Source organism: Schistocerca americana, chromosome 2 (genome assembly GCF_021461395.2).
Source record: "Schistocerca americana isolate TAMUIC-IGC-003095 chromosome 2, iqSchAmer2.1, whole genome shotgun sequence".
NCBI lineage: Eukaryota > Metazoa > Arthropoda > Insecta > Orthoptera > Acrididae > Schistocerca > Schistocerca americana.
Genome location: NC_060120.1, coordinates 927,338,936 through 927,475,445, shown reverse-complemented (window position 1 = coordinate 927,475,445; position 136,510 = coordinate 927,338,936). Strand labels below are relative to the sequence as shown.

The 136,510-nt window shown below is 40.9% G+C and overlaps 2 protein-coding genes across 3 annotated transcripts; both read right to left on the bottom strand.

Moving 5' to 3' along the window:
* Positions 1-26,689: 26,689 nt before the first annotated feature.
* LOC124594732 (GPALPP motifs-containing protein 1) lies at positions 26,690-101,566 on the bottom strand. 2 transcript variants are annotated; one of them, XM_047133100.1, is made up of 5 exons: positions 101,186-101,566; positions 95,057-95,486; positions 81,871-82,044; positions 60,390-60,533; positions 26,690-27,436 (listed from the first exon to the last, which is right to left on the bottom strand). In XM_047133100.1, the coding sequence occupies exons 1-5, from the start codon at positions 101,230-101,232 to the stop codon at positions 27,281-27,283; spliced, it is 951 nt and encodes a 316-aa protein (XP_046989056.1). In that variant the 5' UTR covers positions 101,233-101,566; the 3' UTR covers positions 26,690-27,280. The 2 variants fall into 2 exon arrangements, with proteins under 2 accessions (XP_046989056.1, XP_046989057.1); XM_047133101.1 differs by lacking the exon at positions 101,186-101,566 and adding an exon at positions 99,849-100,012.
* Positions 99,867-101,165, bottom strand: LOC124594731 (phosphatidate cytidylyltransferase, mitochondrial). The gene has a single exon (XM_047133099.1). The coding sequence runs from the start codon at positions 101,059-101,061 to the stop codon at positions 100,018-100,020; it is 1,044 nt and encodes a 347-aa protein (XP_046989055.1). The 5' UTR covers positions 101,062-101,165; the 3' UTR covers positions 99,867-100,017.
* Positions 101,567-136,510: the final 34,944 nt, after the last annotated feature.

Genomic DNA, 136,510 nt, shown 5'->3' with positions numbered 1-136,510 from the left:
TCTTTCACTATGTTGCCATCCTGTGAGAATATGCATCCTAAGTACTTGAAACCGTCCACCTGTTCTAACTTTGTTCCTCCTATTTGGCACTCAATCCGTTTATATTTCTTTCCCACTGACATTACTTTCGTTTTGGAGATGCTAATCTTCATACCATAGTCCTTACATTTCTGATCTAGCTCTGAAATATTACTTTGCAAACTTTCAATTGAATCTGCCATCACAACTAAGTCATCCGCATATGTGAGACTGCTTATTTTGTGTTCACATATCTTAATCTCACCCAGCCAGTCTATTGTTTTCAACATATGATCCATAAATAATATGAACAACAGTGGAGACAGGTTGCAGCCTTGTCTTACCCCTGAAACTACTCTGAACCATGAACTCAATTTACCGTCAACTCTAACTGCTGCCTGACTATCCATGTAAAGACCTTTAATTGCTTGCAAAAGTTTGCCTCCTATTCCATAATCTTGTAGAACAGACAATAACTTCCTCCTAGGAACCCGTTCATATGCCTTTTCTAGATCTATAAAGCATAGATACAATTCCCTGTTCCACTCATAACACTTTTCCATTATTTGCCGTAAGCTAAAGATCTGGTCCTGACAACCTCTAAGAGGCCTAAACCCACACTGATTTTCATCCAATTGGTCCTCAACTAATACTCGCACTTTCCTTTCAACAATACCTGAGAAGATTTTACCCACAACGCTGATTAAAGAGATACCTCTGTAGCTGATACAATCTTTTCTGTTTCCATGTTTAAAGATTGGTGTGATTACTGCTTTTGTCCAGTCTGATAGAATCTGTCCCGACTCCCAGGCCATTTCAATTATCCTGTGTAGCCATTTAAGACCTGACATTCCACTGTATTTGATGAGTTCCGACTTAATTTTATCCACCCCAGCTGCTTTATTGCACTGCAATCTATTGACCATTTTTTCCACTTCCTCAAATGTGATCCTATTTCCATCATCATTCCTATCCCATTCTACCTCGAAATCTGAAACATTACTGATCGCATTTTCACCTACATTGAGCAACTCTTCAAAATATTCCCTCCATCTGCCCAAGGCATCCACAGGATTCACCAGCAGTTTTCCTGACCTGTCCAAGATACTTGTCATTTCCTTCTTGCCTCCCTTTCGAAGACTGCTAATTACACTCCAGAATGGTTTTCCAGCAGCTTGACCCATAGTCTCCAACCTGTTTCCAAAGTCTTCCCACGATTTCTTCTTGGATGCTGCAATTATCTGTTTGGCTTTGTTTCTTTCTTCAACATAACTTTCTCTGTCTACCTGGGTTCTGGTATGTAGCCATTTTTGATACGCCTTCTTTTTCCTTTTACAGGCTGCCTTGACTGTATCATTCCACCAAGCTGTTTGCTTCATCCTCCCTTTACACACTACTGTTCCAAGACATTCTTTAGCCACTTCTAGTACTGTGTCCCTGTACCTTGTCCATTCCTTTTCCAATGACTGTAATTGACTACATTCAACTAACTGGTACCTTTCTGAGATCGCTGTTATGTACTTGTGCCTGATTTCCTTATCCTGAAGTTTCTCCACTCTTATCCTCCTACATACGGACCTGACCTCCTGCACTTTCGGCCTCACAATCCCAATTTCACTGCAGATTAAATAATGATCAGTGTCATCAAAGAATGCCCTGAATACACGTGTGTCCCTCACAGCCTTCCTGAATTCCTGATCTGTTATTATATAGTCAATGACAGATCTGGTTCCCCTGCCTTCCCAAGTATACCGGTGAATGTTCTTATGTTTAAAAAAGGAGTTTGTGATTACTAAGACCATACTGGCACAGAAATCCAAGAGTTGTTTCCCGTTCCTGTTGGCCTCCATATCCTCTCCAAATTTACCCATAACCTTTTCATATCCTTCTGTTCGATTTCCAATCCTGGCGTTAAAATCACCCATGAGCAGAACACTGTCCTTGTCCTTTACTCTAACAACTACATCACTGAGTGCCTCATAAAAACTATCCATCTTATGTTGATCTGTCCCTTCACAATGCGAATATACTGACACAATCCTAATTTTCTTGCTAGACACTGTCAAATCTATCCACATCAGTCGTTCGTTTACATACCTTATTGCAACTACGCTGGGTTCCATTTCTTTCCTGATGTAAAGCCCTACACCCCATTGTGCTATTCCTGCTTTGACTCCTGACAGGTAGACCTCGTATTCTCCCACTTCCTCTTCTTTCTCACCCCTTACCCGAATGTCACTAACAGCTAAAACGTCCAGCCCCATCTTACTTACAGCCTCTGCCAGCTCTACCTTCTTCCCAGAGTAGCCCCCATTGATATTAATAGCCCCCCCCCCATCTCATTACCATTTGTTTGCCAAGTCATATCTTAGGAGTCCCTGGTTTGTCAGTTAGAGGTGGGACTCCGTCACCTCCAAAGGTCCGAGGCATTTTGCTCTGATTGTTGCCAGCATCATATTTAAAGTACCAGGGAAGCAGGTTGCTAGCCTTACTTGCCCCGAGTCCCATTGGGTTTTACCCCTAACGGCTGAGGGACTAACCAGTGGATTTGGTAGTCTTTGCCGTATGAGCACAAAGGTGACCACGACTCAGAATATGTTCGAGATGCCCAGCCTTATTCCAAAGTAACTGGTATCCCGACTGTCGGGACCACTTACTTGGCCACTCATACGTTGCCCGTGGTTCATGAACTAGGACATGACTACAGGAACCCACACCATGAACTGCACTGATCTTCAAGCAAAAAGGGGCAAAGGAGGAAGGCCTACAGGAGGAATAACTGTCATAAAACTGGAACTAACAACAAGAACTACAACAATAAAACAGGAATGTACACTCCTGACAGCAACAAAACATGGTACAATAGTATCAGCATACTTCCAATTGAACAAAACAGCTATTGATATAATTAATTAAGCATTTCAAACTGACATTATCTTGCTGTGGACACTCACAAAAGTGTAGACTTTTACATACTCATACAATTTTTCAGTGCTTTCTGAATAGTAATTGAGGTTAAAAAATAATGTTAGTGCTTTCATTGTACAACGTAGAATATTTACACATTGTTTCAAATCTGAAAAAAACGTTGTGTACAGTTACAACACAGTTAACAGTTTTTCCTGCAGGTGATAATACTGAGTCTTCAAAGAGTTAATGAAGATCATTACTACAGTGGGTGCATGTAAGAAGGTAGGTGAGGGGGCAATGAGTAATGGTTGAGGACAGTGTACAATGTGATCAGAGTGTGCATAGAACATTTTGCATTTATTTTAATGTTAATTTAGGTATGGTGAAGTACTTAGTCACTGTAGAGTTCATTACAGGTGTCATAAAGCAAACATGGTAAATATCATGTCAAGAACTGACAGAGCCATTTTCTGATCATATTATTAGGTTGGTGCATAAGTTTGTAGTGTTTTTGTTTTGTATGTTGGTATTCGGGTGCTATTGGTTTCTTTATTGATTGTCATTTTTTATTTGTAGTTCACTGTTGCTATTTGAGTTTATGTATTGTCATTTCATCATTTGGAGATAGTGAGTGCAGCTGTGGATGCTAGACAATGGAATGCCAATTGGAGAAATTGGAACATTTCCCACATATTCTTCTGTACAAGTTCAATAGAGGGGTGACAGCAGTGAATGCAGCCAGAAACATTTGTGCCATGGGTAAGGACAATGCTATTGGACAGAGCGTAGCAATAAAATGGTTTTCTCATGTTGAGGAGGATCATTTTGACATTAGTGACTCTGCATGTTCAGGATGACGTTTGGGGTTTGATGAAGATCATTTAAATGCATTAACCCACAATGATTCAGTGATAGTACTTGAGAACAGGCAAATGTGATGAACTGTGATCATTCCAACATTGTGCAATATCTGCAAGCAGTGGTGTAGGTTTAAAAATCAGGTTTATGTATACTGCATGCTATAACCCAAAATCACAAAAATTAACAAGTGGCCAAATGTGCATCGTCAACTGGCTCATGAACAACACTAACCATTCCTATTCTGTATTGTCACTGGTGAAGAGAAATGGTGTCTTTAGGCTAATGTAAGGAAAAGAAAGGAATGGTTGAGCCCAAACAAAGCAGCAACTCCTTGTACAAAGACCTGGATGTGTCCACAAAAGATAATATTATGCATCTAATGGGACAGCAAATTGCTTCCCTGAGGTGTAACTATCACTGCTGACATTTACTGTCAACAACAAGAGGCCTTGCAGATGCAATCCAAGAAAAACAAACAGGAAGACTGTGTCAAGTGATGCTACTTCACAATAACACCAACCCACATTCTGCTAGACTGACAAAAATTACAATACAGGAATTTGGTTGGAAAGTTACTCAGTACCAGTCTTATTCACCTCATCTTGCGCCCTCAGATTTTCACCTTTCCCGCTCTCTATCAAAGATCCCTCAAGGAACTTTATTTCTGGATGAAAATGCGCTCCAAACATGGATCAGCATGTTCTTCAGCTAAAAATCACATGATTTCTATAGTCATAGAATCGAAAAGTTACCCCATCTTTGGCACACTATATTACTAATAACTAAAGCCTCTTTTATGTGTATCTGTTATGTTTATTAAAGTTATGGCAATAGATTACAAACTTATGACCAACCTAATAATTTTTATAGGGAGAGTGAGAACCAGAAATGTTGGCTCCATGTAATGCTTTACTCTAGAGTTGCCAGTTGCCAGGGAAGGCAATGATTGGAGAGTTTGGCGTGGACAGAGACAAAGGGCACACAAAGTATGCTCTGTCCCTCTCTACACAGAATAGATCACTGCAGCTGCCTTCTTACTGGGACACCACTGCACTAAACAACAAATATTGCACTGTACATTGAACTTAAAGGTAAAATATAAGCAGCAATAGGAAGCAGGATCGTTGCAGCATTGTCTCACTGACACACTGATGAGCAGCACCGGCATTCCACACCCAGTCTTGTCTGACACTTTCATTTTGATTCTTGAATTTTGTCTTAACCTTCATTTTTCTTTAAGCAGTTGGAGGGTGATATTGCAGGTTTGCTGAGTTGGCGCCCAGAGTTTCAGGGTGCAAACCTCAGAGAGAACACAAGGGTCACTGCCATGCTGCGTGATAAGTGTACTGGACACTCAAAAGTATAAAGTGAAACTCCAACCTCATAACATCAGTCCATTTATGCTCCAGAAGATGACAACTTATTTTGTTGGCAAATTATAATGCATGTCCGCTACCTAAACAGAGATGTTCCCTTGACAACTTTTCACACAGGACAATACATTATGTTTCTACAAGCTCCCCAAAAGAGAATACTTTAATTTATTTATTACCGGATTAGTGTCAGGTGCACACACCCATCATCAGTGGTTTATTATATATTCTGGTTACTTAGTACACGTCAAAGATGTATGCCGATAATATTCACATAATTATCTATAAGCAGGAATCGTTGACCCTTCAAGGCTTTCTCTAAGGGACCAAAGGCAAAGTAATTACTTTGGGAGAGATCAGGACTATAGGGTGGGTACTAAAGTGTCTACAAGGTGTCTGTAATGGATGAGGCTGGCCTTCCAGATCAGCCGGCATCTTATGTCGAACTGCAGGCAGCACAGAACTTGGCACACGATTCCACAAAGGTGCTTTTCAAAAAAAAAATCCTGTCCCATATGCATTCTTCATTCTCCCATGGATATTTACTGGTGTTTACCCTTCAGCAGCTACAAAAAGAATGACAGCACATTTCCCATTTGAACACATTTGGTAATAACGTCACCATATTTCATGTTTGCACATTTACCACACACATGGAAGATAGACACTAAGGCCACACTAATTCCTTGCCTACGTGTTGGTGCTTATATACCCATATCAGAGTTGTGTTACGTGACATTGATAATTAGTATATGAATTTGGGTATTATGTACTTGTCAATGGTGAAATCTTTCATGTCCAGAGATACTAGCCCTCAGCGATGCTATCTGATAGAAAGTGAGGAGGCACCTTATCTCAAGTGAGTATTTCCCAGTATAACTAAATCTCCTTGAAAAACTAGAATACTGAAGCCTTCACAACATATCAGAACTAAACCTGCCCTTGGTGGAATGAGCAATGTTGTTCTGAAGGTTCGAGAGCAGTCACCCTGTAGAGAAGAAATCTAAAGGAAATCATGGCACCAGTTCCTGAATGTTGTTAATCACTCCAACACATCAACTAAATTTGAGAGTCTCAGTAAGGAAGATTTCAAGATGTGCAACTGCCACCTTAGTGAAGAAAGCAGTGTCCACAAAGATATCATAAAAGACTACATCTACTCTCAGCAAATCACTGTGAAGCACACGGCAGTAGGTACATCCCATTGTACCAATTTTTAGGGTTTCTTCCTGTTCCATTCACATACTGAGTGTGGGAATAATGCTTCTTTAAATGCCTCTATGTGGTCTGTAATTAATCTTTCCTCATGATGCCTACTACCCCCCCCCCCCCCCCCCCCCCATGAACCATGGACCTTGCCGTTGGTGGGGAGGCTTGCGTGCCTCAGCGATACAGATAGCCGTACCATAGGTACAACCACAACGGAGGGGTATCTGTTGAGAGGCCAGACAAACGTGTGGTTCCTGAAGAGGGGCAGCAGCCTTTTCAGTAGTTGCAAGGGCAACAGTCGGGATGATTGACTGATCTGGCCTTGTAACAATAACCAAAACGGCCTTGCTGTGCTGGTACTGCGAACGGCTGAAAGCAAGGGGAAACTACGGCCGTAATTTTTCCCGAGGGCATGCAGCTTTACTGTATGATTAAATGATGATGGCGTCCTCTTGGGTAAAATATTCCGGAGGTAAAATAGTCCCCCATTCGGATCTCCGGGCGGGGACTACTCAAGAGGATGTCGTTATCAGGAGAAAGAAAACTGGCATTCTACGGATCGGAGCGTGGAATGTCAGATCCCTTAATCGGGAAGGTAGGTTAGAAAATTTAAAAAGGGAAATGGATAGGTTAAAGTTAGATATTGTGGGAATTAGTGAAGTTCGGTGGCAGGAGGAACAAGACTTCTGGTCAGGTGACTACAGGGTTATAAACACAAAGTCAAATAGGGGTAATGCAGGAGTAGGTTTAATAATGAATAGGAAAATAGGAATTCGGGTAAGCTACTACAACCAGCATAGTGAACGCATTATTGTGGCCAAGATAGATACGAAGCCCACACCTACTACAGTAGTACAAGTTTATATGCCAACTAGCTCTGCAGATGACGAAGAAATTGAAGAAATGTATGATGAAATAAAAGAAATTATTCAGATACTGAAGGGAGACGAAAATTTGATAGTCATGGGTGACTGGAATTTGAGTGTAAAAAAGGGAGAGATGGAAACGTAGTAGGTGAATATGGATTGGGGCTAAGAAATGAAAGAGGAAGCCGCCTGATAGAATTTTGCACAGAGCACAACTTAATCATAGCTAACACTTGGTTTAAGAATCATGATAGAAGGTTGTATACATGGAAGAACCCTGGAGATACTAAAAGGTATCAGATAGATTATATAATGGTAAGACAGAGATTTAGGAACCAGGTTTTAAATTGTAAGACATTTCCAGGGGCAGATGTGGACTCTGACCACAATCTATTGGTTATGACCTGTAGATTAAAACTGAAGAAACTGGAAACAGGTGGGAATTTAAGGAGATGGGACCTGGATAAACTGAAAGAACCAGAGGTTGTACAGAGTTTCCGGGAGAGCATAAGGGAACAATTGAAAGGAATGGGGGAAAGAAATACAGTAGAAGAAGAATGGGTAGCTCTGAGGGATGAAGTAGTGAAGGCAGCAGACGATCAAGTAGGTAAAAAGAACAGGGTTAGTAGAAATCCTTGGGTAACAGAAGAAATATTGAATTTAATTGATGAAAGGAGAAAATATAAAAATGCAGTAAATGAAGCAGGCAAAAAGGAATACAAACTCCTCAAAAATGAGATCGACAGGAAGTGCAAAAGGGCTAAGCAGGGATGGCTAGAGGACAAATGTAAGGATGTAGAGGCTTATCTCACTAGGGGTAAGATAGATACTGCCTACAGGAAAATTAAAGAGACCTTTGGAGATAAGAGAACCACATGTATGAACATCAAGAGCTCAGATGGAAACCCAGTTCTAAGCAAAGAAGGGAAAGCAGAAAGGTGGAAGGAGTATATAGAGGGTCTATACAAGGGCGATGCACTTGAGGACAGTATTATGGAAATGGAAGAGGATGTAGATGAAGATGAAATGGGAGATATGATACTGCATGAAGAGTTTGACAGAGCACTGAAGGACCTGAGTCGAAACAAGGCCCCCGGAGTAGACAACATTCCATTGGAACTACTGACGGCCTTGGGAGAGCCAGTCCTGACAAAACTCTACCATCTGGTGAGCAAGATGTATGAAACAGGCGAAATACCCTCAGACTTCAAGAAGAATATAATAATTCCAATCCCAAAGAAAGCAGGTGTTGACAGATGTGAAAATTACCGAACAATCAGTTTAATAAGCCACAGCTGCAAAGTACTAACACGAATTCTTTACAGACGAATGGAAAAACTAGTAGAAGCTGACCTCGGGGAAGATCAGTTTAGATTCCGTAGAAATACTGGAACACGTGAGGCAATACTGACCTTACGACTTATCTTAGAAGAAAGATTAAGGAAAGGCAAACCTACGTTTCTAGCATTTGTATACTTAGAGAAAGCTTTTGACAATGTTGACTGGAATACTCTCTTTCAAATTCTAAAGGTGGCAGGGGTAAAATACAGGGAGCGAAAGGCTATTTACAACTTGTACAGAAACCAGATGGCAGTTATAAGAGTTGAGGGACATGAAAGGGAAGCAGTGGTTGGGAAGGGGGTAAGACAGGGTTGTAGCCTCTCCCCAATGTTATTCAATCTCTATATTGAGCAAGCAGTAAAGGAAACAAAAGAAAAATTTGGAGTAGGTATTAAAATCCATGGAGAAGAAATAAAAACTTTGAGGTTCGCCGATGACATTGTAATTCTGTCAGAGACAGCAAAGGACTTGGAAGAGCAGTCGAACGGAATGGATGGTGTCTTGAAGGGAGGATATAAGATGAACATCAACAAAAGCAAAACGAGGATAATGGAATGTAGTCGAGTTAAGTCGGGTGATGCTGAGGGTATTAGATTAGGAAATGAGACACTTAAAGTAGTAAAGGAGTTTTGCTATTTGGGGAGCAAAATAACTGATGATGGACGAAGTAGAGAGGATATAAAATGTAGACTGGCAATGGCAAGGAAAGCGTTTCTGAAGAAGAGAAATTTGTTAACATCGAGTATAGATTTAAGTGTCAGGAAGTTATTTCTGAAAGTATTTGTATGTAGTGTAGCCATGTATGGAAGTGAAACTTGGACGATAAATAGTTTAGACAAGAAGAGAATAGAAGCTTTCGAAATGTGGTGCTGGAGAAGAATGCTGAAGATTAGATGGATAGATCACATAACTAATGAGGAGGTATTGAATGGAATTGGAGAGAAGAGAAATTTGTGGCACAAGTTGAATAGAAGAAGGGATTGGTTGGTAGGGCATATTCTGAGGCATCAAGGGATCACCAATTTAGTATTTGAGGGCAGCGTGGAGGGTAAAAATCATAGGGGGAGACCAAGAGATGAATACACTAAGCAGATTCAGAAGGATGTAGGTTGCAGTAGGTACTGGGAGATGAAGAAGCTTGCACAGGATAGAGTAGCATGGAGTGCTGCATCAAACCAGTCTCAGGACTGAAGACCACAACAACAACAACAACAACAACAAATGATGCCTATGAGAGTGATAACTAGGGGTTGTAGTATATTCCTAGAGACCACATTTACAGCTGGTTCTTCAAACTTTAAGTTGACTTTGTCTGCTTCTGTTGCCGTCATCCATAGCTCCACTCACTATCTCCAAATGACAGAGTGACAATATGTAACCTCAAATAGAAACAGTGACTACAAATTTAAAAAAATTGTCAGTAAATAAAACCACAGCAACCAGAATATCAACATGTATAACAGAAACGCTATAATCTTATGCGTCAACCCAGTACTAAAGAGACATTTCAGCTTTCTACCCGTTCTGGCATAACCACAAGTGCCAGAACGAAGACGCAGAACAGAAGACCAGAGCAGGGGGGTGAGGAAATGTTGGCCAATGGTACGAGGAATTAACCACACTGCGCCAGGAGCACTCCCTGCGAGAAGTGAATATGAGTGCCGCGCCCGCCAGCCTCGGCCACTCAGATCACCTGACATTAGTGGAACATGTTTGCAGAGCATGCTACAAGAACAACTGGTTGTGATCCTTATCAGTTCCTTGTCTGGGCTTTGCCTATAACAATGACTATTACTGTTTGCATGTTACCTGCTACGGCGATGTAACTCCAAAGTTAAGTATTGTCAGTTGCTTTATAGCATTCCGAGAACCTAACATCCTTAGGCACCCTATAAGCAACAAGTGGACAAGACCACACAACTGGCGATGAGGTGTTACAAATAAACTACATGCCTGCTGGCCACAGACTTCTGTATCTTTTTTTGCAGGCACCTTAATTCGCTCTAGTCTTTACTTTGAAGGGGCGCATATTGCTTTAGCAGTTTCTTGTCGTTTTTGCTAATCAGTGGTTTCAGGTGGGTGTTTCTTTCTTTGCATATATTTTTGCCTATTTTGCTTGCCTCATCTTTTTGTTACATTTGTGTCATCCATCATACCCCCCCCCCCCCCCCCCCCTCCAGTCCTGCCCCCTACTCAGGCGCCACAGATGCAAGCATTAGATGCCACACAACTAAGGCAGATGTTTCAGTTTCAGTTCCAGACTCGACAAATACCCACATTACTCAACATGGTGCAGCTGTTACTACATCTACATCTACATTTATACTCCACAAGCCACCCAATGGTGTGTGGCGGAGGGCACTTTACTTGCCACTGTCATTACCTCCCTTTCCTGTTCCACTCGCGTATGGTTTGCAGGAAGAACGACTGCCGAAAAGCCTCTGTGCGCGCTCGAATCTCTCTAATTTTGCATTCGTGATCTCCTTGGGAGGTATAAGCAGGGGGTTGCAATATATTCGGTACCTCATCCAGAAACGCACCCTCTCGAAACCTGGACAGCAAGCTACACCGCAATGCAGAGCACCTCTCTTGAAGAGTCTGCCACCTGAGTTTGTTAAACATCTCCGTAACGCTATCACACTTACCAAATAACCCTGTGACGAAACGTGCCGCTCTTCTTTGGATCTTCTCTATCTCCTCTGTCAACCCGACCTGGTACAGATCCCACACTGATATGCAACACTCAGGTATAGGCCGAACGAGCATTTTGTAAGCCACCTCCTTTGTTGATGGACTACATTTTCTAAGGACTCTCCCAATGGATCTCAACCTGGCACCCACCTTACCAACAATTAATTTTATATGATCATTCCACTTCAAATCGTTCCATACGCATACTCCCAGATATTTTACAGAAGTAACTGCTACCAGTGTTTGTTCCCCTATCATATAATCATACAATAAAGGAACCTTCTTTCTATGTATTCGCAATAGATTACATTCATCTATGTTAAGGGTCAGTTGCCACTCCCTGCACCAAGTGCCTATCTGCTGCAGATCTTCCTGGATCTCGCTGCACTTTTCTAATGCTGCAGCTTCTCTGTATACTACAGCATCATCCGCGAAAAGCCGCATGGAACTTCCGACGCTATCTACTAGGTCATTTATATATACTGTGAAAAGCAATGGTCCCATAACACTCCCCTGTGGTACGCCAGAGGTTACTTTAACGTCTGTAGACGTCTCTCCATTGAGAACAACATGCTGTGTTCTGTTTGCTAAAAACTCTTCAATCCAGCCACACAGCTGGCCTGATATTCCGTAGGCTCTTACTTTGTTTATCAGGCGACAGTGCGGAACTGTATCGAACGCCTTCCGCAAGTCAAGGAAAATGGCATCTACCTGGGAGCCTGTATCTAATATTTTCTGGGTCTCATGAACAAATAAAGCAAGTTGGGTCTCACACGATCGCTGTTTCCAGAATCCATGTTGATTCCTACAGAGTAGATTCTGGGTTTCCAGAAATGACATGATACACAAGCAAAAAACATGTTCCAAAATTCTACAACAGATCGATGTCAGAGATATAGGCCGATAGTTTGGCGCATCTGCTCGACAACCCTTCTTGAAAACTGGGACTACCTGAGCTCTTTTCCAATCATTTGAAACCTTCCGTTCCTCTAGAGACTTGCAGTACCTGGCTTTCGCATACTCTGTGTAGAATTGAATTGGTATCCCATCAGGTCCAGTGGACTTTCCTCTGTTGAGCGATTTCAGTGGCTTTTCTATTCCTTGGACACTTATTTCGATGTCAGCCATTTTTTTTTCGTTCACGCGAGGATTTAGAGAAGGAACTGCAGTGCAGTCTTCCTCTGTGAAACAGCTTTGGAAAAAGGTGTCATCCTCTGTTTCAATGCCATTATCATCCCAGAGTGTCTGGATATGCTGTTTCGATCCACTTACTGATTTAACATAAGACCAGAACTTCCTAGGATTTTCTGTCAAGTCGGTACATAGAATTTTACTTTCGAATTCACTGAACGCTTCAAGCATTGCCCTCCTTACGCTAACTGTGACATCGTTACTTGTGCTTGAGTAGGCGCTGGCGCTACTTTTCTAAAATTGATTTGCGCAACACATATCTTCAAATATCGCTCGATGAAGTATCTCAAAAAGTGTGTAGTAAATACTCACATGGGATTGTATAAATATTTGTGTTTGCCATTTTCCAACAGTATTTAGAACAGCTGACTGCACATGAGCCAAACTGTTCAAACTATTTGGATGATATTGTAGTAGCAGGTCATACACCTGCGAAACACATTGCAAATTTATGTGCTTTGTTTCATGTGTCATCTGGAGTAGGACGCAAGTGTAGACTGGACAAGAATGATTTTTTTAAAACCTGAGTTGCAGTATCTTGGTCATGTCATAAACAGTCAAGGTGTACATCCTCTTCAGTCGCATTTGTTAGTCATACGAGATTTGCCAGGTCCTCGCAAAGTCACAGAATTGATGTCAGTTTTAGGGAAAGCGAAATATTATATTCGGTTCATACAAATGCCTGCACACAATGCTGTTCCATTGCATCGCTTGTGTCACAAGAATGTCAAGTAGCTTTTTAAAAACTTAAAGATGCATTGCTCAGTGATTGATGCTTAGTTCACTGTGAACCTGAAAATTCAGTTGCATTGCAAGTTGACACTTCCTCTTACAGAATCAATGCAGTGCTTTTGCACAGAACTGGTGGTAAGGACAGACCTATCGCTTTCACATTAAAAGTGTTGTGCAAAGCTCAGTGTAACTATTCACAAATTGAGAAAGAGGATTTGGCTATTGTGTATGGTGTCACCAAATTCCACCAGAAAATTCTACTAGTAATGGATCACAAGCCTTTTCAGTCCTTGTTTCATCAAACGAAACCGGTTTCTGTATGAACTGCCTAAAAATTGCAAAGATGGGCTTTGTTGTTGCAATACCAGTACAAGATTATGTACCATCTGACGCCTCAACATGGTAATGTGGATGCACTTTCACGTCTTCCAATTGGCCCTGATACAGACTTTGATGCTTCTGCTGCATCTTGTTGTCACATCGATGCTCAGGATTCTGAATTGCTTCAATCTTTTCCGCTGAACTATAAGAAAATTGCACAGGCCACAGAAGCTGGTTCAGGTTTGAACATTTTGCTTAATTATATTCGCACATCTTGGCCTCACTCATTGCACAGCAAACACAACTCTTTAGTGCACCAATACTTTGCACACCGGCATAGCCTCGCTGTACAGAAAGGTGTGATTCTTGTTCAAGTGGCCAGTCACGTATGTTGAACTCTAAACCTTTGCAAAAAGAAGTGTTGCTGTTATTTCATCAAGGACACTGGGGGATTGTTCATACAAAAGAGTTAGCACGTCGACACTGTACTTGGCAGGATATGGATGCACAAATAGAACAGATGACATCATAGTGTCACGCATGTGCGGAAAATCAGTCCGCTCTGCCACAAAAATTCTCTGCTTGGCCTAAGTCACAATTGCCATGGCAATGTGTGCAGATAGACTTTGCGGGACCTTTTTGAAACACCTGTTGGTTAATTGGGGTTGACTCATATGCCAAGTTACCTTTTCCTGTGCCAATGAACTCGACAATGTCACATAGTACAATTCAGGCGTTGTCTTTTGCCTAGAAGGTTTACCTGAAGTGATAGTGTCAGACAACAGCCCTCAGTTCACGTCACGTGAATTTGAAACATTCTGTGAATGCAATGATACAGAGCATCTAACAAGTACACCGTTCCATGCACACTCAAATGGTGAAGTGGAACATTTTGTCAGGATATTCAGGCAGCAGATGGCCAAACTTCGCTCCGCACACCAGGGTTAAAGCCTTGCAACTGTTTCTCACCTCATTTTGCTCGCACCAAAGAGACGGACCATCGCCGGGGAAATTCCTTCACAGCCACCACCATCGCACACTGCTCAGCATCCAGCACTGCAGGAAGGCCGCAAGTATTGCTTTGCACCACATGATATTGTCTTTTACAGGGTTTTAGCAGCAGCAGACGGTGTGCATGAGGTGAGATCTTCCGTCGACTTTGCGCTTGCATGTATCTTCTTTCAGGTCCCGATGGCTTGCAGTGCCGCCAACAAAATCAGCATTGGCTCTGTCATGTACACGATCTTTCAGTCTCTCTACCCCCAGATTCACGGGTCCAGAGGACAGTGCAGCCACAGTAGCCGCCAGAGGGTGTCATCACATCATCATGGGATGACCCCACGGAGACGGAGCCTTTGCCTCCTCCACTCCTCTTGTCCTACCGATGGAGCTGGACCTGCCCAAACTGCAGCAGTCACGGCCTTCTTCATCTGGTTCATGGCAGCAGGATGTGGATGCTTACCCTTCTGGTCATTTTCCGGAAGACGTTTCTATCAGAAGTCAGGCCAGACAGTGGGGTACGGCCAGAAGCTTGACATCCCCTGCAACCACAGCTTCCGGCCTGTTGAGGTGCCCACACTCCACCATCTCCTTACACGACGACGTTCCGTTGCTTTAGGGGGGAGGAATGTTCTGGTGTAACCACAAGCACCGGAACGAAGATGCAGAATGAAAGACCAGAGAAGGCAGTGAGGAAACGTCAGCCAATGGTGCACGGAATTGGACTGCGCAGCACCAGGAGTGACGCCTGCAAGAAGTGAATATAAGCGCCACTCCTGCCAGCCTCGACCATTCACATCACCTGACATTAGTGGAACGTATTTGCGGAGCATGCTACAAGAACAACTAGTAGTGATCCTAAGTTACTTGTCTGGACTTTGCCTATAGCAATGACTATTACTGTTTGCATGTTACTTGCTACGATGATGTAACTCCAAAGTTAAGTATTGTCAATTACTTTATAGACATAAAACTACTAATGTTATTTGTTTGGATTGTTGTATAGCATTCGGAGAACTTAGCATCCTTAGACACTCTATAAATGATGAGTGGGCAAGACCCCACGCTATCTGCCACTTAATTCTACATCTTAAAGGAAGTGGTGGTCTGTCCTGAAATCACTGCACTTTTGGTATTCAGATTTTCCATTAGCAGAACAATTTCACTGAGACTCTTGTCCCTGCTTCAGTTACTTCATCATATTATGTGTATAAATATATAACATGTATGAGTAATGTGTATGAAGAGTAGAATAGGACACAACTGCAGGGAATGCAAGAGGTTTTTACAGGTGATTTAGGTTCTTCAGGAAAGGATACACACTACAGATGTATCGTATTAAAGACGAAAATGCAATATAGTTTTGGAAGGAACAAAATTTACGGAAATTTGGAAGGAATATTCTGAGGAGCTTTATACATTTAAGATGAAAATATGAAAACAGAGGAACAACATATAGATCAGAACATAAATTTCTTAGTTGTGCCACTGACATAGAAAGAGATAATAGATGCAATCAAAATACTTAAAAAAAAAAAAAGCTCCAAGGATAGATGGAATAATGGTTGAACTATTTAAGATGGGGTACAATTGTAAAACAAGTACACAAACTCGTGACCAACATTTAAATTGAAGAAAGAATGCTATATAAGTGAAAAGAAGTGGTCACAGAACGAATACATAAAAAGGACAGTAAACAAGAATGCAGAAATTATAGAGGCATTTCATTAGTTGGCACAAAATACTAAATCTTCTTCAAGATTCTCCATAAAAGACTGGAACCATATTTAAGAGATATTTGTACTGAAAGAAGGCATATTAAAATATTGGGAGTACAAGAAAACAATGGCAATATTGTTTGTTGATTTTAAGAAAGCCTATGGTAGCATAAACAGAAAAAAGTTGTGCGAGAAAATGCAAAAGTTTGGAATACCAAAGATCACAAATCTTGTGAAAGTTACACTGAAAGGCTCAAAAGCAATAATACCCACTGAGTGGCTTATTACAATCTGAGTGCAAATAGTACCCCATGGGTAAAATCTTTATTGATTTTGTGTGGATCTTTCCCCAAGGTAAGAAAGGAAATCTTTATATTCCTGTGGTCGTTGACACATACAAGTGAAGTGTTTGGCTCATTCCTAGCTGGGGGGGGGGGGGGGGGGGGGGGGGTTATTGCTGCTATTACTGCTAGACACCTCACCAATATCATCTCCTGGTTTGGCCCTCATAAGGCTCTGGTGAGTGATAATGGACTGGAGTTTGTTTCTAAACAATTTAAACAGTTTTGCTTTCGCAATGCCATTAAGCACATCACTATCACACCATATTATCCTCAGGAATCCTTTGCCGAAAGAGTGAACCATACTCTTAAGTCGAGCTTGCTTATATACCATGACAAGTCCCTGAATAAATGGAATACTACACTTCCTTGGCTCAATTTCAGGTTTAATTCTGCTCAATACAAAGCTTCAAAGGCTGCTCCTGCCCCCCTTATGTTGCCTTATCCCCTCAACTCTCCACTATCTAACATGTGGAATATTAATGATCTTCTGTCACTTCTATCACTCCTGATACCCTTAAGGAACATTGGGAATGGGCTAGGAACAATACCGTATTGTCCCATTGTCTACAGGCAAAGCATTATAAAAAGGGTAGACATCCCTTTCTGGGCAAGGTAGGGGATAAGATCTGCATTAGAAATGATGCCAGGCATGCTCAGGGTGGCATTGACTTGGTAAGTTCACCCCCCACTTTATCGGCTCATCTTCCATTGTTCAGGTTTTGGGTCCAATTAACTTGCTGGTCAAGGATTTACCCACAGGGAAGATCTTCAGAGTCCACCTTAGTCAAGTTACACCAGTTAGTTAGCTTCCCGCCTTTTCTCAAAGGGGGGGGAGGGGGGGGGAGAATAATTGGTTTAATGGGAGGAGGTTGAGCCATGGTGGCTCCAATCTTGAAGGTATGGCATTCCACTGGTGCCTCTTACTACTTAGGTTGCCAATATTGATTCAGTCGCGTGTATTTGGTCGAGGTGTGTGTGTGTGCGCGTGTGTGTGTGTGTGTGTGTGTGTGTGTGTGTGTGTGTAGTTGGTTTGGTGGGGCCTGGAGTGGAGTTGGCTAAGGGGCACGTACCTGGCAAGTTGCAGTTTTTGCGGGACTCCGGCTGTCCAGTGCGGGCCTCAAGAAACGGTGTAAAGTTACATCGGTCAGGGGAGAGCCTGGCCGGCTCACTTAAGAACTGGTAGCAGGGGGTGGCACTAAGACACATGTCATTGCATGCAACCTGGTCAGCAAGTTCCTGGCATACTCTGGAAACGATCATCTGCATGGGTTGGAGGCAATAATGCCCTAGTTGGAATCCTGCAAGTCACGACTTCTTCACATCAGAGTGGAGTTAAGTGTTGTTTTCTTATTTAGAGTACCAGATATTGTAAGGCCATGCCTGTGTTATATGGACTTGGACCTGTTATATTAATATGCCTACCAGTGTTTGAGTGCAGGACCATCAATCAGTGTTACTAATTGCAATTTGTGTTCTAGGCCATATGTCATGCAAATGTAAGAGTATTCCCTGTAATAGGTTTTGTGAAGGGAGAAAATTGTGACTGGATCTGTGTTGGAGGCAAGGTGATACATGTGTATGTTTGTGTTATTGTGCCAGCAGGCACTGATATGATCCCTCATGAATACTAGTAATTTTTAAGGAGTGTTAAGTTTAACCGTATTGGTACCTGCTCTGAGACAGAGGGAATGAGAGAGAGCGAGCTCAATATTAAGTTGTTTCAGTACTGTTTCCTTCCTTTTTAGCTTATAACTTAATACATCAGAAATTTTGAAGAGCTGCATACTCGTTAAAATGTAAATCTCACTTTTCTGTGACCTTAGCTTCTTCCAATACAGAATTAACCACAACTAAACAAGCTTTGAATTTGTCTAAATAAATTCTTTTATTGACTCAACAAGTAGCAGAGGCAATGAGATGTTGAAAGTCACATTAGCACTGCAGTTTGACTGGTGTGAAACATTTGTCGTGTGGAGTGCACGTGGAGAGAAAGAAGGTGGGGAGTGGATAGAGGAATGGGCGGTGGACAGCTTGTACGGAAAGGCAGCAGATATGGGGGTTATTCCCCTGTGGAAAGCTCAGGTGCACAACCTGTCTGATACAACCACCCAGCACAGCCTACTTCAGTTCCACCACAGGGTTCTCCTATCTTATCAACTGTGAAAGCAGTCGTGCCATTTACCAACTCTGCTCCAATTTCTGCAGTGTTTAATGAGGACATGAGCACCTTCCAGCTGTCACCCTGGATAAATAGTCAGTGCTTAAACTGTGGCCAAGAGCAGTCACTCAAGGCCTGGAACACACAGATAAGCACAACATGCTTGATTTCAACAGCTTCTTCATAACTCATGCCATCAGGATTCACACTCCAAACGTCAGCTTAGAATAATTTAGATGTTTTCCTTCAATTCTATTAATTCTCCTACCCTAAATCTCTATTAGACTCCTACCACACACCCAACTCTATCCCACTCCATGATCCTAATTTCACCCTTGCTGTACTCATATCATCTTCCCCACAGTCTCCCCCTCCCATTTCACCCCACATCATTGTATGCTTCGTTCCACAAGGTTTCCACTGCCTTATTTAAATCCTTTTATTGTATTTTTCAGCCTCAGTCACAAAAGTGGTATCATGCCAGTTGGTTGGTTGGTTGGTTTGTGGGGGTTGAAGGGACCAGACTAAAAAGGCCATCGGTCCCTTTTTACACAACCACGAAACACCCACAAGGAACAAAAACAAGAAATGGAGATGACAAGGGATGACACAGGACAAGAAAGACACACACAGAGACCAGACAAAAGGAATTACAAGCACACAGAATGTTACAGTGGTTGGCCGACCATGGAAACGAAAAAGGAAAAGCAAACCACCTACAGACACACTAAAAATCCCAATCTAAAACAGTAGCCCAAAGGCCAGAAGCAAAGCACAAGAGACACAAGCAATAAAAGCTCCCAGCTCAAATAAAACTCAAAACTAAGTCTGCCATTGCAGTGTCATCTGTTAAAAGTGCAGAGAGCGTATCAGGCAGTGCAAACGCCTGCCCGAGAACAGTTAAAAGCAGACAGTCCAGCAAAATATGGACCACCGTCAATGCTGAACCACAGCTACAGAGAGGTGGGTCCTCGCGGTGCACTAAATAACCGTGCACCAGCCAGGTGTGGCCAATGCGTAGCCGGCAGAGTACAACGGAGTTCTTGTGAGAGGCCCACAAGGAGGAGCGCCACACACCGGTAGTCTTCTTGACGACCTGAAGTTTGTTGGGGAACGCAGGGTGCGCCATTCTTCACTCCAGGTACCAAGTACCTTCTGCCGCAAAACTGACTGGAGATCTCACTCCAAAAGGCCAATCTCCAGGGCCGCACTGACAGCCTATGTGGCCAGCATGTCAACATGTTCATTACCCGGGATGCTGACATGACCCAGGGTCCACACAAAAACCACAGAGCAGCCGCAACAGGCAAGAGTATGGATGGACTCCTGGATAGCCATCACCAGACGAGAGCGAAGAAAACACCGGTCATAGCTCGTAAATCGCTCAGGAAGTCACAACTGATAACGAAGGACTCACCTGAGCAGGAGCGGATATACTCTAGGGCACTAGAGATGGTGACAAGCTTTGTAGTGAAAACACTGCAGCCAACCAGTAATGAGAGTGGTTCAGATTGTTCCCCAAGAGTAAAAGCATACCCAACTCGACCCGCAACCATCGAACCGCCAGTATAGATGACAGCAGAGCCGGGAAATGTGGCAAGGATGGGAAGAAAGCGTCGGCAGAGGGCCCCAGGAGGGACTGAGTCTTTCGAGCCTTGTGTCAAATCCAGCTGAAGGCCTGGGCGGGGCACACACCACGGGGGGATAGATATATGGGCCCAGTAAAGAGGGGGGAGAGGGAAAAACTCAAGCCCAGAGAGAAGAGACTGGATGCGAACCACAATCAGACACCTTGTCTGGGGCCGCCATTTGGGAAGAGGACGACGAAGTTGAGGAACAGCAGACAGCAATTTGGATGCCTGGGCAAGCTACAAACATGTGCAGCATAAGTGGCCAGTACTCGTTGGCGCTGGATCTGCAATGGAGGGTCACCAGCCTCCACACGGATGCTGTTTACAGGGCTTGTGCGGAAAGCTCCAGTTGCAAGTCGGATCCCACAGTTAAGTATGGGGTCAAGCAACCGCAACACGTTAGGCGATGCCGAACCATAAGCCAGGCTCCCATAATCGAGATGGGACTGAATCAATGCCTGATACAGTCTTAGAGGGGTAGACCGATCGGCACCCCAGCTGGTGTGACTCAAACACAAAGAGCGTTAAGATGGCGCCAGCATGTTTGTTTAAGCTGTAGAATATGAGGGAGCCAAGTCAACCGAGCATCAAAAAGCAAGCTCAAAAACCGAAGCGTCACCACCATGGCAAGAGGTTCACCATCAAGATAAAGTCATGGCTCAGGGTGAACAGTGCGATGCCGGCAGAAATGCGTGACACAGGTCTTGGCGGCCGAGAACTGGAAGCTGTGCGTGACAGCCCAAGACTGCACCCTGTAGCTGCCTTTCAGCAACCACAATGCCAGTGGAGCTATAGTACACGCAAATGTCACCAGCATACAAAGAAGCCGATACGGATGTTCCCACAGCTGCAGCTAGCCCATTGATAGCAACTAAAAACTCAAGACAGAGCCTTGCAGGACCCCATTCTCCTGGACTCAGGAGGAACTATGGAAGGGACCAACTTGCATGCGGAAAGAACGAAGCGACAGAAAATTTTGAATAAAAAATCGGGAGCGGGCCCCCAAGACCCCATCCATGAAGCGTGGTGATGATGTGATGTCGCCATGTCGTATCATATGCCTTCCACATGTCAAAAAAGACAGCTACCAGATGCTGACGACGGGCAAGTGCCATGCAGATGGCAGACTCCAGGCAGACTAGATTATCGGTGGCAGAACAGCCCTTACGGAAGCCACCTGGGTACGGAGCCAGAAAGCCACGAGACTCAAGTAGCCAACTCAACCTCCGGTTCACCATGCGTTCGAGCAACTTTCACGGAACGTTTGTGAAGCTAATGGGGCAGTAGCTGTCCAACTCCAGTTGGTTCTTGCCAGGTTTCAACACGGAGATGACGATGCTTTCCCGCTATTGTGATGGGAACTCACCCTCAACCCAGATACAGTTGAAAAGGTCTAGGAGGCATCACTGGCAGTTCACCGAGAGGTGTTTGAGCATCTTATAGTGGATGCAATCCAGCCCGAGAGCCATATCAGGGGTGGCGCATATGGAATGAAAGACTCCGACGTTCCAACTGCTCTTTCGGGAAGCGGAAAGCCAGAGGGTAATTTGTAGAAGCGGACTCTGAGCATAATGCTCTGCTAAGAGTTGTGCAATCATGTCAGAGTCAGTACAGACTGCTCCATTCAGGGAAAGCCCAGGTACAATGACGGGGGTCCGATAGCCATAGTCACCTAATCTTGGCCCAAACCTGCGATGGACAGGTACAGATGCCAATGGTGGAGACATACCTTTCCCAGCACTCCTCCTTCCATTGGTAAATAAGGTGTCGGGCTCGGGCACGGAGCTGCTTAAAGGCAGGTGCTGCTTATCACGTTGGAGGGCACGGCTGCGATCACGAATCGCCTCAGCAATCTCTGGTGACCACCAAGGCACAGTGCTCCACCAAGAGGACCCAGAACAGGGAATTGCAGATTCCGCTGCAGAAATGATGCCGGTGGTGACCGTGTGAACCACCACATCAATGGCATCATGAGAAAAGAGGCTCAATAGTGGCAATGGAGGCGAACGAGTCCCAGTCAGCCTTATTCAAAGCCCATCTGGGACGGCGCCCAGGTGAGTGATGCTGGGGCAATGACAGAAAGATCAGAAAGTGGTCACTACCACAAAAATTGCCATGCACACTCCATTGGACAAACGGTAGAAGGGCAGGGCAGCAGACCAAGAGGTCGATGGCTGAGTATGTGTGCCACACTGAAATGTGTGGAGGCACCATTATTTAAAAGAGAAAAGTCAAGCTGTGCCAACACTTGCTCAAAGACAGTGCCTCAGCCTGTTGACACCAATCCACCCCACAAAGAGTTATGGGCGTTGAAGTTGCCCAGTAATAGAAAAGGATGTGGCAGTTGGGCTATCAGTGCAGTCAGTACATGCTGTGAGACATCACCATCTGGTGGAAGACAGATCCTGCACACGGTAACAGCCCATGACGTCCACACCCTAACAGTGACAGCCTCTAAAGGCATTTGAAGAAAGAGAGTTAAGGATGTAGATGCAGACTCCACCAGATACCCTCTCATAAGCTGCCCAATTCTTATAATAACCCCGATAGCCACGGAGGGCGGGGGTTCCCAACACCGGAAACCAAGTTTCCTGGAGAGCAAAGAAAAAGAAAGGGTGAAGCCTGAGAAGTTGTCAGAGCTCAGCAAGGTGGTGGAAAAACAGCTGCAGTTCCACTGGAGAACGACACTGTCCATGGCCGAAAAAGGCGTGAAGGGACTGAGGAGGCAGATTACGCCGCTGGATCATCTACCACCACCAAAGGAGAGCTGGAATCAAGGACCACTGCATCTGAGGAAGAGGCGAGATTGAGGTTGTTGGGGGCTGCCAAAATCTGCAAATCGTCCTCAGACGCAGAACTGGTAGTAACACATGGCACAGAGCCAAGCTGAACCTTTTCCGTCTTGCCCAGCTTCTTCTTCTTCTTCCCTCCTCTCGCTGCTCCTTAAGAGCAACCTGGGAGGGAGTCGCAGGAAGGGGGCCAGGGACATAAGAAGAGCAGGAAGCTCTGCGATCTGCCACTCCTGGCTCCTTGAGCCACTGACTGATGTCAGCTGCTGCACTGGAGAACGCCTTAGAAGGTAGACTTCCAAGGGACCCTTTCCGTGCGAGAGAAGCCTGAGGAGGCTGGTGTTCCTTCGGCAGGTGGGTGGGTGGGGGGGTAGGAGTCCGATATCTCCATCAATTTGGGGGGTTGGTCTCCCAAAGGAGGTACCTTGAGAGTACCAAAAGAAGCAGTGTTCCCTATCACAGACACGGGGGAAGAGCTAGGGCGGCCCTGAGGGCCCACTGGAGGCTTAACAACCGCAGGGACAGCCGTCGCCATCAGGAGCAATGAAATCGCAGTCACAGCATACGATGTAGTCATCTGCACAGGATGAAGCCGTACATATTTCCTCTTCACATCCTGATAGGTGAGCCTGTCCAGAGTTTTTATTTCCATGATTCATCACTCCTTATGGAGAACAGGGCAGCCAGACGAACAGGGGGAGTGGTACTTCCCACAGCTGCCCAGGTGCAGAGGACGACTGCAATCCCTGCATGTGGCACTGGAAGCACAATGAGGTGACATGTGGGCAAACTTCCAACACTTGAAGCACCGCATAAGGGGACGGATGTATGGTTTCAAGTCACAACAGTAAACCATCACCACGACCTTTTCAGGCAAAGAGTCACACTCAAAGGCCAAGATGAAGGCACTGGTAGCAACCCTGTTGTCTTTGGGTCCCCTGTGCACGTACCAGATGAAGTAGACACCTCGTCACTAAGTTGGCGTGTAGCTCCTCATCCGACTGCAAACGGAGGTCGCGATGGAAAATAAGACCCTGGACCAAGTTAAGGCTTTTATGAGAAGTAAACGAGACGGGGATATCATCCAGCTTGTCACAGGCGAGCAATGCCCGCAACTGGGCTGAGGAGGCCGCTTGGATCAAAATCGCCCCGCTGCGCCGCCACTTCCCCAAACCTATCTTCAAGGTGGTCTATGAAAAATTGGGGCTTCATTGCCTGAAAGGTCTCTCCATCAGTCCTGCAGCAAACTAGGTACCAAGGCGAGTACGGCTCACGAGACTGGGTCGCCCTATGGTCCTCCCAAGGCATGGCCAGGGAGGGGAACAATCGGGAATCATAGGTCGCAGCATCAAATTCATTTCATATGCGCTTCGAGACTGCTGGGGCCAAGCTACCACCAGCTTGATTCAATTTAACCTGTTTCATTGCGGGTCATCTGCCTTGATCCCACCCATTCCAACTAGGGGCTCCCCCATGGGTGCCACCCAGCCTCAGCAAGGGCCACACATCGGTGTTCCATGTGACAAATATTATTTCCAATGGCCATTGCCAGGAGTCCTGGTGCCCCAGAAAGATGGGCACCTACTCCATGGCATATGCGGGGAGGTCTCAGCTCTGGCATCAGCAGTGCGATCCCTATGTTGTCAGGGGGCTACCACCATGGGCGCGAAGTATGGTACGGCGCAGGAAATGAGAAGTAGGCAACCCATAAGATGTTGGGTGCAAAGCCTGCTACACGACAATAAGTAGCATGCAAGATTTTGGTGCACAATGGACAAATAAAAAAATGCCATGTAAGGTGTCCTTCCCCAAATGGCACACACTAATAACAGAAATTTGGAAAAGATGGAGGTCGAACCCGAGAGGGGACCAACACAAAGGCAGAAATGTGAGAGACTCCTTTTAGTCACCTCTTACAACAGGCAGGAATACTGCGGGCCTATTCTAACGCCCGGACCTGCAGGCAGAGTACCACCACCAGCTTGGACTTCTTAACAAGTTGTTAGCAGATGATTAGGGCACATAACATAGAAACCAGTCATAGCACAACTTTGATGAGTTACTACGTAATGCACTCAGATCATCTGACAATTCGTTAAGGAGTCGAAACCTCTTATGACACCATTTGTATCACCAGGGGTGAAAAATACAATAAAAGAATTCAGTTCACAAAATGGTCACTGGGTTCCTCAAAGGCAGAATGGCTAGTCAGTGTATGTCTAAATAATTCTCAGTACTATAACCACATAAATTTTTGGTTCGAACTCGTGATTTGAATGACAACACCCGCACTCTTCAGTGAAAGTTATAATTTAAATTTTTCCCAAACTACAAATCGAAACAGCCTCAGAAACACCACAAATGCCTCCCACCTCCCCCCCCTCCCCCCCACACCCTCCACCCCACGAATCATTATAGCTCTAGTCAAAGTACCAACTTACCTGAATGTGCATAACACTCCATCATTTTTTACAAAAATAAACACTGCCTGTTAATCATGCAATTAATTTCCTTTATGCACTGCATGCAGCCATGAAGGAGGCTCTCGCTCAATAGATTGGCAGATCCAGCAGGCAGGCAGCCCCTGCATGTCTCAGCACCATTAGCATGACATGATGCCATCAAGACTGGCCACCAAGTGGCTACCATGGAACCTACTCACATCGGCGTGCCATGTGACAGATAATATTTCCAACATTACTCCGCTGCAGGTAGCTCTATAAGCCGGCAACAGGACAGCACGAGTCAGACAGGCGTCAAGAGCATCTTCTAGTCCGAGCAATGGCTGCTACTAACCCCACCAAACAGGACTTCTATCGTTAAGGACAAACGCTGCTATCAGAAGTAATTATCATTTCTTCTTCCAGACACTCATGCGAGCTGATACCCAGAGCAGCAGCACAGTGTGCTCATCAGTTGTGATGTTATTCTGAATTGGACGTTTTGGTCTTCGGCTCCAAACTCTTACATGCTACCTTACTGAACCTAAATCAGAACAATCCCCATCCTTGGACTCAGATTTAAAGGCCATGAACATAGCACCCAGCCAGTGATCATCTTCAGCGTCCATCAAGTGCTCATTCCCAGCTACAAGGTGTGTTTAGTTCCACACAGAGCATCCTGCCAGTATTTTCCCTGTGAACTTATTCTCTGACTACTGCCCTTTGCACTTAAGAGCCAGTCCGACCTTATTGAGATCCACATTTATTTTGTACATATTGCATTACTCTTGTTACCGTATTCTTGGCCTTTATTTCCTTACTGTCGATGCAAACATCTTTTTTTCAATTAACTTGTTATATCCTGGGTATTGTTACCCAGTGTCATAGAGAGCAATATTTCATGTCCTCTAGGAACAAGGGCACATAGCATTTATAATGGTGAACAAGAAACATACAAACAGAGAACAATGTTTATTGAATTTTGCCACCTTACATATTCATCACATGTATTACTGGCCATTCCCATATAAATTTTATTTAAATTGACAATGTAAATTGGCAATGTGCTCCTCCCCCCGCCTCCCCCCCCCCCCCCTCTCTCTCTCTCAAGATAAATATAACGTACTTTGACAAGGGCTGTATTATTATAATACATACATGTTAAAATTATGAAATTGTACATGTGCAAAGATATATATGCTACAATACCAAACACAACAGTTCAGTTTTTACATGTGTGATTAATGATGTCACTCAACAAATAAAATGTTATTAATATCTGAAAAGTCATCTGTAATTTTAAAAATATCACTTATTAACATTTTATTTCAACAAGTTAAAAATAGTTTTACTGGAACATATAATTGGAACACACAGTAACCATAACCATAATCATCACTTGAAAAAATAAGGTGGCAAACAGTCAGTAGATTACAATGAACACAACTTAGAGCCTCTCATTTTCATTGGAAAAATAAAATAAGAAAATACAGTCTCTCACTAAACATTACATATGATTCTTCACTTACTATGAGAATTTTTTTCAAGTAAAATTGTCCACTCATAAATTTTCCACTTGGTAAGATTAGTGACAAAAATAAATCATTTTAAAATTAGTTCATAAATATTCCTACACATTTGTACTTTTAGTCATCCAAAAAATCAACACACTTTCTGAAAGCATTGCTCAAAGATATTTGCTTTCACCACTAGCAAACCTATCATTTAATAATTGAGCTTTCTTGAAAATTGCCTTCTTTTGTGCCTCATCAAATCTGTTTGCCTGCAGGTCAACATTTCTGTCAAATGGCCTCCGTTCTTGCTTACTGTCACTGTTTTTTTTCTGTAATGAAAACATAACACCGTATATAAATGAAAGAATATGTTTATGAGAGTAATATAAATGACACACTCCAATAAAACACTGAAAGACGATGTGTAGCACTATTAGCTCATATTATTTTGGAAATAAAAGTGCTAAACTTATGAAGAGCATTGGCAATGACAACCATTTACATATGAAAACTAAACTGAAGTCTGTGGTGCTGACCTGCTGACTGAGCACTTCATGCTCTACCTAGACCATCAATGAATAGCAATACTGGAAGGACATTTGGACACTATGCCAGATCTGATATTTAGCACTTGGTAATACAGAATGTAGTATGCAAACTGCTTTTCTTCTGATAATAACCACCAACAAATCTCTGAAATTTTTCACTACTCCACTTATTTATGGTGCCAGTTCTTGACCACTCAACAACGAGAAGTATCCTATGTTGCAAAATTTCAAAAAGTAATATACCTAGTTAAAAAAAATGAAGAATTGCTTGAATATTCTACTAATCGAAATTAATATTGTATTAATATACTCAGCAGTGATTTAAGTCTTATTTATATTCTTGTCAACGACTCAGTGCTCCAACTCAACGACAGTTGGTTACCATTGTTCCATTCAATGATGGGAACGTAGATACAGGGTTTTCAAAGCTTTATCTGTCTACAGGAGGCGGTCAAAAATTTGGAAACACCAAAAGCACAACACATTACCAAGCCTAATGCCATGCAGGAAAACTGTTAGCATTCAAAACAGCTTCCACTCATCTTGGAATGGATAAATACAGATCCTGTATGGTTTTCAAGAGAATCTTGTACCAGTCTTCCTCCAAAACAATGTCAAGATCAAGTAATGATGAAAACAGTGGAAAGTGATTACACACCCTTCGCTCCAGAGTAGACCACAAAGGCTCAATAATATTGAGATCTGGTGACTGTGTTGATCAGGAGAATGTAACAATTTATCCTTATGCTCAGAAACCAGAAAACCAATCCTGCACATTGAGAAAAAGGGGCCTGTCATCTTGGAAGACAGTGTCATCACAGGGGCGACAAACATTGTATTTTGGGATGGACCTGATCAGCCGAAAAGGTCCATAATACTTGGCAGTAACACACTCTTGCAGAGTAGCCATGAGGGCCACAGAATACCATGATGGCTCCCCAAATCACCACCAAACTTCTGCTATGTTTCGCTCTTGACAGCAAGCTTCGGCAGCACAGGCATGGGACACCCTACACCAGTTGTAAACTTGGACAGAAGTTGCAAACACTGTGAAACAAGACTCATCCAACTAAATGACATTCATTAATTGCTTCAAACTTCGGCAGCTCATTTTCCTGTTATGGTTATTTGCATCACTCATGCGGTTTTGGAATTCCAGCATGCCCTGCAATTTGCAGCTTTGGGAGCACTCTTGGTGTTGTTTTTGTGCTGAGAGTTCTTGAGTGTGACACTCCGTGCTGTAGTTATTTTTGCAGCTGTTGTCATCACATTTTTTGACACAATCCTCTTCCATGAGTGTCTGGCACGATCATTCAACACACACTTTTGCCCACATTGCCACATGGTGGATGATGTTTCTCCACTTTCCCTGCATATGGTGTAAATCTTCAGTAAGGTACCTCCTAAAACACCAAACGCTTTGCCTACCTTGGTTAAGAAAGCAGTACCCACCATAAGAGCATCAACTATTTGCCCATGTTCGAATTCACTTAACTCCAATGTAATGCACTCGCAACTACACAGAACACTGTTCTGACCATGACTGACACTTGCAATGTACTAAGGGCACTGCAGGGAGCCATTCATGGTCAAATATGACAGCACCACCTGCAGGCTTGGCAAGCATCTGCACATCTGCATTTATTTTCAACCATGCATTTCTCGCAGTGTTTCCATATTTTTATCCAACCCCATAAATTTAATTGCATATCCTGGGTTATAAAACAATACAAAATGTATGCATTTTTGACATTAATAAAATTTTATCATGGTAGTTTCTTTCTTATTTTTCATAATGAAGCATCTATTATATTTAAGTACATCATATGTAATCAGATACAAGTCTTATGGTCCTTTTAGGCGCAGAAACAATATTATCTAATGAAAATCTGCCCCTTTTATTTACACTAGCTTAGTGCCTGCTGCTTCACTCATATACAATGTATGGGCTCTGCAAATTATTTTCTCTGCTTTTCTTCAATTGAATTTCTTATGTTGTTCACAAACTGCAAAATCATCTAAACTTTCCATACTAATTAAGGCTATAGATGTATGGTCTTTTCTGGATGTAATTCTGACCAGTGATTCTGGTAGCTGGAGTCAAAGGTTTTTGTTAATCATGCCTTTTGCTTTCTTGTAGTGATATTTCCATAGAAACTTTCATCCCATAACACATATTTCTTTATATCAAACCAAGAAGTGAAATACCAATTTTCATAGATTTACCTTAAAATTTTTTAATATAACAAAATATTTTCACAAAGTTTTTCATTCCCGTTTTCACTCCCTCAGGGGGTTCAATTTCCAAAAACACCAAAACACGTACCTTTTTTTTCTTTTTTTTTTCCTTACTGTTCTGTGTGAGAACTCAAATACCAGTATTCATAGATGTGGCTTTAAAAACACTTTAGTAGTTCTTTAATAACGATTTATTTTCAAAAAACTTTCACTCACTATTTTACCATTTTAGAAGTTTAATTTGCAAAAATGCTGAAAACCATTTTTTTTAATTTCTGACTGAGAAACCAAACACCAATTTTCATAGCTCTAAGTTGAAAATTGCCTTAAAACAACATATCTTCAAAAAGCTTTTCATCCTCTTAGGAATGGAATTTTGACAATCCCTTCTTAAACGATACTTAAAAATATAAGATATACATCCTCTTCTATCATTAGTGGTTTGGACTAACATAGAAGCAAATACAAATTTTCATAGAGTTAGCTTAAAAGTGCTTGCATAATGAAATATTCCTATTTCAACCCATAGAGGTTGAATCCAACTCCATGAACCAAGGACCTTGCTGTTGGTGGGGAGACTTGCGCATCTCAGCGATACAGACAGCCATACTGTAGGTGCAACCACAATGGAGGGGTATCTGCTGAGAGGCCATACAAATATGTGGTTTCTGAAGACGGACAGCAGCTTTTTCAGTAGTTGCAGGGGCAACTATCTGGATGACTGACTGATCTGGCCTTGTAACGCCAGCCAAAATGGCCTTGCTGTGCTGGTGCTGCGAACAGCTGAAAGCAAGGGCGAAACTACAGCTGTAATTTTTCCCACGGACATGCAGCTCTACAATATGGCTAAATGATGATGGTATCCTCTTGCATAAAATATTCCAGAGGTAAAATATTCCCCCACTCGGATCTCCGGGTGAGGACTACTTAGGAGGATGTCATTAGGAGAAACAAAACTAGCATTCTACAGATTGGAGGGTGGAATAGCAGATCCCTTAATCGAGCAGGTAGGTTAGAAAATTTAAAAAGGGAAATGGATAGATTAAAGTTACATATAGTGGGAGTTAGTGAAGTTTGGTGGCAGGAGGAATAGTACTTCTGGTCAGGTGAATACAGGATAATGCAGGAGTAGGCTTAATAATGAATTTAAAAAAATTGGAATGTGGATAAACTGTTACGAACAGCATAGTGAACACATTATTGTAGCCAAGATAGACATGAAGGCCACACCCACCACAGTAATATAAGATTATATTCAACTAGCTCCAAAGGTGATGAAGAAATATATGATGAGATAAAAGAAATTATTCAGATTGTTAAGGGAGACATAAATTTAAGTTATGGGGGACTGGAATTCAATAGTGGGAAAATGAAAATGAAGAAAAATAGAAAGTGAATATGGACTGAATGAGAAAATCCCCTGTACAAATTTTCACAGAACATAATTTAATCAAAGCTAACACTTGGTATAGGAATCATGAAAGAAGGCTGCCTATGTGGAGGAGACCTGGAGACACCGGAAGGTTTCAGATTGATTATTTAATGGTAAAACAGAGATTTCGGAACCAGATTTTTAATTTTACAATTTCCTGGTGCAGATGTGGACTCTTGACCAAAATTTATTGGTTATGAACTGCAGATTAAAACTGAAAAAACTGCAACGAGGTAGGAATTTAAGGAGATGGGACCCAGATAAACTGAAAGAACCAGAGGTTGTAGAATGTTGCAGAGAGAGCATTAGGGAACGATTGACAAGAATGGGGAAAAGAAATACAATATGAGAAGAATGGGTACCTTTGAGAGATGAAATCAGCATCAGAGGATCAAGTAGGTAAAAAGATAAGGGCTAGTAGAAATCCTTGGGTAACACAAGAGATATTGATATTAATTGATGAAAGGATAAAACATACAATCAGAGTAAATGAAGCAGGTGAAAAGGAATACAAACGTCTCAAAAATGAGATGACAGAAACTGCAAAATGGCTAAGCAGAGATGTAGAGGCATATGTCACTAGGGGTAAGATAGATACTGCCTACAGGAAAATTAAAGAGACCTTTGAAGAAAAGAGAATGATCTGTATGAATACCAATAGCTCAGATGGAAACTCAGTTCCAAGCAAAGAAGGGAAATCAGAAAGGTGGAAGGAGTATATAGAGGGTCTATACAAGGACGATGTACTTGAGGGCAACATTATGAAAATGGAAGAGGACGTAGATGAAAATGAAATGGAAGATATGACACTGCGTGAAGAATTCCATAGAGCACCGAATGACCAAGTCGAAACAAGGCCTCAGGAGTAGACAACATTCCATTAGAACTACTGACAGCCTTGGGAGAGCCATCCATGACAATACTCTACCATCTGGTGACAAGATGTATGAGACAGGTGAAATACCTCAGACTTCAAGAAGACCCAAAGAAAGCAGGTGTTGACAGGTGCAAAAATTACTGAACTATCAGTTTAATAAGTCATGGCTGCAAAATACTAACATGAATTCTTTACAGACAAATGGAGAAACTGGTAGAAGCTGACCTCGGGGAAGATCAGTTTGGATTCTGTAGAAATGTTGGAACACACGAAGCTATACTGACCCCACGACTTATCTTAGAAAGATAGATTATGGAAAGGCAAGCCGACGTTTCTAACATTTGTAGACTTAGAGAAAACTTTCGATAATGTTGACTGGAATAATCTCTTTCAAATTCTGAAGGCGGCAAAGGAAAAATACAGGGAGCAAAAGGCTATTTACAATTTGTACAGAAACCAGATGGCAGTTGTAAGAGTCAAAGGGTATGAAAGGGAAGCAGTGGTTGGGAAGTGAGTGAGACAGGGTTGTGGTGTATCCCCGATGTTATTCAATCTGCTTACTGAGCAAGCAGTAAAGGAAACAAAAGAAAAATTTGGAGCAGGAATTAAAATACATGGAAAAGAAATAAAAACTTTGTGGTTCGCTGATGACATTGTAATTCTGTCAGAGACAACAAAGTACCTGGAAGAGCAGCTGAACAGAATGGACTGTGTCTTGAAAGGAGGATATAAGATGAACATCAACAAAAGCAAAACGAGGATAATGGAATGTAGTCAAATTAAATCAGATGATGATGAAGGAATTAGATTAGGAAATGAGACACTTCAAGTAGTAGGTGAGCTTTGCTACTTGGGGAGCAAAATAACTGATGGTGGTAGAAGTAGAGAGGATATAAAATGTAGACTGGCAATGGCAAGGAAAGCGTTTCTGAAGGAGAGGAATTTTTTAACATCGAGTAGAGATCTAAGTCTTTCTTGAAAGTATTTGTATGGAGTGTAGCCATGAATGGAAGTGAAACATGGACGATAAACAGTTTAGACAAGAAGACAATAGAAGGTTTTGAAATGTGGTGCTACACAAGAATGCTGAAGATTAGATGAGGTGGTACTGAATAGAATCGACGAGAAGAGGAATTTGTGGCACAACTTGAGTAGAAGAAGGGATTGGTTGGTAGGACACATTCCGAATCATCAAGGGATCATCAATTTAGTATTGGAGGGAAGCACAGAGGGTAAAAATCGTGTAGGGAGACCAAGAGATGAAAGCACTAAGCAGATTCCAGAAGGATATAGGTTGCAGTAGTTACTCATAGATGATGAAGCTTGTACAGGATAGAATAGCATGGAGAGCTGCATCAGACCAGTCTTTGGACTGAAGACCACAATAACAACATCACTGATGTTTTGCGGGAGGATTTTGGAATATGTAGGGTGTTCGAACATTATGAATTACCTAGAGGATAACAATCAGTTGACACACGCTCAGCACTGATCATTCTTGTGAAACACAACTCGTTATTTATTCTCTCAAAGTAATGAAAGCTACCAACAGGGTATCTCAAATTGATTCTATATTTCTAGATTTCCCAAGGTCTTTTGACACCATTCCCCACAAGTGGCTCCTAATCAAACTGTACGGCTATAGCATATCATCTAAGTTGTGAGACTGGATTCATGATTTCTTGTTGGAAAGATTACAAATAATAATAACTGACGGAAAATCACCGAGTAAAATGGAAGCAATCCTCAACTATATAAACAATTTAGGACACAATCTGAGCAGCCATCTTGGATCGTTTTCAGATGACAGTCATTTAAAATTTACTAAAATCATCAGAAGATCAGAATCAATACCAAAATGACTAATACAGGATACCTATATGGTGTGAAAAGAGGCAATTGGCGCTAAATAATGAGAAGTGTGAAGTCCTCCACATGAGTACTAATAGGAATCCATTAATTTTTGGTTACAAATTTAAAGGCTGTCAATTCAATTATATACCTTGGAATTATAATTATGAACAACTTAAATTGGAACAATCACAGATAATCTTGTGGAAAAGATGAACCAAAAACTGCTTCACTGACAGAACACTTACAAGATGCAACAGGTTTACTAAAGAGATCGCCTGCACTGCGCTTGTCCTTCCTCTATTAAGAGTATTGCTGTGCAGTATAGGATCCTTACCCTACTGGATTGACTGAGAACATCAGAAAAGTTCAAAGAAGGGCATTTTGTTTTGTATCACAGTGAAATAGGGGGAGGGGGGGGGGGGAGATGGGATTGACAATCCATTAAAACAAAAGCATTTTTCACTGTGGCAAGGTCTTCTCACCAAAGTTCAATCTCCAACTGTTCTGTGTACAAGAACACACCAATAATACTGAACACAACACTTTATTACATCAAGAATATGGATATAGAAAAGTACTTGCCAAGGGCTGCCCTACTAGTTCAAGACACACTGGCTGAAGTAACAATAGGACTGAGGGTGACGCTGACCAGACCCAATTCTATAAGTTGTCTGCTGGCCAGTAGAGTGCACAATGTAAAGGCTGTGCATGCATCAAAGAGTGGGAGCCTCTGACGCAACGGGCGTCTTGCAATTTCTGTGGCATGCCTTACAGCTGCGCATCCAGATTGCAGGTGTGGAATGTTACACATGTCACTATACCCTTCCCCATTTGGGGGTGCATCATCACTGATTCACAGGGCCAGAAGTGAATGGATGCAACGTGGACATGGTGCCCACATCCTTGGAGGCCTGAGAGGGGAGAAAGGGGAGATAAACTTCCGGTTAGCAGGGACTTCGGCAAATGGAATGAAGTGGCCAATACAGTGAGCGCCCTGATAGCCCCTGCGGGAGCATGAGATGACAGGACTGCCGATCGGCATTCCAAGCCAGGATCCATGGTGATGTCCAGTGGCACTGGGGAATGTGGAGATGACTGCCACAGGCAGAGGTCACACAGGAGACACTGACCAGGCAAAGGTGTGTCCACCGACTGGAGGGGCACTGGAGTGGCTGATCGGGCGGCAAGGCACTGACACACGTGGAAACTGAGGATGGAACTTCACTGGATAGGTGGCACACACCAACTGGGGCACCGGCTAGGGCGTTTGCGTGGCCAGGAAAAGTGGGTGAATGCCCACCATCACTCGGAGCTGATTTTGATGCCTTAAGACCTCCAGTTCTCCTGTCCAGAGAGTGTAGACACGACAGCCATTCCGACACATGGACACATGATGGTTGCCAGCAACCAGCAGGGGCACTGACCAAAACCATTTGCCCAGAATGCCATCGCCGGTGGAAAATGCGGTACATTGGAACATGATGGCAGGCAAGAAGCTGGATGGAGGAGGTGGAGTGGCGTACGCAACTGGCGACCATGAAGAAGCTCAGCAGGGCTATGGGAACCAATAGGATTTGTCTAGTAGGCCACAAGAAAAGAAACCAGTTAACACCTCCTTAGTGGGATAGTCCTGCAGATATTTTTTCAACTGAGCCTTAAAGGTGCGAACCATGCACTTGGCCATCCCACTACATTGTGGGTGAAAGAAAGGGGACCGAACATAGCAACTGCCTGACAACACACAGAAATCACGAAACACCTGGGACAGGAACTGAGGTCTGTTGTTAGCAATGAGGGTAACTGGAAGACCTTTCACAGAAAAAAAATTTTCAAAGAGTCTGAATAGTAACCTCCACAGTGTCCAAAAAGCATGGGCCACGTATGGTAAAAGCGAAAATGTGCCAACGATAAACAGCCAAAAAACATTCAGAAATGGACCACCAAAGTCCGCATGAATGCATTCTAAGGGCTGGGTCGCTGGAGGACACAGAGAAAATGAAGCATCGGGAGCTGCCTGTTGACTAGCACACTGGGGACACAGCCACCAAATGCTCCAGCTCCTGGTCAATGCTAGGCCAGTACATGTCTGCAAGCCACGTCTTTGGTGCGGGAAACACCCCAGTCACCCTCATGCAACAGCTGTGAGACCTCCTGCCGAAAACTCCAGAGAATGACCACTCTGGGAGCTGTGTTCTTGGAGAGGTGGAAGACCCCATCTAAGATCTGAAGAAAAAATAGTTACAAAGCAGATCAGAAGTGCAGCCCAGAGGACAAGATGACCAACTTTGCTGGACGAGGTGGACAATCTGCATGAGGACAGTAACAGACACTGTGACTCTTGTGACCTGGGTGCGGGCAGAAGGCAACATCCAAATGAAGTGCAGCCTGGATAAGGCATCCACATTGGCATGGTGGTCAGTGGGGTGAAAATGAATGTCATAGTGGTATTTGGAGAGGAACAATGCCCACCAATGCAACCTGCAGGCCACCTTATCGGGAATCCAGGCAGATGGACTGAAAAACAAAAGGAATGGCTTGTGGTCCATAATGAGTTGGAATTTGGTGCCATACAAGAGTATATGAAATCTGGTGACCGCACACACGATGGCCAGAAGCTCCTTTTGACCTGAGAGCAAACACCAGTGGATGCTCCAAGCAGTCTCCATTCCCATGAGCGAGGATGGCCCCCACGCTGTACTGCAATACATCCATAGCCAAAACCAATGCTTTGTTAGTATCAAAAGTAGCTAGGCATGGCATTGACCTAAGGTGGTCATTCAGTATGGAAAAGGCCTGGTTGTAGCACTTTGGAGACCAGATAAAGGAAGCACCCTTGTGGGAAAGAAGATAGAGAGGATGTGCAATGGTGGATGTCCTGGCAATGAACCAGTGGTAACAGGCTATTTTACCCAAGAAAGCCTGCAATTCGTGTAAATGGCAGGTCCTTAATGGCCTTGACCAGACTCACCATGGATAGAAAACCCTGCCGTAATATGGTGTGGACCAGATACTTTAGAGATAGTTGGAAAAATTTGGATTTCTGCAGATTGCAATGGAGACCCATGGTCCATAGTTTTTGAAAATGAGCCCAGAGGCTGTGCAGATAGTGACTCGTAGCACATCTGGTAACACTAATATCATTCAGGTAGTTGAAACATTGCAGTATAGTGAACATGACCAGTTCCAGATAGCACTGAAAAAATGTGGTGGCATTTGTCATATGCCAAACATTAACCGCTGGTATTGATACAGCATTCTGTGCTATTGATTGGCAGATTACCATGATGTGGCCTTTTTTCCATCACTTACGACAGACGGCGCAGGACTGGTGACACACTGGTCAATCATGATGGGAGTAATTAGACACACTCACAATGGCAACTGGGAGCGGCAGCTGGACCACTGTTTACATGCTGCATGGATCGGCTGGCATACACTGCTGCTATGTTGTCCTCCTCAGATGCAGAGGATGCAGCTGGGCCACCCTGCACTATCACGATGTCGCACCATGCTTCCAGTTGCCAACCAGTGGCAAGTGGGACCTCATACAACTGGGCAATTAACAATGCCTTTCAAGGGAAGGATTTTCTAATTGGAAGACCTGTTGCTGGACTTATCTGGGGCAGAGCAGATTGCAACATTGTGATCCATGTCGTCCACATACGATTCTTTGGAATAGGACGTGACAAAATGGCATTTGCGGCTATGGTCATGGAGGGTTGCAGTCCAGGGATGATAAGACTGATGAGACCATTTCTTGCACTGGTAGAATTCAACCCTAGTGGTCACAATGTGCATGCGGTAGCAATGACAGGAAGACAACAACAAGAATAAACTGTCGAAAGACAATGAAGAAGGTTCCTGCAACAGGACCAACTGCCGCAGTACCCGATACAAGGTGGGAGAAAGCCATGCCAAAAACAGTGGGCAACATGTCTGTCACATGAAAGGTGTGGAAATGTTGCCTGAGGAGGTGTTCTTACACAATCCAAACTCCTGCCATCTCACAAAACAGTGGGAACAGAAGAGAAAACATAGCCAGAGATGAAGGTGGAGAGAGCAACACTGGCACAGCCAGTTTCAAGACCATAAGAAGTTCCACTCTTGGTAAGTGGAAAATCAGGGTTCGAGTCCTGGTCTGGTATAAATTTTCATTGTCATCATTCCATTCTACAGCTGATGGTAGTCATTATTCACAATTACGAATTCATCTGATGTGTTTCTTAATAGCTGTGGTCGCCGCAGTGCATTGTTATCAGAATAACACAGGCACTGCAAAAACTTGTAAGAAGTTCCATCTGCTGTTGCACCAACATTTGAAGCAGAGCTTCCCTAATGCAAAAAGCAATGACACAATGTTACATATGAAAAACGACCCTACTTCTCATTAATATGTTGTTTACTACATCAAGCATATAGGTACAGATAAACACATGCCACGGAGTGGCTGCCTACTAATTCAAGACACACTGACTGAAGTAAATATAGGAATGAGAGAGAGGCTGGCTGGACCCGACTCAATAAGCTGTCGGCCTGCCAGTAGTGTGTGCTACAGAGAGGCTACGCGCACATCCAAGAGTGGGGGCCTCTGCTGGTGCTAGCATCTTGCACCTTCTGTATCACATTATAACATTGCCATGGGTGGAACTTGTGTAGTACACATTTCTGCCGCTAGGCGTGTACAGCGCAACTCACTGCCAGTTCAGTGCCAACTGTGTTGTCAATCTGGCTGTTCTGTTCATCTGCTTTGATTGTTTTTGCTAGCACTGTTTTATTGTTGTTTAGTTTTTTATGAAGGCAAGTTTAAGTGAACAACATGCATCGGTGAAATTTTGTTTTCTACTTGGTAAAAATGCAGCTGAAACTCTTTTAATGTTGAAAACAACTTACTCAGATGAGGCTATGGGAAAAACTCAAGTATACGAGTGGTTTACGCAATTAAAAATGACACGTTGGTTGATGATAAATCTCATTCTGGATGTCCATCGACTGCCTGAATTGACAAAAATATTGAAAAAATTCGAGAGCTTGTGCTCACAGACCATCGACAGACAATTGGTCAACTGTCAGAGCTTAGTGGGTCATCTAGGAGCTCGGTTCAGCAAATTTTAATGGAATATTGGGAATGAAAAGGGTTGCTGCCACATATGTTCCTCGGGTTCTGACTGACAATCAAAAGGAACGTCGGGTTGAAACACATCGTGCTTTGGAACAACAGCTTAAAACTGATACAGATTTTCTGTCAAAGGTCATTACTGGTGATGAGTCATGTTGTTATCATTATGACCCAGAAATGAAGCAACAGTCAAGCCAATGGAAGACATCATCATCACCCCGTCCAAAAAAAAGTCGTCAAGTCAATTCAAACATCAAAACAATGCTGATTTGTTTTTTGATGCCAAGGGCGTAATAAATTCAGAGTTGTTCCCCCAGGTCAGATCATCAATCAAATGTTTTAATTGGAAGTTTTAAGAAAATTGTGCAACAGTGTTCATCAAAAAAGACCCGATTTGTGGCAGACAGGAGACTGGTTCTCGCAGCACAACAACGCACCTGCACACACATACATCTCTGTTAGTTTTTGGCTAAAAATGGCATGGTACCACTGCCCCACATACCTTACTCACCAGACCTGGCTCTGTGTGACTTTCTTATTTCCATGCATGAAAAGGGACATGAAAGGACACTGATTTGACAGCACTGAAGAAGACAAGGCAAAACGAGGGGGGAGCTATCGGGTGTTTCTAAAGATACCAACAAAAAATGTTTTGAACAGTGAAAGCACCGGTGAGACAAATGTGTTACTTGTAATGGAGAGTATTTTTAAGGGGATATGATTGTTTTGTACACAATTTGAAAATATACAGCTTTTAAAAAATAATTCCAGTTTTTTTTTTTTTGGGGGGGGGGGGGGTGGGGGGGTGGGGGGGGGGTGTACTCCCTTGTACAGCTTACAGCTGCACGCCCAGATCCCAAGTGTGGAATCACACACAGGTTGCTACACCAACACACTCCTCTGAATGCAAAAATATTTTGTTGACTCCCACCTACAGAGGGAGAAACAAACATTGTAATAAAATAAGAAAAATCAGAGTTCACACGGAAAGATTTAAGTGTTCACTTTTCCTGCACGCTGTTTGAGAATGGAATGGTAGAGATATAACATGAATATGGTTCAATGAACCCTCTGCCAGACACTTAAGTATGAATTGCAGAGTATCATGTAGACAATCTCCTTAGCACAGAGGTAGTCAACATGTTTCACCTACCACCCACTTTTGTACCTCTGTTAGTATCAAAATTTTCTATCCGCCCACTTGTTCCACATTAATAGTCTTTTTCAAAGTAGGAAAGTAACTTTACTTTTAAAAAAATTACAGAGAGACTACAGCATGTCAAAGCATATAATACAAATTATTTTTTAAATAAGAAAGCCTATGTAACGCACCTCAAATTTTCTAAGGAACTGACCCACTTAATTTTTGACGATGCATATGCGTATATTATGCATCTCATTGGTTGTCTGAAGGATAATATTACTAGTTCTCATGTCAGGAGGCTGGAAAGATTAGGAGTGAGGTAGAAGTAGCTCCTAAATGTAATTTTAATTTTTACCATATGGTTGAGAACCAAACGAGCATTGTTTTTAATCACGAGGAAATGTGTTTTCTAAATAAAGGGTTAGCCCATAGTCTTGGTTCCCCATTTACTCAAAATATGGCCTCTTTGTTGGTGACCCATACTATTGTTGCCCTGGAACAGGCTAAATCAGATAACCCCACAAAAAACTCCATCTGTCAAAAACTAAACAAAGCTGTTGCACTAGAACTTGGCACAATAAATCATTAAAATCAGAAACATCGGGATCCCCACAGGAAGTTTGTCCACGCACGGGACCAATCCATTTTGCGTGATATTAACAGGAAGCTTCAGGAGAACCAAGCCATAATTGTGCGGGTGGACAAAGGCCACACATCAGTAGTTCTATACAAGACCAACTACATACAAAAAGCCAAGACTTCCCCTCCAGCCCTAAGCTCAAAAAATACTCATTTAACCCCACAGCTAAGTTCGTCGCAGAAATTAAGAAGGCACTTAAAGAAACAGATGCGTTATTCACCCCATTTAGTAAAAGAACTTTAATATCACAGAGTGTATACATGGACAAGGAAAAAAAATTCCTGGATTTTTCCCGGGTTTCCCGGTTAAAAATACACTTTCTCCCGGGTGAAAATACACTTTTTCCGTGTTAAGTGACAGTATATTTTCCTCGGCACTGTATAACTCATCAATCCTTTTAATGTTTATGGTTTTATATACCGGAGTAGAATTTCCCGGCACTTTAGAAAACGAAACTAAGGGAGGAAAAACACGTTTTGAAAGACCTTTGATGTGCAGCAACATGTACACTGCATGTTTTCGTATTACGAAGGTATAAACTTTAATTCCACCAAACACTACATTTTACTTTCCGAAACATTGAAATTGAGATTGCGATGCACTTTTGTAAGACAGTCATAGCTCCTGTCACGTGGTCTCGCCAGCTGATGGCAGCATAGGACACGTGATGTAGTAAGCCAATAGCAAGATCATTCTTAAGTAGCGTGAACACACACAAATAAGAAAAGTTAATTGTTTAAACTGATATACATACCATTCAAATATAATATTGGTCTCAAAGATTAATAAGCTGGAAGAGAAGCTAAGCTTCCACATATAATGTTGATCTTTTTTGCCCGTGTTACACTATAAGATACATCACACAAATGTGCCAGTAAAACGACGTAAATGTCTGATGATCTGGGCTCAAAATTCTTCTAAATGGTCGTCCTCAAAGAGTTGATTTTTAAATGGGAGTCAAACGCTTTGTGATTTAAGAAATACACTCCTGGAAATTGAAATAAGAACACCGTGAATTCATTGTCCCAGGAAGGGGAAACTTTATTGACACATTCCTTGGGTCAGATACATCACATGATCACACTGACAGAACCACAGGCACATAGACACAGGCAACAGAGCATGCACAATGTCGGCACTAGTACAGTGTATATCCACCTTTCGCAGCAATGCAGGCTGCTATTCTCCCATGGAGACGATCATAGAGATGCTGGATGTAGTCCTGTGGAACGGCTTGCCATGCCGTTTCCACCTGGCGCCTCAGTTGGACCAGCGTTCGTGCTGGACGTGCAGACCGCGTGAGACGACGCTTCATCCAGTCCCAAACATGCTCAATGGGGGACAGATCCGGAGATCTTGCTGGCCAGGGTAGTTGACTTACACCTGCCAGAGCACGTTGGGTGGCACGGGATACATGCGGACGTGCATTGTCCTGTTGGAACAGCAAGTTCCCTTGCCGGTCTAGGAATGGTAGAACGATGGGTTCGATGACGGTTTGGATGTACCGTGCACTATTCAGTGTCCCCTCGATGATCACCAGTGGTGTACGGCCAGTGTAGGAGATCGCTCCCCACACCATGATGCCGGGTGTTGGCCCTGTGTGCCTGGTCGTATGCAGTCCTGATTGTGGCGCTCACCTGCACGGCGCCAAACACGCATACGACCATCATTGGCACCAAGGCAGAAGCGACTCTCATCGCTGAAGACGACACGTCTCCATTCGTCCCTCCATTCACGCCTGTCGCGACACCACTGGAGGCGGGCTGCACGATGTTGGGGCGTGAGCGGAAGACGGCCTAACGGTGTGCGGGACCGTAGCCCAGCTTCATGGAGACGGTTGCGAATGGTCCTCGCCGATACCCCAGGAGCAACAGTGTCCCTAATTTGCTGGGAAGTGGCGGTGCGGTCCCCTACGGCACTGCGTAGGATCCTACGGTCTTGGCGTGCATCCGTGCGTCGCTGCGGTCCGGTCCCAGGTCGACGGGCACGTGCACCTTCCGCCGACCACTGGCGACAACATCGATGTACTGTGGAGACCTCACGCCCCACGTGTTGAGCAATTCGGCGGTACGTCCACCCGGCCTCCCGCATGCCCACTATACGCCCTCGCTCAAAGTCCGTCAACTGCACATACGGTTCACGTCCAAGCTGTCGCGGCATGCTACCAGTGTTAAAGACTGCGATGGAGCTCCGTATGCCACGGCAAACTGGCTGACACTGACGGCGGCGGTGCACAAATGCTGCGCAGCTAGCGCCATTCGACGGCCAACACCGCGGTTCCTGGTGTGTCCGCTGTGCCGTGCGTGTGATCATTGCTTGTACAGCCCTCTCGCAGTGTCCGGAGCAAGTATGGTGGGTCTGACACACCGGTGTCAATGTGTTCTTTTTTCCATTTCCAGGAGTGTACATTGTACATTCTCCCACATAGTTCATCTTGCGTAAAAGGAAATCTGCTTTGAATGTAACGCTTTTCAAACCACCATTTGCAATATTTTCCTGCGACCTGTTAGAAATAGGTTCGTTTCAGCAGTTGCAAGAGAGCACCAGATAATAGGCATCACCGCACTTGCGCAGCTACAATGACGCAGGAAGCTCATATGTTCGTACGTGTAAAACATTTTACATCAGATCTTACACATGTCATAAAAGAAAGAAGACATCAGACGATACTTCAAGAGCATTGGAATTTCGTGAACCATACTAAAACCCATAATTCAGCTTCAAATGCACATTCTTATGTAAATTTTCTTGGAGTACCAGTATTGCATTATCTCATGTTTGGTTATTTATTATGGCATAATGCCGTACATGCACTTGAAATGTAGTGAACAGTTGAAACTAGCCAATAGTGTGAAATTAAACACTTCGTTTCAAATAAATTGACTGCCTCAGCAGAAAAGATTAATTTTAAGCCAAATCTCTTAAGCAAACTGGCAAAAATTACTTCATTGCTCTGTCAGAAAGGTGGAAATAAAATCTGAAACTAATAACATATTACAGCCTTCCGTAATTATGCAAACATATTTTAATTCATTTGATAGCTCCCAGCCACAAAAATCCATTTTATCATTTAACGTGAGAGCAATAAACGAAGAGGAAACAACAAAATCACTGAATGTAAACATAGGTCACGTGGAGACTCCCCACCTCCCCACCACAACTCAGACTGCTCTGTGCATCAGCCCCAGATTCACCATATTCCTGAACCGGGGCAATCGCGCCACTACTCTTAACCAAAAGCGGGAGAAGGTACTACTCGTACGCGACTCAACTGCGCCTGCTCAAGAGCCCGCGTGCAACAGCTCAAAAAAATCTAATTTAAGCAGTTGTCACGCCACACTCATCGGAGGCAATTTGTTGTTATAAAGCATTGCATAGTCTTCCTAAAGACTTTGACACACTTTGCTATTGGCAGACGATTGTATGAACACTGTTTAGTAGTTGTATATGGCGCATTTCCTTTGCAACTTAAGGGTTCCCCCCCACCCCCCCACCCCCCCCCCCCCCACCCCCCCCTCCCCTCTTTTTCATGTTTTGTTACTGCAGTATTATTCTGCAGTAGCGGGATACAGTCATATTCTTTGTTAGAGTATTGGTTCTTACCAGTCAAAATCACAAAAATTTAACTGAAAACTAAAACAATGAAAAATTCCTGGAATTCTAAACAATTCCCGGGTTTTTCCCAGATGAAAAAATTCCCGGGTTTTTCCCGGATCTCCTGGTTGTCCCGGGTCGTATAAACGCTGCACCCACTTTCAGGGGCGTTGTGAAGCTTCATAAGCCACAGTCTTCTCTCCTTTAAGGCCAATTATGAATGTTATTAATGCCCCAAATTACTTATTGGCTAAGGAATCGCAAAAGTTTCCTCAGTAAGCATTATTTTTTCCATGGTGGTCATGGCACCAAGAACAGAGAGGAGTTAATTATACACCTCAAACACGTAATGTAACCAGTGATATGAGTCTAGCAAGTCTCGACATCGAATATCCCCATTAAAGAGGTGATTCCTATTATTGAATCCAACTTACGGATGTTCTCTCATCTAGATTCATAAAAAATTAATGAATTCCTTCATTTTCTCATAATTGTCCCGGACCATAATTACCTTGTCTTCAAAGACACCATATATGGACGAACTGACAGGTTAGCCATGGGATCCCCCACTGCCAGAACAATAGCTAATATTTACATCAATCACACTGAACATCAGTTTTTTACAACCCACCCACAACTGCTTCAAAGAAAAGTATGCTACAAAAGATATGTCGATGACATCATACTTTATATAACGGGACCGACACCCAGCTGCAACTTTTTCAATTTGACTTTAACAAAATGCACCCCAAGATTCAGTGTACGATACACTCCCATTTTTAGATCTGGAAATTTCGTTACAGGACAGTAATGTTCACTGTAACATATTTAGAAAACCAACTACAACTAGTTCTATTATTCATTGCTCTTCAGTTCACCCAAAGCAAGAAAAAATGGCAGCTCTTCATGTTGTGCTTTACCGTGCTGCCAGAGTCTCTCTCTCAAAACAAAATTACCAGCGATTTGGATACCATTAAATTCATAGCATATGCTAATGGCTTCCAGCCAAATGACATTGATGTTTTTCATCACCAAATGCAATCGAAAGGTGCTTCCGAAGATATGTACGGGATTACAATAACACTAAACAGGGTCCCGTATGTAGGTGTTATATCTGACAGGATTGGCAAATGGCTTAGAAAATGTGGGGTTATACCCGCCTTCTACAACCCACATAAGGTCAGGCACCTATTGAAGCACCACGAAACCAGAGAAGACAATCGCTAAGTACAATCGGGCGTCTATGGCATCCAGTGTAGTGGGTGCCCTTCCACATACATAGGCCAAACTGGTCACTCCTTTAACATATGGTTCAGAGAGCATTAGGATCTTAGCAGTTCCAAATCTGCTCTCACTAACCACCTGAAGGATCATAACCATTCCATTTCAAATATAAACACAAACTGCAGCATTAGAAGAAATAGAAATCATCCGCAGCATTTGCTGTGATCCGTCTGGCATTTTGAACCAGCAAACTGCGCTTCAGCATGCAGTCCTGCTGAATAACTTTTCTTTTTTGAAGCAGTGTCCAGCCTCATTTCCTTTTCTTTCTGGTCCCTGATTACTTGATTACTGTACACCATACATGTATGCTTCTTAATTGGGTCAGTGTTTTTTGCCATTATTTTTGTGGCCTTCAATAGGCTTAACGAATGTACGGCACTGAAAGCCACTATATGTTTTACAACAAACCACAATACTCCATCTGTAATAGTTTCAAAGTTATGATGTTTTAAAATGATAACAGGACTTTACAGACACCCTGTATTTCCATACTTCTTAAGAAAACACCCTGTATATCTACACCTCGTAAGCAAGAAAGGTGACTACAGATGTTGCAAACACTTGCATCATTCATGTATTTTATAAAATTCACCAACCCACTGAAATATATTACATGACAACTGAGCTTACATGAAGTAAAGAAAACAACTTATACATCAAGAGTTAATTAAGGCATCATCATCATCATTACATAAACCCTACAACAGTTTTACAATGATCTCAGGCGAACTTTTCCTACATAATATGGAGATGGGAGGGTGGGGGGAGGGAGGGAGGTGGGGGTGGGGGGAGAGGACATAGAACTTACTTTCTTCCACCCACAAGGTAATTTAAGCAACAATGTACTGAAAGGTCCTGATTATCTGAAAACGGATTATGTAGTTTGCAGATGTTCAATGCCTAATTTGCTGTTTTAAGTTTTTGTATTAATTACAATGAATACTTTTGTTTAAAATACACTCAGGGTGTAGACACGGACAATTAAAAAAAAATCTCAGATTTTCCCCTGATTTCCCTGTTAAAAATTCACTTTTTCTCAGGTGAAAATACACTTCTTCCCAGGTCAAAATACACTATGCCCCTCATGAAAGCACATCTTTTTCTGTGTTAAATGATGATATACTTTCCCTCAGAGTGGTAAACTGATCAATCCTTTGAAGGGTGAAGGCTTTATACACCACCACAGAAATTCCCGATATTATGCAAATGAAACCCAGCAAAAAAAAACACTGCAATTTGAAAGGCCATTGATGCAGGGCAACATTTACAATGCATATTTTTGTATCACAAAGGTATAAACATGAATTCCAAATCCAGTGCAGAACAGTAGCTTTCTAAGCACTGAAATTGAGACTGCGATGAACTTTTGTCAGCCAATCATAACTCATGCCACGTGATTTCATCAGCAGATATTAAGGGGGATAGGACGTCAAACGGGCTGACTTGGAGCAGGAGAGGCACCACAGGACATTTTAATTTTCACTGTCTATACTTTTACAAATAAATTCATCAAACTTTGTCAGCCTCGCCAGGAAGGATTCAAGATTCACACTCATTGCAGTGGAAGTTCGAAAACATAACAAAATAATTTTTTTTTTTTTTTTTTACGTGTGAAATTTCATTATTTTTTCACTTACTAATGGCTGCATTTGTTGCTATAGGTACACTTTTCTTCATAAGTTAAAGAGATTCTTCGATTAATTTTGCACAGCACACATACCATACTCACAGGTGTATGAAACTCTAGAATTTATTTAATTTATGAAAAAACAAATTAACTGTTATATTTTAAACTTCATGTTTAGAAAAAACACAAATTTTATAGTTAATTACCTCAATTTTTACCACAGTTTTTAATAGATTTGGAAAATTCTAGAGTTTCATACACCTGTAAGTATGGTTTGTATGCTATGCAAAATTCATCGAAGAATCTCTCTTACTTATGAAGAAAAGTGTACCTATAGCAACAAATGCTGCCATTAGTAAGTGAAAAAAATGATGAAATTTCGCACGTAAAAAAAATTACTTCGTTATGTTTTAGAACTTCCACTGCTATAAGTGTGAATTCTGAATCCTTCCTGGTCATACTGACAAAGTTTTATGAATTTATTTATAAAATTATAGACACTGGAAATTGAAATGTCCTGTGGTGCCTCTCCTGCTCCAAGTCGGCCCGTTTGACGTCCTACCCCCCTTAAGGGCATAGGACATGTGATGTAGTCGACTAATAACATCATTGTTAAGCAGCATGAACACACAGGGAGGAAAAGTTAATGGTTTAAATTAATATCCATACAGTATAACTACAAGAAAACTTAAGCTTTCACTTACAATATCGGTCATCAAAAACTTTTTGCTGTTTTTTCCCCAAGGGTGTGGTTATGTTGGATCCTAAGTGCACAGCTTAAATTTCAACAGCTGAATATTTCTCCGAAGCACAATTATAAATTTCACTTTTCCTTAGAAAACCCAATTATTTGTGAAACTGCCCTAGAACCTGCTTTGTACTTTTTTTTTACACTTTCTGCCATCCTTATTGCATAATTTGTAATCTATGAAACAACTGAAATAAATCTGAAAAACTAACATTGAAACTTTGTCTTCTTTAGACTGTATTACCCTTTAAGATATATCACACAAATGTGCCAGTAAGATTTTAAATAATGGCACAAATGGCTGGACTTTGGTGCTCAAAATTTTTCTGAGTGGCTGGTCCTTAGTGTAAGTTCTGAATGGAAGTCCAATGCTACACGATTTAAGAAATTCATCACACATTCTCACCCATAACAAAATTCATCTTGCATAAAACGAAATTCACTTTGAAAGTAATGTCTCTCAAAACCACCATTCGCAATATATCCTGCAAACTGTTAGAAATGTGAACAGTTGTGGTATCACACTCATTGAGAAGAGGCCCATGAGAAAGACTCATTGAAAGCACTTTGTAGTTATGAATTACTGCGTAGTCTTTGACACATTTTGCTGTCAGCAGACAGTTGTGCGTACTGTATTTTCTTATAATTCGCGCATTTTCTTTGCAACTAAATTTTTATATTGATGTTATTCCCTCATTCATGTTTAACTGCTAATTACAAAAATTTAACAGAAAACTAAAATAATGAAAAATTCTAAAAAAAAATGCCTGGATGTTTCCTGGATTTCTCCCTGATGAAAAAGCTCACAGATTTTTCCTGGATTTCCCAGTTACCCTGGGGCATATACACTCCGACACTATTATGCATGTGACTCATGTTTTACTGACAGAAGATGATGAGGGAAACATAGTCCCACAGTCAGATACACCTGAAATATTTTCTGTTGTTTCCCATTTCTTCTTTACAGAAATGAGAAGACTACTCTTGTAATATAAATGCAGTCAACTTCCTGTCTGTATGTTTGCCTAGACCTCTCCCTAAGGAGATAAATGTCTAAGGAGTTCACTGTTTCCAGTGAGTAACACATAAGTAATGCAATGGATTCACTAATGTGACATGTAGCATGTTTTGTAAATACAGTAAAAGCAATTTCCAGTAAAAGCACATATTTTCGATTAGCCTTGTTTTTGAGCTATCCATACAGTCTTAGTATGCATTAATCAGGATACTCGGGAACTTGCTGTACTTCAAGCAGCATCCGGAAAAAAACACACAATTCAGAACTACAAGGGCTATTCCTACAGGAACTTCCATTTTCACATAGTATGTAATAGTAGAGCTAGCAGCACCACTGTACATGGTGGCAGCCAGTCAAGGAATATTTTACGGAATTGGTTTAAAAAATGTATTTCAAAGGCCCAGTCAAATCTTTACAAGTTTACTCCTAGAGCAACTTATGCTGTGCCTACGTGACACAAGTTGCCTGTCTTTCAAAACCGAGGCAGTTCCGTCCAGTTAAAGCTGCTGACAAGAGACGCCAGAGACCTCTGCTGAAACTGTTAGCACATTCATGCCACTGGTTTTAGCCAAAAGCATGCATGGGATACAGGTCACATGTGTGGATGCTGGAATGTTCTCTGGTGTGAAACACAGTTGCCTCTCTCTCTCTCTTGTAAACCAGACCTCAAGTAGAACAGACATCTTTTTGGAAGGCAGAGCCTCTGGCTCTGCTTATCATGTACGGCCACCAACATAAGTTAACATGAACCACTTCCCCTTCCGTTGCCCATTTCAATTATTTGTTCTACCTTCTAGACTGGCCTGAACCTGGTAACTTCCAACCCTAGGTGCGCCCCTTGTATGCCATACACTGAAATATATTCTCTTTATTGTACATAATTTCCTGTTCTTTCATTTAACGGCAGCCCTGGATTCCCACTCTCCAGTCCTGACCGCTCGACCTCCTGCACACTGTCATCATGAGGCATATGTAACAACCTTCTCCCCCCTTCCCTGCCCATATACAGTACACCACTCTTGCCCATATACAGTACACCACTCTTGCAGTGGAATGCACTTTCAACCAATATGCTGAGAGAAGTGGAGACTAAAGGTTTTGTCTTTGTTCCTCTCCGAGCCACATGTTTTCAAAATGCCTGCTGTAATCGCCAGATGTTATGTACATTCTGTAAGATTTCTTGTGGCAAAAACTGTAAAGCTAGTGAGATGCATCGCTAACTTTGTGAAGTTTATGGGCCAAATGTAATGAGTGAAGGTATTGTAGTATAATGGGGCTGTATGAGAATTTTAGAAATTTCCCAGTGAATTGAGTGTTTGAAGAGATTTTGGGTTTGCTGCAAGCTGTTGAAGAAATAATTAGGGAAATTTGTCATGCTCTTTTGAAAGCTACTCCTCAATGCAGTAATTTAACCTCCGCAAAAAGGGCTGTACTACAAAACCTACAAGAGGATTCTGACACACTGTTACTGAAGGCTGATAAAGATAATTCAACAGTGTTGTTACTTTACAGTGTGTATGTTGATAAGATATATGGTCCACTAAGCAATTCTACACATAGGAAATTGATTACGATCCTACACGTCTTGTGCAATGGAAGACTTCTGCACTCCTGAATTCTTCTGCATTACTTCTAAGGGCCATCAGGATATTAAGACCACATGGCTGTGCACCACCATGACTGTATGGCCTTCTTAAAATTAATAAAGGTCTTATGGCCAATAGTAAGAAATATTGGAGCCCCCAAATACAAATCAGCCCAACATCTTACTTCCTTGCTAAGGCAACTGGTGTGCAAATGTTCACATCATGTATGAAACATCTGATTTTATCAACAGACAGGGGCTCTACATCTATGGAGTTCACACTGTTTGATCAGCTTTGATGTAGTGTCTCTTTTTACTAAGGTCCCTCTCACAGATTCTTTGTCACTAATTGGTAATAAGTTTCAGGTAGACATCACTGCTTTCTTCCAGCATACTCTTCCCTCAGTCTTTTTCTTGTTCAACCATGAATATTTTGAGCAGACTGGCAGTACCACCACAGTTAGCCCTCTGACTCCCTGTCAGCCAACCTTTGTATGGAGTTCTTTGAGGAGAGAGTACTTGAATCAGTAGCCCTTGGAGATATGTGGATGACTTTTTTTTTGTAGTGTGGCCTCATGGAGAATATCAATTAAAAGAGTTTTTACATAACCTCATCTTCACACATAAGAACATACGATTCACTATGGAATTAGAGCAGGGCTTCCCAATGTGTGGTCCGTGGATCCCTTAGGAGTCCGCCGGCTCTTTCTAGGGGGTCTGCGGCCACCTTTCACCAAATCGTGTAAAATAATGAGTAAAATTATTGAATAAAAATGTGAAAACCAAATTCATCACTATTTTTTTCATGTGTAAAACGTGTGTACTTTTACTGCAGGTTGTATTCCCAAGCAGCCTTTGCGGTTCCTAAGTGAGAACGCTTACACAGTTTAGTGCCGGAGAATGCGGCTTCCCTGATCAACTGTTTCGCAACAATATGGGGGTCGTTTGCGGGCCGGCTCACGGCGCTAGATGCGCTGAAACCTTTTACGCATGCATGGAGCGAGCATCGTTGACCAATCACAGCGCTCGCTGGCACGTTTGCAGCCCCTGGCATCATTAAATGTTAAACTTGCTTTGTCAGTGCACTACCTATTTCATAAGTCGATTTCTGACCAGTCTAACATGGATCGGTGGCTGAAGCCAGGATCACTGAAGAAGGGTGCAGTTTCTCCATCGCGTTCACAACAAGGGAAGTTTCCAGTTGAAATGAATGAGGAGGGAGGACGGCCAAAGGAAGAACAATCACAAGAAGCTCCACAGCCGGATTTATTATGTGAAAACGCTGCAAAAACTCCATTGGTTGCAATATCCTGTAAGAAGTGGAATAACCAAGAAGCGTAAGTACAACGAAAGCTATTTAGAAATGGGCTTTATGGAGACAAAGGAGGGTAAAGCTCAGTGTGTAATTTGTGCCCGAGTCCTTCCGGACAGTTCAATGGTTCCAGTTAAATTGCGCCATCATTTTGAAGGTACTCACCCGGAGTTCCAGGCTAAAGACATCGATTTTTTCAAAAGGAAGAGTGCTGAACTAGCTGCTTCTCAGCATTGCATGAAAACTCATGCAAAAACAGCTAACGAAAATTCATTAAAAGCTTCTTTCTTGGTTAGTTATCGAGTGACAAACAGGCAAAGCTCATACCATTGCAGAAAATCTCATAAAGCAGTGTGTTAATGATATTGTTTCTTGCATGCTAGACGAAAAGGCAGTAAAATTTGTATCTTCGGTGCCATTATCAAACAATACTGTCAAGAGACGCGTTGTTGACATGTCATGTGAAAGACACTCTTGTTTCTCTCATCCAACACAATTTATTTTCTCCGCGGATAGATGAATCCACTGATGTTGCAAGATTAGTGATTTTATTGGCTTTTGTCCATTATGAATATTCTGGATGTTTTGAGGAGGACCTCTTATTGTACAGACCACTACCTGCCAACACAACAGGTGCTGAAATATTCCGTGTATTGGATGATTTTTTAAGGACTAACGAAGTTTCATGGTCTAATTGCATAGATGTACACAGATGGTGCAAAAGCTATGACGGGTCCTATAGTTGGAGCAATAACGAAAATAAAAGAAAATGCCAAGAATTGCAGCAGTAGTCATTGTGCTGTCCACAGATACACTTTAGCTACGAAACAAATGTCTGTTTCGTTCAAGAAAGTTTTAGACGAATCCATTCAAATCATTAACTACATAAAATCAAGACCGTTGAAGTCAAGACTTTTCAGAGTACTGTGTGAAGATATGGGAAGCCTTCATCGTTCCCTGCTTCTCCACACAGAAGTGAGGTGGCGCTCACGTGGGAATGCACTCTATCAGTTGTACGAATTAAGACTGGAAGTCTTATCTTTCCTTTTGGAGCATAACACCAAATTAGCAGACCTTATTAATGACGAAAATTGGCAGTGTATACTTGCCTATTTGTCAGATATTTTCTCCAAAATGAACAAAATGAATATTTCACTCCAAGGGCAAAGTGAAACAAAGGTCACTGCTATCTACAAAGTTCAAGCATTCAAGAGGAAAATCAATTTTTGAACAGAGAGTGTCGAGGAGGGGGAGGTCGAGTGTTTTCCTCTTCTCAAGGAGTTTTTGAAGAACAAAACATTGGCGCTTGGGAAGAATTTGTTTCATCAAATCCTGGAACATCTCCGTAGCTTGATGTCATTGTTGGAGCATTATTTCCCAACAGCTGAAGATGAGAAGCTGCAGAAATACGAATGTGTGGTCAACCCATTCACTGTATCCAAGAAGCCGAACACTCTATATGGGTTGTTGATAGAAATTGCCACAGACCCTACCTTGAAATCAAGTTTTGACATTGACGGTTACTCACACTTTTGGATCTGTTTGGATAACAAGAAATACTACTTCCTTGTTGAAAAGGCTGTACTTCTTACGTTTGCCACAACATACATGTGTGAATCTGGGTTCTCGATCTATGCTGCCCACAAAATGGTTCAAATGGCTCTGAGCACTATGGGACTCAACTGCTGTGGTCATAAGTCCCCTAGAACTTAGAACTACTTAAACCTAACTAACCTAAGGACATCACACACATCCATGCCCGAGGCAGGATTCGAACCTGCGACCGTAGCGGTCATGCGGTTCCAGACTGTAGCGCCTTTAACCGCTCGGCCACTCCGGCCGGCTTGCCCACAAAACTAAGTACCAAAGCTGTCTAGATGCGGAACCAGACATCCACCTCCAGTTGTCAAGAACTGAACCCAACTTTTCAAAATTGTCAGCAGAAGCACCCTCAACCATCGCATTAGGATTCCATTATTATTCTTACAGACAAAACTATAGTAAAGAAGAAAGAATTTTTCTTCTTAGATGCTCAGTGAACGTATCTGAACTATAACTCTGTAGGAATTTTGTTTCTATAATTTACAAAATAATTATTAATTGAATTCTGTTGGTATTGATATTTTTGTTACGAAAATTAATATGATCTCTAAAGCTAATTTCTTTTCTTTATAATATATTCCCTCCTCTCAGTTAAAAATATGGCCTGTCTATACTTCAATTACAATTACTTGCTATTACTCTGACACTATACTGTGGCAACTGCCTGCGAGCGTAAACAAATGAAGACTTTTCACGTGCCACCTTGTAAAAGGTAAACCTCCTCTGCCAGAATTGTTTTCTTTGAGAAAAAAAGTCTTATGTTCTGTGAAATGCTTTGTCTTCTTATATAGAAATAAGAGAGTCTGTTTGTTTGTTTTCCTAATTTGTTTACAGTCGAGGCTGACTGCCACAATATAGTGTCCAAGTAGTAGTTGAAGTTGTCAGCTGTAGCTAAACTGTTGCCACGCCGCTGGCCAGTTGCCAGCTACCAACTGACAGTAACACTGTTGTAACGCTGCCTGCTAGCTGCCGGCTATGGACTGACAGCTGCCGTTCAGTAGATACGCAAAGACGTAAAAATAACTAGACTTTCCGAGCTGTTTACATGGGCATGAAAACCAATTGTGGAACTGGAAATCGGCTTTATAAAAGCAGAGTTCCAGAATTGATTTTGAAGTGTTTACCTGACCAACCAAAAGTGGAACTGGGACATCGGCTTACGAAATACGGTTTTGGAAACGCATGTAAACTGGGTGAATGTATTCCCACACATTGCACAACATATGTCACAATAGTCCTTTAAAGACAATTCCTTGGCCTCTTTTCTTTCATGATGTGTTTGTATCCCGAATCATGGGTCTGCCTCTTTCCTACACTGCGGCGCGGAATGGCACCGCAGTCTAAGGCGCCATGTCATCGTGGATTGCACGGCTGCAGGTTCGAGTCGTCCCTGGGGCGTGTGTGTGTGTGTGTGTGTGTGTGTGTGTGTGTGTGTGTGTGTGTGTGTGTGTGTGTGGTTGGTCCTTAGTGGAAGTTAAACTTAGGTTAATAGTGTGTAAGACTAGGGACTGATGACCTTTTTGTTTTCATTCATCTCTAAACCAAAGACTATTGATACTTCGGGGGGGGGGGGGGGGTCATTGGGAACATGGCACTTGCATTAAGAAGCTTTCAGTTCCCATGGGTTTCGCTCTGAAATTTAAAATTACTGTGCTCTTGACTGTCTAGGGGTCCGCCATGGATTTTCGACTGAAGAAGGGCTCCGCCAGCTGAAAAGGTTGGGAAGCCCTAAGTTAGAGAAAGACGGTTGTCTGCCTTTCCTGGGCATTTTGGTTGCAGGGAAGAATGATGGCTCTCTGAGGTATTCAGTTCATTGTAAGCACACATATACCGCCTTGTATTTAATCATCTAGTTGTCATCACCCATTGCTAACTATTACTGTACTTAAAATACCTGTACACAGAGCTCACAGTCTCAAATGCAGATAGTTTGCTTAAGAGCTTATCCATCTAAAGGCAGTGTTCAGGGAAAATGGATATCCTACCAGGCAGATTAACAGGGCACTATCAGTTACTACCAAGCGCCAGGAAATGGATGGAGAGGAGAGCACACTGGCAAAATCTCTAGCTTTTCTTTCCTTTGCTGGCAATATTTTGTTTAAAACAGCAAGAATCCACCATAAGTTTCGGGTGAAAGTTGCTTTTCAACCACCATAAAAGGTTGTCGACCTGCTGGCATGACAATTTGTTATTGTGGAAGGCTGGAATTTACAAAATACATTGCCAGTGCGGTATGGCTTACACAGGTCTAACCATGCATACTGTGGAAGAACACTGCACCAAACACCAATGCTGGACTCGCCTTTTGCAATCACACAAGTCTGCAATCCCCGAACACTGCTTCTTCACCAGACACTCAATGGAGTTCAATAAAACAATAATTTTGGCTACAGCAACACTGTTTTGGGATTCCATTATTAAAGAATCCATGGAAATATGCATGGTGGAAAATCTGATGAACCATGACAGCGGCTGCCAGCTGGATACTGCATGGAATCCTATCATCTCCATGATTTGCTCAAATCGAAGATGACAGAGTACACCAACAGCTGCAGCAAGTGAAACTCTGAGGACAGCTGCAGTCTCCAGTTCCACAAGCGAGTCTACTGCCACCAGGTGGCAGTTCCGTGGGTCCACATGATTTTGATGCACGTGCGCAATACTCACACAATGCTATATAAAACAGAGCAAGTCTGCATCAATCTTCGATGTCTCATCTGAGGATGACTGACATGTGTCCAGTTGAAATATCATGGAGTGTAGCTGACAACGACCGGTTGCAACCTCAAAATTTCTTCGAATGATGCCATATGTTCCAGTGTCCATAATGAAGAGAAAAGTTTGTTGACAGAGTATCACAAATGCACATCTGATTTGATTGGTTGATGAAAGGGTAAGAGAAACAGATTAGTTGTACTTTTCTGTACAAAGTGATTACTGAAAATTTGGGCTACTGCAAATTTAATGCCAGATAGGTGACAAACTCCTCCCTGAAGAAGGCTCAGTGTATGGCAGCAGCACAGTCCTTTCTTGTATGTTATGAAAAAGAAAGTGAAACTTCTCTTGACTAGATTGTGGAAGGCAATGAGACATGACTGCAGTATGTGAATGCAAAAACAAAAACTTCAGTCAATGCAGTGGGGCCATATTAGGTTACTGGAACCTACAAAGCATCGTCAAACACTTCCCAACAGGAAACTCATGGTACTGTCTTCTGGGACAGATTACGAATTTTGCTAGCGGAGTTCCTACATAGATATACCACAATTAATGCTGAAAATTACTGCAACACACTGACAAACTCAAGAACGACCATTCAGATCATATGTCGTGGCATGTTGAACTCTGGCATGATTTTCCTGCATGACAATGCCTGCCTGCATACAGCGCAAAGTACTATCTAAGCCAACTAAGATGACACTTGGCACTGTGGCTGATGGGAGTGTAAAGGTATTTCCCAATGTATGGCTGTTCCCATCAGCCACCACACAGTGCGTCAACTTAGTTTGTGCAGACAGTACCACGAAAAAAAATGTGAGTGTTAAAATGGCAAGTATTGGATCAGCCTTCCTGTAGCCATGATTTGGCACCTAGCAATTATCATTTCGTCATGCAAATGAAGAAGTGGCTTGGTTCAGAGCACTTTGGCAATGGTGAACAGTGTTATAGTTGGGTTGAGTTGAAAGCAGCAGAACTCGATAATTGCAGACCTTCTACCCTCTTCAATCACTATGACAAATGACTCAATGTGGCTGGAAAAATAAATCAGAGTGTGTACATTCATAGAATTGTAAAACGAACTCCATAACTTCACTCACATTTTAAAAAAAGGTTACTTTATGAACAGCCATCGTATATTACCCACCAGAATGAAACAGAAAATCCAAAGTCAACAATTCTCATAATCCAAAGGGCATATTAATTACAAAGCATTTACTGCTTCTTTAATATACCCTTACATAGGGTATGTTAAATACAAACTGTCAAACCAATTACACTGTCATTACCAGAAATACACAATAAAGGCATGCCACTTTCAAATAGATCACCACATTTATTTGATTGATTTCTCTGGAAAACAATTTATGGATATTTCCTAGTAAAAAAAATACATGTCTGGAGTCTTATCTAAGTAGCATAAAATATTGAACAAATATAAGCTCAAGTGATTTTCTTTCATTCTTTTTTTTTTTTTTTTTTACACGGGCAAGTTGAGAGTCCTGCAAATTAGATGCATTGTAGCTAATGAAAATTCAGATTTTACACTGACAAAGAAAAGGATAGATTGCCACTCATCATACAGATAAGACACTGAGTCGCTGAAAGGCACAACAAAAACACTGCTATACATTTGATCTTTTGGCCAAAAGGTCTTCTTCTAAAGTAGAAAACACACACACACACACACACACACACACACACACACACACACACACAACCACTGTCTCTGACCGCTGAGTCTGGCCTCAAAGTCTCCACTATAGGGTGAGTAGCAATGTATTCATTTCATGATACTGTGGTCATTCCATTCTGAATTTTCCATTGCTCAGATTTTCCATTGCTCAGATTTTATATTGGGAATATTAAAACAACTGCTCACTTTCCTTGTGCTCTTTATCTTTCTTCACATAGAAACAGTCAGGCAACTTCCTGTTATTATTGCTACCCAGATGCTTAGCTGAGCTTATTACCGAATTTCTTATAAAAGTAAACATACATTAATTTTTACATTCAACGTAACTAGAAAGTTCAAGTATTTTAAGCATTTGCAAACATCATTCACAATGTGTTTGGTTGGCGAAAATTCTGCATGGAATATGAACGTGGGTATGAGAAAAGACAATCACCAACTGTTTGAAGGAAAGATACTAATGAACAGTAGCAGCAAAAGCATGAGCATGAAGTATGTTGGTGCATTAGGAATGGCATCAACAGTAACTGAAGAGGCAATGGAGATGTAGTAGGAATTTTTACTATGGGAAGGCAGGATGCAACAATTGTTCTCGCTCAAGATCTCTGTCAACTAAGGCAAAAATTACAGTAATGAGCAGCATCGGGATGACTAATGTAGCTATAACTCTTTGTATTTTGGAAAGCACATAGAAAAAGAGGTATGGAAACTGATGGTGGTGAGAAAGGAAAAGGATTTAGGTGAAATATTCTTAGCTGATATAAGAATTTAAATAGATATTACAGATCACGCCGAACTTGTGGAATGGCATTCCTGCAGCAAGCCTTATAAGTACCAGTGACTTAAGAGTAACCACTGTTGTTCGGCAGTGTTGAAACCTTTGTCTGCAGGAAGGATAGTTGGGTAATTTTCTGTTACGAGTATGGACCAGAAAATTCATATTTTGTGATAAATGCAAAATATGTGCAAATTATGCTTCAAAATGCAAAAATGAGAAATTACTTAATTGATGCTATTTCTTAGTGATTTGCATCCAGTTGAACTACTTTATCAGAGATAGTTTGAAATAGATTTATTTCCTGCATACAAATATCAGAACTGTAACCAATTATCAGTTACTGGTACTGTACACCATCTGGCAAAACCCAGTTTGAAAAGATAATGTATGTAAGAAACTGCAAATAAAAAGTGTATCAACGCAACAATGTATCGAAGCACTCAATGATCTGGTGCTATGCCGACTGTGGGCAGTCGAAAGGTCTGTTTAAGATACAAACAACACAATGCAACCAACGTAGTACTCGGCCTTGGGACGTCGCATTATGGCAAATTAGGTGTGGATGTTTTGAACTGTGGTTGCAACGAATATCACTACAGGTCAGGCCTGAACTATGTTATTAAAAATACTCTGCTAAGCTCAACAAGCAATTGCACAGTAGCTGTCCCTGAATGCTTTGTGTTGAGTGTTGTTTGTTTGGGAAAAAACAGATGCAAATTTTACCAAAAATAAGAGCTACTTTTTCCAGGTTCCTAGTTACGAAGGATGTAGATGGCTGCACCACACCACTATGAATGACTAGGTTGGAATAGGTATTGTGAAGTTTGGACCTATGCACACACTCACTTAGTTATAATCAGCAAGATGGACGTCAAAGAAGCATTTCCACTTGTGAACAAGGTGAATGCAAGTAGATACCTACTGAGTAATGTAGTATCATTGAAACTGGATGTAGGACTGTGAAGCCTCTGACAGGACAAACTCCTGTGCAATTTAAGTTTTTAACAGATAGTTTAAAAACTACATCGCCACTTTGAGTTTTGTGCTCTTTATATCTGGGAGGGGGTGGGACTGGGTGATAGCAGCAGCTTTTGGATTGATGGCATGTGGAACAGGTGGGAAAAACAGAATCTGGAGATTATGAATGGGGAGCAGAAAAATTTGCTGAGGGATACAGTAGTTTCATTGGGTTGTTGTATTCCAAGGGCAGAGTAGGGAATCATTGGATTCAATAGTGTCTTGAGGTGGCGAGGAAACTGAAGGATAGATTCTTGTATATCAGGGTTGGAGTACCTTCCAGAAGGAGCAGATGTAGTTTGAGGATGCTTAAGGCATGATAATCAACATGAAAATAATCACCAGCAGTAGAATGCCTTAACCATAAAACATATAATTAGTAAAACAATACAATGAACATATAAAAACATATGAAAATAACATAATTTGATACAGTGAGGAGTTTTTCCTAACTGACCTTTTCACTTTTCAGCTTCTTTTGATGAGACTCCAATAACGATTCCTTTTGTCTTTTCTTTGAATATCCTTCAGTAAGTTTTTCTATTTCCTGGTCACGTTGTTTCAAAGCCTTCTGCTTTAGACTGTCTGTTGGTGCAACTGGCTGTAAACATCATAAGTAACACATTTATTAATACCCTGAATGTGAAGTTGTAAGTAAGGCACAGGTCAAAAGGAAGAATTATTTGTTTTAGTATTACAGAAAGTGTGCCTACCAATTTTACGCACTGAGAAAACACAGTTTTACAATCAGTCAACGTACTTGAAAATAAACAGAGTAATAAGGCACAGTGTTTCAAGTTGCACCCATAAAAAAGATCTATATTTGGTAAAAGCACATTAACATTCTTACAGACGTTCATGCTGACATATCTTTGAAAGATGAATGAATTAACAATAATCATTTCAGCATTTATTATAAAGTCCTATGATTTTTGTAAGTCCTTAATGGAAGATTAATGTATAAGACATAGACTGATTCAGCAATACAATAATATGAAGCTTACAGAAACTTCAAGTTTAAGATACTGTATGATGGTGAAATGCTGTGACTTTCTTAAATAAAATAAAAAACTATGCCATGCCATTCAAACCAGTGTGGCCATTGATGTTAAGGAAGGACATTCAGGGTTGACCATGTCATATGAACCAGTTTGGCCACTGATGTTAGGTAAGGATGTTCAATGGTGACTGGATACTGTGTATCCATTAAAGTATGTAATTCAACATAACACATCACCAAGACTTATGCTACATCCTGTTATTGCATAAAATCTGTTTTTATTCCATTCTTATGACATTTATTGTACCATAAAATGTGTCAAGAGTAAAAGTAAAAGAACTTTGGCAACAAAGATGAGAGTAAATTATTTGAAACTGAAAAGCTGGCGTTACACATGAACCAAAATAAGATTGATAAGAAAAGTCTCTACATTCAACACAGCACACACCAAACTATTATTCTACCCAACCTACCAACAACCCCTTGCCATATAGATTTTTCACACAGATATGAACGACAATAATCATCTTGCATGTTTCTGATTTAAGTCTTGTCACCAGCGCATCCTACGCCATCAGATGCGGCACGACCTGTGAAAGCGGACAAATCATATATTGACTTTGCCGTAACTTCTGCACATCCTTCATGCCAACATGACCTCCAACAACCACCTGTCAACCTGAATGGAAGGCGGCCACAACTAAACTGTGGCCAAGAATAAAGTTCACCATCCTGTACCAGAACATGCTGCTAAGCACTTTGACTTCTTTGCAATGTCAACACATGTTCCGGCTCTCACACAACAGCAGCATTTGTTTTAATTGAGTAGATGGAAACTGTCCTTAAAACACACCCTTTCATCCTGAACTCCTCAGTCTCTGCAATCTTAATATTCCACGCCCACCTCCAGCACTGTCTCCACATCTTTCAGCTCCTCCCTTTCACTTCACTACAGACTGACCATTCTCTTCAGCTTCCTACACCACTTTGTTCTCTCTGTGGTCTCCATTTCCCCTGTTTTACACCTGCCCACTCTCACCCCTTGCCACCCCACACCTTCACTTCAACTGCATTTCACACATAACTTCCTCTGTCTGCACCAAGGTAAATTTGTCAGCACCACATTCCTACACTGTTTCCCTGTTGCCTCTCCCTTGCTAACAGGCACTCTCCCTTCCCTTTACCAGTCCCTCCCCCCTGTTCTTCTCAGCCCATTCCGTCTCACACAGTCTCTCATCCCAATCAGGATACAGCACCGGGACAGTAGAGAGAGAGAGAGAGAGAGCGAGAGAGAGAGAGAGAGAGAGAGTGTGTGTGTGTGTGTGTGTGTGTGTGTGTGTGTGTGTGTGTGTGTGTGTTTTACAAGCAATACGTAATATACAGGAAAAGCAACCAATCACCTATTCACCTATATCTGACTGACGTGTGGCACATAGGAGGGGAAAAAAAAAACCCACAAAATTATTTATACTAGTTTTCGCATTCTTGCTTTTTCTCTAGTAGAAACTCACACATCCACACAAACACCACACAGACACTCCACTTCGAAAACTGTTACCCATTCTGTGTCAAAAAATCTCTTACTTACAGCCTTGGCACCCATGGACGCCACATCTGCAGTGGAAAGCAGCTGTTGAAATATAGGGTTAACCTTATCAGAGCTTTTATTGGCGGACAATATCCTATCCAGCTCATCAATAAACAGATCTCCCATCCAATCTCCTCCTCTGACACCAGTAAACTTGTTAATGTGCCACTGACCAGCACTCCTCTGATTACCCAGTATCACTATTGCCTTGAAAAGCCCAACCACATCCTTCACTGGGGCTTCAACTACCTGTCATTGTGCCCTGAGACGAGGGATATCCTACCCAAAATCCTCTCCACATCATACAAAGTTGTGTTCTTTTTGCCACCCAACATACAGAATATCCTTGCCCATCCCTGTTCCAATCTGGCTTCCAATCCTCCACCCCATGGGTTAGTCCGTTGTGATAGACTCGGGTACAAGACCTTTCCAAACACCCACCTCTTACAACAGTCCAGTCAGAGGCATTTCCCACCCTACAAGGGCAGGACCATGTATGATATGAGCCATGTTATATATTAGCTACACTGCACTTACTGTACAGTATTCTATGTGGACATGACAAGTAACCAACTGTTTTCACATGAATGGTAAACGACAAACTGTGGCAAACTGCAAATGTCACCATCCAGTTGCCAAACATGCTGTGCAGCGCAACACAAATGTCTTCAACAGATGCTTCACTAAGTGATCCATCTGAATACTCACTTTCAGCACTAGTTTCTCTGAACTACACAGGTGGGAATTACCTCTCCAGCACATCCTACAGTCTCCATGGCCTAAACCTCCGACAACCTCTTCACACTGCCTCACCTTAATTTCTCACCTCTCTCTTCTGTCCACACCACTCCTCCTCTATTCACATCATCTGCTGCCTTCTCCCACCACTCCCCCCCCCCCCCCAAAATCTCTCTCTCTCTCTCTCTCTCTCTCTCTCTCTCTCTCTCTCTCTCTCTCTCCCCCCCCCCCCCTCTACCCCTCTCCAACCCCGCCCCTCTCCCTTTCTCTTCCCCCCCTCCTCTTTCCACCCCTCCCCCTTTCTCTTTTCCCTCCCTGTTTCCCTCCTCATCTCCACCTTCCTCTACTCACCTCCCCTCCCTTCACCCCCCCCCCCCCCATCAACTGTTATATGCTTTATCCTTTGAACTTTTTTTTGTCTTTTTCTGCAGCCGCTGAATCATCTGTAAAAAAGACCTGCCACACACTATCTCACTATACCCTCCTCGCTTCACAAGTCCTTCTGTACCCCCTCCCCACCTCATTTGTCCTTCCTTAACCCCTTCCCACATCCATCTGCCCGCACAACTGCTATCAACAGTCAGTCTTGCTGTGGCCATGGGAATGTGTATATGGATGTCTATGTGGTTGTGTTTGTGAATGTGTATACTTCTAACAGAGAAAGAGCAAGAGCTCAAAAGCAAATACAAATAGTTTTCTCACATGTTTCAATGCACCATACATCAGTTAGCTATAGGTGAATGGTTGCCTTTTCTTTATTTCACGTATTACTTCCCTTGTTTTATTTAATTGTTCCAAATGACTTTTCAAAAATAATAACAAAGATAATCAAAGTAATTATTGTTTCACTGTGTACACAGCACTTATTTCAACGAATGCTATAACTGTTATTAACTGTAACGAGTAAGATTTTAAACTGTAATTCATTTCCTTGACAAAATTAGTTACAAATAAAATCATCTACCCAAAATGTACAAAGATTGATTTTATTCTTGGTTTATACATGACATCAGCTCAATAACTGTGGAGGCAGGTTGAGCTAATAATTGTAAACAACAGATGTGCATTTCAATCAATCAGCTGTGAGCAGGCAGTGTTAAGTACTGGACGTGTGATCGTAGTGTATAACGTCATCATGTCACAAATCACACTTAATCAACACCTATGAATCGAGTGTTCACTGCATTCTCCATAATGTTTTGAAGAAGAGCAAAGTGCGTGCAAAGTCTGCCCTGTACACCTTGACTCCCAAACAAAAACAGCAATGTGTGAACATCTGCCACAACTTGATGGAAATGCATAATGTGCAAATTCTTTTCTGGGAAAAATCATCTCAAGTGATGAGACTTTGTTATATCAACACCAACTTACCACAAAATGAGAAATTTACATAAAGTGTCCAGACTTTGACAACATAACCAACATCCAAGCCAGTGATATGTGAGTTGAATAACATCCTAAAGAAGAACTTTTCTGACAGTTTGACACGGATGTATACATGTTATGTGTGTTATACTGAAATTGGTGATAAACTACATAGAACACCTGAAGCATTAAAACCACCATCTCAAAGTTTCACCATTTTTTATTAATCAATTCTTGAAATTTTTTGGTTGTCTGCATACTTTTTATGAAACAATTGTATTATGAGGAGTGACTGAATGAAAATTACATATTTCCCATTTCATGAAAGAAAATTCTCTAAGAGTTGACAATGTTTATTGTGAAACAAGATATCAAAATTTATGTGACAACACAATGAGTTCTTTGGGAGGAAGGGGGGCATCAGCTTTAATGAGTTATTTGTAGAAATTAAAGAATATTATTAAAGAAAGGACAGATTTTTTACAAAATAGGTTCTTGTGAAAATATTTAAATTAGAAATGTTATTAATTTCAGTGATTCTAAATACATTGCAAATCTTCAGCGCAGACTGCAACACACAATTGTGTACTTTAATAATTAAGTAATACTAAGCAAAATATATAAATAGAAAGGAAAAAGATCATCCATACTTGCAGTATTAGTGAAAAAAATGTTTACAGAAATTACATTAGAATTTTAATGAAATACAATACCATTTTAATTATGAGCAGGAAATGTGTAAAATGAATGTAAAGTTTTAAAAATTGTACAGGGTGATTCAAAAAGAATACCACAACTTTAGGAATTTAAAACTCTGCAACGGCAAAAGGCAGAGCTAAGCACTATCTGTCGGCGAATTAAGAGAGCTATAAAGCTTCATTTAGTTGTACATTTGTTCGCTTTTATCCTTGCTCAAATGGAAACAGATGAATCTTTCGTTTCAAAGATTGTGTTTAGTGATGAAGCAACTTTCCACACTAACGGGAAAGTCAACCGTCACAATGTCTGTATATGGGGCACTGAGAATCCGCGGGAAACAACTCAGTATGAACGTGACTCGCCTAAGGTGAACGTTTTCTGTGCCATTTCAGCCAATAAAGTTTTTGGTCCCTTTTTCTTCGAAGGTGCTACTGTAACTGGACTACAGTATCTGGAGATGTTAGAGAATTGGCTGTTCCCTCAGCTCGAACAAGAAGCACAACAATTCATATTTCAGCAGGATGGAGCGCCACCACATTGGCACTTATCTGTCCGTAACTACCTGAATGTCAACTACCCGAGGCGATGGATCGGCCGCCAGGCAGCCCGTGACAGAGCACTTCATCACTGGCCTCCAAGAAGCCCTGATCTTACCCCCTGCGATTTTTTCTTATGGGGGTATGTTAAGGATATGGTGTTTCGGCCACCTCTCCCAGCCACCATTGATGATTTGAAACGAGAAATAACAGCAGCTATCCAAACTGTTACGCCTGATATGATACAGAGAGTGTGGAACGAGTTGGAGTATCGGGTTGATATTGCTCGAGTGTCTGGAGGGAGCCATATTGAACTTCTCTGAACTTGTTTTTGAGTGAAAAAAAAAAAAAAAAAAAAAAAAAAACCTTTTTAAATACTCTTTGTAATGATGTATAACAGAAGGTTATATTATGTTTCTTTCATTAAATACACATTTTTAAAGTTGTGGTATTCTTTTTGGATCACCCTGTATTTTAATGTGTCTCAGCAGACCTGAAGTTATGTAAACATCATGCATGCTGATGCACAATAAGTTAGCATGAGACACTCAGTCACTGAGCCATAGTGTCAACAAGCTTTCTAGTAGAGCACTGAGGCAAGTGTGTCCACTGTATTCCCTCCACCAAATCCCCCAAAAAACTTCTGGTCTGATACACCATACACTAGTCCTTTGTTCACCACGTGACAGTGCAGAATGCATTCTGGAAGTCATGGAACATGGTGTGAACCTGGGCACTGGTATCAAAGATCTTTTGGGTCTCTTGTATGAACAAATAAGCTAGATTTCAACAGTGTGTTGTTTGCAGAGCCCTTAATGATTCCTACAGAGGAGATTTTGGGTCTCCTGAAAGATCACAATACAGGAACTCAAAATAAGCTCCATAATTCTACAAAAGACTGACATCAGTGATACAGGCCCTCTTTGTGTGTGTGTGTGTTCTATGATCCTTCTTGAACAGGACTAACCTGTGCATTTTTCCAATCATTACAAATGCTTTGTGCCATCTGCAAATATTCTTTTATCTCGTCTAGCATTGCAAATCTTCATCCTTTCAAAGAGGTTTTCAACTTTGAAAATAAAAAATGTCCACAGGGACCACATCTGGAGAATACGTAGGATGAGACAGCGCAGCAATTTCGCTTTTAGTGCAATAGTCATGTGTGACTCCTGCACCGTGGGACAAATTTGGTGGCAACACGATGCATTCCAAGATGCTGTGTCAGGATTTCATGACATGATCCAACTGAAATGTTAGATTCTTCTGCAATCTCTTGGACAGTCAGTTTTTGATTGGCATGCGCAATTTCATTGTTGTTCCTGATATGAGTATCATCAGTAGACGTCGAAAGGCGTCCTGAACGATGGTCATCTTTAACTTCTGTAAGGCCATTTTTAAACCCTGTGAACCATTCGTAACAATGAGTATGGCTGAAATACTCATCACCAAAGGCTTCCTGCATCATTTGGTGTGTCTCTGTAAAGATTTTCTTGAGCTTCACGCAAAATTTAACACAGGCATGCTCCTCTAAACCTGTCATCTTGAAATTCGCAAACTGTGCGACACAACATTCTACTCAATATAGCACTGAAAATTAACTAACAGACAAACAACAATGAAACTTTCAGTAGTTACACATTAAACACAGCATGGGCAAGGATACCAACCGAATTTTGCTTCAACACACCATTAGCACAAAATTACTAGTGTTCTGGAATTTTTTTGAACAGACCTCTTAAGCCGATTTTCTATCTCACACATAATTATTTCGATATTTGTCATTTCAACATATGTACGATGACTGAAAGGAGGGACTGTAGTTCAATCTTCCTTCGTGAATTAATTTTGCAAAAAGGAATTTAGTTTTATGGCCTTCTCTCTGTCACACCCTGTTTCAATGTCATTATGATCACAGAGTATTTGAACAGATGGGTTTGAGCCATTTACCGATTTAACTTAAACCAAAACTTCTGAGGATTTTCCATCAGATTGGTATATAGCATTTTACTCGTAAATTTACTGAATGATTAATGCACAGCTCTACATACACTGTTCCGGTGTAACATCATGTGCTAGCATGAAGATCGAGAACTATACAGCAGAGAGGGCTGTGAGACGACGTCAGCCAACAGCACGCTGACTAGCACGTCACTACGACAGGAGCGGCCTCTACACGAAGAGAATAAAAGTGACACACCGCCTAGCATTGGTGAACTACAAGAGCCACACTAGAAGAGCCACAGTGATATTAACGATAGCAGTGACTTATGAACTAGTGTGATTAGCTTGCATGGAAATTGTACAGATCAAAGGGCACTGATTATTTGCATGTCGCCAACTGCTTGCAACCCATCATGTAGAAATGAAAGTTAAATATTGTCAATTCAATTTCTGTAATTAACTCCATTAACATGATTTGCTTGTATATTGTCTAGCTATCTGAAAAAAAAAAACAAGCTTCCTAGGCACCCTATAAGAGATGAGTGGGGATGATCCCACATATGTGATGAGTTATACCAACAACCCCACACCTCGTGGCCATGGAATTTTCTGTTTTGTTTTTCTCACACCTTAATTCTCTCTTGTCTTTTCTTTGAAGGGTGTTTACTTGTTTTAACAGTCTCTTTTTCTAATCAGTGTTTTCAGATGGGCGTTGCAGAAATTTTCTTTGCTTTTTTACTTATTTCCTTACTTGCGTTGTCTGTTTCTTGCATTTGTCTCTTTCAATATGCCCACCCCACCTATCCCACCCCCCTGCTCAGGCACCATAGCTGCAAGTGTTAGATGCAACATAGCTAATGCAGATGTTCCAGTTCCAGATGCAGCAAATCACTACCATGCTCGGCACGGTCACAATGGCCAACGCTGCACGTTGAAGGAACAAGCACCAGCTACAGCAACACCTACAGCTATACCGCCATTTCGCCAGTTTCGTGACCAAGAAGAGGAATGGCTCAAGTGGTTGCAATGGTTCGAAGCACACATACTCACTCACAATGTACAAGGTACTGTGAAAAGCCATTATTTCTTATCCACAGTAGGAAGTGCAGAGTTCCACCTCATCAACGAACTTTTCGTTAATGCCACTCCGAGTGAACTTTCTTATGAACAGGTTGTGGATTTGCTAACTAACTATTATGACCAACACGTGAATGTGGTAGCAGTTACGTGCCAATTCTTTAACTGCAAAAAAACGGTTAGAACAAACTTATTACGAGTGGGTAACAGATTTGCAGGGTATAGCAAGGAAATGCACATTCAAACGTGTTTGTGAAGGTTTATATTCTAATGTAATGCTGGGTGATGTGATCGTGTACAATGCACCTGATGTCAAACTTGGAGAACAGATTTTGGAACAATATGATCCATCATTTCAGCAGATAGTGCAAATACTAGATCAGTATGATTCAGGTGCCCTGTCAGACAATAAATCTGAGCAGCCAGCTATTCGTCAGGTTGAGTCACTTGTTTGCGATAGGCCCATTCCACAGCAGTGGCCTGTGCTCACCATGCTGAGTAAACAACACTTCAAGCCATGTAAGCAGTTCACTCAACAGGTGGCTACACAGGCGAACATAATCAAGTCTTGCCCTTGGTGTTATTCATGACACAAATGCCACAACTGCCCCTCCCAACAAGCTCAGTGTTACACTTGTGGTAGGAAAGGACATGTACAATCTGCAAGTTTGCAACGAAACAAACATAGGAATTCTGCCCACTCACAAAAATTTAATCACAAGGCCCACATAATCAATGCACTATATTCAAAGCCTGCTGCAGGCATTAGAAAACTTGTGTGCTTTATTTCATGTTTTATCTGATGCAGGATTAAAGTGTATACTGGACAAGTGTGATTTTTTTTTAAACAGGAGTTGCAATATCTTGGTCATGTTATAAACAGTCAAGGTATACATCCTAATCAGTCGCATTTGTTAGCCATACAAGATTTGACAGTTCCTCGAAATGTCACAGAACTGCAATCAGTTTTAGGGATTGGATTGGATTGTTTGGGGGAGGAGACCAGACAGCGAGTCATCGGTCTCATCGGATTAGAGAAGGATGGGGAAGGAAGTCGGCCGTGCCCTTTCAAAGGAACCATCCCGGCATTTGCCTGGAGCGATTTAGGGAAAATCACGGAAAACCTAAATCAGGATGGTCGGACGCGGGATTGAACCGTCATCCTACCGAATGCAAGTCCAGTGTGCTAGCCACTGCGCCACCTCGCTCGGTCAGTTTTAGGGAAAATGAACTATTACATTCAGTTCATACTGAATGGTGCGCACATCACGCCTCCATTGCATTGCTTGTGTCGAAAGAATGTCCCTTTTGTTTGGACTGATGAGTGCCAAGTAGCTTTTCAAAAACTTAAAGACGCATTGCTCAGTGATCGATGCTTAGTTCACTTTGATCCTGACAAACCAGTTGTGTTCCAACTTGACGCTTCCTCTTATGGAATCAGTGCAGTGCTGTTGCACAGAATTGGTGATAAAGACAGACCTATTGCTTTCGCATCAAAAGTGTTGTCCAAAGTTCAGTGCAACTATTCACAAATTGAGAAAGAGGCTTTGGGTATTGTGTATGGTGTCACCAAATTCCACCACTATTAGTATGGCAGAATATTCTACTTAGTACCGGATCACAAGTCTTTGCAGTCCGTGTTTCATCTGACAAAACCAGTTCCTGTACTAACTGCCCAAAAATTGCAAAGATGGGCTTTGTTGTTGTCGCAATACTAGACTGTGTATCGTCCGACAGCTCAACATGGCAATGCAGATGCACTTTCATGTCTTCCGATTGGCCCTGATAGAGACTTTGACACTTCTGCTGCATCTTGTTGTCACATCGATTCTTAGGATTCTGAATTGCTTCACTCTTTCTGCTGTACTATAGGAAAACTGCACAGGCCACAGAAGCTGATTCAGATTTGAACATTTTGCTCACTTACATTCACACATCTTGGCCTCATTCCTTGCGTAGCATAAAGAACTCTGTAGTGCACCAATACTTTGCAGAAAGACGTGATTCTTGTTCAAAATGACAGTGGCCAGTCACATGTGTCGATCCCTAAAGCTTTGCAAAAAGAAGTGTTGCAGTTACTTCACCAACTACACCGGGGATTTGTTCGTATAAAACAGTTAGCACATCAGTGCTGTACTTGGCAGGGTATGGATACCCAAACAGAACAGATGACATACAGTGTCATGCATGTGCAGAAAATCAGTCTGCTCCGCCACAAAAATTCTCTGCTTGGCCTAAGGCAGGCACCATGGCAACGTGTGCACATAGACTTTGCAGGACATTTTTGGAACACTCGTTGGTTGAGTGTGGTTGACTCGTATAGCAAGTTTCCTTTTGCTGTGCCAATCAACTCGACAACGTCACATAGAAAAATTCATGTGTTGTCCTCTATTTTTTGCCTCGAAGGTTTACCTGAAGTCATAGAGTTGGACAATAGCCCTCAGTTCACATCAAATGAATCTGAAACATTCTGTGAACACAATGGCATACAGTATCTAACTAATGCATCATTCCATCCACACTCAAACGGCAAAGCAGAACGTTTTGTCAGAACCTTCAAGCAGCAGATGGCCAAAATTCGCTCCGCACACACCAGGGATCAAGCAATGCAACTGTTTCTCACCTCCTATAATTCGCACCTATGGAATGGACCATTGCTGGCGGAACTGCTTCACAGCCGCCGCCATTGGAAACTGCTCCACCCTCCTCAGCATCTGGATCTGAAGGAAGGCCGCGTATATCACTTTGTGCTGCACGATATTGTCTTTTACAGGGATTTTAGCAGCAGCAGATGGTGGGTGTGAGGCGAGATCGTCTGTCGACACTTGCATTTATCTTATTTCACGTCCAGATGGCTTGCAGAGCAGACATCAAAATTGACTTCACTGCTGCCATGTGCATGATGATCTTTTGGTTTCTCTTTCCCCAGATTCACAGATCCTGAGGACAGCGCGTCCAAGCAGCTGCTAGAGGGTGTCTTCACGACACTATGGAACGACCAGATGGAGACGGCACCATAGCCTCTTCCGCCTACTACAGTCCTAACGATGGAGCTGGACCCGCCCATGCCTCAGCAGTCGCGACCTTCTCCATCTGGTTCATGGCATCAGGAGGTGGACCCATACCCTTCTGGTCTTTTCCAGGGGGATGTTTCCACCAGAGTGAGAGCCAGATCGTGGGGTACGACCGGAAGATTGACGTCCCTTCAAACATAGCTTCCGGTGCGCCGACACTCCTGCCTCCCCTGCCGTTGTCATGCTCCCTACACAATGACAGGAACAATACAGCAGAGGGGGCTGTGAGTTGACATCAACAAATAACAAGCTGACTGGGACGTCACCACAACAGGTGCGACATCTACACGAAGCGAATACAAGCTGTGCACTGTCTAGCCTCAATGCACTAGAAGAGCTGCACTAGAAGAGCCACAGCGATATTAATGATAGCAGTGACTTATGAACTTGTGTGATTACCTTGCATGGAAATTGTATATATCAAAGGACACTGATTATTGCTTGCAACCTATTGTGTAGAAACGAAAGTTAAGTACTCTCAATTCAATTAATGTAATAAATTCCATTAATATGATTTGCTTGTATGTTGTCCAGCTATTCAAGAAAACAGCTTCCTAGGCACCCTATAAGAGACGAGTGGGCAGATTCCCACATACTACGATTTTGCTTTCATTCAGTTTTCATTTCTCTATGAGATTATGGCTATGTTTAAATCTGATGTGAAGCTATCTTTACTATTGGAGTGGCTTCCTTACACAGTTGTTGAACCATGGCAAGTCTTTTCCACTCCTCAAAACTTTGCTCAGCATAAACGTGTTTGAGATGTATTGAAAAAAACTCAAACTTTTTACTGTTTACACTGAACAGATCAGTTGAGTTAATACTTGTTACTATTATAGTGCAAAGTCCCCATTGGGTTACTGGAAAATTTCCATGAAAAATTTTGAAGCCTTACTGTGCTGTTGTCAGAAAGAAAGAAATGGTTATTGATAAGTGATTATTTTAATTTAAATTTCTTAAATGGATCTGATGGGAAAAGTGATCAAGATTCTATAATCCACTTACAAGTGAACATCAGTCATAAATTTCCCTATTACAGTAGCTCAAGACAGCAATAATGTATTCATACAACACGTCTAAGTTATGCATGCATATCCTGTAGTAAATCAACAGTCTGTTCATGACGCACAGTTAGCATGGCTGCTAACTACTACGGACTGTCCGAAACAGTTCTGGAGTTATCACTGTAGTTACTGAGTTATGAGGAGTTACTAAAAATTACTGAAATAGACACCTCTCAATTTAATGTTAAAAAAATAGGTACAGTTTACATTTTGCTAATCATTGTTTTATAGATTGTAACAATTTCCTTCCTGGGTATGCGTAAATCTACCTACGAATGATTTCGTCGCCACAGCTTACTAAATGTGTGTTTACACTAAGTTAGAAGCATATTCTGCAACACTGTTGCGGCTTGTACTAGACTATCAACGTTCGCAACAACATGTCAGCATCTTGGTAACAGAAAACCAGTGTTCCATGGCTGTGTAAGTACAGATGAGAGCAACATTGCTCCTGATCTGATACCACTGAATGCTGTAGTGTTATGTGTTGTCTCCACATGTGTTCCTTCATGAAGTGGAATGGACAAGAAGCACAATTTACGAACTTGTCTCACACTATGAGGCAGAAGAGTGTCTCTGGAATGTTTGAAACCATAGTTATAAAAATATTGAACAGAAACACAACTCCAACAAAAAAGTGCTGTGTTGCTTGGCACCAGCAGCAGTGGATTTAGATTAAAATTAAGTCTTTCATTTTTCAATAGTGCAGAATCAACTATGTTGACAGCAGGATTCATTATCTGACTGGAAAAATTTGTCATGGGCAAGTCAGACGAGCTGCTGCCATACGAAAGCAGGGTGACAACAAAAACAGTTTACGACACTTTCTACGAGACAGCAATCAATGCATGTGGAGGCAGTGTTTGGCAATAATGTGGGTGTGATAGGGAGATCAACTGCAGATTCCCCTGTCACATTCATTGGAAATGTGAGTGATATTTGTGGTATTTAAGCTGAAGTTTTCTTTATTCAAAACAGTAATGTGGATTAATTTTAATACGACAATAAAAATAAATTTATGATCAATTAAATATATTTTCAGAAAATATCTGAAATATACTGTCTAAAGGCCTAAATCAGAATTCTAATTTTTAAAATTTTTCGTTTGGGGGAAGGAGGGGCCTGGCTCCTGTCCATATTCGACATGTGATTACTGACAGCCTCCTCTCAAGGCTGGCAGCTTTGAGTTAATTACGTTACGTAACACATCTGCATGTAATGGTTGCAAATAGTCAAAGAAAATAATGATGTATTTTAAGAGAACGATTAAAAATTTTGATTGGAGCAAAGTTTGCGATTATCCAATATCCGCTTACTATATGTTCGGGATTAGTCCAGACAGGTCTGAATTTTTAGTTCAAGGTTGCAAAAATGTTCAGGGTTTGAGCATCTTATGAGTGACATGGTTTTTTTTCTTTAATTTTAGAACTATATGTTCAGTATCGCTTTTTTAAACATTATTTTGCAGCCATGTCTCTCAGCTGACCTTTGAACGGGTGCTGACATCAATGGGAAGGTGTGACTACCAGTTCCCCCACTACTTTTCACTTAGTCATTTGGCAACACAACAGGGAAAATGTGTTTATTTTGTTTTCCTGTGTAGAGTAAGTTGTTTAAATGCTTTTCATCATTTTATCTGTATTCATTTTTTGTCTCAATGTTCAGAAATGAGCAAAACAAGATGTATGTTTAATGTTACCTTGTAACAGGAATAAAACTTTTTGAAACTGTTCAAAGACAATAACTACGAAAGTGTTTATTTCACATAGTACTATGTACTGGAGAATTTTCTGTTGCACGTAAAAAAAAGGGTAATATAACAGGTCATGTGAAAACAGCTGAAAATAGGGGCACTATCAATGCTACTGCTTCACGAAACATAAGACTTCGAAGTTTTTTCAATAATATATCCTCGGTTAGATCCAAAAAATATGGAAAGGCTATCCTAATACAAACACTAAAATCAACATACAGTATTTGTATCCATTTTTGAAAACTCTTTCCCACGCCCCTGGTAGCTGAGTGGTCAGCATGACGGAATGTCATACCTAACAGCCCAGGTTCGATTCCCGGCTGGGTCGGAGATTTTCTCTGCTCAGGGATTGGGTGTTGTGTTGACCTTACCATCATCATTTCATCCTCATCGACACGCAAATCGCCGAAGTGGCGTCAACTCAAAAGAGTTGCACCAGGCGAATGGTCTACCAGATGGGAGGCCCTAGCCACATGGCATTTCCATTTCCAATCTTTTCTAAACTATGGAAAAATGATTATTAGTAATATTAGGAAGAATTCAAAGAAACTTCAGATTATTACACACATCAGAGTATCTTCAGAAACAAAAAGAGACATATTCAAATTAGCTATAAACAGAAGGAATCCAATATTACTTCATATTATTAAAAGTATGATAACATACTAAAAAGAGCTACAGAAGAATTCATATCTTGTCAGACAATAAAACAAAGTCAATGTTGAATACCTTTAAAAGAAAGAAAGAAAAAGAACCTTTCGAGATAAAACTGTTTCTATTAAAGAGAATGAGTGAGTCCTAAACAACAGTTAATGTGTAGCAGATATTTGTAATAATTTTAAAAAGTACTTCTTTTTAAAGGTATTAACTGGTTTTGAAAAATCAGCTAGCTCTAAACTCTTGTTTTACTTCTTTTCAAGACATTATCCACTCTGCTCAACTGACATTCGAAGTCCTTCCTTGGATCTACTGATTAAACACACATCAAAAAAAGTTTTGCATCATCTCGATTCCCAGGACTCCTGAAGACAGACATTGACTGTGGATATTGTATGACAGACACAGTCCCTTTGACTGTTCAGAGATGTCACTAAACCCTCCCCCCCCCCCCCCCCCCCAAGATGTAAACAACCCCGCATGAGCAGCACTTATTAGACGGAGGGGGTCCGACAACCGATCAGTTCCAGTCATTCCACCAGAAAGTGGTACACGGCTCGTGTTGTCTGTAGTTCAACCATGCCTAGATGGTCAATACCGTGGTTCGATTGGGTCCACACTGTTACTTTGTGCAAGGAAGGGCTCTCAACAAGGGAAGTGTCCAGGCATCTCTGAGTGAACCAAAGCGATGTTGTTCAGTCACGGAGGATATACAGAGAGACAGAAACTGTTGATGACATGCCTCGCTCAGGCCGCCCATGGGCTACTACTGCAGTGGGTGACCACTAACTATGGGTTATGGCTCGGAGGAACCCTGACAGCAATGCCACCATGTTGAATAACGCTTCTCGTGTTACGACTAAAAAACTGTGCGCAATAGGCTGCATGAAGTACAACTTCGCTCCCAACGTCCATGGCGAGGTCCACTTTGCAACCACGACACCATGCAGCGTGGTACAGATGGGCCCCAACAACATGGCGAATGGACTGCTCAGGACTGGCATCACGTTCTCTTCACCGATGAGTGTCGCATATGCCTTCAACCAGACAATCGTCGAACATGTGTTTGGAGGCAACCCGGTCAGGCTGAATGCCTTAGACACACTGTCCAGCGAGTGCAGCAAGGTGGGGGTTCCCTGCTGTTTTGGAGTGATGGGGCTAACGTACACCACTGGTGGTCATGGAAGGCACTTAATGGCTGTATGATACATGAGTGCCATCCTCCAACCTATAGTGCCACCATATCGGTAACATATTGGCGAGGCATTCGTCTTCATGGATGACAATTTGCGCCCCCATTGTGCACATCTTGTGAATGACTTCCTTCATGATAATGATAGCGCTCGACTAGAGTGGCCAGCAATTTCTCCAGACATGAACCCTATCGGTGGCCAGCATTTTCTGCAGACATGAACCCTATCGGACATGCCTGGGATAGATTGAAAAGGGCTGTTTATGGAGGACATGACCAACCATCCACTCTGAGGGATCGACACAGAATTGCAGTTGAGGAATGGGACAATCTGGACCAACAGTGCCCTGATGAACTTGCGAATAGTATGCCATGACAAATACAGGTATGCATCAATGCAAGACAACATGCTAATGGGTATTAGAGGTACCGGTGTGTATAGCAATCTGGACCACAACCTCTGAAGGTGTCACTGCTGTATGGTGGTACAACATGCAATGTGTGATTTTCATGAGCAATAAAAAGGGCGGAAAAGATGTTTATGTTGATATCTAATCCAATTTTCTGTACAGAGAACTCTTGGAACCGAGGTGATGCAAAACTTTTTGATGTGTGTATTTTCAGCGGTAAACCTCAAAATTTCTATTTATTCTCCAGAATTTTAAAGTTTAATGCCTTTTTAAATTCCTACTTGGGTCGGTTTACTGATTCCTCAAAGTACAGACTGAGTAACAATGAAAGTGGGGTAGCGGGAGGGGGATAAGGTATAGCCCCAACTAACTCCCTTCCCAATTTTGAGTCTCCCTTTCACGTTTATAAACTCTCACAACTGCAGTCTGGTTACTGAACATGTCATAGATAACCTTTCTCTTCCTGTATTTTATCCCTGCTACTTTCCAAATTTGGAAGAGCATACTCCAGTCAACAATGTCTAAAGCTTTCTTTAAATCTACAACTACTATAAATGTAGATTTGCCTCTTTTTAATCAAATCATGGGGGCAATATTGTCTGGTGTGTTGTTACATTTCTCTGGAACCCAAATTGACCATCCCCCTAGTTGGTTTCGACCACTGTTTCCATTCAACTGCAAACAGTTCATGTCAGTATGACTTGTTAAATTGATGGTGCAGTACCACCCCTGTCAGCATCTGCCTTCTTTGAAATTGATATTATCAAATACCTTAATAATTCAGATGAAATGGCATCTACTCCAGATGCCATGTTTCCACTAAGGTCTTTCTGAGCCTTGTCAAATTCTCCCCACATTATCACATCCCCCTACTCAACTTCATCTACTTCAACTTCATTTTCTATAACACTATCTTAATTTTTCTTTCCTTTATATAGCCATCCTATCCACCTTACAACCCTCCCTTCTCTGAGTAACACTTTATTTCCACTTGAACTGTTTGTATTCATACAGATTCTCTGTCTCCAAAGGCTTATTTAATTTTCCCCATATGTGATATCCTCCTTTCCCAATCAGGTATGCATTTTTCTTCTAGCCATTCCTGTTTTCCATTTCACGCTTTTTGTTAATATCATTTTTTACATCTTTGCATTCCATTTTGCCTGTTTTTTTTTTATATGTTTTCTTCTTTCATCAATTATGTTCAATATCTCGCATGTTATCCATGGATTTTTACCAAGACTTATCTTTTTTATCTTCTTGTTCCTCCACTGCCTTCACTGTCTAATCTCTCACAGCTACGCATTGGTCTTCTGTTGTGTTTCTTTCCCCGGTTTCAGTAAATAGTTGTCTAAAGTTCCCTTTGGTTATTTCAATTTATCCAGGTCTCATCTCATTAATTTTCTAGCACTCCACAATTTCTTCAATACAGATCTGCAGTTCATAACCAATAAATTAGGTCAGTCCATACTGGGTATGTTTTACTGTTTGTGATGCGTCTGCCTCTAGGCATCTTCCACAATTCTTGGACTAAATGTTTGCATGACTAAACTGCACTCTGTGCATAATTCTACGAGGTGGCTTCCCCATTCATTCCATTCCTCCAATCCATGGTATCCTACAACTTTTCTTTCTCTTCTTTTTCCTGCTACCACATTACTGTCAATTGAATTTTCACCTTCCTTAACCATCTGAAGAATTTCTTTTATCTCCTCACACATTCTTTCAACCTCTCCGTCATCTGTGGAGTCAGTCTGCACATAAACTTGTAATAAATAGTGAATGTTGGGTTTGTATCTATCTTGGCTACAGTAATATGTTCACAATGCTGTTTATAGTAGCTTATCTGTTTCCTTGTGTTCTTTTTCATTATTAGACCCACTTCTGTATTACTGCTAATTGATTTTATGTTGATGAACATGTACTCAACTGACCAGAAGTCCTGTCCTTTCTGCCTGTACACTTCATCAGTTCTCACTATATCTAACTTTAAGTTATCCATTTCTCTTTTCAAATTCTCTAACACATCAACCCAATTAAGGGACCTAACATTCCACACTCCAACCGTTAGAATACCAGACCTGTTTTTTCTCTTTTTTGTGACAACATCCTCATACATATTTCCTACCCGTAAATCAGAATGGGGAACTACTTTTAATCAGGAGGGCACCATCATCATGATTAAACCATACAGAAGAACTTCCTGTCCACAGGAAATGTAACGGCTGTATCGTTTTCAGCCATTTGAAGTGTCAGCATAGCATGACATATTGGCTAATGTTGCAAAGCCAGACCAATCAGTCATTGAGGCCATCGCTCCTGTAGTTACTGAAAAGGCTGCTGCCCCTCTTCAGGAACCACATGTTCATCAGACCTCTCTACAGATACTCCTGCAATGTGGCTCTGCTGATGGTATAACCATGTGTATTGCTAAGGCACACAAGCTGTCCCACTGTGGCAAGGTCCATGGTTGTCAACTTTGGAACACTGACATAAATACATATTAAACATATTTTACATACTTTTATTCATGAGGTGAATTTCAGCCCTGGCAATAAACACCTATAAATGTACATACACTAGCTTAGATTTTTTAAGGTAGGTTGAGGAAGGTTAAAAAGGAAGAGCAGCTCACTCAGTCCCCAGGATGAAAGAACACACTACACACTCCCCGAAGCTCTCACTCTCTCTCTCTCTCTCTCTCTCTCTCTCTCTCTCTCTCTCTCTCTCTCTGTGTGTGTGTGTGTGTGTGTGTGTGTGTGTGTGTGTGTGTGTGTGTGTCAGACAAAAAAAGTGAAGCATCTGAAATGAAACTTAACTGGTTGAGAGGGTATGTGATGTTATTGCAGTGATTACAAAATCAAGTCATATTTAAAAAGAGTTTGGCAGTATTAGCCCACTTATCACTGCACCTCTTCTGGCCTGGCAGCATGGACTGATTCACTTGAGAAGGGTGTCAAAGCTGCTGTAACTGGCCCTTGGTATTCTGTATAATGGCACTGGGGCAGAGTTGATGTCCAAACTGACCAAAACACATTTTATCAGGGAGATCTGGGAATCTTGTTGGCCATAGGAGTACCTCAGCATCACACACAGTTCATAGAGGTATGTACTATGTGTGTATGAGCATTGTCCTGTCGAAAAATGACAACATGATAGCATCACACATGAGGAAACACACTTCCAGCAGTGACTAACATTTTTCGGACGACAAGAGACAGAGTGGTATTGGGTTGCAAGGCTCACATGTCTCTCAAGTCAATTAACTTGCACATTGTGTGTAGCCAATCCTCTTCTCTGGGTAATCAACTACGTCGATCTCCCAAAAGCTTCTTCTCTGAAGACTATAGCTGGTTAAGAGAATTTATTAAACTACTTCTCTATCCTTGAAATAATTTGGGCACTCATAGAATACTTTTCAGTTCAATCACTTTATATTTTCAACGCCCACAGACAACAACTTCTGCAAACTAACTTAGTCCTTAAACATTAGACTCATTTACACATATTCAAATATCATTGGTTTGATAACCAAATAATTTATGAACATCATACATGTGTCTTGCTACGTTCACAGGCAAGACATGAAGCAAGTCCAATACATGAATGAACATAGAAATCTATATTCAATTGTTCATTAGTCTTTTTACAATCAACACAGACACTAGAGAGTACGGAATACTACATAAACTTTCCTTGTTCTTCTCAACGCATACACAGAAACTCTGTGGACCGTACAGCAGGTACTTGTCTGCCGCCGTTCAGCCACCGGGTCCATCTCTTTCTCGTAACTGTTTTTAGACTTGCACATACAAATAGGCAATGTGTAGTAGGGCGTATTTGTTTCTCCCACACACCTCTAAAATATCAGGTGTTCAAAACTGTGGAAGGCCTAGTGGTACTAGAATTTACTCTGAAATTCTCGAAGCACTACATTACCAGTTATCATACCTGATGGCTCCCCACACCATGATGCCAGAAGTTCCATCGCTGTGCCTCTCCAAAACATTGGAAGAATGGGGCCTCTCCCACATCACTGCCACACTCGCCTACAATGGTCATCCAGGGTAGTGCAGAACTGCGATTCATCGCTGAACACAATGCAAGCCATTCACCAGTAGTCCATGCTTCCCAATCATGGCACCACTACAAATGCAGCCATTTGTGCTGTGATTTAATGGCAGCCTACACTTTTAACAGTAATTCCCTAGTCTGATTGCTGTCGGTACCTGACCTATGGTGTGGGATGACACAGAATACTTCAGGGAGTCCATTACTTGTTCACAAATGGCAGGAGCACATGTGGTGGTCAGACAAGGTCAACCAGCTTCTTGATGGCGAGTATGCCTGTCCTCTTGTTCCCATGCAGTCCAACATCATGCCGCTGTCACATTCGAATGCCCCTCAAATCTGGATATTGCACAATTTGACCAGCTGGCCAAATCGAGATCCACAATGACATCCCCTGAAAACTGTATCAGGTGCTGATTATGCCATCTCACATGCATGCACGGCATCTCAGAGTCCTTCACAGTGATAATTCAACACATGATGCTGTTCATGCCCCTGATGTATCCTACCTCATGCCCCTGTTATACCCTACTAGGCCTGGTAACGACACTAAACGTGAACAACACTAATGCCCTCTAGTGGCTGTTCAACCAGTCACAGACAATTGTAACTATAATCATTCACATACTCACTGATAGTGTGTACATGTACGAAGTTACAATGTCATCCGACCATGTCTTCAGGGTGCCTGACAGGCAACAGGTAACATCCATATACAAAATTTATTTTATACATTGTAAAGATGACAAGAATTTCATTTGAAGCAACAATACCTGATGTGATGCCTTTCTTTCTCTGTCTTCTGGTGTGTCTGTCCACACTGAGCGATCTCCTGTATTTGGCGCAGCTCGTGCCCGAAACTGCCGTGGTCCCAGGCCAAACTGATTAGCTTTCTCAGGAGGAAGTTCAAGCATCCAGGTTTCACGTTTCAGTTTTTGGTCCTCTTCCTGCAACCAAAACTTTATTACATTCATGAAGAAACAAAGCCTGGTAATACTATTGCTAAAAATGTACAAACATAAGGAAAGCTAACAAATAATATTAATCAGAGTGAAGTATCTGTTCCTACAATTTTTGTCACCATGTCAGCCACTTGGAGTTGTAATCATCTTCAAATAAACAAACTTAATGGATATATTTCTACTGAAAAGAATTTTACAACTAGTGGGAACGGTATCTAGACCAGGGGGTCCCAACCTTTTCCTCTGACACTACACATTGAGAATTCTGGTTACATTGATGGAAAAGCTTGTTTATTCTGACAGTTAATAAAATTTTAAAAACTGAGAAAATTTGTTTTATACAGTGATTAGTTCAATTTTAAATCATGGCTAATAATACAGAAATCATGTCCACCCCGATAGCTGAATGGTCAAACAGAGAGCTCAGTTTGGTTCGCATTGCGAAATAATTTAAAAATATAGTTGTATTACAGACAGTTGTACTTTGAGCATTGTCCATTATCGTTCATAGCCTTTCGACAAGCAATTACACAAAGGTTTCATTTGTCTGGGACCAGAATAGCGGTTTTTGTGGCCGTCCTAAGCGGACGCACTGCGGCACTTCTGTTTGGATTTTACGACTTTATATTCAATCTCTGCATTACAGTGTTGTGTAAAATTGTGATTGTGGTGATGCAGCATTTTAGTTTCCTTGCTTTCGCGAGCTTTTAACTGCTGACATGGCAACCGTGTTTCTCAGGAAGCTTACCCTAAGATCTGGATTTGACAAAGCAACCCGTAATGTTCAGCCAAGTTCACTGGAAATTCATGACTGGTTTGTTGATGTTATTGGCATTACTTTGGATCAGACGTACACTGCTTATTATGACTTGGAGCAATACTGCTTTTTTGTGAAGCTGCTTTCCCCATTGCTGCTGGAATGGATTTTGCAAAAATTTGAAGAAAAAGCTGAAATCTGCCATCGCGATAATTTGCTGAGAACAGTTACCATTTCAAATGCTGATGTTGATTATAAACAAGTCAGAGTATTTAATTTGCCCCCTGAGGTAGAAAACTGCTACTTGAAAGACATATTATCTAAATATGGAGACATCAAGCAAATTCGTGATGAACGATGGTCAAACCAACATAGATTGCAAGGCTTTAGTGGTGTTTGTTCTGTCAATACGCATGTCAAACAAAACATTCCATCTCATATTTAGGTTTGTGGCTACAAAATGCACATTATTTACAATGGACAGACATTGACTTGTCACATACGTATTGAAAGTGGCCATCTCCAGCAGAACTGTCCAAAAAAGGTGTTTGTATTGCAGAATAATTTACAACAGCGTAAAAGGTTAACACTGGCTGATCATGTGACCGAAAATCAGATGACAGGTGGTGAAGTTTCCAGCATTACGGGAAATGTGGATGAAAGACCACGAAATACTCTTTAAGCATTTCCACCTTTACTCAGGAAAGACACTGTAGACAATCTGGCAGGAGAAAGTAGTATAACCGCTAACAAGAGATGACAAACTTGTGACGGCAGTAGCACATATGAAGATATCAACCCGTTGCTGAAAGCTGTAGGTGACATTCAGAAAACAGTACTGGAAACTACTGTTCCAGACAATATTGTCAGCATAGATTCAAACTCTGGGTCAAGTATATCAGTAGACAAATTGAGTACGCCACCATCAACTGAACAGGTCGAATTGACATCACAGTCCCATTCTGTAGCGCTGGATGCACCAGCAGATGGCAATGCGCTGGTCTTGGTGATGCCACAACCCCATGTTGCAGTACTGGTATGTCAATCAATGCAGACAGATTCACTCGTGGATGCAACTGAAAGCAAACATGACGAGGTAGCGAGTGATTGTCAAAAACAGGCGACGTCACAGCCCAAATCCCAAGATGAAAGTGATCATAGAAGTGACCGGGCATTGGAAGAATGTTTGCAAACTGCGTCTGCGCCGCCTTTGGCAGAAGAGATGGTGGCACACGACTGCCCCTCAGATTCACCGACGCCGCCCTCGGTGGAAAACTACTCAGGGGGTGGGAGGAGGAGCATTCAGTGAAGGCCAGTGTCAATACAAACTGCAAGAAAAGTAAAAAGAAAGGTTCTAATGCGAACCGGGATGGTGGTCTTCCGTCAGAGTCTCAGGAAGTATACGGCATGGAATGGCGTGAAATGATAGATTAGCGGGAAAAAAAGATCACTCCCCTATGTTACAGTCATATACAATTACCACACTAAACATTAATAGGATACAGTCAGATGTTAAAATAACTGCTCTGAAACAGTTTCTGTGTGAGTCACCGGTGGACATTGCTCTCCTACAGGAAGCGGTATTCCTACAATTACATTTTTCCAATTATGTTGATTTTTACAATATTTCCACTGAAACGAGTGTTGGTATGGCCATTTTAGTTAGAGAAGTCATCCCCATACATAATGTTGATAAATTAGAATTGGGGCAAGGTATTGGAATAAATGTAGCAGGAGTTATTATTATCAATTTATATGCGCCTTCTGGCAGCAATAATAGAGCTGCAAGGGTCACATTCTTTAATGAAAGCATAATTTATTTACTGAGGAAAAACACCCTCCACCTTATAATAGGGGGAGATTTTAATTGTGTATTGAGTCGAAAGGATCAAATCCCGAACTTCAATTACTCAACTGACTTGAGATGTCTTGTTGTTGTTGTTTTAAAATTAATTGTGTGGGAAATAATACCCAACAATGGTGAACTTCACTCATATTGTTGTTAGCAGATAAAGTACTGAAAACAGAAACTGTTCCCATTAGTTTTTCCGATTGCAGTGCGTTGTTGACCTGTGTAAATTTAACACCACAACCTACCCAAAGAGTAAGAAGCCAGGGGAATCTAAAAATATCATTATTATCAGAAGAAAACTTAGAAGATGCCCTAACCAGAGCTTGGGAAATGTGTCTCCGTTCACTGAACAACTATCCAAGTGTGATAGAATGGTGGAGCCAATGAGCAAAACTGAAGCTAAGGAAAGTTGTAATATCTTTTAGTATAGATATGGCCAGAGAAAGGAAACAGACTGTAGAATTCTACTACAACATGCTAAGGGACCTATACAATCAGATAGGTGCAATTCCTATAAGATTAAAAGAAATCACGCAAATAAAAGCAAAATTAATAAGTCTGAAACGTAAGGAACTGGAGGGACTTAAAATAAAATTCTGTCAGTCACTGAAGATGAGACTGCTGCATTGTGCCACCTTGTCAGACATGCCAAGAATAGAAGAAGTAGTTTCATGGATGAACTTCAAATTGATGATGGTACCATAATCACCAACCAGAAGGAAATAATTAAAGAGATCTCAGCGTACTATGAACGTATGTATGCACCAGGGGAAACAAACGAAGAAGAATACGATGAGCTGTTTGGTACATATCTTCCACAAATATTGCGAGATGATGATGAGAACATTTCTTCGGACATCACCAAGGAAGATGTATTAGAAATCGTGTGCAGCTTCCCTGCTAGGAAATCTCCAGGACCTGACGGACTGCCCATTGAATTCTATCAAAAATTTTGGACCCTAATAGGAGAAAAGATCACCGAAATTGTCAATGAAGTCTTACAGGGAAAGCCAGTGCCTGCAGAGTTCAAACAAATCGTGTTGATCCCGAAGAACAGAGGCTGCAAAAAAATAAACAACCTATGGCCAATTTCGGTTTTAAATTCAGATTATAAAATTATAGCTCGAGTAATTAACAAGCGAGCTCAAGTAATTAACAAGCGCTTTACTCCATGCACTACTGATACCATAGGCCAACAGCAGACTTGTGCTTTTAAAAAGACGATTTTACAAACTGCAGCTTTGTATCATGATGTCATTGCGCTAACGCAGGCAAGTAACATAAAATGTGGACTGCTTTTCATAGACTTCCATAAGGTATTTGATCAAATTAATCACACATACCAGATAGAGAGAATGCACTGAATGGACTTCCTGCCAAAAACCATCGACATCATCAAAAACATGGCAATGGGTGTTACTGCACAAATCTCCGTTAACTGTCAACTGACAAAACAAATTGAAATAGAAAGGGGAGTTACATAAGGAAGCCCCTTACCCATGCTCCTGTTCATTATATCACTGGAACCTTTCCTGAGACAGCTACAGCACAGGCTGACAGGCATTACCATTCAAGGAACAAAGACCGTGGTAGGTGCAAGACCATGGTAGGTGCTTACGCGGACGATGTAGGCATAATCATCAGAGACCACACAGATGTGACACAAGGGAAAATGAAAACAAAAGTAAATTTCTAAATATAAAGCAGCTTGCTAATTTGCACATTGAGTGGGTGAACCATGTTAATGAACACAAAGCTCTTGGAGTAGCATTGACAACTTCCCTTTTAAAAATGATAGCAATGAATTGGTGGGAGGTGGCAAGAAAAATCAAGGGAGCTTTGATTGAAAACTGTCAACGTAGCATAGACTAGTTCCAGAGAAAACTGTTTATCAACATATATATTTTATCCAAGGCCTACTACATAGCACAGGTTCTCCCCATTCCATCAATGGTGGCGAAGACTATCATGTCCACCTTAGCAAAGTTTTTGTGGAAAGGGGAATTGTTTAGAGTGCCGGGGAAGACAGCAGTTTTGGATCCAGGCAATGGAGGAATGGGACTAATCGACATCAAGTCTAAAGTGATGGCATTGTATGTCAAACGAACATGGAGCATAATGTGTAACGATCCACGGTGCATTACAGCAAAACTATACGACATTGTCAGGCCAGAAAGTGTAGAGCCGCCAATAAATATACAAAAAATAAGTTTTAAACTAAAACATATTATGGAGTATTATCTTGAATTAAGCTATCTCAGCAAAAAGCCTTTCAACTCCAAAAACGTTACAGCAAAGGCGATTTTAGCTGAAAGACAGAAACATGAAAGGAAAAATAACATAGAAACTAAATATGCTGGAATAGCATGGAATGTGGTCTGGAAAAACATCAGTAGTGATGTTCTTTCGTCTGACATGAGGACGGCGCAGTACAAGGTAGTCAGTAACATCATCAGCACTAATGAGTTCCTCTTTGCCATCAGTTTAAGTGATGCTAGCCTCTGCAGCAAATGCAACCTCATTGATAGTAAGCCTCATCGTTACACATGTGGAGATAGGATTATCAACTGGAGGTGGACCAGGGAGAAAATTGCTCAAATAACAAGAACTTCAGCAAACAATGTACAGACTAACATTTTCTTCAGACCAGAAGAAAGTTACTACCCTCAGGCAAAAACTAACGCAGTGATTTGGTTAATGGGCAAATATACAAGTTACATATTTAGCAATATTGGGAGCGATGAACATATTGAATACAAGATGTATATGGAAAAGGAATTCAATAAAACACTTAAGTATTCTAATCATAACAAGAAATATGGTAACATGCTCTGAATTGTCTTCAACAGAATGGGTATAGGTTAGGAACTGTATTCCTCGTGGAGAGGGGATGGGTTGTGTCACATCCCTGACCCTAAACTCACCTACAAGTCACGCATGAAAAATACATCAGTAGTACAGCAGAATACAAGAATATGACAGCAAACATCTGGGGTCTGTTATAAAGGAAGATCTTGAACTCCCTAAGGATGCATTTAGAAAGCTGGAACTGACAAAAATAACAAGGCAGTGAAGGACTTTGCAATGTCGCTGTTCAGGACTGCTCTTCTGTCCATGTAATTTACCCTGGAAGGAACATACATCAAGGATTTACTGACTGATTGATTTGAGTCTGGGAAATGATGATGAGGAACCTCAGGCTGCAGAAGAAGAAAATGTACATGATGAACTGCCACCAGTTGAAGGTGACAGTGGAGGTGCTATCATTCCTCTTTCTTTGCATGCTGTAATTTATGACTGCAATTATCTGTCACCTTATTTATGTCATTTCATTGTAAGCTAGCCATTTTTGTTACTGTTTTTGTGGAAAAAAAAAAAAAAAAAAAAGTTCAGCGTAATGGACTGCCGTCCTAAGGGGCCCAGGTTCGATTCCCGGCTGGGTCAGGGATTTTATCCACTCAGGGACAGGGTGTTGTGTTGTCTTCATCTTCATTTCATCCCCATCTGGTGCGCAGGTCGCCCAATGTGGCGTCAATGTAGTAAGACCTGCACCAAGGCGGCCAGACCTGCCCCACAAGGGGCCTCCCGGCCAATGACGGCAAACGCTCATTTCCATTTTTTCCGTACAGAAATCATAAGATCTTAAAACCACAATTAGTATCATCAAAATGTCAAAAAAAGTCACCATGTTATTCATTGTTTTTCACAGAGCACTTATTAACTTCCTGCAGAACACAATTTGGGAAACACTGATCTACATATAGAAGTAAAAGTGTCAACTGTAGGCCTAACAATAGTCCATCCCACTGTTGTGTCCTCAGTGATAAAGAGAAGTTCCAGTAACAATACTGAAATTAACTAGAAAAATAATATTGAAAGTAAAGACAGAGCCGGGACACAGCAGAAGCAGACACACATAGGATGAGAAACCTGTTGGTGGAGGCCAGAGGGCGAGGATGAGAGAATCCTGTGAAGTAAGTTAGGAGACTTAGTTAATGAAGCAAGGGCTAGATGATAATATAATAAGTTATATGACAGGATTTATGAAGGCAATCCTTATACAATAACAGAGTAAATAAGGGAACAGCATTAATGAAGGTAATACTTATACAATAAGAAATAAGTAATGCAACAGAGTGCAGGACCTTAGAAACAAATGGCTAGAACAGAGAGAGAGAGAGAGAGAGAGAGAGAGAGAGAGAGAGAGAGAGAGAGAGAGCAGAAGCTGCTGGAGAGACAGACAGAGAGCTTGTCTTGGGACAGATGCTATGTCATAAGAAGCCAACGAAAGGCTTATGACAGTTCTTCACCTTATAGGGAATGGTTTCTCATCCCCTCCCTTCAGCCTCTGAAAGACAGCTGAAGGATAAAGCACGAGGGCAGCCAATAAGGCAATGTAAAGCCTTATTTCTTGTCAGAATCTTGTGAGAGCGATGGGGACGGCAAATGAAACTAGAGGATGCAGGGTCCAAGAGGAAGTTACAAACATTTAGCCAGTCACTGGAGTTGCAAGATTGGACAAGAGATGTACGGAAAGAAAAGTCGGTATACAGTATGAGTTAGAGGAGAGAAGCAGTCTCAGATGGAGGCAGCCAGTGTGTTAGAGTGAAATTGCTGGGAAGAAGTTAGATAGCTGTGAGGGCTCTCCTGATCTTAGAATATGTATGAGAGTTTCAGTAAGCAGACATAATGATGATAAACACTCACTGTCTGTGCATAAAGATTTGACTGTAGTGTGGAAGCACCTCAGCTAGAAAGTCATTTCGTAACTTGAGATTCATAATAAACTTAGAAGTTAATAATATCTTCTGACGTGCTTGTTATCCTCATCATCCTTTGATCATATGTATCCACGCCAGGGAATTTTAGTCAGATGATCTCAGCCTCCCTCTCACTTCCCTCAGTCAACTGAATTCCCTGCAGCAATAACACCTGCCACGCAACCCTTGCAGAAACCACACTCTAGATGCGACATCGTGCTGATTTCACTCAAACTAAAATAAAGTGTTGTAAAAGAGAGGGGAAGAAATGATTTGATAAAAGTATATACTCCACAGTGTACAAAATACAACTTTTTTGAGAAACAGGAGATATACTGTAAAAAATACTATCACCAAAATTCTCTCTGTAGAAATAGTTAGCATCTTCATTTTATAACATATTCCGTGCTTCACAACAAACATATTGTTGATAATTTTTATAAATTCTCAAAATTCCATTACTCTTTGCTCTCAGCACCACACACAGCTTCAAGTCATTGTCGAGTTCTGATAAGCAGATCAATATACTGGGCCTTGATACTTCTTCAACCTTAGAATTTCCTTTTGCATTCAATATTAACTTCTACCTAAGATGGTATAGGAGTTTGACAAAATCATGTAAAAGCTTGTCTAATATGCTGTGGGGCAACGTTTTGCAACCAAAACCATATCTAGCAAAAAACTTGGGAGTTCAAACCACCTTTTGAGACAATGACCAACTACTTTTAATTGAATACTCAACCCAGACATCGAAGTTAATAATTTATTTTAAACCTAAAAGTCACATTATTAAGAAACCAGTGTGTCCCTTTCTTCGTGTTCATTGCATGTTTGCACCACTTGCTAGTGTGTCATCTACTAACATGCCGGATCACTTAATACATTTCATCAACCCATAATCCACACTTTGTTTTTGATGCTTATTTGTCCAGGAGCTTTTTGAGATTCTGCACTAGTCTCAAGTAGCTAACAATGTGAGATGTCACTGTGGTTTTAAGATTATAGCGTTAAAATATGTAAAATTTAGGTTTTATTATAGCAGTATAACTAATAAGGATACCTGTACCAAGAAGAAGACTCACATTAAACATACAAATACAGGTGAATACAAGATTTTTTTGAGGGTATAGGTGCTACTGATTAAGTCTAATAAAAGTGGCAACATACATCCTAAACACCTAATCTCCTACATGCTGCTAGCTAAACTCTAGCTATCACCAAGTAGGGGCATAGGTTTGTGCTTTTTTTGTGTGTGTGTGTGTGTGTGTGTGTGTGTGTGTGTGTGTGTGTGTGTTTCACTCTATCCCATCCTAAGATAGCTTTGAAAGCTAGGAAATTTTCTTTCTTCCATGTGTGCCTATCGAAAACTCGATGCTTCTACGAGGATAACTATTTTTGTAAACATACAGTTTTCATTCTGCATGTGTGAAAGTTTTACAGTGTGTAGATACATCCTTCCCGCTTGTTTTCAAACTTAGTTCAACCTGTTCCCGTGAGTGGCGCCATCACAGCATGTCTTCAAGATGGCTGCTACACTTGACATTCGTCAGAAGCAATGTGCTGTCATAGAATTCCTGTGCTGTGAAAGTGAGACAGTGGGAAACATCCACAAGAGGTTGAAAAAGGTGTATGCAGATGCTGCTGTCGATCGCAGTACAGTTAGTCGGTGGGCAAGCAGGTTACGTGATGAAAGCGGGCACGGCAATATTGAGGATTGTCCTCGCAGCGGCAGGCCTCGTACTGCACACACTTCAGACAATGTGCAGAGAATTAACGAATTGGTGACTGCTGACAGACGCATCACAGTGAACGAATTGTCACGCTACGTTGGGATAGGGGAAGGAAGTGTTTGCAGAATACTGAAAGTGTTGGCATTAAAAAAGGTTTATGCCAGTTGGGTTCCCAGGATGTTGACAGTGGCTCACAAAGAAACAAGAAAAACAGTATGCCGTGAACTTTTGGAACAGTACGAGAATGATGAAGATGAATATCTGGGAAGAATTGTGACAGGTGATGAAACATGGCTCCATCATTTTTCACCAGAGATGAAGAGGCAATCGATGGAGCGGCATCATGCAAATTCATCCAAGAAAAAAAAAATTCAAAACCACACCTTCTGCTGGAAAAGTTATAGCTACGGTGTTTTTCGATTCCGAAGGACTCTTGCTTGTGGACATCATGCCAAGTGGAACCACCATAAATTCTGATGCATATGTGGTGACACTGAAGAAACTTCAAGCTCGACTGAGTCATGTTCAACCACATCGGCAAAAGCAGAAAGTTTTGCTGTTGCACAACAATGCACATCCACATGTCAGTCAAAAAACCATGGAAGCTACCACAGAACTCGGACAGACAACACTGAAACACCCGCCTTACAGTCCTGACTCGGCTCCATGTGACTATCATCTCTTTGGGAAACTGAAAGACTCTCTTCGTGGAACAAGGTTTGAAGATGATGACTCGCTTGTGCATGCTGCCAAACAGTGGCTCCAACAGGTTGGTCCAGAATTTTACCGTGCGGGTATATAGGCGCTGGTTCCAAGATGGCATAAGGCAGTTGAGAGGGATGGAAATTACGTGGAGAAATGAAAATATTGTTCCTAAAGGATGTATCTACACACTGTAAAACTTTCAAACATGTAGAATAAAAGATGGATTTAAAAAAAAAATAGTGTGCATTTCTTTTGGAGTGACCTTCGTACTTTTGGCGAGTGGCCTCCTTTAATCCTAAATTATTTAAATTCGCGAAGAACTTTCCCACAACATTTAACATGTCATCTACTAATTTAAAAATGGAGGGTGGGGGATGGGAGGGATCATCGGGAAATATTAATTTACCTACCAATTATGATGGTAGGGCAGCGCTGAACAGAAATAATGGCCACTTAAAAAGTTACACTTCCTCAGCATAATTACACTCTAGCACAGATGCTTTTGTCTCAAATATTGCTTCGAGATAATGTGTAAGTATTTTGATCCATAGACTTGTGGCCTCCTAACAGCACAGACTGGATTTCTTTAGACTGCCTCGTATGGAGAATGACTACAAGGATGGATCAGCTTTGTCCCTGATGAATAAACCATCCTGACAATGGTTTGGTATGATTTGGCCAAACTGTAGAAGTTAAACCAGGATGATAGGGCAGGTTTTGAAGTTGTGTCTTAGGCCCACAACAGCATCTTACCATATTTACTCGAATCGAAGCCATACTTTTGTTCTCGTTTTTGTAATCCAAAAAACCGCCTGCGGCTTAGAATCTAGAGCAAAGCAAGCGGAAGTTCTGAAAAATGGTAGGTGCCGCCACAACTGACTTCTGCCGTCGAATATATATAGCACTACACAGGCATGCTTGCAGTCACAAAGATAAATACTGGCGCCAAAACCTCTGCGTCAGTAAATAAATTAAAAGAAAAGGCAGAATAATGTAAACATTATACCATGTATTCTTTTGTGTTTGCTGCTATCTCGTTTAAATCCTGTCTGCCTAATAAACTACGAAACTAGAGTGAGACAACAGCAAATGCGGAAGAATATACATATCATGTCATGTTTATATTCGTATTATTCTTATGGTGAATAGTAATACAGACAGAAATGAAGCAAGGCAACTAACTAGATTTTTAAATCTAAGATGACTCTAATTTCTGTGCAGAATGTAATGTACTAAAGAGGAGAATGTAATGTACTAAAGAGGCGTCTGCAAAGATTTTCAAACAGAGAAAAATTTTCACTAAACTCTCGTTCAGAACATCTATCATACGCAGTCTATTATTTGGTTCTTGCTGATCATTATCAAAGAAAGCAGCAGTGTAAGTAACAACAAATAGCAGTCTCTTGCCATTGTTTTGCTTATGAGACAATTCCTCTCTTTTTTAAAATTGTAAGCCGCGGTAGCCTGCACAAAAGCAAGTCATGCCGCGAGCGGCGACAGGTCATAAACACTCATTGTCAGAGTGCGACAAAAAATGCATGACACAGTACAATAATGCATTTTCAGCTTAGAGTGACAAACACCAATAACAAAGAGAATGGCATTTATCAGATCAAAGAAAATAAGCAATCGATTCAAACCAGACGAAGCATGTGAAAAAGGAAGGTTACCTGTATAAATACAGACGGAGTGCCTAACAATACCAATGGCTACTTAGTAAAGCTTAACTGTTAAGCTTACGACTCGAACCAAACTACTGTAGCTGTATCTTCATCCATTTGACCTAAATTATGTCTCATGTTACAATGGACCAACTTTGTTTTGATTTGGAGGTGCGGTCCAAAACTTTTCTCTCCCATTGACTTTTGAGTCTCAAATTTCAGGTGCGGCTTAGATTCGGGAAATTTTTTTTCCCTTGATTTCGAGTTTCATTTCACAGGTGCGGCTTAGATTCGAGTAAATACGGTACTCAAAGGTTCTTGAAAAGATGTTTAAGGGACAATGCCAAAAGAGTGAAAACAATTCTGGTTGACCAATGACCAATGTGTATAACAAATGTGTTTTACATACTTTAAACAATGATCTACAGAAGCAGCAATTCAAGAGTTAAAATTACATCAATATCACAACCAATAAAAAATTTCCCTTCCTTTCTTAAGATACTTTTACTTCTGACTTTTAAGCCATCTAACACATTCTTCAGTTGCCCAGATGTACACATTACACCCTAAATTGCCTATGCAGGTAACTCAAGGATTTTGATATTAAGGATTCAACAAAAATATGCTACCTACACACTACAAGATGATGCCAGAGTGTGTACAAAGGAAAAAAATTATTATATATGCAGAAAGAAGTGTTCACCAGTCAATTACACAATTAACCTGTTTCTGTTTTTACTCTAAATTGTAACTGTAGCTGTAATAGATTTAAACAGCTCTTTTCTTTTTTTAAAAAAAAAAAAAAAAAAGAAGAAGAAGAAATTGCAAAATTGAGACACTGAGTGGTGCTCCATACTTCAGCTGGCTGTGTGTCTGCTTATATTCAAATTATGTCCCATGGATGCGATTTTCAACCTGGGAATACTTCATACCCAAACACGTCAATCTGCAACATCATCATGATATCACAATAAATTGTCTTTCTATAACTGAAAGAGTGATCAGGTTTTCAGGTTACAGAAAAGCAGCCATCAGCACTGTGATTTTTAACAACGTGGTATTTGAACCAATTTAACTCTGACTACTGCTTTTCTGCACTTTATGAAAGCACACACTAATAAGTCATTTTTCTACATCAAAAAATGCTAACTCTGAATACATTTCCTAGTTCATATTTTCTACACAATTTTTAAAAAGTCAAATAGCTGTGATTGATTAGTGGCACATAATTACAGTTTTTCAAAAGCACTGTTTATTTTGCGAAATTCTATTCTTTAAGATCTGAAACCATCCCAGAACTCATACTAGACAATATGGTGTTTTATAAGAGACTTATTTATACCATATCTGTTCTGAGCTGTTCTTAAGAAACTCACTTGCAATACGTAACATATTATTCATATTAAATGGTTCTAGTAGGCATTGTATCACAATGGCCAAATGTTTTTGGGCAGTTATTTTTGTGGAGCAACCAGTATTTTTGTCTTTTCTGTAAATAAAAATTGATACAAAAATAAAGTGCTATCACTAACCTTGCCAGAAAGTTTTTCCTTCATTCTGTGAGCCCGGCTCTCTAGCTGCTGTTGTAACTGCTGTGTAACTTCAGCTGATATATCACTGGCAGGCATTGGCCCTACCACATCACCATCCTCATCATCTGAGCTCTTGTTTATGGAATCAGGCAGTGTAGATGACTGCTCTGCCATAGAAATGGTAACCATTGCAGCTGGACCTACCACCCGAGGCTTGAAGCCAGGTGGTAATGCTGGACCATACATGTCTTCCGAGACTGCAGGTTGCTCACTTGGAGCATCCTCACGGTACTCCTCATCAGAAACATCACCTGTTACGACATCATCATCATTACACTCATTTTTGTCATCTGAATTTTTCCTTGAAATCTTCAGATGTGGTGGCAGTGCTGGTCCAATGAAGTTGGACATGTTTCTTTGTCTCAGTGTCCTGCAGAATTCAAACAATTCAACTGTTACCACACTCAACTGAACTTGAAAATAGTAATTAAAAATTAAATGAAATACCAAACTAAAATATTACACATTGCGCTACACAGCATGAACAAAATAAAGAAGTACCAATTTTGTAAAAACCTATTTATTCGCACACTCCCGGTTAAACAGAGAAAAATGAATGTACTGAAGAATAAACCAATGGCTTCAGTTACTTAAGAAACTGAAGGTATTAACAAGGGCCAAAAGCTAACCAGTGAAAACAGTTACACTGCAATCACTTTCTTAATATGCACCCTTGAAAAGCCTACAGCACCACCATGTAATCATGCTTTTGCTTGCTACTGATGAGGACAAGTGCTCGGCCTTTGACAATAAATTCTTGCTGCAGAACACAACATTTATTTGTATCCGCTAAGTAACTGCAATGTACAGTGTACATTTACCAGCAAAGTACATGGAATGGTGAATGGATATTAACTTTTTGGAACAAATGTGCTTTCTTCACATATAAAGAGCAACATAATATGTCAGGTCCCATCTTAACCTCTCTTTCTTGGTTTAGTATCTTGTGCAACTTTCCACTCAACACAACAGCATAAATTTCATTTTCTCAGTTTCTCCAATCCCAATACGCACATACTGGATTATCTTTCTTTTAACTTAACACTGGTCTAGTGATCTGATATACTTCTATCTTACAACATTTATATAATGAGTCTCTCATTCATCATTTATGTGGCAGTAATAGTGTTTTATTAGTTAGTTTGGGAGGAGGACTCTGATCTAAAGCTAAGCAAAATTTTCAGTTTTATTGTGTGTGGTTTGAGGTTTTCGGGCGCTAAATTCAGTTTTATTCATGGAAGGAGCAAAGACAAGGTAATCAACCTTTTAAATGAGGCATTGAGTGGTTGTTGGGTTTCAGTTTTATTCACAAACCCAACAACCACTCAATGCCTCATTTAAAAGGTTGATTACCTTATCTTTGCTCCTTCCATACAATAGCCTACTTTTTTAATTTATTTCATTTTACAGTTTCTCTACTAGAGTACTTGAGCCACTAGTAGCACTATTTCTGATAGTGGATGTTTTCTGTTTACTTTCAATGTGATTTTGAACGCCGTACTTCTGCATTTTGCATATATGTGAGTACCTTATTCACCCTGCTGCAGCCTCTAACATTCACTGTTCCATTCTTTCCCTAATTTCTGATGAGAGAGTGCTGGAATCCCCATTTCACAGATAAAATCCTCAAAACTTGCAGACAGCATGGTACCTACCACACCTAGAGCTCTGCTGTTACTAATTCTTGAACCTGTTGTAGTGTACAGGATTCCTTTCAAACCAAACTGAATAGCGCCGATGAAAAAATGGTCAGTTTGAAAGCAGCCAAAATATGTGAGGTAAGCCACTCGCATGTTGACAGTTTAAAATGCAAAACAGATACTGTTTCTATCATCAAACAGTTTTCATAATATTTCAAGAGCCCAGACTGTCATTTACTTTACTTTCACCACTAGATGACATGATAATGACTTTAATTTCTTGTACGACTATTTGAGAGTTTTCCAGTGAGGATCTATATACTATAACAGTTATAAATGACTTCTCTAGTAGCAGCAATCCAAAAGCAGGTTTCCAATTGTTGATCTAAGCAGAAGCGACTGGTATCAACATATTTGACATTTATTTTATTTTCTTACATACTGTAAAACAATCACTATTTTCTCTAATTTTTTCAAGGCTACAGAAGTGGTCTGCTAATTTGTTGTCCTCTCTGTTTAACATATGGATTCTTGTATTTACATGGTGTTTGGACAAATACATCAACTTCTTTTCGACAAACTAGACTATGCAATGAAATAAGAGGTTTGTTACCATTTCTGTTTAGTCCTCTAATACTCTAATGCATAATGGTAAGTTTACTCTAGTTTCTTTTGTGTGTGACACTACATTTATCTGGATCTCTTTTACAGCAGTTTGTCTGAATACGGTATTCAATATAAAAAAGGCCTACCTCTCACACCTGTAATCAAAGGAATTCTACCTTTAGTGATGGCATTCCCCAACCTCCTTATTTTCGGTTAAGCATCTTTCCCCTTCCTGTTAAAATATAAGCTATCATCTTCTTCTTCTCCTCTCTCAGCAGAAATTCGGTCCATTCCTTGTTGACTCACCCGATGTGTCTGTTTATCCACAGTTGATCATGCCACATTAGAAAACCAACAAAACTCACATCTGCGCAGGAGGCTGCTGCACCGAGCTTGCACGGGCCTCTCTTGGCACTGTATTGTTATTGGCCGGGCTGTTACCAGTCTCACATATTCTACACACCAATATGAATACTCGTTCTGTTCCCACTTCCCCTCAATGATTTTAGAAATTTTGATGGAATGTTATAGTCTACATTCCTTCTACCTTATTAGATCATAAGTCATCCAAAGCTCTTTTAAATTCTGGTTCTAATAATAGATTCCCTATCTCTTCCCTGTTGACTGCTCCCTATTTCTTCTTCTATCAAATCAGTAGATAAGTACTAACCCTCATAGAGGCCTTCAGTTTACTCTTTCCACCTATCTGCTCTCTCCTCTGCATTTACCAGTGGATTTCCCATTGCAGTCTTAAGGTTACCACCCTTGCTTTTCATTCCACCAAAGGTTGCTTTGACTTTTCTATGTGCTGAGTCCGTCCTTCAGACAACAATTTCTTTAATTTCCCTGAAAGTTTTTGTCCTTCCTTCATTAGTCAAACAATGAAGTATTTCTTCTGTTAACTGTGGTTTCTTCATAGTTACCTTCTTTCTACCTACGTTTTTCTTTCAACTTCCATGATTGCCCCTTTTACAAATGCCCATTCCTCAACTGGATTACTTACAGAGCTATTCATTATCACAGTATCTATAGCCTCAGAGAATTTCAAGCATACCTCTTCATTCCTTAGTACTTCTGTATCCCTCTTTTTTGCACACTGATCCTTCCTAACTGTTCTCTTAAACAAGAGCCTATTCGTCGTCATTACTAAAGTGTAATCTGAGTCCATATCTGCTCCTGAGTAAGCCTTATAATCCAATATCCGATTTCAGAATCTCTGCCTGACCATGATATAATGCAACTCGGATCTTCCAATATCTCCCGGCATTTTTGTGAACACAGCCTCCTCTTGTGATTCTTGAACAGAATATTTGCTATTACGCACTAATATTTATTGCAGAACTGTCTTTCTAATCTCCCATTTGTACTACCAGGCCCATATTCTTCCATTACTCTTTTGTCTAATCCCTCCCCTACAACCGCATTGCAATCCCCCACGATAATTAGATTTTCATCTCCATTTATGTATCAAATTACCAATTCACTACCCTCATATATTTACTTTCTCCATTCATCCTCTGCTTGTCACATCGGCATGTATACCTGAATTACTGATGTTAGTGCTGGTTTGCGGGTGGTAATATTTATTTATTACAGTGTAACATGTTACCTTTAATTTAAACAAAATCTGTATTCGTTTGTACTCATATTATTACTACCACCTGTGAACTTTGTTTGCCTAAAACTAGCATTTAATGACAATTATCATACTATTATAATAATCACAACAAAGTGGAGTGCACAAATTCCAAATTATTTGAAAGCATTTATTGTATGTATTTTTATCTTCTTCACCCAATATTCTTCCTGCGCAGTTTACCAGAATAAACACTTCTGCTTTGTTGCCACAGAAGATAGTTCCATGTATAAGGGAATGGAGGAAAACAAAATACACTAACAACTTTACTACAAATCAGAATAATGAGGTACTTAATAAAAGGGAAACAAGCCAAACAGACAGTGCTTCGACTGGTTTATGACCATTAAGGTCTGGTTCTGATTCCTGCAGATAATTTTTGCTTATCTGAAATTGCGTAATATGAGTCTCTATGAGAGTAAACTGTTTGTTGGGAGTTAGTTGTAAACCCACAACTGCTCACATATCATCTGCGTTGGGGTGGTTTCGGCTCTAGTTACTTGGTCACATGTTCCATGCGTCATTTTGCACGATAGATGCAATGACGTGGCACAAGTCTTTTACACTTACATTGCAAATTAATTTGTACATGTGGTTACAATCTGAACATTTCTAATGTTTTATATATTTTACAAAATGAAAAAGATATACAGATATGAGTTAGTAATTTCTACCCACCACCTTTTACACATTACTGTTACAGAAATTATTAGTAGATGGATTAACATGCTATCTACAAACTCCATTAACTTAAAGCAATATACTTACAGTAAATTTTATAAACAACGTAACAAAAATTGAATGATGGTGTGCTCTGAGAATATTGTAATTATCTTTAGATGAAGCATACCTGACAATGACTGGCAAGAACTTCATAGCTGTAATCTTGTAGCTTAATGTTTAGGCTTGAATTCATAATACAATTTGAAAATACTACAAGCACTTTAACTTGTACGTAACAATTATACTGCCTACAGCCCTTGTTAACAAAGTACGACATATTTGACAATCGTTAATCTTTAATCCTTAGACTTCCAAGAACTTGCCTTCAACATCTTTTTAATTTTTTTCCAACTGTAAACGATGGATTTTATTAGACCTGCTGTAGCAATGCCCTTTACACTTTGTTTTACACTGGAATTCCATACAATGTTCCGTATGCATGTTTCTACTACGTTCCCACATTCAGGGTCATGAGAAATGGCTCTTAAAGTATCTTCGGTATCTTGACGAAGGCGGCGTGGACCCCTAGTATTCCAAAATCTCACTACTGCTCTTTGGGGCGTTCTGGGAAGCTGATTAAGATGATACATTCGGGCACTTGGGCTAATATCCTGGCAACAGCATTCGCCTTCACCCATTAGAACTGGCATGTGCATGTAATCTTGAAGGGATTTTACAACAGGTGCATAAAGACTCCTGAAAGCTTCCACTTGCGGGGCAACTATGTTGACAACTTTATTCTTGTCTTCCCCAAATGTCATACGAAAGTCACCAGAATACGACAATCCAGCAATACACCGATAAAAATCAGTTTCCGTAAACGTTTCTGGAAGAATGAGTAAAGCAGCGTGGACAGCACTGTACAGATTTTGATGCAATGCTGAGCGCAAATGGGAGTTTGTAGCTTGCTTTAGTATTACAACTGGCTTATGGAGGCGTCCTGCAACATACAAATCACACCAGTCCAACAAGTCAGCTTCCATTGCTTGACGAGATATAATACCATACTTTATCACTACATCTTCACCTTCTACTGGCACTAAAGTATTGAAATACATCCTAGCTCCCCAGTGTTCTTGGAAATTCGCGACAAAATTGTGTCCGAACCACTTTAAATGAGAATAATGTTTCGGGTTTCTTCGTATATTTTCTGCATGCCAAAGGGATGAACTATCCACAGCAAAAATAAGATCAATCATATTTTTTGACTTGCGACTGGCTCCACTTTGCTTCATAACGCCTGAACCATAAGCAAATGCGAACGACAGGTTCTGTGGAAACATCCCCAAGATTTTCGCATATAAGGATGGTTGCCCCGCAAGAGAATTCACAGCCATCATATTATGAGAGCAGATATGAAAACCTAAATAATTATTATTTCAATATTCAGTACAGAACAATAACACGCTGCGTTAAGGAAATATTTCGTACTGACACATAACCTCAAAATATGTGTAAACTTACCAGCCTTCTTTATTGACTGCTTCAGTTATGAAATGTTTAATTCCCATAAAATCTCATACCGACATAATTATACGCGGTTAAATAAATTTATCTATTTAAGATCGCGGTAAACTAAGAGATAATTTTGAATCAAACGATTATTGAAACTCTATTCATTTATAATTACAATGAAAGCATCTTTAACGCCATGACTAGTCATGGGCGAAAGTGGCGTGTATCAGTAGTTGCTAGTCGCCAATAAATGCGAGCATGTACACCAGTCCGCTTCACAATGCCTCTCCAATGACGGGTATTTTCCGAAAATCCAACGACTAAAATTAACACCCAGCAAAATCTAATTGTGACAGTTGTGGTTTTTCAAGGCTTTAATTATACATAGTGCTTTTTACACCTTTTGTACTTAATTGACAGAAATAGTGTCACCCGTTGAAGGTATTCTTAGTGACAACAGAATATACGTTTTATACATTTCGTTATGGTATGTATCATTCACACTGCAGAGGATTCTAGGAAAAACTGACTGGTCGAACGTGTGTGTCGAACAAGTTTTCTAACAGCGTAAAGTCCCTATACAACAAACGGTTACAACCTATTGTGCCGCGTCCACCCGTTTGGCGCTTGCCGCTAACTCCAAGCCTCTACAAACGCTTGGCTACCTTTGGGGGAACTATCCACACGCTCGCGAGTGCGCTTGTTTGTTCTAGAGAAGCAAGCATGATGGACATAGAGCTTGTGCCGGCCATAACCTTTGATTTAACCTATCTTTATTATAAAAGTAAAAAGAATGAGGAAAGAAAACGAAAAATACGGCAAAGAAGATGATTGATGTTAAAAATTCGTAGAAACCGTAACAGGTAATTGTTAAATTATTAGATTATAGCTTCATTCATGTATCTATGATCATTATATAGTTTCTTATGTGTATTTCATTAAATATAATTAGGCCTATAAAAAAATTATTGATTTACAATTTTGTGATTGCAGAGAATTTATGGAAGAAAAATGTAATGAGCTTCTTCGTGAACCATCTGGACAGTTTGATAACATCTGCATGATTAGCTACGCTGATTTTGAGTATTTGCTGAATGAAATTTCACCTATGATTTCGAAGAAAAATACAGACTTCAGAGAAGCTATACCACAGTCGCGACACTTCACCTACCGCGCCAGCAGCGCTCCAAGCGGTCACTAACTTAAACTGTGAGTTCGGTGCGATCGTGAAAGCGAATAGTGGTTGTTTATATTGATTTCTACAATGGTTTTTACAAGCAGGAGCGTTTGTAGCGCAGTAAATTGCAGCATCAACAGGAAGAAGACACCACAGCTGTCTTTGTTTAGGTTTCCTAAGGATCCTGAAAGGTATATACCCTCATGTTACTAAACTGTATCGTCAGGATTCACTTGCAAGCTACATGTGTATTAATGATTAATGTTTCTTTTTAGGAGCAGAAAATGGCTAGTTAATAGCAGACGAGGAGACCTTATGAGAAAAGACCCAGTTTAGCTGTATAATAATATTAGGTTGGCTAAATTTCGAACAAAACCAGTTCATGAGTGCAGACAAAAAAACTCGTGTGGAATGCAGTACCCACACTGTTTGACATCCCAAATAAGCCACCTCACCTGACGGTGAAGAGGAAACTGCCACAAAGATTCGACAATCCATCTGAAGCTGTAGCCAGCACAGAAGCAGCCAGTTCAGCTCTCCGTATATCAGTGACAGATTCGTGTGAATCGTCAACACAGACCTGCTTTGACGATGAAGTGGTTAGATTAAGTGCAGTTATTCGTTTCTTACAAAATCGTAATGTTTGGTAAGTATTTCATTCACTTCTGTTGTTAGTCACATAATTTTCCTTGCTTCCTTCGTATGATGACATTATTTTGTTAGCACCTTGTTTACTGACAGAAAGTTTGAAAATTATTCAAATATTTGGTTTTGCGTGAAATGTAATGTAATCAGCTCATTATAATGTTTTCAACATATTTCACCCACTATTTGGCAGTTGCTTGTCCCACTTAGAATAATATAAAGATGAAGGTCGTACTTGTGGCAACAGGCGACAATGACAAACACAGTAGGCCTACAGAACGATAAATGAGCTGTCGATCGCTTTTGCATGTAGAGGCACATGTCTGTGCTTCTTACGTGTGAATCTGTGTGTTTATATTCTTCTCATATCGACGAGGTAAGCTGCAATTCTATACAACGTCACAAGTGTTGCTTCACGAATGTGTTGTAGCTTGCCACTCGAATCATGGTTTTTGTCCATACTTGCGCTTATTATAGAATCATTTTTAGAAACATATATACCTTCTGATACTACACAAACCCTTTGGAGGCAAGAAAAAAACTCAAATTTTTCGTAAATTACGTAGAAAATGGATGCAAAACAAACATTATGCTTACGACGCGTCTGATGTTCACCTTACTCGCCGCTTGGAGCGCTAGTGTCGCTCCATCTGTCAAACGGTAACAACCTTTACAGCAGTGAGTGTCGCGACTATTATGTTAGACTGTGGCTATACCAGCTAAATATCGTCTGACAATAACGCTAAGATATTTAGCATCTGGAGACAATTACAAAAGTCTACACTATTTGTTTAAAGTAACCACCCAGGCAATATCAAAACTTATACCTGAAGTCTGCAGAGCTATTAACAACGTGCTGAAAGATGAAATAAAGGTAATGTGAAAATGTTTGATATTTTTAAAATATTTTTTACTAGTTTGAAGAGCTAGGTGTACAAAAATAGTGATCAACGTTCTGTACAATTATTATTACTTATGCACTAGTATCATATAGCTCAAAATCTTCGTAAGCTATCTGGAATGCTTTGTTAATAATGTTTTGTCTCTGAGGCACGGTTATTTCATCAGATACCGGTACTGGTATTACTGTAATTGTAGAGGTGAGCTTTGAAGGGTTGGATTCAGTTGAGTAAATAGTTGTGTTATCATCTCTATTTGGAGGAGATGGTGGTGGTAATGGAGTGGAGGATCTTTCAAAATTGGAGATGGGATTGGTAGTGAAGGGGTCACGATCTGGAGTAGAAGGTTCAGAAAAAGACGTTAGAACACGTCATGAGTGGTTTGGTACTATTATATATCCACTTGACACTGATGATGGTCTAGAATATTGAAATGAATTATGAGGGGATGGTGTTTCAACGAAAATGACCTCTGTTTAATTCTTTTGATAAATAAACCATCTATTTCATACATCATTAATTTCCTGGCGTCCTGAGGAAGTTCCCGCATCTTTTTGGCTAATTGCTTAGCATACAGATCACATTCATCAACTTCTGCATTTGCTCATGATGGACGTTGACTAAGTACATTCGTTAATTGACTGAATGCTGTGGCCATTTGCTGTTCCACTATATTCCAAGCAGTGCGACGACGAGATTTCTCCTTAGATTTACTTGTAGATAGTGAAGAAACTGTAGACGCAGGAGTTGAGGAACCCATCATGCTGTTATAATTTTCTATCTTTTCGGATTCATCCACCATTTCTTTGCCAGCTGTTTCTGATGATCTTGATTGCTGCAAAAATTAGATTTTATTAATAATTCTACAGTACAAAAAAATTATTTCAGATTTTACTTATTATTTTAACATTATCTGTTCAGATGCCCTCTACAGCGGAAGATTGGATTAATTTAGAAAGGGGATACAGCAGTAAATTCCCACATTGTGTGGGATCGTTGGATGGCAAACATATAGTTATCGAGTGTCCGCCTCATAGTGGAACTGAATATTCAACTACAAGAAAACTTTCAGTATAGTGCTTTTGGCATTAGTCGATAGCAATTATAACTTTATATTTGTTGACATAGGATGTCAAGGGAGGATTAGCGATGGTGGTGTTTTTAACAATTCATTATTATGGCAAAGAATCTGCAGAAACGAAACGAACTTCCCCACATCATGCCCACTTCCTGGATCGAATAATAACATAAACGTGCCTTACGTATTTTAGCAGATGGTGCCTTTGCGCTCAGTACGCATGTTATGAAGCCTTACCCTAGATTGCCAAAAAGAATATTTATCGAACAGTTGTCTAGAACCTGGGTTGTAGTGGAGAATACTTCTGGCATTTTAACTTCAGTGTTGAGAATTTTTCGAAGACCTATTAATTTAGATCTCGAAACTTTGAAAGAAATTATTATGACCTGTGTGCTACTACATAACTTACTCAGAAAAAGTAGATCTTCTGCAGAAAGATGTATTCCCCCTGGAACTTTGGATGTATGGGACAGTAATGGGAATCTGACAACATCTGGTGCGTGGCGGAATATAAAAGAAAATAATGCAATACAAAATTTGCTACCAGTACTTTGAAGATCACCACTAAATGCCGTCAAGGTAAGGGACGAATTTACTTCATACTTTTGTAGGAGTACGAATGCTTCATGAGGAGTTCCGACTTCTTAATTTTAGAGCATGTACTTCATATTATAGAAAGTGTAAAAATCAAAATTGATAGATTCGAAAATACTGAAGTGTTTTTGCTTACCGTACCTGAGTTCAAACCAATCTTGTTGGTATATTTTGGCAGAAGAAATGATTCCATAAGCTGGTATGCAAACCAAACTGGTTTGTTAATATCTTCGACTCCTGGGGGGAAAATTATTATTACTTATTATTTACGTCATATACATACTTATTTTGTTAGTAACACAACTATTTTAGTAAAAATAAATATAGAACTTTGAAAAATAGACACTTTGTTCCAATCATCTATTTATCAAGTTTATTGCATATATCCAGTAAATATTAATAAATAAATAAATTTGTACCTGAGCCAGAACGAATAGAATCTTGTTTCTTCTTTAAATGTTTACAAAATGTGACCATAAGAATTTCCTATTTTGTTTTTGTTGTGTACAGAGTTCTGCGTAGTCAGCGCATACACAACTTTCCCACTAGAGCGCGGCCCGCTAAGCACAACAGAGCAGGCGCAGCGCTCGTCCGTCTCCGCACTACGAGATGGCGCTGCCACAGAGACGGACCAAATTCTGCTTCCACCGATCCGCGTATTAATACGTAACGCAGCCAATGAGATTGCTGCTAACATAGAACCTTTTCTCCTCGCTGATCACACTCGCACAGTGATACATGAGCGCGCAAGGTATTATAACAAATGTACAGACATCCGATTAGTCAGTCTGCATTTGTCTGCACCATTCTGCATTTGTCTGCAACAGTCTGTACGAGTACTACATTTGTCTGTACCAGTCTATAGTCAAGTTTCAGTCTGCGCCCAATAAGATTACCATATTCCTGTATATAGCCATGACGATAAATGTATAAACACTTTTGTCCAGTATCAGAGATATATGTGAGAATAAGATTAACATACCAATACCAAAGGAACTTCATTTTGTCAATTGTAAATAGCATCCAGAACAAAGTTAAGTAATTTTTATACTTGGTATTATTTTAATAAATGTGTGTGAAAATAAATCAAGTTCTGTTTAAAGTTGGTCACCGTCAATCTGCTACTCTCAGTGTGCAAGTGGCATTTCCATCGTCTGACCTAACGGCAGAAGATAAACACGCCACGATAAGACCACTAGACATGCCTACTTCATTAGAGTTAAAAGTCAAATAATCTGATGGTGTGTGTGTAGAAGGTCTTACAGTACGCTCACCACAGTTTTTAATCTCCTTGACTGGTTTATTTAAAACTTCACTGAGATGACTCCAGGCATCAGCCACTTTTTTTTATCTTTATGGTCTTTATTCCTCGGGTCCCAAATGCAGGGTTCTGCTTGATAACATTCGATGAATTGTAATATTTCCTCATTGGACCAGTTACCGGTATTCATATTCTGTGCTGTAGCCTACTTCTATACAAAGAGGAACGCACTTCTGTCCGCCGCCAGTGCACAAACAATACTAATTCCACAACAAACGTGTGAACGCGTTGCAAGCGCTCGCTGCAAACCTCCTTTGATTTGTACCAAAAAACCGACACTCCACCGGATCGGCCACAAGCACTAACAAGCCTACGCACGTCAAGCCAAACGCCCTGTCCACAAGTTTGAATTTGTGATGGCTTTTCAGGGTTTGGCAAGCGTGTGGACGCGGCATTTATATGTTTGCGGGTACTCCGTGACAATAAACAATATCGCTGGCTGTCGACTGAGATCACACGTGAGAGATCTCTGGCAGACAATTCCCTTAAGGACTTCAACTATGGCAAATATGTTGTACCACGGTCTAACATAATGTTCGCGACACTTCGCCTCTATTCTGTCGCCTACTGCGCCAGCAGCGCGCCAAGCATCCAGTAAGTAAAACTGTTGAGTTCGGCGCCATCGTTTCAGCGAAAGCGAATAGTAGTTGTTTATTTTGGTTTCTACAATGGTTTTTTTACAGACAGGAGTGTCTGTAGCACAAATACAAGAAGAAGACCCATCTGTCTTTTTTTAGGTTTCCTAAGGACCCTAAGAGGTATACACCATCATGTTACTAAACTATATCGTCAAGATTCACATGCCAACCACATGTGTATTAATGATTAATGTTTCGTTTTACAAGCAGAAAATGGTCCGTGAATAGCAGACGAGAAGATCTTATGAAAAAAGACCTGTTTACAATAATGTTAAGTTTTGTTCAATACACTTTGAACCAAACCAGTTCACGAATGCTGACAATAATAAACTTGTGTGGAATGCAGAACCCACACTGTTTGACATCCCAAAAAAGCCACCTAAACTGACGATGAAAAGGAAACTGCTGCAAAGTTTCGACAAACCGTCTAAAGCTGTAAAACAATCCTATGGCACAGAAGCAGCCAGTTCAACTCTTCATATATTAGTCCCAAATTCATCTGGATCGTCAACAGAGACCTGTTATGATGGTGAAGTGGCTAGTTTAAGTGCAGTTATTCGTGTTTTGAAAAGCTTGTGAAGTGTCAGAATTTGCAATCGCTAGTCTTCACGCAAAACTATTACATGACAAGGAATGTGCCTGTCATTTTAAGTACAGGCAGCAAAAGAAACTGTATCAGAAGGATCAAGTGGAGAAGGACAAACAAATTTTAAAGTCTATAAGATGCCGATATTTAAAAAAAGATGCCCTTGAGTTGTTAAGTCAGATTAGCATGCCACTGAAAGAGAAATGTACTGCAAGATGAAAAGACGAAAACAAGCTGTTTGCTCTAAATTTATTATATGACAGCACTCAGGCATACAGGTTTTGTCAAAAGTTTTATGCTTCCATAAGTGCATACATTACAGAGGTATGTGGAAAGCATGCAAATAAAACGTGGGATAAGTGATAGTGTATTCAACCCTTTAAAGCAGAAGGTACAGCATTTCTCAAATACTGATAAACAAGTGAATATGTCATCAGATGAAATGTATCTAATGGAAAATTAACATTGACAGTACTTCTGACAGCTTTATTGGCTTTGAGGACTTGGACTTTACACTCACAGTATATTTCTCCCACTATTTGGCCATAGCTTGTCCCACTTTGAATAATATAAAGATGAAGGTCGTACTTGGGGCAACAGGCGACAAAGACTAAAATACAGTAGACCTATGGAAAGACAGATGGGGCGTTGATTCCTTTTGCACATAGAGGTACATTTCTGTGCTTATTAAGTGTGAAAATGTGTGTCTATATGCTTTTGATATCAACGTGGTAAGCTGCAATTCTATCCAGTGTCACAAGTGTTTCTTCACAAAAGTGTTGTAGGTTTCCACTGGATTCATGATTTTTATCCCTACTTGTGCTTATTTTAGAATCGTTTTTTAAACTTCTATGTTCTCTGATATTACACAAACTCTTTGAGGCAAAAAAATATTTCAAATCTTTCGTAAATCATGTAGGAAAGGGACGCAAAACAAACATTATGCTTACGACGCGTCTGACGTTCTCCTTTCTCGCCGCTTGGAGCGCTAGTGTCGCTCCAGCTATCTAACGGTAACAACTTTTACAGTAGTCAGGGTCGCGACTGTTGTGTTAGACTGTGGTTGTACCAACTTCATTGCATAACGTGTGCGCTTGTACAGATACAGATTGTGTTATTGTACATTCCATATGTAGAGCACTACATTGGTGATCTATGACGATCGTGTTCACATTCATTTCTGGGCAACTACTCTTACTGCACAGCTACAATGCTGCTGTCATGACCCCATTGTGCTGCACATTTCACACAAGCAAACAGCAGTCCTCGTGCAACAATATACAGTGTTATTGATAACATCCTCCATGTTATCAAAAGCGATAGTGGCAATCTTCATAACAGTGCTCCGACAGTGAACAAAGGTGCTGAACAATGGAGTGCATCGAACGTCTTACTTTGTTATTTCAGATTGTACTCTGCTCTGCTCATAAACTGGACTACTTTCGAGTTACACCAATCTGACCTGTCAGATATGCATTCGTTACCTTTGCCCGAGGTGTCATCCACACCATGTGTGAAGTCATTCACTCCAGGCTCATGCAGCTGGATGCACTGTCTTTTGACTTTCCTACTGTGCATCATGTCTTGCCACATGTGGAGCCAAACTGCATGGCTGTTCTTCATCTATGGATGTCACTTTAGTAACCTACTAGGGACTCACCTTAAACAGTCAATTTTATGGCCAGATCAACCAAGCCTGTGATTTGTCATCATGGAAAGCAACTTTGTTTCAAGTGGCATCATCAGTGAAAGCACAAAAGCATCACACTGTTTAGTCAGTTGGGTGAACTGGCAAGTACGATCAGCAATATCATCCTCGCCTCACCCTTGAACAACAATTACGAGGCTGCTACAACAGCTCTCCTCTACTGCCTCTCCTGCTCACCAAAAGAACAGTTACACAGTGCCATCTATAATGAAGATTTAAAGGACAGGACTCCATCGCAACTATGGCATCAGTTATGCACTCAAATAGATTTGCACCTCATGCCTGACAACACACTATGGACATCATGAGTCGTCAACACTTCCCTGCACGTTCCACTGGCCATGATTGCCCAAGAGCTGGAACCACTACATGCACGCCTCAAAATTGCAGGTAGAATATTTGCCATCATTCAACATGGAACATGTATTAACTATGTAGACGACAGTAGCATCAGGTATGATTTGCAACTACAATGGGTGTACAACTAGCTTCCCACTACCACGAGCCAAGCCAGTTCCATCTGACCTCCGCCAACTGTGACATCACGGCTACCAGCCAAAGTGACGACCTGTGCACAATCACAGCATCCACAAACACACCAATTGCACTTCACTTACACCTGTGCAGAACCACTTCTGCTGGTATGACATAAAATTCAGTGATACTACTCACAACTTTCATGGACAGAGCGACAGTCCCTACTTGATGCACAGTCCACAGGAGATGCCCCAAACGATGCAGTATATCTAAGCCAACTAGACACGTGGAATGATAATGCAGGCTCTTTCCTGCCCCATTGTCATCACAACCACAGGCTTTTCATTTTTATCCATATCAGTGGGCAACACTTCCTTGTCGGCCTTGGCACAGAAGTTACCATTTTGGCATTGATAATGCCTGCCTGCTCAACCATCCAGCTTCTCACGGTAAATAATTTGATAATCCAAGTCTATGGATCTCAGACCTGCATGCTGGACCTGGGTTCTGATGATGTTTTTGATTGGGCATTCATTGTTGTGGATGTTAGCGTGCCAGTACGTGCCGCAGATTTCCTTAAAAAATTCTTCTTGTTTCCTTAGCTGTGTGGTGGTATTTTGAGTCATGCTGGTATTACTGGTCTGTCTCAGGTGTCATCAGCCACGTTCCATTGGCAGCCTGGCACAGAAGAGTCTCCCACTTCACACAACAGCATGTGCTGCTTATCCAGAGGCCCAATGGTCACCATACCTTCAGGACTGCCTTCACAGTATCAGTCGCATTCAATTGGTGCTGCAGCTATATTTCGAGTTGCACATAAAGAACATCCATCTGGAACATGAAAATTATGCCATCCAGTGGAGAATCTACGAAGTTGAAGAGGAATTCCACATGGCAAGGCTCCATTTCAACCAGCAGTCTTGACCACCACCAACCGATTCCGACGCACCTACCTTCTATCTGCACTGACCTGACCTTGAAACTCTTTCGCCATCTGCAGATACACCCACAACATTGTAACCATCTGCTGATACAAAGTCCAGTTCTATATTTTTCGTTCATCCTCCTCCTGTTGTGATTTCGTTTCCCTGCAAGAACAGTTTGTGCCATGTGCCATTATAAACGGAATGGTCCGCAAGATCAACACCACTCCCAGCCCCCTCCCCCCCCCCCCACCCTCCAGTAAATCACAGACCACCTAGACTGCTGCCAGATCTATTAAAGGTCACTAAATCATCAGTCAGCTAAATCCTACAGGTTGGTATCATGTGGCCCTCTGACAGTTCCTGGGCTTCACCCATCAAATTAATTTGAAAAAAGATGGCTCTGTTAGGTTGTGTGTAGATCAAAGAACTCTCAATGCCCAAACTGTACAGGACAGTTACCCCATACCAAACATTCAGGACTTCACTCCTTATCTGGTGGACACCTTTGTGTTTAGTGTCAATGACTGCAGAAAGGCATACCTGCAAATCGTGGTGTGCCCAGACAGTATCCACAAAATGACTATTACCACCACTTTTGGCTTGTTTGAATTTATGTTTATGCCACATGGACTTAAGAACACCTTTCAAGCCTGGCAGCACTTTATTTACAGCATACTATTCAAGTTTCATTCCGTTATGCTTATGTTGACGATATTCTTATTTTCTCACAAGACGAAGACTCCCATAACATGCATCTCAGCCAGTTTTTGATTCATTGATTAACAGCAGAGTTGTGATCAACGAAGAAAAATGCCAGCTCCAACAAAATGAATTCGTTTTCCTTGGCCATGTAGTAAACATCTGTGGCATCCACCCTGTGTCACAGTACACAAAGACCATTCAACATCTCCTGCTGCTGTAAGACTATCATGAACTACATCAATTTTTAGACAAGGTTAATTTCTACTACCGGCATCGTCTGGTGGCTACTTCTCTTTGACCTACTCACTTGAACCCTCATCAGCTCACGTGGACTTCAGAGAAGCAATACACTTTCGATCACATTGAAAACTGTTTCATCTGAGCCTTTACTATGGCTCACACCCGTACCTGACGTCCAGAGCCTCATAATAACGGTTGTTAGTAACTCCATTACTGGCACTGCCGTGCAACAAGAGGTATGTTCAAGACATACCTCATTTTTTTTGGGCAAGCTCTTGTCTACACAATGCAAATGGTCAACGTATGTTCAAGAGCAGCTAGCAGTTTATCAAGTAGCACACTACTTCCTGCAAGACATCGAGCCCCCCACCACCCCCGATTATTTACTGGACCATTGACTGCTTGCAGACTCTATCCAAAATATGATCAATGACACCTGCCCACAATAGTTTCGGCACAGTTCACCACCAGCGTTTGTCAAGTGAAAGGTGTGGAAAACGTCACAGTACCTCTCGTGCATCAATACCATGTCGTCCTTCTTCGACTATGATCAGTTCACAGAAGTGCAACAGCAAGACTAACAGTTACAGACTCTTCTTCATGACTCCTCAATGAACCTCTTGATCTAACTTCGGCCTATTTCGAGTGCGACGCATCTGATCCTCTGTTATGTGGATGATTTTGGAAAGCATTGCCTGTGCAAAACTCAGCTTGCTCTTTTCTCACCTGATTTACTGCGAACTATAGATGAAGGGCAATAGATAGATTCAATATTTCTAGATTTCTGGAAAGTGTTTGACATGGTGCACTATTACAGGCTGTTAAAGAAGTTACAAGCATATGGAATTGGTTCACAGATATGTGAATGGCTCACAAACTTGTTAAGTTATGGAACCCAGGATGTTGTCCTCGACAGCAAATGTTCATCAGAAACAAGTGTATAGTCAGGAGGGCCCCAGGGAAGTGTGACAGGACCACTATTAAATGAAACTTCCTGGCAGATTAAAACTGTGTGCTGGACCGAGACTCGAACTCGGGACCTTTGTCTTTCGCGGGCAAGCGCACTACGGAGGTAGGAGACGAGGTACTGGCGGAATTAAAGCTGTGAGGACGGTGCGTGAGTCGTGCTTGGGTAGCTCAGTTGGTAGAGCACTTGCCCGTGAAAGGCAACAGATCCCGAGTTCGAGTCTCGGTCCGGCACACAGTTTTAATCTGCCAGGAAGTTTCATATCAGCGCACACTCCGCTGTAGAGTGAAAATTTCATTCTAGGACCGCTGTTATTCTCTATATACAAAAATAATTTGGCAGACAGACAGGGTGGGCAGCAATCTTTGGTTGTTTGCTGCAGATGCTGTGGCATACAGTAAAGTTTTGTAATTGAGTGACTGTAGGAGGATACAAGATGACTTAGACAAAATTGTAGTTGGTGTGATGAATGGCAGCTATCTCTAAATGTAGAAAAGTGTAAGTTAATGAGGATTAGTACGAAAAACAAACCTGTAATGTTCGGATACAACACTAGTAGTGTCCTGCTTGACACAGTAACGTCGTTTCAATAACTGGGCGTGACGCTACAAAGCGATATGAAATCAGATGAGCATGAGAGGATTTTAGTAGGAAAGACGAATAGTCGACTTTGGTTTATTGAGAGATTTTTAGTAAAGTGTGGTTCATCTGTAAAGGAGACTGCATATGGGACACTAGTGTGATGTATTCTTGAATACTACTGAAGTGTTTGGTATATGCATGAGGTTAGATTAAAGGAAGAAATCGAAACACATTTAGAGGCGGTCTGCTAGATTTGTTACTGGTAGGTCTGAACAACATGCAAGTGTCATGGAGATGGTTCAGGAACTCAAATGGGAATTCCTGGAGTGAAGGCAACTTTCTTTTCATGGAACACTATCGAGAAAATTTAGAGAACCGGCACTTGAAGCTACCTGCAGAACGATCCTGTTGCCTCCAACATACGTTCCGTATAAGAGCCACGAAGATGACATATGAGAAATTAAGGATCATATGGAGGCACATAGACAGTCGTTTTTCCCTCGTTTTGTTTGCGTGTGGAATAGGGAAGGAAAGGACTTGTAATGGTATGGGATACTCTTCGCCACGCGCCAAAATGTGGGTTGCGGTGTATCACTGTAGATTTAAATGCAAATGTAGACATTTCTCAAAAACGGACACTCCCCCTTGTACCTCAACCTTTTCGCTATCTCATCCTTCACCATTTCCATAAATTAGCACACTCAAGCATATGTCCGATTACGCGCCCGGTGATGGAGCATTTCTTGTTGTCTAATGTTAAGAAGGATTGTAAGCTCTGGACTTGTGTGTGTGTTCTGTGCAAAATGAGCAAAGTATCGCGCCACGCTCAACCGTCCCTAAGTCGCTCCGAAGTCCCAAAAGGACGTTTTCAGAATTTGCACTACCCACTTTTAATGGCTGTCGGTGCATTATGTCATCAGCCAACCGCATCACTCAATGGGTGGAAGCTATACCTCTTAAGGACTTTATGGCCAAATTCACTGTCGAAGCCATTACTGATATGAGGATTTCGAGCTTCGCTTGTCCCACGTTCATAACGACCAGCCAAGGTCGTCTGTTAGAATCAGCCCTTTCCCTCGAGTTATGCAACCTAGGTGGCACCCATCAAACGACAGCATACAATCCACAGAGCAACAGGCTCGTCGAGCAATGGCATTGCACGTCGTGTGCTACTGTGGACTCTGGACAGAGGCACTAACATTGGTACCCCTGGGAGTGTGTACAGACCGCAAATGCAACCTTGGAGCTTCGCTCACTGAAATTTTTTATGGTGAAGAGCTCTTCTTCCCTACTAACTTTTTTCCAACAGCTGTCAACTTGCCTTCTGACCTGCCCAGCCTGGTTTCACGAGTAAAGCGCCACGTAACCACCTCCGCGTACTTTCCCTTCTCCCACACTCTGCACCTAAGGTACTGCTCCACAAGTATCTAAAAGACTGTGAGTGTGCGATTTACGCGCTGGTACAATACTACCAGCCTTGCAACCTTCATTCTCAGGTCCCCATTGTAGTTACCAGTGGTGACCTCCAATGCTTACCAATGTGCGAGCCATCATCTCTGTTCACACATGGTCTGAAGATGATTTTAGTTGAAATCGAAACCTGTTACCATCTGGACAAGTAATTATTAATTTTTAATGAATCTTTGCGTTCGAGACTGGTTATTATTTTAATTAACAAAGTCAGCGCTTTTTCTTTAAAAAAAATAAAAGGAAAAGGACATGCTTATTCAGCTATAGAATATAGCTGTTGTGTTTCTCATTTATTAGTATTATCCACATAAGCACAGTCATATTTATCACAAAATAATAGTTACCTGTATGTTATTTGAGCATTGGTACTTGTCATTCAATTAACAGCAATTTTAGTTACTGAATCCGCATAATCATAAGATGTGGAAGGAGTGGATGGTATATGAGGTTTTTAAATTCCTCTTGTACTGTTACTCAACTTGACTCACGTAATCGTTTCATTTTTTCAGAACTAACTCTGTTCCAATAATAAACCAGCTACTACTGACACCCATTTTGCCTCTGGTAATTTCCTTCTGTCCATTGGAAACTGCATTGCTTCTGACAAGGGGACAGCCATCAGAATTATCAAAAGAGTTTTTACGACAATGGGCAACATGCACAAGAGACAATTTTGTTAATTATTTCAGTTCTCTGTTGCAATTAAACAAAAATAAAATAAACAAATGTATATAGATTAATATATTTTTATTTGGGAATCATCTGTTATGTTTTTTCTTTTCTGATCCCAGATTTGAGCTTCATGCTTTTTTTGTAACAAATGCAGTTCTCCCTGCCTTCACTGGTTCTTGCCACGCAACTATCTACAATTCTGCTAATTCTGCCACATTTGAGAATAGGTGTTTTTATTATGAAAGAAGAATTAACAGTTTTAAATTGAGATGATTCTATAAAACGATGAATAATATAGTGAATGTGTCACATCTATAGTTACTTCCCCCTCTCTCTAGAGTATTATAGGAGTCCAGACCCAGACTACTACAGTCATCAGGAGAGAGCCGGGCAGGATGCAGTAGTAAGAACCTAGCTACACTCAAAAGTTCCAAGAAAACAGTATTGACAATAACACATTTACTAGGCAGTAATACATGATTGTCTTCCAAAATGCCATGCCTCAGGTGGGCTGGAAGAGCAGAGCCTCATCAGCAGCAGAAGGCTGGCACGGGTTCGACTGGCAATACCACCAGCACAGCAATGCATCGATTGATGGCTGTTGCATCATGGGGGGTCGTCGACCCATGGACTCTGGTGGTCTGCAGCTCTACGTATTGATCTCGAAAGTGCTCTCATCGAAGTCAAGGATTTGCACTCAGGAGTCTTGCCCCAGGTCCACCTGAAGTACTCACTGGCTCATAGGGGTTAGATCTCAGCCCCTGTTTAGGAGACAGGAGCTGGCAGCATCGATGTCTGTCACAGCAACATGATGAATAGTTGCAGTGCCTCTCCTCCTCTTCTTGAAGGAAGATGAAGGACAGCGCCCTGCTCACACAGGTCAAGTCTCCAACAGACCTGCAAGGTGCACTGGGCAGTCGACAATCAGCACTCAGCAATGAGACATTTGTTAAGAAGGGTGGGGTATTTTTGTCGGCACTTCCCGAACGCTCTTCGGTGATGGGAATGGCAATGTCATCATGCGTCCTGGTTTTCCTTCGCTGTCAGCTCTCCTACTGACTACAGACTTCCGCTACTTCATCTTTCTGAGGCTTTTTCATGATGGTGCAGTACCTGAATACATATTGTTGCATTGTACATAGCCTTCCTTACAACAATCTGCTGTGTCACTAGTATGATAGTATCTCTCGGGTTCAATGGTGTCATTATGCTTCGCTTGCAGATTGGGTGCTTGATCATTTCCCCATGCTGGTGACAGCTTCTGAACTTTCCACAACTTACTCAGCATTTCACCCTAACTGGCAGTCTACTGGTCGCTGATACAGGCAAATCGGCTTCCAGGAGCTACCGAAGCAGAACTTGGACGAATTTTTAGTGTCTGTCACAGATACTACCCTGGACTGTAAAATTGTATATTGCTGCTAGAGATGATCACACAAACCAAAATTATGTACGAAATAATTACTTTTCTGAAACATTTAGACAGGATATGCCATCACATCATATCATGTCTAACACCATCAGGTGAAGGTGTAGTCACACTGTCACATTACATTACATAGCCCAGAACCGAATGGTGAAACTGAGTTTATGAGTTACCATCCATCATACAAAAAGTCAGAGTGTATATAGACACACACACACATACACACACACACATATCAAACGTGAATAAACAGAGTTTGTTTATCTTATCCAGTGTGCCTTTTTGTTCTTACTGTAACTAATAGCGTCATAAAGAACTACTTTTCTTCTTCATTACAGCTGACTTTGCCACAAAAATGTTATTTAATTAAATTTGCTTCATCTTCTTATGTTTTTATTTATATACAGTGTGGGTGTCAGCTTGTAACCTCCCCCCTTCCGAATCAGTCTACTGGACTACAATATATTTGACCATGATCACTTATGTCTAAAGAAATTTTACAGTGAGTAAGGCTATCGTTACCAACGGAAAATATTACCAGTTAGTGGGAAGAAAGTGTACAACAGACCCTCCTCAAGGAAGAATCTATTCTAAACCTAATCTAAATTCTGGTGATAACTCTGAAATGGGTTGAACATAGTGCAATCCCTCATGAAGCACATGGCAGGGGGAGGGGTACCACATGGTATATTAAAACAAGAAATACTGATAAGAGAAATAATACTGATTTGCAAAAAGAGGATAATTAAAAGGTCGCCAGCCCACTAAGATAGTGAATGTCCAGAATATTAAGAAAGGTAATAGCAAAGAAAACCAAGCAAATGATCACTGGTATGGCAGCAGAAGGTTGTCTTTTCCACAATACAACAGTGCACAAGAAAATAAATTAATCAAAAATCACTAAGTTTGCAATTACTCAGTCTGAAATACTAAATTTTGAAAGTAAAGTTAAATGAAGTTGCTAGTTAAATAAATGGCTGACAGTAACTGAAACTTTGTTTTATTTAAAATGACTTTCAGTAACCTCAACATAATATATGCATAATTTGAAAATGGGAAGCCATTTACTTTTAATTAATGAAATATTGAACTGAATTTAGTTTAAGCAACTGATGGCGTTTTAACACATTAATAAGGCATTGTGATGTTACAAAATCAAAGTGATGTTGTTATTCAATGGAAAGTTGGAAATTGAGATTTAGCTTACTGTTTTATCAATCACAATTGGCGTAAGAATCATGGATTGACCATTGTCATAAAATATTGCATTTGATATGTGATTAGTTTTTACTTGCAGTTTCGCGTGGCTTGAGGCAGTCACAACTAGCATGCTATTGATTAAAAAATCGCATTATCGTCTTTCTAATTACTTCATGATCGTAGATACGATCATACCCGGTTGGGAAGTTATTGTTATGACAAAACAATTTTCTAAGGGACCAGAAAGTTCTTAAGGGCGCAAAAACAACTGTAACATCACACAAAAGGGAAATTCAATATTAAAGCTGATGCAAGAAGACGATAAAACAGTTTTCTTTTTATCAATGTAACACGCACATTGGACTGCTGATCTTGGTGTCTGTAATATTAGCAAAATGCATAATTAAAATGAAAATAATACTGAGGAGATGATAAGAATGAGCACTGCTAAATGATTCAGTATTCCCAGAACAAATATTTATTATAAAATAAAACATATATCGTACTTTAAGCTTAGTACTACAATGACGGTAGATTTTTATGTCCGTATCATGTCCATTGAGCGCTGTTTTATATGGCCATTGTCTTCTTTGAGTCGCTCGTGCGTCGTCACGGTAAGTTATAGCAGTTCTTTAAACTTCACTCAAACTTAGACATAACACGTTTTTATACATTTAGTAAAAAATTACATCAGACTGCCACAAATCTGCGTCCGTCTTACTTGAGAAAAAAACAGTTCAAGTCTTTTTAGGGCTCAAGGCTTCATTTGTTCTCCAGCAAACAAAATAGTGAAGGATCGCATATCTATCCGTATTTTTCTGTTTGCCGCCCAAAGACGACGAATTACATTATTTAGAAAATTCCACCGTCGCCATGCGACACCTCATTATACATTAATCATTATTTACAAACAGCCTTCTGGCTGAAAGTATTAACTACTCGTATTTGCTGTTTTAATGTAGTCAAAAATAGCGAATATCACAGCATGTACCAAGCCAGCAGAAGTCGATCGCTAAGCTAAACACAGAATAAATGAAGCTGCACTCCCTTAATATGTGCCAATCTTTAGTTTTACCAGTTAAGTTTTACACTATTTTAGGCGGGTGAAATTAATACTCAAAATTGCAAATCAGTTAAGTCTCTGTTATGCAACACATGAATGAACAGTCACTAAGAAAGTAACATTTAGACTGCAACTGGTCATTAGCAAACAAACAAAACTGGCGATAAATAGTTAATCAATTTTCATATTTTTATGACACTCAGTGATTTCATGGAAAGGAAAGAGACCCTGTTTGGTTATAATGTCTGTGGACAATGACAACACAGGTGCCCTACAGGTTTTAACTATTGCTGGTTATTATCCAAGAAAGTTAAACTCTGTGGAATAAATGCCACTGGATAAGGCCTCTATAACATTAGTTAACAGTCTTATGATGTTGTAGCTGTGCAGATGATGAAGAATGTAGCTGATGACAATGCTGAGCTGCCGTCATTGCTGTTGTTGCTGCCGTCGTCTCAAGAACCACGAATAATTATGGGATAGGCAATAGTTAGAATTGCAGCTTCCTCCACGTGTTCACTCGTACCATGCTCTCAATACACGTGGGTTAATGAATTAGGTGCAGCTACAATGGAGCGATCATAGCTGCGCACTGCATCTGTGGGAACACCCAACGAGCATTTTCCACACTCTTTCATGACTCAAATTGCTTTGGTTCCTCTCTGCACACAGTGTGAGAGAGGCTCTCCACACAAAAAGATAAAGAATCTCACAGCTACTGCCATTTCGTCGTTGGTGTCGATACATAAAAATAAAGTTCTCTTGGCTACTACCCAGTAATTTACAATATTTACATTATAATTACAATCAATTATATACAGTCGGATATAAATACACTATTACATACATTAGACATTAACTATAGTTTCTGTAACAAAGCTTACAAATTTAGAATCAGAAGTACAGTACAAGTTATCAATGGATATTGAATGGCGAAAAATTTTGGATGATACAGAGTGTATTTTGTCTGCATTTTCGGTGTTACAAGCTCTGTTCTGTTATTGTAAAACTTAAATAGTTTTTCGCTTTCACACATCTGATTTCCCTTGTGGAAGAACACTCAATGGAAAAAATATGCAACTCGTCATGGAACATTAGCAATTTGCCACAAAAACAAAGTACAATAATAAAATAAGTATTAAGAACATACCAAACCACAAAATTGACCACAATAACGCTAATGAGAATGTGAAACCAGGTTAACTTCCGATATTAACAGGCGATGACACCATCAAAACTTTCTTCCTGAGAAACCTTGATATGACTTCACAGTCCATTGACAGCCTGTGTGAACGCTGTCATTTAAAACATATTGTAGAATGCTTTGATGTGACATGATATGATGGTCAATGTGAACTGACCTTAAAGCCACTCTCCAGCCAAATGTCTTACATTTGACACAAATTGGTTAAAACGATATTTTGTTTATAAAAATATACATCAACCAAAATTTTTGAATGATTCTTAGAACTATTTTAGGTGGTTTTACTCAACAGTTCAAGTACAATCAGTGATGATGTTAATAGTATTATATTATAACAGTACACTGGTAGCACACGAAAATAATCTTGTTCTCGATGGAGGTGGAATGATGAGCATTCCAACAGAGCACTGTGGTACTGCAGATAATAATTAGCTACTAAGAGACATTATCTCTTTGGATCTTACTCAGTATACATTTCAGTGGAGGATTTTATGTTGTATTCCAAGAATTGAAAACATGGAGCATTCTGTCTCTGATGTGCACTGTATCATTTGGATTCATGTGGCTTAGAATAACCCAATGCATGAAGGCCAATTCACACTAACTAGCTCCATCACATCATTGCACCATCATCTCAAGATGTATTCAACTGTCCATCACGTCATGGCACGTCAAGTCAATTTGGGTCATGTGATCTCTATATGCATGGCTGTCCTCAACTGTTTTTTGCGGGAATTGTGATCTTCACAAGATGATTTTCAACTATTTCTATAGGTAAAGTGCACATACACAATGCAGTAGCTTATATAAGTGGATGCTGGAGTGCACATTTATACAAAAATGACATTTATTGGGCTCAAATGGTTTGCAGACGCAGGGAGAGCTTGTATATTACAGAAGGAAGTGAAAAACAACACAAAAAGAGTCTAAGTCTGAAAAATGTCATTACATGATACAGAAGGAGAATTTCGCAAAGTATACCAAGACGTTGAAGATGAGGAATCTGGACTTTCTATTTTAGAAAATCGAAGCAACTGTTGTTTCATTTGTTACAAAAAATTGCACCCAGAATTGGTAAAAAGAGCATATTGTTATGAGCTTCCATTTACATCCCATGAAAAACTGCTTTGTTTAAGATTTAGTTGCTAGTCCAGTCCAATACTCATATCTCACTCCATACTTATTTCCTTCAAGATTTACAGGTTTTCTTTACATGTTGTGTTTGGCTTTTAATAGTTCAAGTGGCTTATTTGTACTGGGTTTAGCTAATGAAACACGATAAATATTGACCACTGATGCTTGAAAAATGGTTTCACACACAATCCAGAGAGCAACTTAACAATAAATAAGCCTGCATAAAAACATATTTCAACAAACAGCTTGCACTATCTGAAAGTTTCGGTTCATTTCTTTATTAAACACTACAAATGTTTGACAATGTTAAAATAAATTTCACCTATGAATCAATCCAATTCTACTACCTACATAAAGTTGCAGCCGTACTGAAATCCATTTCATTGTAAAATATTAAATATGGTAGCGGTATGTATAAAAATCTATTTTATAAATGCAGTGGAGGGCAAGTAAGTTAGTATGCTCATGTTGTACTATTCACACTGCTACCTTACTGCTTCAATTAATATTTCATGATTTGACATAAATTTCAACAAAAGAAATAACAAACAAGAACAACAAACAACTGATATCAACCACAAGAACCATGACAAAACGTATGATTTCCTCCCGTGTATTGGGAGGGAATGAGTGCAGGGGTCACATGATCAACAATGGATCGATGATGTCAATCACCAAAACTTTCTTCCTGAGAAACCATGATAGTTCCACGATGTGATGTGATGGGATGGGATGGCCAGTCGTGACGTCGGTGCCATTTGTTACGTCGTTTACAAAAAAATTACATATATATTTTATATATATTTTTTTTTTAATTTATCAGGATGAATTTTTCTTTTGGTAGTGCATGATTCTTTCTCTCAGGGATATTATCTTTTCTTATGACTTTTACTTATGTGCATAAGTAAATATGAAATGGGTTCTTGGGGGCCACTGTTATTCATGTACCAACTTTAGATTTTGAATGTGATGACTAAAATGTAGTTACCGTTAACTGAATTGAATGTAATTTTGGTTATTTCTATTTACTGATTGCAAAGCAAAGCTCGAGAGAACTTCGATTGTTGCCGTGGAGCGGCCAAGATAAAACTTACTAAACTCATGGAATCTGTATAATTTAAAAAATGAACTTTAACGTAAATTAATTATCTGCTGCAATTTATAAAGGTTCTTACAACGAAATCTCTCGCATTTGCAGTTACTGTTAACACTGAAAAAAAATTAATACTTCGGCGCGTAATGCCCGACCAGAGGCTGCATCGGAAGATGAGATTCTCGCAGCGCAAATTACTGAAAAAATGCTTATTAAAAGTAATTAGCCACTGCGAGCATTTGAGGTGACAACTATTACAAAGAAATTCAATTTGTGATAACAATAACAAGTTTATTGTATCAGAAATACGAATAACTTACACAAAATATGTGTAGCCACTCAATGTTTGCCTTCTGTATAGCGAAACAAAACAACGTGTGTCCCATAAAATATGTCCTTCCTCCTCGGCCGTACAATCGTGTCTCTTCGATCTTTTTTTATTTTCACAGACATTAAATAAAGATGCTACTCTTAAATTATCGCTGCATATCAGTTGTTTCAAGAGCATTAACTATATCTTTTACACTAATTATATTCATAAAATACTTTAACTGCAGTTTACAACCGATAAAAATGTCAATATTTATGTGACATACTGTCACATGGGCCCCCTAGTGAGGGAGTACGTAATAAAGTCCACTGTTTATGCACAGACTCACTATGGTTTTCTGTTTAGTTCAGTTTTGTGGATGGCCAAAAGTTTATGTTTGGCCCACCTATTTCAATTCACTGTTGAATACTCTGTTCATTACACAATTATGGGTGTCACACATAATTCACAATTACAGGTGAGTACGTCTATCAGTCCCATCTCTCTTTCTGTTTTATTACTTTCATTCCATAATGTCATATGGGATTATTTTCTGGGGTAATTCATCAAGCCAAGCTAAAGTTTTCCGGGCACAAAAACGTGCAGTAAGAATTATATGTGGTGTGAACTCAAGAACATCCTGCAGAAGCCTGTTTAGGGAACTAGGGATACTAACTACAGCTTCCCAATATATTTATTCCTTAATGAAATTTGTCATTAAAAATATATCACTTTTTCAAACCAACAGCTCAATTCATGGAATCAATACTAGAAATAAGAATAATCTTCACAAGGATTTAAAGTCACTTAGTCTTGTACAAAAAGGTGTGCATTATTCAGGAACACACATTTTCAATAACTTGCCAGCAGCCATAAAAAGCTTAACAACCAATGAAATTCAGTTTAAGAGAAGCATAAAGGATTTATTGGTGGCCAACTCCTTCTACTCCATTGATGAATTTCTGAGGAAAACCAACTGATTTGTATATAAGTACAACATAACTTCTGCACAATTTCAGTGCAGTAATGTGTTCACTGAAAATTTGTGTGTGTGTGTGTGTGTGTGTGTGTGTGTAAGTATAATCTAACTTCTGCACCATTTCAGTGCAGTAATGTGTTCATTGTAAATAAGTATTACAGTAGTTGTATTACATATTTCTTACCTTATAAATAAATATAAAACTTTTTTATTTTAAATTCAGTGCAATAGTATTTGTAAAATGACTCTTAGTGTTCATTAAAAAATGACGATCATTCCACTTGGGACCTGTGGAATGGTACATTAGCTTATTTGTTTTAGTTTAAATATTTGTCATGTATTGTTGTTTTTCTGACATGTTCCACATCCTGGAGGACCTCCTCACTACGGATCAATTGGAATGAAAGTAAATCTAATCTAATCTAATAGGAACAATCCGGTATCTTATAGACGCGAGGCACTTTGGCTTCCACTCCCCCATTCGGGTCACAGGCGTAAGGGAAAAACAGGCCAAAAAAAACCGCCCAGAGTCTTTGGATTGTTGGTTTTGCTTTTACATTGAGTGTGTAGCACCTACAAACAAATTAGCGGACAAATATATACATATACATTTACATTATATAAATTCATCATTAAAACATGAAATTACATAAAGTACAACAGTCTTTTTTCTTTTGTGCGGATAGTTTCTGTAATTTTTATGTTTTTTGTGTATCAGTTTGTTACAATTTTACATGGTGTATCAGTTCATCGTCGACTACAGCATTTTTGGATCTGATCGAATTAAACGTTGCCGACGGCGGTTTGTTCTTTGTCTGGGGGTGTGTCGCTGCTGGCGTAGACGGTAGCGTATGTGACCGCTTGTAGCAGCCGTCGCCGGTTCGTTGGCCCAAGCAGTGATGTAGGCGCGAACAGCTGCCGGTCGGTGGATGCGGCGCCGCGGCGCTGCACGGGCAGGACAACCGCCGATCGCTCGCCGCGTCGCGCAACGTGTAAACATTTCACTCGAGTATCAGTTCATCAGCATAATAAAGTAAATATATCTGCTATAAGTGTTGGAAGAAAATTCATTATTTTCCCAAACACTCCACAGTCACACGTCTTCACTGTTTTCAGAATGCATTGTAAGAATGTACAAACGAACGAGTTCCAGGTCTTTAAATAAGTTCTGGTATGAACTCACACATTTTACACTAGTTTAAGACAACTGTAGTTTTAAGCTAAGTGTTCACTTGATCGCAGTATGCACTGTCACTATGGTGAGTTTTCAGTTGACTATGTTGCGGGGACACTTTTCGCTTCATACCACTTGGCCTGCGTCGCTTCGAGCGTGCGTCTGACGGTGCGGAAGCCACAGTTCGCTGCACGCTACCTATAGCGTATTTTCACAGTCCACTGCTATGGCTCCGTTTACCAGAAGTCTCACTTCTTTGCCGAAACATTTATCCACACTGTGAACGTCTATCATGTCTTGCATCTGAATTGTTTTCTGCGAAAGGCACACCATTTGAGCTATTAATTTTTATTCTTTTGCTCACTATACTTTCAGAACAGTCTTCCACTGTTAAACACAGTCACACATGTTGTGTTCTTACACAGTTAACTGTTCACAATTTTATGTTGTTCCAATTCATAGTTCAGTTCATCCATCCTTTCACTATTTGAGCGTTCGGATAGTCACTTTTAAATTGGAACATGGTTTATTGAATTTTACTAGAATTAAATAATAAATATGCTTTCCATTTTACATGTTAATATTATATATATACATATATATTTGGTACAATTAGAGTTCCTTCTAGGTCGGTTTATCACTTAGTATTCGGTGATTGACCGAGTTGTCATCTCTTATTTAAAGTGTTGACCAGTTGGTCATACTCGACCCGTGAGTTCAGTAGGTTTTATGACATGTGTATTATTTATTCATTCAACACTGATTCAGAAACTTTTGTCATTGTTGCGTTTGCAGCTGCCTTGCTTGTGCATGGGTGTAGCTGGAAGCGCCTTCAAGCTGGAATCACTGTGGAAATTAAGCGATATTATTCTGTTTGAAATTTTTTACTACTCGAATTCTCGCGTTTGTACAGCGATTCGCAATTAATTTGCGCGCCCGACGACCATGCACAATGCTTCTTCCCTTTTCAAGGTTTGTCGTGCGTGGGTGTAGCTGCAAGCGCCTTCAAGCTGGAATCACTGTGGAAATTAAGCGATATTATTCTGTTTGAAATTTTTTATTACTCGAATTCTCGCGTTTGTACAGCGATTCGCAATTAATTTGCGCGCCCGACGACCATGCACAATGCTTCTTCCCTTTTCAAGGTTTGTCCTGTGCAGAGCGTCCTGACGCAGATTCATTTGCTAATCTCTTTTCTGTCATGGCACTTAAGTGCAGTATTCTCCTTCTGTCACAACTCACTCATACATACACTTAGCAACTACTCTATATCTAACAAGCACAAGTATAAAATCAAATAATCATTAAATAAATCTTACTAACTGGGCATACAACTTACATCTACCTTCACACATTACACATTTTAGACTTAAACTCTTAAATATCCCTGAATATAAATGGCTTTATTATTTGCCACCGCAGCATTCTCTGAATTTCTTTCCCCACAGATTGTCTTTTCGACCACGGTATTGAATAGGAGGCAAGGCAAAGAGTTTGGTGAGGTTTCACTCGCATGTCGAACTCACACACTTTTATTATCCCTGGTTTTTCTGAAAACACTTGTACAAATTGGTTCAGCACTTGGCTCAAATCAGATTGCTGTGACAGCCTCAAGTACGAAGATTCTGCTCCTTTTGATGCAATATGTTGCTTAATAATAGCATTTTCCCGCTCCCAACCGGGCTCCAGTTCGCTGCTGTTTTGATTTACAACACATTTGTTGTGATTCATCGCGTCAGGATCCTGTAAAGTTACCCGGACGTTCCGGCAGACATACACGTCCAAAGTCCTCATTAATGCCAGATCAATTTGGCGGTTTAGATAGGTTAAGGTGCATCTGGCTCAGGGGAGGTCAATTTTTGCCTCCAATTCCCTAAGTACGTCAAGGCCCAGGATGCAAGGTACTATGAGATTTTTGACCACCAGGAATGAGCACAGTATGGCTTTGTTTTCCAGAGCAATCTCTGCCTGCACCTGATTCTTTATTAACTGCACCCTGCCCCGTAGGGTACCTACTATCCTACAATTTTCTACTGGCAGGCTCGGTAACTTTTTCACACAATCCACGCACTTGGAATAACTGCTCATCAATACAAGAAGCACTCGCCCCTGTATCCAATATTATTATTACTTCGACCACATTTATCTTTGCCACAAAGGCAGCGTGCACATGTTCTATTTCTTGTTGGTCTGCAGGTCGCGGATCAACTGTCAGTTCATCTTTCAACTCGTGCCCGTCATTGCAGCGGAGCAAATTCAACCCTACATTCTGTCTGCCCCCTCTTTCACCTTGGCGACCGTCTGGGAAGCGCCTACAGACGTCGGCCAGAGTTTGACGGCCTGTCGCCCCCTGCCAACACGTGATCAGACACATCGGTTATTCGAACATTATCAGTCACAATTGGTGATGTGCACTGCAGTGCGTACATGTGTGACTGATTGTTCAGAGGCTGAGGTGAAGGCGGTGGCATCGGGATAACAATGATGTGATTAACAGGCACATGACCTGATAGCATGTTTTGACGTACCTGCCAGTTTGATGGCCCTGTCCGTTGCCACTGCTCATTGTTAGTTCTCATATTTTTATTGCTGAAGTTGGAGTTTCCTCCCCCTTCGCCTCGTCTCTTTCGATTGTAGTTTTGTCCACCTCTTTTTGGTGAAGACAGGTTTGACTGGCCATGCTGGTACGTATTGTATCCAGTGCTGTGCCAGTGACCATCCACAGTGGGCACACTATTCATAGTGTTTCCTTTTTTAGAGAAGTTTTTCTGCCACTCTTTGAATACCCATTCTTACGAGGGCTATTATTGAATTGGTTTTTTCCTTTACCGTTCGCTTGTCCGTTGTTTGTACTCCCCTGATCTCCCTGCCTGGCATCCTTGTGTATTAAATCAGGGGAGTCTATGGTTGCCATAAGCAACTCCAAGTCCGTGTCAGTGGCGTGTACGAGTTTCTTTCTTATCGTTATAGGCAGTTTACCCTTCAAAATTCTTAGAACGTCCCTGGCAGGCATGGGTTCGTCCCAGTATCTTGTTTTGTGCAGGTATCTTTCAAAATATTTTCTCAAGTTACCTGAATGGGGATTGAATGGTTCCGGGTTATACACTTGTTTCCGGAGACGCTCCTGAACAGACGTGGACCACTATCTGGCAAGAAATTTACTTTCGAATTCAGACAACGACGGACATTGCTCCCCGATTTCCATCGCCCACAGTGCCACATCACCTGTGATGAAAGAGATCACAAACTGAACCTTTTGGTGCTCAGTCCATGATACCGGGAGTACCTTCCGGAAACTTTTTATAGAGATTACCGGATGGACATTCTTTTTCTCATCATAAAGCGTCTGGAACTGCCTGTGTTTTAATAGTGATTTCTCGTGCTTTATTTGCGCTACAGTTTGTAGCTGTACCTCTCCGTTCGCGGCGACAACGCCTGAACAATTGACTGGCGAGTACGGTTGCACTTTTTCGCAGTCAGCTTTTTCCACACGACATACATTTATCGGCAAATTTCCGTACTGTGTTTAGCTACTATGTGTCGTGGGGGTCGATGACTCCTCGGCCCACTCTAATCGAGCTACCGCATGTGTTACGCAGTTGTCGATTCGCTGCTCGAGCGAGTTGGAAATTTCGTCAACAGTTCTAACAATATCTTTCACTTGTTTTCCAGCACACACTGAGCTTTGTCTAATTGTTCTACGCGTTCGTCTAATTGCGTGACCTTTTGTGGAACGTCTTTGTTCTGGTCTACCAACTCAGCCACTTGCTGTTTTACTACATCGATCTCGTGTGACAAATATGACACTAGCACCTTGTCACGTTGTTCAACATTTCATTCATTTTTACAGGAACTGAGCGTCACGCTGCTGTTCCTTCCGTTCGCGCTCAAGGCGTTCCTGCCATTCCTTTTTCTCACGTTCAAGACGTTCTTCCACTAAAATGTCATTAACTTGGGTAATTAATGCCTGCTCCCGTTGCTTGGGTCTCTGGTCTAATTGTGCCATCAGCACCGTTAAAAAATCGGTCGTTGGTACAGGTACTTGTACAACATTTGTTGTCGATGCAGTAGCATCCTCCTTCCCTGTGCCAGTAATCGAGTGGGTTTCTTTGCTCAATTAAGCTTGATCCTGATCAGTGCGTAATATTTTGTCCATTTCAGGTTGCTCAGCTTCCGGTTTTGGAAGTTGAGAACCTGTCGTTGTGGGTGGGTTATTCACAGGAAACTCTTGTATATTTTCGTCTTTGTCATAACCTGATAGATCTTACCCCTCTAACCGTTTGTCTTTGTGTGTCTTCACCATTTCGACTAGTATTAATCCTGAATGGTAAGATACGAGTACACACAAAATCTATTTTCCCCCCAAAAATGACACACACACAAAATATACTAACTAGACAAAGCACATACAAAACACTGAAATCAAGTAAAGCAAAGAAGCTACCTACTACTATTACTACTGAAACTAACATTTACACTTTCGCGCTCATAATATTTCCGTTACACTGAGAAAATTTTTACATCTGCTAAAACATTACTTTGGCAATCAACTGCACTAGCATTTATTTGATTCACACAGCTGATTGTGTGACCTCAAATCACGAACAATAATCACTGTCTCAGAATTCTAACACTGATTTTTGTTCAGTAGTAGTAAATGAGTCTGTTTCACTATCTGCTGACGTTAAAACAAACTGAATAAACACTTCTGACAAATTTTAACTGAAGAAGATAAACACAGTGCATGGCCCCCGGATCCTTTCTTCCTTTAGTTTCCAGCCGAGAAGCACATGCATATACACCCTTACCTTTATTAGTTATTGTTGCTTGGTGTTGTCTTTATCTGAGTCGAGACAATGGTACTCATCTAGTCAGCTTCATGTCCATATATCTTCACTGGTTGGATCTTGTACAAGTTTTGTATTTTGTGGTACATGGAAATAGATTACATATATGGCATTAATTTCACATACATATAATTACATACATAAAAATTTTCTTTTAATTATAGTTTTCTAGATAGACAACAATATCTCAGTCAATTTCTGTGTACTTAATATTGGTACATAAAATTTCGGGCCCTCACGTTGTTGGGCGCCATTTGTGACGTCGGTGCCATTTGTTACGTCGTATACAAAAAATTACATATATATTTTATATATTTTTATTTTTAATTTATCAGGATGCATTTTTCTTTTGTTAGTGCATGTTTCTTACTCTCAGGGATATTATCTTTTCTTATCACTTTTACTTATGTGCATAAGTAAATATGAAATGGGTTCTTGAAGGGCCGCTGTTATTCATGTACTAACTTTAGATTTTGAACGTGATGACTAAAATATAGTTGCCGTTAACTGAATTGAATGTAATTTTGCTAATTTCTATTTATTGATTGCAAAGCAAAGCTCGAGAGAACTTCGATTGTTGCCGTGGAGCGGCCAAAATAAAACTTACTGAACTCCTGGAATCTGTATAATTTAAAAAGTGAACTTTCACGTAAATTAATTAATTAAGAACATTAAATATATCTTTTACACTAATTATATTCATAAAATACTTTAACTGCGATTGACAACCGATAATAATGTCAATATTTATTTGACATACTGTCACACAGTGTGGATGCTGCCATTTGAAATGTATTGAATAATGTTCTCATGGGATCTGACATGACATTACATGGTGACCAGTGTGAACTGGCCTTCATTGGTAAAAATAGACTGCTTGAGTCTTCAATGAAGCCTTGGAATAGCATGTCAAATAAGATACAAGATAGCCTTTAAGTTACAGGGAATGTAACATATGGGTTTTCGACTGTAGTAGGTAACAGAAACTGCGATGTTGCTTGCAGTGAGAGTAAACAGTGAGAGTAATATCCATTTCTTAGGAACTATGATGTAAAAAAGGCACTGTTTGTGTGAAACTCGGCTCTGATATGAGAGAGGGCCTGATGACCCTAATCAGATTAAGTCAAATATATAAATAATCAATACAGGCTATGGTGGCTACATCACAGGAAACTATTTTCGACATCAAATGTCTGTCGCAATTTCTAGTCTTTGTCTGCAGGTCGTAACATTTGATTCAGGTCACTAATGTGAAGTATCATAACTGCTGCAGCTCTTGAATCTGCTGTGGTTAGCTTTCTAGTAATGCAAGATTGTGAATAACAATTAATTCCTGATACATTTTCCATCAATGGCACAGTATACATAATCTCTCTGTGGTTGAAAGCTCACGATTGTAGTTGGTGCATTTAATATAATGTACATTAAAAGGCCAAACTGAATGGGAATTACATTATTTAGACTGCATTTTTGGTAATGAGTCTGAAGGGTGGGGGAAATGAAAATATTATGGTACCTTAAAACTAGAATACGTGGTAACATACACTCCTGGAAATTGAAATAAGAACACCGTGAATTCATTGTCCCAGGAAGGGGAAACTTTATTGACACATTCCAGGGGTCAGATACATCACATTATCACACTGACAGAACCACAGGCACATAGACACAGGCAACAGAGCATGCACAATGTCGGCACTAGTACAGTGTATATCCACCTTTCGCAGCAATGCAGGCTGCTATTCTCCCATGGAGACGATCGTAGAGATGCTGGATGTAGTCCTGTGGAACGGCTTGCCATGCCATTTCCACCTGGCGCCTCAGTTGGACCAGCGTTCGTGCTGGACGTGCAGACCGCGTGAGACGACGCTTCATCCAGTCCCAAACATGCTCAATGGGGGACAGATCCGGAGATCTTGTTGGCCAGGGTAGTTGACTTACACCTTCTAGAGCACGTTGGGTGGCACGGGATACATGCGGACGTGCATTGTCCTGTTGGAACAGCAAGTTCCCTTGCCGGTCTAGGAATGGTAGAACGATGGGGTCGATGACGGTTTGGATGTACCGTACACTATTCAGTGTTCCCTCGACGATCACCAGTGGTGTACGGCCAGTGTAGGAGATCGCTCCCCACACCATGATGCCGGGTGTTGGCCCTGTGTGCCTCGGTCGTATGCAGTCCTGATTGTGGAGCTCACCTGCACGGCGCCAAACACGAATACGACCATCATTGGCACCAAGGCAGAAGCGACTCTCATCGCTGAAGACGACACGTCTCCATTCGTCCCTCCATTCACGCCTGTCGCGACACCACTGGAGGCGGGCTGCACGATGTTGGGGCGTGAGCGGAAGACGGCCTAACAGTGTGCGGGACCATAGCCCAGCTTCATGGAGACGGTTGCGAATGGTCCTCGCCGATACCCCAGGAGCAACAGTGTCCCTAATTTGCTGGGAAGTGGCGGTGCGGTCTCCTACGGCACTGCGTAGGATCCTACGGTCTTGGCGTGCATCCGTGCGTCGCTGCGGTCCGGTCCCAGGTCGACGGGCACGTGCACCTTCCGCCGACCACTGGCGACAACATCGATGTACTGTGGAGACCTCACGCCCCACGTGTTGAGCAATTCGGCGGTACGTCCACCCGGCCTCCCGCATGCCCACTATACGCCCTCGCTCAAAGTCCGTCACGGTTCACGTCCACGCTGTCGTGGCATGCTACCGGTGTTAAAGACTGCGATGGAGCTCCGTATGCCACGGCAAACTGGCTGACACTGACGGCGGCGGTGCACAAATGCTGCGCAGCTAGCGCCATTCGACGGCCAACACCGCGGTTCCTGGTGTGTCCGCTGTGCCGTGCGTGTGATCATTGCTTGTACAGCCCTCTCGCAGTGTCCGGAGCAAGTATGGTGGGTCTGACACACCGGTGTCAATGTGTTCTTTTTTCCATTTCCAGGAGTGTATTAGATTGCAACTGACGAACATACAGCTAGAATCAGGATTCAGTCACTCTGTTTTGAGAGAAACCAAGATAACAGAAGAGGCCTACAAAATGCTTAATACTTAAGAAAGCACAGAAAAGTAAGGTTGGCTGACTTCATCAAAATATTAGACGACTGAGTAATAAGGTAGAAGAGCTCCTTGCCTGTTTGGAAAATTTAGAGAGCTCTGAGAAGACAGACACCCTCTGCCGATCTGAGCACCACATAACCACAGGGTTAGTTACGTTACACATACAGCAGATTACTCATGCAAAAGAAAGGAGGAGTTGTTACATTATATTAAGAAAGAATGCAAGTTCACAGGCATTGAGACAAGTAGTTTTGTAGTGAGCAGCACTCATAATTGTGTGCTTGTGAATTACTACTGAAAAATAGTTCACCTTTAATTTCAACTGTATATAGATACCCACTGGGAAATTTTTAATTGTTTTTGAGGACTCTGGATTTTTCACTATGCTATCTGAAAGGCACCAGGAAGCAGTTAATTGTCTGTGTAGATTTTCTAAGGGATTCTAATAGGAAAAATGATCTTGAAACCTTATTTGGACCCTACAGTTTGATCTTAGTAATTATCTTTCCAATACATTTGGATAAATAATGAAACAAAATAATTTATAACAAATATGGAACAACAAACAACTGATATCAGTCACGAGGATCACAATGAAACAAAATATGGAAATCTGCGCATGGTCGTGTAATGGGAGGAACTGAGATTTGGGGTCACATGATCAACAACTGATGGATGACATCAACATTCAAAATTTTCTTTATAAGAAACATGGACAGTGCCATGATGTGACATGATGGGGTGGGATGGCCAATGTGGATGCCACTATTTGAAATGCATTGCATAATCAGGTGATGGGATGGGACGTGAACTGTTTTTGAGGAATCTGGATTCCTTACTATGCTATCTGACAGACAGCAGCAAGCAGTTAATAATCATTGGTGGCTTCAGTGGAGATTTTATAAGGGATTCCAGTAGGAAAATGAACGTTGATACCCCATTTGGATCCTACAGTTTGATATCAGTAATTAACTTTCCAAAACGCCTGGATAAATGCAGTAGGACACTAACTGTTAATATTTTTTCAAGCAAGAAAATAACTGTTTGGCCAGTAACAAATGCCATCTCTGATCATGATGCACAATTAGTTAGCATAAATAAGATAGTGCCTTACAGTGTTGATACTCCTCAGCAGAAATCAGTTAGAACAATTAACGACTCCAGGATAAATGTTTGTAAGAATAGTTTACAAGAGATGACCTCAGATAGAATTTATAATGACCCAAATCCTAACAGAAAATGTACTCTATTCTTGAGTAGCTTTCAGCATACACTAATTTACACATAAACTAATCAGAAAGAATATTAAACAGACATCTGAAAAACAGTGGACCACTCGAGGGATTAAAGTACCTTGTGAAAGCAAAAGGCAAGAACGAGTAGAGATCCTGTAGCAGTCATATGCTACAAAAACTACTCAAAATTGCTATCAAAAGTTATAAAAAAGGAAGGAACATGGACATAATGTCACAAATCAGAAATTCCAAAAACAGACTTAAGAGTAGGTGGAATGAAATGAAACAAGGGACAGTACAACCAGCGGCAAAAAAAGCTAACATGACTACTGAACTGAATTGATGGGCTGTACATAATGGGTCAAAGGTAGAAAGTAAATTTAATAAACATTTCTTAAATACAGAAGAAAGAATAGGGACAGAGAGTTCAAGAGAAAAATCACAGCGATGCATGGGAAAAGCAACTCATAAAATTCAATCATATGAATGTATCACCTCTTATCCTTCTGAAATTAAAAAATGAGATGTTGTTTCAAAAATAAAAGCTCATCTGGCTTGATGGTATTCTCAATAGAGTACTAAGGATTTGTTCCCATATAACACAGTAAGTTCTGTGTTATCTGAAACATGTAATGCATCACCAGCTTTAAGTATTTTTCCAGAAAGGCTGAATTATGCTGTTATCAAACCTCTCTTTAATAAAGAGACATAATTTTCCAAAATTTTTGAGAAGTTGATGTATTCTAGAACAGTATCTCTCCTCAACAGATCACATGTTGGATTTCGAAAAAGTTGTTCTACTGAAAATTCCATTTAATGTTCACTCACCGGATTTTGGAGACATTAAATAATAAAGTACTGCCATTTAGTATTTGCTGTGACTTACCTAAGGCGTTTGAGTGTATGAATCGTAGTATTATCCTGGATAAACTGAAGTTTTATGTAGTTGATGGTCTAGCAAACCAATGGATAATATCAAATCTAACCAAAAGAATACAGGAAGTTGTACTTGGTAATTCGAGCAATGTACCCAGAGACGTTATTATGACTAGGGAGATATCGCATATACCCAGAGATGTTATGACTGGGGAGATATCACGTATAGGGGTCCCTGAGTTTCAAACTTTCGTCCACTATTGTTCCTCATATATATAAACAATGTTCCGTCTAGTATACAACAAACAGAATTAGTTATTTTTGCAGATGGCACAAGTATTGTAATCAATCCATGCACACATACAGAAACAGAACAAATAGTAAACAGAGTTCTTAAAGATATCATTCACTGGTTTTCCACAAATAGTCTCACCCTCAATTTTAAAAAGATGCACCATATTCAGCTCTACACATCTAGTGTACTACACCAATGCTAAGGGTAACACATGATGAGGAGATAATAAAGAGAATGTAAACTTCAAAATTTTAGGTTCCATATTGATGAGAATTTAAACTGGAAAAGGTACATTTTAGAACTCCCAAAACAACTTAGTTCAGCCATATTTGCATAATCATTGAAAATCTAGGGCAGAGACAAATCAGTAAGCTGACCTATTTTGCATATTTGCAGTCAATGATGTCATATGGAATAAGTTCTGGGGGTACTCACTGTTAAGAAAGAAAGTTTTCACTGCTCAAAAACGTCCTGTGAGAATAATATGTGGTGCTCTTCCATGATCGTCTTATAGACATCTGTTTAATGAGTTGGGCATTCTCACTACTGCTTCTCAGTAAATTTATTTCCTCATTAAGTTTGTCAATAGTCCACTGCAGGTCAAAATGAACAATAATGAACGTAGCTACAATACCAAGAAGGAAAATGACTTTCATTACTCCACATTAAGCTTGTGTTTATTACAAAGGGGGTGCACAGTATTGAAACTAAAGTTTTTGATAACCTACCCATTGACATCAAATATCTGAC

Coding starts and splice junctions, on each gene's coding strand:
- LOC124594731 (XM_047133099.1), bottom strand. CDS start 101,061: ATGATGGCTGTGAATTCTCTTGCGGGGCAACCATCCTTATATGCGAAA.
- LOC124594732 (XM_047133100.1), bottom strand. CDS start 101,232: ATGGGAATTAAACATTTCATAACTGAAGCAGTCAATAAAGAAGGCTG. Junction 95,487..101,185: donor GCAGTCAATAAAGAAGGCTG/GTAAGTTTACAC, acceptor TGAATTCTGCAG/GACACTGAGACAAAGAAACA. Junction 27,437..60,389: donor AGAAGCTGAAAAGTGAAAAG/GTCAGTTAGGAA, acceptor TTTTCATTACAG/AAAAAAAACAGTGACAGTAA.